The 130,240-nt window shown below is 39.7% G+C and overlaps 16 protein-coding genes and 1 long non-coding RNA gene across 20 annotated transcripts in view; 6 read left to right on the forward strand and 11 right to left on the reverse strand.

The window, feature by feature from the left end:
* LOC113148465 (microtubule-associated protein 1S-like) overlaps positions 1 to 1,267 on the reverse strand; it is a 9,981-nt gene extending 8,714 nt beyond the window's left edge. Inside the window, exons 1-2 of the mRNA XM_026340166.1 lie at positions 1,105 to 1,267; positions 12 to 107 (exon numbers count right to left, since the gene is read on the reverse strand). Coding sequence (XP_026195951.1) covers positions 12 to 107; positions 1,105 to 1,267 — 259 coding nt within the window. The remainder of the gene's footprint in view (positions 1 to 11; positions 108 to 1,104) is intronic.
* Positions 1,268 to 1,747: 480 nt separating this feature from the next.
* LOC113148396 (cocaine- and amphetamine-regulated transcript protein-like) lies at positions 1,748 to 3,047 on the reverse strand. The gene is made up of 3 exons (XM_026340096.1): positions 2,664 to 3,047; positions 2,376 to 2,456; positions 1,748 to 2,011 (listed from the first exon to the last, which is right to left on the reverse strand). Exons 1-3 carry the CDS (start codon positions 2,904 to 2,906, stop codon positions 1,904 to 1,906), a joined length of 432 nt encoding a protein of 143 aa, XP_026195881.1. The 5' UTR covers positions 2,907 to 3,047; the 3' UTR covers positions 1,748 to 1,903.
* A 1,440-nt stretch (positions 3,048 to 4,487) lies between these two features.
* yju2 (YJU2 splicing factor homolog) lies at positions 4,488 to 8,421 on the forward strand. The gene is made up of 8 exons (XM_026338895.1): positions 4,488 to 4,601; positions 4,827 to 4,927; positions 5,404 to 5,548; positions 5,631 to 5,765; positions 5,858 to 6,039; positions 6,172 to 6,322; positions 7,366 to 7,537; positions 7,801 to 8,421. Exons 1-8 carry the CDS (start codon positions 4,578 to 4,580, stop codon positions 7,917 to 7,919), a joined length of 1,029 nt encoding a protein of 342 aa, XP_026194680.1. The 5' UTR covers positions 4,488 to 4,577; the 3' UTR covers positions 7,920 to 8,421.
* A 366-nt stretch (positions 8,422 to 8,787) lies between these two features.
* On the forward strand, positions 8,788 to 13,086 carry LOC113148645 (SH2 domain-containing adapter protein F-like). Its single transcript, XM_026340405.1, has 8 exons — positions 8,788 to 8,964; positions 9,633 to 9,882; positions 10,049 to 10,150; positions 10,299 to 10,461; positions 10,613 to 10,870; positions 10,957 to 11,131; positions 11,999 to 12,118; positions 12,844 to 13,086. The coding sequence occupies exons 2-8, from the start codon at positions 9,637 to 9,639 to the stop codon at positions 13,028 to 13,030; spliced, it is 1,251 nt and encodes a 416-aa protein (XP_026196190.1). The 5' UTR covers positions 8,788 to 8,964; positions 9,633 to 9,636; the 3' UTR covers positions 13,031 to 13,086.
* A 2,175-nt stretch (positions 13,087 to 15,261) lies between these two features.
* theg (theg spermatid protein) lies at positions 15,262 to 17,964 on the forward strand. The gene is made up of 6 exons (XM_026340167.1): positions 15,262 to 15,348; positions 15,422 to 15,483; positions 15,574 to 15,631; positions 16,305 to 16,431; positions 17,422 to 17,581; positions 17,723 to 17,964. The coding sequence occupies exons 1-6, from the start codon at positions 15,287 to 15,289 to the stop codon at positions 17,962 to 17,964; spliced, it is 711 nt and encodes a 236-aa protein (XP_026195952.1). The 5' UTR covers positions 15,262 to 15,286.
* Positions 17,965 to 19,134: 1,170 nt separating this feature from the next.
* Positions 19,135 to 28,674, forward strand: LOC113147763 (interleukin-6 receptor subunit beta). Its single transcript, XM_026338975.1, has 14 exons — positions 19,135 to 19,221; positions 20,640 to 20,790; positions 22,757 to 22,938; positions 23,021 to 23,184; positions 23,476 to 23,641; positions 24,191 to 24,273; positions 24,592 to 24,823; positions 24,981 to 25,166; positions 25,330 to 25,434; positions 25,915 to 26,061; positions 26,157 to 26,288; positions 26,382 to 26,478; positions 26,580 to 26,661; positions 27,482 to 28,674. The coding sequence occupies exons 1-14, from the start codon at positions 19,164 to 19,166 to the stop codon at positions 28,196 to 28,198; spliced, it is 2,502 nt and encodes an 833-aa protein (XP_026194760.1). The 5' UTR covers positions 19,135 to 19,163; the 3' UTR covers positions 28,199 to 28,674.
* Positions 28,675 to 30,068: 1,394 nt separating this feature from the next.
* On the forward strand, positions 30,069 to 46,082 carry plpp2a (phospholipid phosphatase 2a). The gene is made up of 6 exons (XM_026339792.1): positions 30,069 to 30,454; positions 41,492 to 41,643; positions 41,725 to 41,987; positions 42,788 to 42,845; positions 43,384 to 43,560; positions 44,337 to 46,082. Exons 1-6 carry the CDS (start codon positions 30,394 to 30,396, stop codon positions 44,484 to 44,486), a joined length of 861 nt encoding a protein of 286 aa, XP_026195577.1. The 5' UTR covers positions 30,069 to 30,393; the 3' UTR covers positions 44,487 to 46,082.
* A 682-nt stretch (positions 46,083 to 46,764) lies between these two features.
* LOC113148172 (TLE family member 5-like) lies at positions 46,765 to 55,411 on the reverse strand. Its single transcript, XM_026339727.1, has 7 exons — positions 54,419 to 55,411; positions 52,392 to 52,489; positions 52,154 to 52,217; positions 51,747 to 51,791; positions 51,592 to 51,654; positions 51,414 to 51,488; positions 46,765 to 51,046 (listed from the first exon to the last, which is right to left on the reverse strand). Exons 1-7 carry the CDS (start codon positions 54,443 to 54,445, stop codon positions 50,807 to 50,809), a joined length of 612 nt encoding a protein of 203 aa, XP_026195512.1. The 5' UTR covers positions 54,446 to 55,411; the 3' UTR covers positions 46,765 to 50,806.
* Positions 55,412 to 56,675: 1,264 nt separating this feature from the next.
* gna11b (guanine nucleotide binding protein (G protein), alpha 11b (Gq class)) lies at positions 56,676 to 77,264 on the reverse strand. Of its 3 annotated transcripts, XM_026339290.1 has the most exons (8): positions 77,129 to 77,264; positions 68,583 to 68,767; positions 67,623 to 67,777; positions 66,271 to 66,399; positions 65,248 to 65,376; positions 62,685 to 62,814; positions 62,336 to 62,489; positions 56,676 to 61,908 (listed from the first exon to the last, which is right to left on the reverse strand). In XM_026339290.1, the coding sequence occupies exons 1-8, from the start codon at positions 77,262 to 77,264 to the stop codon at positions 61,718 to 61,720; spliced, it is 1,209 nt and encodes a 402-aa protein (XP_026195075.1). In that variant the 3' UTR covers positions 56,676 to 61,717. The 3 variants fall into 3 exon arrangements, with proteins under 3 accessions (XP_026195075.1, XP_026195076.1, XP_026195077.1); XM_026339291.1 differs by lacking the exon at positions 66,271 to 66,399 and having other exon boundaries at positions 61,718 to 61,908; XM_026339292.1 differs by lacking the exon at positions 65,248 to 65,376 and having other exon boundaries at positions 61,718 to 61,908.
* A 1,758-nt stretch (positions 77,265 to 79,022) lies between these two features.
* On the reverse strand, positions 79,023 to 81,683 carry LOC113148099 (putative nuclease HARBI1). The gene is made up of 4 exons (XM_026339593.1): positions 81,394 to 81,683; positions 80,215 to 80,763; positions 79,967 to 80,127; positions 79,023 to 79,815 (listed from the first exon to the last, which is right to left on the reverse strand). Exons 1-4 carry the CDS (start codon positions 81,556 to 81,558, stop codon positions 79,383 to 79,385), a joined length of 1,308 nt encoding a protein of 435 aa, XP_026195378.1. The 5' UTR covers positions 81,559 to 81,683; the 3' UTR covers positions 79,023 to 79,382.
* A 458-nt stretch (positions 81,684 to 82,141) lies between these two features.
* Positions 82,142 to 85,080, reverse strand: tpgs1 (tubulin polyglutamylase complex subunit 1). The gene is made up of 3 exons (XM_026339595.1): positions 85,053 to 85,080; positions 84,343 to 84,895; positions 82,142 to 83,673 (listed from the first exon to the last, which is right to left on the reverse strand). The coding sequence occupies exons 2-3, from the start codon at positions 84,768 to 84,770 to the stop codon at positions 83,013 to 83,015; spliced, it is 1,089 nt and encodes a 362-aa protein (XP_026195380.1). The 5' UTR covers positions 84,771 to 84,895; positions 85,053 to 85,080; the 3' UTR covers positions 82,142 to 83,012.
* Positions 85,081 to 85,112: 32 nt separating this feature from the next.
* Positions 85,113 to 89,998, reverse strand: LOC113148098 (inositol-3-phosphate synthase 1-A). Its single transcript, XM_026339592.2, has 11 exons — positions 89,609 to 89,998; positions 89,151 to 89,277; positions 88,898 to 89,059; positions 88,197 to 88,326; positions 87,885 to 88,078; positions 87,632 to 87,781; positions 87,220 to 87,435; positions 86,960 to 87,124; positions 86,750 to 86,863; positions 86,263 to 86,480; positions 85,113 to 86,117 (listed from the first exon to the last, which is right to left on the reverse strand). Exons 2-11 carry the CDS (start codon positions 89,262 to 89,264, stop codon positions 85,922 to 85,924), a joined length of 1,659 nt encoding a protein of 552 aa, XP_026195377.1. The 5' UTR covers positions 89,265 to 89,277; positions 89,609 to 89,998; the 3' UTR covers positions 85,113 to 85,921.
* Positions 89,999 to 90,926: 928 nt separating this feature from the next.
* Positions 90,927 to 93,577, reverse strand: LOC113148107. Its single transcript, XR_003297419.1, has 3 exons — positions 93,430 to 93,577; positions 92,627 to 92,732; positions 90,927 to 92,537 (listed from the first exon to the last, which is right to left on the reverse strand). It is a non-coding gene; the product is annotated as an uncharacterized LOC113148107 (long non-coding RNA).
* A 93-nt stretch (positions 93,578 to 93,670) lies between these two features.
* Positions 93,671 to 100,469, forward strand: LOC113148105 (programmed cell death protein 10). The gene is made up of 8 exons (XM_026339599.1): positions 93,671 to 93,798; positions 95,602 to 95,822; positions 96,518 to 96,571; positions 97,731 to 97,848; positions 97,985 to 98,111; positions 98,802 to 98,880; positions 98,970 to 99,052; positions 99,681 to 100,469. Exons 2-8 carry the CDS (start codon positions 95,733 to 95,735, stop codon positions 99,760 to 99,762), a joined length of 633 nt encoding a protein of 210 aa, XP_026195384.1. The 5' UTR covers positions 93,671 to 93,798; positions 95,602 to 95,732; the 3' UTR covers positions 99,763 to 100,469.
* A 6,713-nt stretch (positions 100,470 to 107,182) lies between these two features.
* Positions 107,183 to 113,335, reverse strand: LOC113148104. The gene is made up of 5 exons (XM_026339598.1): positions 113,151 to 113,335; positions 109,216 to 109,839; positions 108,020 to 108,350; positions 107,743 to 107,918; positions 107,183 to 107,663 (listed from the first exon to the last, which is right to left on the reverse strand). Exons 2-5 carry the CDS (start codon positions 109,809 to 109,811, stop codon positions 107,432 to 107,434), a joined length of 1,335 nt encoding a protein of 444 aa, XP_026195383.1. The 5' UTR covers positions 109,812 to 109,839; positions 113,151 to 113,335; the 3' UTR covers positions 107,183 to 107,431.
* A 2,132-nt stretch (positions 113,336 to 115,467) lies between these two features.
* Positions 115,468 to 117,020, reverse strand: LOC113148101 (beta-1,4-galactosyltransferase galt-1-like). The gene is made up of 3 exons (XM_026339594.1): positions 116,394 to 117,020; positions 115,927 to 116,257; positions 115,468 to 115,817 (listed from the first exon to the last, which is right to left on the reverse strand). The coding sequence occupies exons 1-3, from the start codon at positions 116,996 to 116,998 to the stop codon at positions 115,638 to 115,640; spliced, it is 1,116 nt and encodes a 371-aa protein (XP_026195379.1). The 5' UTR covers positions 116,999 to 117,020; the 3' UTR covers positions 115,468 to 115,637.
* Positions 117,021 to 122,059: 5,039 nt separating this feature from the next.
* LOC113148106 lies at positions 122,060 to 128,107 on the reverse strand. Of its 2 annotated transcripts, XM_033325828.1 has the most exons (5): positions 127,706 to 128,107; positions 124,468 to 125,091; positions 123,820 to 124,150; positions 123,548 to 123,711; positions 122,060 to 123,422 (listed from the first exon to the last, which is right to left on the reverse strand). In XM_033325828.1, exons 2-5 carry the CDS (start codon positions 125,061 to 125,063, stop codon positions 123,173 to 123,175), a joined length of 1,341 nt encoding a protein of 446 aa, XP_033181719.1. In that variant the 5' UTR covers positions 125,064 to 125,091; positions 127,706 to 128,107; the 3' UTR covers positions 122,060 to 123,172. The 2 variants fall into 2 exon arrangements, with proteins under 2 accessions (XP_033181719.1, XP_033181720.1); XM_033325829.1 differs by lacking the exon at positions 127,706 to 128,107 and having other exon boundaries at positions 124,468 to 125,839.
* Positions 128,108 to 130,240: the final 2,133 nt, after the last annotated feature.

Here is a 130,240-nt window from a genome sequence, read left to right on the forward strand (position 1 = left end):
CTTTTACATACCCGTTCCCTTGAAAGATGCTGTGTGATGGGATAGGAATTCTTGGAAATAGATGTCGAGGTTACAGGATTTCCAGTCGATGTCCCATGACCGTATACCTGGAAATCACATGGTGCAAATTAACCGTAGGCTATAATAAAGTATATAACGCAAACAAATTAAAGCATCAATAACAACAAAGACTGCTCTGTTTCATAATAGACTTTTGTCAACTGTTAAGTGCTTTGTTAACCTAATATTTAGGTTCATAGAAATGCTGGACACACCAAAATACCTGGTTCCTATATATTTAGGCATTCATTCACATGGCTGACTCATGTTCTCATGAAAGTCTCCAAACACAGTGATAGCATACATTAGATATTCATTTATAAATATTTCTTAGACTTTAAATTAAAAAAAATCTTTCAAACTATCTACTGAAAATACAAAATACTGCCAAGAGACTGAGCTTTTCTTCATGAGCATTTCATGAATTTTTGTTGGTAAGACTGTGATGAAATGTTGATTCTTCAGTGATAATCTCTCACTCTGTGTCTATTCTTGTGTTTCCGTTTCACTCTCACTATCTATCTGCAGCTCTTTTACATAAATTATGCACTCAAATGTCCCATCCCTTTACTGTACACAGTTAGACACGCACAGTAAAACCCAGATAAATGTATGTGCCTGTGTCTCAGTATCCGAGTTACTGCTTTACCTGAACACACACACACACACACACAGGTTATTGACACATCGTCTACAAGTGACTATGTGCTGACTGAATATTCGCCCTGCAACATTTCCTCAAATGCTTCTCGTTGCTTACGTAAAGATTAACGCATCCGAAAGACAAACCACTCGCCCCAGACTGTATTTAATAATAATATATTTAGAGGGATGAGGTGATGCTGGTGGTGGAGCATCGCCAGTTGACGCATCCTGGGTTAGAGGTGTGATAAAATTACATAAACACTGCAATGAGCTCTCTGTAGCATCATCGGGGATCATTAGGCGACGAGAACTTGCAGAAATCTGATTTTTTTAATGAGAATGTTGCGCGAAGCAAAATGGCATGCAGTAGCTGTGAGAAGCAAGTTGAAATCTACGTACCTCGTTCAATTTCCCTGCTGATGTGTCCAGTCTGTCTGAAGTGAGCCGTCCGTCCAATAATGATGAGCAGGGAGTATTTGTGCGGGGGAAAGTCCGTGTTTGCGGTCGCAGCGCGCCTCGGCTCCTCCTGGACCTCCCTCTCCAGCAGCCGGCTGGACGCCATGTTGGAAACTTGCACTTGGATGTGATGTCATTGAAAAAAAGCCTGACAGCGCCTTTTATTGCAGAAAGATGACAGCTGGTGTGCTGGAATGCCGCCATGCATTAGTGGAAGTGTAGCAGGAAGCTGAATTATTGATGACACGCGAAAAAAATCATTCAGTATAATTTTGTTGTCCCCTTTACAGTAACCATTGTAATGCAGAGCACATTTGATCACTTAATTTTACATATACTGCCCACACAGAGACACACATGGACCCTTGAATTCAAAATGTTATTTATTGACCTCATGATACAAATGTTTTCTGAAACCACAAACAACAAATGAAAAAACAAGCATTTATGACAAAATCTGCATTGAAAAGTCTGATGTCATAACCCCACACAAATAAATACCAAGAGAGACACAGATCATTAAACCTTTATCGATACATATTCCAACATATTCCTCTATAAAATAAAACATCGTGTATTAATCACATGCTACGCAGCATTTTTTATTTTATCTCAAGTTGAATGACAACATTAACACCTCCCTCTCATATATATTGACAGGGAGGACATATTTTGTCACTCCAGACCCCTGAACTCTCGCCTGCCATTTCTTACACCTTTTCTTTTAAATATTTTTCTTCATTCACAAACATTTGAGAACATAAAAGTTGCACGAAGTTCCCCGGGGACAGCTGCACAGTGTGCCGATACGCGCGCCTTTACGCACGGCGCATGGCTCACCTGCATCACACTGGAAAGATAAAAACAACATAAATGCGGAAACAAGTTGCAGATTGATCTACTAGAAAAACAGTATATCAGTAAACAGATCATTATTTATATGTTTTAATGTCCAAGTTAATTCTATATTGGTTTTATTAAACAACCACAAATCTCTTGTTTATAAAATCACATGTTATATGAGAAGAGACAAAACATTGAATCTCCAGAATCATATCTCTAGATAATCTTAGTAACACGAACATCATTTAAAGGTGAGAGAAAATAATAATAATAATAATAATAATAAAAACCAATTCCATTCACGGAAAATATGATTAATATTTTTAAATTAAATTTTAAAGTTTGACAACTTCAGTTTGGATCGTACGTACCGAAGGTAACCAGCCAAGTTTTTTCTCTAAGGGCATCTCTTTGTTTCTCAGCTTCTCCAGAACTTCTTGCAACGCGTCAATCTGCATTTAAATAAAAAGTAAAACAGTTTAATAATCATAAAACAAATTGAGCTAGTACAAGTAGGCAAGGCGTGCCCATTTTCGGTGTGGAAATGGAAGGGGTACATTTTATTCTTTAAAATCTTCACTGTACTACTCGAACAATTTAAATTTTAGTATAGTAAAAGCTGACGCATTTCAAACCCATGAGGCCTATAAATCTCTCACCAGTTCTTTCTCCTGTTGGGTTTTCAGAGGAAAATCCAACGAGCGCGTCTCCATTGAGGAGTCCTCGGCGTGAGCGAGCCACAGGTAGGCGCAGGAGCAGGTGACCGCGAGGAGAAGAGTCCGAGCGTTGACCATGGTGCTGAGACCCAGTAAGGAGACGTCCTTCTCTTCAACAGGGTGATGTGTGGAGGCTTTGGAGGTCTCCTGAACAGAGAGCCTCCTCTTTATAGCTGCTGTTGACATCAGCCAGCCTCTAAAATATTGATGGAAACTTTGACCCTGTTGACACTGCTCAGCACCTTTGTATATTTAACAGGTAGGGACTTGAAAGATATCCAATGAGATCAAGGACGGTATTTTGTAAAACATATTTGACGAAGTGATGTAGAGGCTTGACAGAAATTAAATTTCTGCATGGCATTTTTATCACAACATTCAAATCTATTTACCTTGTGCTATAGATGGTCATTTAATCTGTTATATATTTTAATTTGTTGCCCATTGTGTGCACACATCACTCACTGATGAGTTATTGTGTCAGAATCTGCCAGAATAACTCAACGAACTCGTCTCAAACAGAATGTAAAAGCATCAAAAGTCTGAATAAAACAGTGACTGAATCTGAAACTGTTAAATCTAAAACCAGAAAACCTGAACCATCTGTGAACACAGACCTATTCTCCTCTGTGTTTTGCTGCTAATATATTCTGACCATGTTCTCATGCTGCCAGTGTTTAATAAAGCTGAGATCAGGTCTCAGGTTAACCCACCCTGACACCAATCTGTAATCAAAATCCAATTTCCTTTTGATGGATTAACCTTAACCAGCCCCTAAAGCAAAGTACCTACGTGTGTGTTTGCACACAAAACCTGTCAGGGCCACCACATTACTGTCAAATTGTGTTACCTCTTGGGGACAGCTCTTCCACCATGACTGTACCTTCCTGAAGAAGATTAAACATGAGGACCAATATCTGAAGCTCTGACTCATTCAGGCTGAATAAAGAAAGTTTGACATGATGTTCATGTGCAAAAACCTATTTTAACATATGCATAATCTGAAAACGGTGTGTGGGTAACTGTAACTCTATCAACACAAATATATCAGGACCTCATCAACAAAGTCATCTAGAAGTGTAACAGTAACACACAGATTGAGTGAGGAATGAGTAAATATTTTATAAAGTATAAAAATGATTCGCTTTCAGTGGGACATGATAAATCCTTAATCATTTAAAAGGTTTAGGAAGTCGTAACACTAACAAAAACATTAAAGGATGTGTGGTATAAAGATTATAAAAATGTAATTTATTTACTCAATTGATAATATTGATTTTAATACATTTTCTCTGTATTCATCCCAATGCTCAGTGCTACAGATTCTTAGATGGCACCAGCTTGTTTATTTCTTTTGTACAATGAAACAGTTAATTAATAAAAATAGGATTTCATGTGTCATCCATCCTGTCATACTTATATTATAAACTTGTTTGAAGAAGAGATTCACACAGAAAAGTGCCGAATGATAAGCATTTTTAAATAACTTCTAATCTTCTAATTATGCTCTTCCATACATAATATTTCATTTTACCTTATTTTAATTGTCAGTTATAGCCTACATACTTGACTATGCGTTTGTTTCCCTCTCATATATTTTCCCCTATGTCTTCAAGAAAATACAACAAAAAAGGCAAAATTATATTGTTTAAATTTGACTGTTTACGATTCTAAGTATTCATTCGTTCCGCATAGGGCAGCAGCACAATTTGAAGCACGGAAGCTAAAAAAGGGGGCAACCGGAAGTTTACAGTTCAGCTACCAGTAGCCACATGCTAGCAGTGCTGTGGAAATAACACTCGCACAGTTTATGCTTAAGTTTTTTTCGTCTTCTTCAGATTTACAGCAAAAGCAACAATGTCCGAAAGAAAAGTATTAAATGTAAGTACACGTTTAATAAATATATTCCCCTTTTAGCAAAGTTAAAATAGTTATAGTAGCTTTTGAGCTGTTATAGAAACCAAGCAGGCTAACGTTAGCATAGAAGCTAAAGGGTTCGTCTAAAGTAGTCAATTAATATGTGTCAGCTGCGACTACTGCATTCGTTACTGTAAAGTTTCGTTGCTACTGTACGTTCTCCAGTAACTAATATTTGTACTTTCACAGAAATACTACCCTCCGGATTTTGATCCGTCCAAAATCCCAAAGCTCAAACTCCCCAAGGATCGGCAGTACGTGGTCAGATTGATGGCCCCATTCAATATGAGGTATGTCGGTGTCACCCGTGTGTTATAGTTTGTTTCAGCATCCGTCTAACAGTATAACTTGATGCTTTTCGATTTTCTTTTCTTAAACCACAGCACACACTGCCTGTGTGGCAGGGTATAGTGTTATTAGAGGGTTTAATAAGCTGCCTACAATACACAAACAACTGGTGTGAGAGGGCAAAAAACATAACAATATGCTTGATTGGAGGAGGTCTGTGCCTCTACCAAGGATGTTCATCCTCTGAGAAACTACTTGGAGAGGTGTTGGAGAGAGTACATGTATCAGATATACCTGGTTGTCAGTAAGAACAATAATTTTTGCTGGTTTGATTCATTTGATTGCACAATCCATTTGCTGTATTTGGGTGGTATTCACAATGGAACCAACACTACCTGTTAATGACAAAGTCTGTCTGGCTTCTGTTAATTAGTTATATGAATATGGTGTCCTCTACATTGCCTCTGGTTGTTTGCAGGTGTAAAACATGTGGTGAGTACATCTACAAGGGGAAGAAGTTCAATGCGCGTAAAGAAACTGTTCAGAACGAGCTGTATATGGGACTCCCCATCTTCCGCTTCTACATCAAATGTACTCGGTGTCTTGCTGAGATTACATTTAAGGTGAGACTATTTAATTGGGCATTTTCTGAATGAGACATGCATAAAATATTTTCTCACACTCAATTTTATGTTGTGACTCTAGACTGACCCAGAGAACACAGACTATGCAATGGAGCATGGTGCAACACGAAACTTCCAGGCAGAGAAACTGATTGAGGAGGAGGAGAAGAGAGTCCAGCAGGAAAGGGAAGACGAGGAACTGAACAACCCCATGAAGGTCAGTGTGTAAACATCTGCTTGTTCAATGTTACTGTACGAGCTACAAGCATTGAGAATATTCAGTTAACTGGTTTTCAAATCTTCTATCAGGTGTTGGAAAACCGCACAAAGGATTCCAAGATGGAGATGGAGGTTTTAGAGAATCTCCAGGAGCTGAAGGAGTTGAACCAGAGGCAGGCTCAGGTGGACTACGAAGGAATGATCGACCAGTACAGAGAGATGGAGAGGAGAGAGAGGGAAAGGGAAAAAGAAGAGGATGAGCGAGAGACAAAGTTAGTGATCTGGGACTCAGATGTTCTCCCCTAGTGTATTAATGACTTTAGTTGTGTGCATCATTCTTACAATCACATCTAAACTCTGAGTAGTTGTTAACATTAAAACGGAATGCTCTGTTTGTTTCACAGAGATATGCTGGAGCGCGCTCTTGTGAAAAGACTTAGAGACTCTGACTCTGATTCAGAGAAAGAAGAGGAGAGCAACAGCTCGCAATCAAAGATGTCTAGCACAGACAAACCAACTGACATCCTCACATTTGACAAAACCACAGAGACACAGGTACATATGACCTGTACTTGCTATGGTTTGCTGGAGCATAGTTAAATGCCAGATTGTTTAATTTAATAGTTGTGGTCCTTTTTCAAACATCATTAATTGATAAGGCATTTCAAACAAGACTGAAAAAGTATTTTAAAGAAGTTGCTTGACACACCTGTAGCTCTATGAAGCATCTTTCAACTCATCCTTTTAGTTTTAGTTTAATGCAATATTATATCAAAGAAACCCACTGCCAACAGGTAGATGTATAGCGTTTTTCAACGTAGTTCACTTTTTGCACACAATACTTGCTTTCAGTGCAAATATAGTACCCCCTCACTGTAGCTTATTGGTATAGTGAGAAAGCACATAACTGCTGTCAACTTGCTAAAACACACAGGAACAATGGAGGAGGGAATGCTGTTTTTGATTATCGGTATGTGGCTTTTTGTCACAGCAAAGAGACGTTTGTTTCAGAAGACAGCAAGACAACAAACTGCTGAAAAAGTCAGGAGGATTTGTAAAATACTCCAGTATTCAGACGACAGGATGACTATTGTTGCACTAGTGACGTTTCTCTGTGACCTGAGGCTGCAATGTTGCATGTCATCTTTTGGTATCACTTCAACTCACTTGGAACCTCAATGGTGATAGTACCAAAAGGCTAATCCAAATGAAGGCTAATGTACATTGTCTAGATGTATAATTAGGGAATTTTCTGCTAACCTACATTCCATAACAACTTAAAATTGTAGTGTGTTGATGCTGTGGTGCCCTCCAGTGGCAATAAGCCAGTTATTACTGCATTAATAACCTGCGTTACCGTGTGTTCAGTACATGAAATAAGACTCTTTTGTCATGTAAACATCCCATTTCCCCCATATAGTGTAGAATATTAATAAGAAATACAAGGCTACATATCAGTAGTACCAGTTATTCAAGTAATTCAAAGATTGTTAAGTAGCATATTGAAACTTGCACATACTTACAATAGTGTGGTTAAAGTCAAACACCAACAGGATAGTGCGAGTGGGGAATAATAAATTCTCGTACTGTTTCTACAGGGAGCCACACCTGGAGGAGTGAAAAGAGCTAAGGTGGAAAGCTGGGAGAGGAGTGTGGGGACGCTGGGTAATGGAAAGGCCGTAGGGTCCCTGCTGGTACGAAAGAAACAACCAGCAGCAGCTTTCAACAAACCCAGTTCAGTGGCTGCTGCTGCTTCGTCTTCTCAAATAGGTAACGCACTCATTCAGTTTGACTTCATCAGTACTCTTATTGACAGGATTTATTTTCAGTCACAGACATCTATTATTTATTTATTTTCTCACCAAACTTGTGTCCTTGATGTTCCCACAATGACAAATGTGACTTTTATGTACAGTTTTTTATGTGTGTGTATTTTGGATTTTTAGGTTTTGGAAAACAAAACTCTCTTGTTGCTTTTTTTACAGCCTGATTATGAATTGAAAGACACAGTCACTGTGTATGTTGTTTTACAGATTCAAAGGTGTCGACAGCTGACTCGCATGCTTCAAAGCCCGTCACCACACAAAATGGATCATCATCTCTCAGCCTGTTGGGGGCGTATTCAGACAGTGACAGCAGTGGCAGCGATTGAGAAGAAGATGACTTAAGTGACTTGTACACAATTGTATGAATGATAGAGAAAGGAATATAATTAAAAATGTTCTTGTAATGCTGTAGATAAATCAAAAACAAGTGCAAACCAGTTCGGGGCTTCATCTTATGAAACCCTTTTTATAAAGAGGTGACTGATAATAAGTCAGTGTGTTGGTGGGCACTCATGAGCAGGAACACAGATAAGAGTTTTTCCAGTAATAACATTTGATGTATATTTTTGTGTATTAAAAAAATGTTCAACTTTTTTGTCCCTGACACTTTAAAATCTACTTAAATGTTAAAGTTCTTATAATTCTTTCTACCAACACATGTGAATGCTCACACAGGTGTAGACATATATAACTAGTAAAAGTATGTTAACAATACCAATGTGTGTGATTCAGTATTTGGACAGTGTGATTTCATACTGTAAATCCTGCAGACAATGTGCTTTTTTTTGACAATGTTTGCTTTAAATAAAGCTGGAAGACATACATGCACTTTCTTTAGTAGACAAAGCAATTTGATCAATTTCATTTATATAGCTATCCTGCTGAAAACTGATTTCAAGAGATCTGGGATTAACATAATCTCATCTCTAGGTCCACTTGCTGAGATGGTCAAAGCTTTTGATCATGTTTTTTTTCTAAGAGGTCTTTATTCTCTGAAGGCAACTAAAAGTGTGAATGCATTGAGTCTCTGTGGTGATATCTGACAATATGACAACAGCTGGAACTGCATATGTGAGACAAAAGACATGCATTCGTTGATCTGGATGCACTCATGCTGTTCACCACAGCTGATGCTTTATGTCGACCGACCAAAAATAGCTCCGCACTCCCCTTTAAGCAGCCCCCGGTCTGCTCCACGGTCTGCTCCGCTCCAGCTAACATTAGCTGACTGACCTGCTTGGCTCACAAGCAGGACGGATTTCACGGGGCACAATGTTTTATTTTTAGTCTGGATAGCGTTAAAAGGAAACGCTGGATGGTACTCAGAGAGACATAACAGCAACGAGGAGCCGTCAATGCAAAGAAAAGAGGGTGAGCTCAAAGAAGTAACGTTAGCATGGAACAGTGTCGACGTTACGTTAACTTAGCTAACTTAGCTAACTTAGCTTTGGCACATTTACAGCTCGATGACCGTCAGTTGTACAATTTCTATTACTTTAACACTAACCTTGTCAAAGAAATAACATAATACGAAGATTAGTCATTTATTTAGCTTTGTTTCGGCAGTGTGAAATAGAACTATATCCTTAATCTATTTCTATGCATAAATAAGTGATAAGACAGTGATTTACCCCCTGGTGCTAGCTAACTTAGCTGTTATTGTTGTGATTTATAGACCTACTTAGCTTAGCATTGTAGCACAATCAAAACCCAAACTCTGTTTTACCTCAGAGGAAGAGTCATCAAAGTCAACCAAACGAAGAAACATTCTCACTGGACCTGTTGATTATTTTTAATGTGTGTTTTTATGGAGATTAAACAACTTGAGCCAGGGTCATGTGGGCTAAAGCAAACAAAAACCTCAGTCCAGGCACAACAGCACACTGGCACTGCTCTGTCCTTAGTTTAGTATTACATAATCCCAATGATCCAAAGAACACCCAAACTTTGTTATATATTTATATAGATATTTAACATCTTCTCCCTATAATATGTCATGCTGAATTATTCAATACCGTCTATTTCACATTCATTTCCAGATCCATGGCAAAGTGGCTGAAGGACTACCTAAACTTTGGCAGCAGGCGTGACCCTCCACAGCCCCCAAGACCAGATTACAGTGAGAGTGAGATTTTAAGGGCCTACAGAGCTCAAAAGGAGCTAGATTTTGAAGACCCGTACCAGCACTCCGATAAGGAGCACCAGAATGGCGGCTTCAGCTCTTGTAATACCACAATGAGCTTTCCCTCTTTCCCTGCATTTGGTTCAGTGCTGTCGAATGGTGTGGAGGTATGATTCGCTTTTCTTTTTACAGCTGAGTTCAGTGTGGGTGTTCATGGCACCATGTGTTAGTCAATAAATGTGCTTATCAATAATAAAGACATCCCTGCTAGTGAAGAAATGTTCCAGAAGATAAATATTGTTGTGTGTTTTTTTTTTTTTTTATGTATTTCAGGTAAAAGTGGTGTCCCCCAAACACAGACTAATTAAAGTGGACTCTCAGGAGTTTGGTCGATGTAAAATCCCCCTGAGTCCTGTGACTGTTCAGGAAGAACCTGTAAGCATCTCTCCATTTCATTCACTCACTTCCTCAAATACAGTAGACACGCAAGACACTTCAGGATGACTTTCCTTGACATAAATAAGTCCATCACATTGTCCCATGTAATTTCTTACATTCCCATTGTTTCATACTGTGTCCCAAGGTGGTTCCCTCCGCCCCAGCCGCTTCTGACGCTGACACAGACTACTCTGACCCATTTGATGCGCGTCCAGACCCAAGAGCACGACCAAGCTGGGAACCCAAATCAGTACCAACAGACTGCTGCAGCTATATGGAGCCATTTGAGGCACAACGGATAATTTCAGGTTTATTTTAAGATCTTTACCTCACACTAAATTTATGTTTGTTTGTTTTTTGTTTTTTGTTTTTTTATAGATTTGGTATTATTTAGGGACCTAATATTTTATGAATGGTAAAATACTGTATGTCTGTATACTATATATGTTTTCTTTTTAGAACTACAGCACAGCATGATTACAAACAGATCTGGGGGTGGAGATGGCACCCAGTTGTATGATAATCCATACGAGGAGAGGACTCGTCATCAACACCGAGCTGCTCCATCAGCACAACCTCAAACTCAGAAGGTTGAAATTGGACTTGGCCTTGTAGACAGTCGTGAGAGTAGGTTGCCTCAGGATGATGAGAGGCCGGCTGATGAATATGACCAGCCCTGGGAGTGGAAGAAGGACAACATCTCTAAAGCTCTAGCAGGTAAATCTGTGTTCCTGGTATTTTATTTATTTATTTTTTTACAAATGTCCTTTCAAACCAACAAGTTTCTTTCTGTCTGGCCATAGTTCAGTTTGAAGGGGCAGAAAGGGAACGCTCGCGAGTTCAGACAGAACAGACAAGGCTCGCCAAGACAAACACTACGTCTACCACAGCTGAGACAACTACACTCCGTCTTGTTGGTGACACTCCTTCTCTCCTGGGAGAGAGAGTGGATCCGTCTATGCCGTTAGAGAGACAAGTGTAAGTAGACAACTACAGTGCTAATAGAAAGCGAAAGTGAAGGTGTTTTTAAAACACAATTGCTAATATAGATGATGTAGAGCACATAAATAAGACAGAAACAATAAGAAATAATAATGAAACACACATTTAGGAGGTTATTGTGAACAAGAATTTAAAGAATTTTAGAAACTCTTTGGACTGCATTTCATTCAGAATATTACATTAGTTTATCAACAGAAACTTTAATGGAAACACAAGTAAACAACTAAATGACTTTTACAGCACGGTCTGTGCCATCTAGGAAAAATATTTCTCAGCCTGCCATTGGGACAAATTGGATTTTATTAGTTTTCCATCTTTAAGAGTCTGATATTGAAATAAGACAAAATGTCAGGTTTAATTTCTTTTGGGATTGCGCATATGAAGACAGTGCTTTATTGTGTTAGATTTTCTCTATGTGTGTCTAATTATGTGTGTTCCCCTGGCTCGAGTCTGTTTTTATTACAGTGACTCTCAATGGCTTTGCTTAAAAATCAGAGGCAAAAAAAATGTAAGCGATTAACATTAATGTCGCTGTTATCGTTCTTCATTGTTTACATATATTGTTAATTATTGAGCTGTTTCCTTCACAGGAACTATCAAATGAAGCACCATAAAAAGGATAGTGTACATGGTTCAGTTTTGTCACCCAGGACGTCTCATTTGTTTCTGAAAGTAGCCGGAAAAACAGCCTTCTGTGGGCACACTACCAGATATGTCTGTCTAGATTTGAATCACTGAACCAATCATAGACGTGGGTGCTGATTCATACGTTCAGCACCCAAAGCCAAATATAACTGAAGGAACAACACATGAATTTAACAAAACTTGTGTGGGCACCTGCAGATGGTACCATGGAGCCCTGAGCCGTTCAGAGGCAGAGAGTCTACTGACTCTTTGCAAGGAGAGCTCCTACCTTGTGAGAAACAGCCAGACCTGCCGCAACGACTACTCTCTGTCGCTCAGGTAAACTCCTGCTCGCACTCTGACCCCTGCAGCATATTAGAATAAAGTCAGTCATGACTTGTGTTTGTTTATTGACCATTACTTAGTCTTCATATTCTGTCTTAGACTTATTTAGCCTTGTGCCATTTACAGTTGTAGAGTACATAGTCTGTATGTTGTGTTTAAAAATAAGCTTAACTGGATCAAAATGAAAAATCCTCCTTCTCGTGCTATTGGAAATATTGCAGACTGTTACAGGGGAATTATACCCAGCTGTACGTCACTGCACTCTGCTGTTGCCAAAATTATCTGATCTACTTTTCCCTCATTTTGGGATTGTTACAGTCTGTAACTTAGTGAGGAGAGAAATTCATATTTAAGCCCAGAGGCAATTTTAAATTTTTCTCTACTCTCTCTCTTCCCACTGAGTCACTTTTGTGTGTTGCAGCAATGTTCAAAGACACATTTATTATTGTGAACATAATCACCAGTCTTCATATGTCGAGTAGCAGTTGACAAGTTGGCACAAAGCATTTCAATATTGATGAAATTGTTAAAACTGAAACACAGGGGGAAAGTTTTTTTTTTATTTTTTTTTGTATGAAATGTAATATAGCAGATTGTTCAAGTAGGGAAATTGATTGGATACTCCTCTTTTCAGTCGTGTTCAGTACATGTCACAATTAACAATCCAGGTTTGACTAAGTCACTCAAAGTGTCATCTCTCCTGTCTCTTTCTCTCCCAGGAGCTGCAAAGGATTCATGCATATGAAGTTCACTCAGTTTGCAGATGGTCGTTACGTGCTTGGCGAGAACAGCCCCCCCTTCTCCTCCATCCCAGAGGTCGTCCACTACTACACTACACACAAGCTGCCAATCAGGGGTGCTGAACACATGTCCTTACTGTATCCTGTCATTGTGCAGACCCTCTGACACTGACCGTACTATTTTACCCGGTGCTACTGAATACAATATATACTCAACATTTATCTACTTCTGTCTCTGCGTCTTCACTGCCATTCTACCTGCACTGCTCACAAGAGTTTGGACTGTTTGGTGCCATCTTTTCCTTTTTACTATAATCCCAGAAACTACACTGGCAGCTTAAAAAGAAAGCCGAGTGCCTCATGAATCTACGCCTGGAAGCTGGTATTGTCACTGAAATCCCTGTGTTCTAAACTCACAGACTCTTGAAAGTCAGCCTTTTATCTTTAGATAAAAGATAAAATAGACAAACTCGAGTCTTGAGACCGTAGAATTAGCAAAAAAATGCATGGAGATTTGTCTCTTAGTGTAGAGCAGAGACTGACTACTGCCAGGTCCCATAAAGGTTAAAATTGTTGTTTACTTTTGGCTGTTTTTGCAGTTCTTTTTATGTGAAATTTATCTTTTAAAATGACAAAAAAACAAAACAAACATTCATGGAGTTGGGGCATAGAGGGTTAAAGTCGTGATACAAAATAAATGTGCTGCAACGCTGTTATTATCCTTTAAATGTTAGTTTCAATTTAAAACACACTATATATTGAACCCTGGCTGTCTGTTGGTGCTAGGGTTTCTCAGAGGCCTGTGAATGTTATGTGATGCTGTAGCTGCGTGCTCTGCACTGTTCCCCTCAGTTCATGGCGTTATTGTGTGATCAACACAAAGTGAGTTTAAAGACTCATTAGCTTCACACAATAACAGACTTCTGCAATACTATTTTAGAGAATTATAACTCCAGTATTATTTGGAAGACGTGGCTTTGTGATCATGACTATTAAAGAAGCTTTTGGTAGATTGTTTACTGTGCTGTTTTTATAAGAATTTAAATGTCTGTTGAAAATAAAGATGTCCAATGCCTCTTTTTAAATTCTCCTTGTTTCACTTTTTATTCTGGTAATTTATGCATTTTACAATTACTTTTATTTCAAAGTTTCATAGAAACACTTGAGTTTGAGTATAGGTTCTTTTAATTGTTATAAATTAAATGCTTGTTATGTTTATTCTTCTACTGTTAAAGGAGAGGTGAGTTAAGGTAACCTAAAGGTGCAGTTTTTGTATTTTATGCCAATATAATGTATTTTAACTAAAAGACACATCAGCAGCGTAAGAAAAGGTGGATATCATTAACTACCTCAGAGCTATTCTTCTACCGTTAGTAATCCACTTGAAAATAAACGGCTGCAGGCAGCGACAAGGCAGACAGAGTTTTTCTCTCGTTATACACGATCTTAGAGATCCATCACCAGGCCACTGTTTACACTGCTATACGTCACTTGATATCCTAGCAACCAGCAGGTGTCGATGTCATCACGAGAGAACGAGGGAGCGACTGAAGGTGCAGAGCAGGTAAATATTGCGAGTTGATAATAACCAAACAAGTACTGTTCTTATAAAATCAAGTTCAACATTTCTTATTTCAGTTAATGATTTGTTGATGTAATCAGATACATACTTTGAAAATAGTGTGGCGGCTTCATGACGTAATCTACATAGGAAGTGGTGCCTGAGGGGAAATGATTCCTTTACAATAGATTAATACAAAAGCAGGGACTTTGTCTAAAACGCTATAAAAACTAAAATCTGTGATTTGTTAATTTACTTGAACACTTATTTCTCTGACAAGGAAAATATGTTTCTGTATTTTGATTCACAAACTTGATTGTATTTCTTAAATATAAGCCAATAGGAAGTTTGATGGCTGCAACACCCTCAAAATAAAAAGACATAAAATTAAGAACAGCAACGTAACCGAAAACAAGCTAGTGTTTAAAATGTTTCAATCTTTGTCATTTAAAAAAACAGATATGATGAATTGCAAATATATGATGCACCTGCTGGACACAGTAGAGTATGGACTGAAAGGTCCTCTGTGTTGCGTCTATGTAGATTCAAGGTTGTATTTTATATTGCCTCACAATAAGCTTCTAAACTAGTTGTCACGTTAGAGACCTGAAGCTCTAAAATGTAAAGTGATCATGTAAAAACACTGATGTTTCAGTGAGCTGCACATCATTCTGCCCAGTGAAGGTCAAACTTCACACTGATGTATCAATAATGAAAACACATTGTTGAGTCGATTCACGTCAGTTTTCTCACTAGATGTGTGAAACAAACAGTCCTTCGGTCACGTCTGTCAAGGTTGGATAATGGGATCATTTCAAATACAATGTGCTCTTTTTTCCCCATCAGGGACCTACTGTTTCCATGGCAACTCGGATACAGCAGCTCGCTCAACCCAAACCCAACCGAGTCCAATATCCAGACCGGTACGTGTGACCGGCCCCCTCCCAACTCAGTCTTTCTGTCTCTCTTTTCTCTGATGAATCCTCTTTTCTCCAGTCGCTCAGTTTACTGGCTGGATGAGCTGCCACCAGAGAGGATTGGATCCACCACCAGAATTGGTACATTTCTATCACACTCTCTCTCTTTTTTCCTTAATTTAATTGCAAACCGAACCCCGTGATCCTATTCAGACTTGTTTTTCTTCACAGAGTTAACCCCTCGTTGGCTGGAGCTATCCCGAAGTAAAAAGCTCTACACACAAGTCATGTAAATATGCAGAACACTGCTAATGACGGTTGATGCATGTGTGATTTCTTTGTTGGGTGTCCTTTTACCATCTATGTTCTGGTACTTCTTACTCCTTTTTGTTTGTGCTGGTTATGCTCATACATTATTTGAATATTATCTTCTATGAGTTTTGTTGCCCTGTACTCGTACATGTGTAAAGACAATGAAGTTGAATCTCATCTAATCTAATCTAAAATATGCAAATATGTGCATATGTCATTGTTCTGTCCCTGACAAAATCTGATGCTCAGAGTTTTCATGTTAGTTAGTACGGTAGATGGTGAGTAAAGTGGTACTACTATCATAAAGCTAAACCTTATCATAAAGCTAAAGTGTATTTTAGGAGAACACACATGGTGGTTTGATCAATACTGATATAAATGAAGACACTTTTCACAAGAAAACTCCACAGGACACTTTTATAAGAGCTCTATAAGCTCATCCTCCTTTGGCTCTATTTGTTATTGTCTTCTGTCTTTTGTCTTTTGCTCTTATCTAGCATCCTGCCTCCTTCCTTCTGCTTTTCTCTTGTCTTCGTCTTCCTCTTTTTCATATCTTTTAATCTATATTTACGTGCCCTATTTTGTCTACGCTTGCATTTCCCTTCTTAATTTTTTATTCCACTACTTCTCATCTCTCTTTTCTTCCCCAGAGGATCTCCCATATGGGAGGTGACAGAATGGGCTCTCAGGGCCGTCCCATCCGAGCGGCTGTGTAGACTTGCTCAACCTCAGGTTCCTGCAGCTGGGTGGCGGCCGGACCGTCCACTGTTGGCACCTGTGAGTAACATACACACCATTTTCCGAGAACTACACTGTACGTAATATATCACAATGTGTTGTGGTGTGCCACAATGTCCACAGTCGGCTTTGGACATTGTTGCTTATTTGCAGAAGACAAAAACGGTTTTGTGCATGTGCCTTTAGCAATACAGACATCTAAAAAGTACTATAACATTAAGAAAACATGAAGTAACTTGTTAAATTAAAGGTGGGGATTCGTCATCTGTGTGTAAGTTGAGCAAATCAATATATGACCTACAAACTTTGCAATAATATCAGTGGTTTAGTTTCTTCCTTGAAGCTGACTAAGCATAAGCAGCTAGTTTTATAATGTTAATGTAAGAGGAAAGAGGAAAGTTGTTATCTGTCTACATTACGCAGCTTCATAATGAGCACTGGACCATAATTGGCAGCTTCTCAACTTGCTCACAGCAGCAACACTATTACGCATTATTACGTTTACTATAAAGACCATTTAAAATAAGAGCTAAATTAAAGAACTGGACAAATAAAAAGGTTTGACCTAAACATAATGCTGCTTGAGAGTGAGTTTGGGCTCACCAAACTAATTACAGTCTGTGATGAAGAGAACACGTTTCTTACCAATTATTACATCCAACAGGTCTAAATAAAGTCATTTCAGTCTGACCAATGTGCTGGACATACATTTCCAGAGCCACTCTGCTAGCATGCCTAAAAATATTTATGTATTCATCACCCTTTATGGTTTAGTTGCTATTGAAAGTGCTCTGAGATGAATCAAGACATGAATGAAATTAATCCAAATTTCATTTGTTTGATTGAGTCCTGAAAGCTTGTTTTTGATATAGGATGGGATTGTTGGGTTTTCTATATAATTCTGTGTACAATTATACTTAGTAAGGTCTGTTGTGATTTAACGCTATACAAATAAAATTGAATTGAATCGATAGGGTTTTTTTTTTTTTTTCATTCTAATCCCATTCTTAACCTAAAATGTGATTGTAGTTGAGCAGAGCGACACAGACAGCAGTTGCCTCTTCACGGATTTGCCAGCTTGCCCAGCCTAGGAGACGGCAGACGTCTGAGGTCTTCAGTCACAAAGCTAACCCTGGACCCATGATCCACTTGCCCTTCAAAGCATCAGCTCATATTCAGCTCCTTGCCAGTAAGTCTTTGCACCATGTTTCTGTACCATTCATAAAGAGTTAGATGAGAAAACCCTTCTGATATTATAACACAGTTTTGTTTTTCATCACTACACAATTATTTTCTGTTTGACCCCAGTTGAATAACTTCATCTTTTCAGCTCCTAAGCATGACCACCCCAAGTTCAAGGGGGAGCGCTCAGTGCACTGGACCATCTCCAAAGCAGTGAGAAACCACTCTGCCAGTCAGAGAACTATTGAACTGTCCGTTCCTAAAGAGAGGAAAGCTCTGTTTGAAGGATGTGACCCATACGTTGTTAGCCGGGCAGCCCGCTCTGCAACCCCCTCGCCTCGGATACAAGAGCTCTGTCTGCCCCTGCCTCGCAAATGTAGCTCGAAATAGGAAGGACGGCGTGTCTGGTCCCCGGAGAAGTGTTGATTGTTCCTTCTCTCCTTCAGGAGTGTGATTGTGATGAAGTGATTTCTATGCCTCTTTAAAATTACAATTTCACCTTCTACCCCACTGCAGTAAAAAGCAGGTACTCAACTTGAAATAAAGTGCAGATGCTTTAAAGCTGCTCAGACTGGCTCACGTGTTGGAACACAAAGCACTGAACTGGAATGACAAGGCCAAGTCATTTGTTTCTGCTGTACATTGAAGACATTTGGGTTTATGATGGAAAGACGATTATGAGATGAAAGCTTCGAAATGCAGTTTTTATTTGATGGGACTTTAATCTAAGTACTGAACATGAAGGCAGGGCGCCTTTCCTATCAGGAAACAGTTTTCTTATTGCATTGTCTTGCATTAACCTGTCTTAGCACTGTATCTATGCATTTTTATTTATAGAGTCCTCTTGTCTGTGTTTTCTGAATCATTTCTGTTCTTTTTGTTGTGTTTTCTCTTTCTCCTCTTCTCTTCTCTTCTCTTCTCTTCTCTTCTCTTCTCTTCTCTTCTCTTCTCTTCTCTTCTCTTCACTGCACACCTGTGTATGAATTGAATGCCTCCTAACAACTACCACTGTGAGCATGTGCACCATTTGTTATAATGAACAAGATAACTTGTCGCAACTTCACAGTGAGATCATAAAATAAAACAAACAGCCGGGGAGATTTGCAGCTGAAATTGCTCTGAGACACCCTGCAGCACACGTCCTGGAGCAGGTCCTGTGGCGCGCTCATTGTTTTCCTAAGTTATTGTTAATATGAGTCAAAATGCCAGTGAGTCTGCTGTACAGTGAAATGTCGGTGTTTGAAAGTCTAAATGACTCGATTTTAGTCTGATCCCTCTATTAAACCTTTATTAAACACTAAATCAGACATCACAATTTGACGTCTGCAGTGCGCGGAGTAAGTGAACCCCACTTTTATTTTGTGCACTGCATGTAGACGAAATGAAAGTTTAATCAAAACCTAATTTCAAGGAGTCATTTATGCTGAAATGACGGCCCCTTCAGCGCACCTCGAACCTCAGTTTGCAAACCACGTTTGGGGCCAAACAACGGGGCGGAACATACGTGTTTAGTATAAAATCAGAGACTGTTCCTGTTGCGTAATCGCGCGGCAGCGCAGACTCGTCTTGGGAAAGACCGGCGGGTGTTGATGGAGCGGAGTCGGGCTGCGATGTGGACCTGTCTGCTCGGGGCTGGACTCGCCCTGGGTAAGTGTCGGGACTTTCTTGACTCAGAGCAGACTGACTAGATTCTGCTTTAACAGTGACGCATTGATATTTGCGTAAATGCGCACGGTTCCTGCATTTACAGGAGAAAAGTTACGCTCCGTGTGGTTTACAGGACAATAAGTCTTAGTTCTGATTCATATAATGTAAACTTGTTTAACCTGGAGATAAATAGTGTGGCCCTCACCACAAACTCTGAATCTGTGTATTGGCATGCTTGTCTCAGTCGTGACTAACAATTTGCTTTGACCTGACACGACTTAAGGAGACCGTTCTCACCCAGCAGACTTTCACTCTCACATCTTGATCATGATGCTTTTATTGCAAATTAAGATATTTGGGTTAGTGTGAAATCAGTCACTGTTATCAGTGTGTGCTATATTTGTATTGGAGAGATCTCTCACACAGTATGAAGGTGTGAAACTTGTGTTTTGAATAGTTTTTGAGCAACAATGGAGCTCTATGGCAAAGAATAAAACAGCTTTTGCATCCACAGATTAGGGATACAGACATATTTGGTCTTTCCTTTAGATTTACTGACAGAAAATAATTGTTCACCTGTGCAGTTGTTGTCACTTCTGGAGCATTTTAACCTCTTTCAGCTCATTTTTTTGGTTTTGATTCACTGTTCTTTCAACCCTGTTTCATCAGGGAACTTATTTTACAGCGCTACAGCTCTAAAACCCCATGTGCACTACCTTATATCTGGCAGTTACCAAGATTTGTAAAGCGGTTTACTACTTAGTTTGGTTTTCTTTGGGTCCCATTAAAACCTTCACATGATTAACTGTTTATAATGTTTCGAGTGACTGCAGCTTCCTTAGTGCAGCACATGCAGATAGTTGCTGGAGATTTTACCAAATCATTATTTCTGAAACTGATCAAAAACACATGGCTCAGGGAGAAGCCAGGTACAGAAAGCTCCCGGCCACTTGTGAATTAATTGCTCACTTACTGACTGGGAAACTGAGCCAGCAGGGAAAGTCTTGAAAGCCATACCTAGACAAATGTCTTGTACGGTCTTGTCTGACCTTCTGTCTAAACATCAGAACAAACAAGAATTGCAGCTTTCATGCGTTGTTTGACAAGATAAATCTGGTTTTATTTAAATTAACAAAGCACAGTTTTATTTAAAGCAACTTACAGGGGTACAATGCAAAGGCAGGGTAAGCGTAGGGAGGTCTTGGTTACGAGCCCCTGCTGGAGGTAGGCCACAGTTGGGGATTCAAATCTCGGTCTCCTGCGTGGAGGGCAGTGATATTATCACTGCACTATCCAGCCACACAATTCTCCCATGGTCCCTTTTAATAAGTTATTCAAGCAAAATGCATGTTCTAATGTGTGGCAGCAATTGGCTCACAGAACAGATAAACCTGATTTTTACTTTTAATCACCTTCAGTTTTGCCTCCGGCCATGTCCAGTACAACCGCCCATGAACCTCCACGGCTAATTGGCTGTGTGTTCCTGAATCGAGCTAATGTCACCTGCCGCTGGGAGGCTGGAGACGCACCAGCAACACACTACACTCTGCAAATCCAGAAGAAGAGTGGGTGAGCAAAACATTTCTTGAATACTTTGAGGTCATGTACGTACAGGAACAAGCATGTCAAATATGAGCCCGAGCCTATAGATTGTCCTGTGGAGCACGTTTTATTATACATTATACTTCATATAGTAACATTGTTGAACAAAGATACTGTTTAATAATGATTTGACTTAGTAATTCAAGAGGCTAAATATGCATAGGTGGCAGCAGTGAGTATTTACTGACGCAGAAAAGAGTTTAGTGGCCATGTTTTTCATAAAGGAACCTCCACCCACTACAAGGGTGTGCTTCATCAATGTATTTTTAACACTTTCTGGACAACAGTGGATTTGTATAGTAGAAATTTGAGATTGAAGAAACTTTATTAATCCCAGAGGGCAATAGCTTTGTGTTGTGACGGCTGCTCTTTGTTAAAAAGGAAGGAAACCAGAAGAGAACCACACCGCACAACTACAAAATAACACAAATACAAACACATACACACACAAAGAAACTCAATAAGAACAAAGGAAATCTGAGGATGGATAAACAAACAATATGATTTGGCATTGACTACAAAGAAAATACTTGTTTATATTCTTAAAAAAAACAAAACAATTGAATTTCCCCAGCCTCATCCTTTAATTTGCATATGTCCGTTTAGCACAGATATATGTATATTGTATATTTAGTTGAATTTTAACACAGTGTTTAACTGTCCGACACATAGATTTACTGTTTTTATTCACTATCACGGTACTCGTAGTGGAGCATTTAGCAGCAAAAGAGACCAACATTTACCTCCATGTTTATGGTGCAGTGCTAAAGTAGAGTTAATACTGAATTTCCATTGACACAACTACAACTACATATGAATCATAATGCTTTACTGTAACTGCTGCATGTGTAATTAGGCACCTGTCAACTGTTTACTATATCAACTTACAAGATGATCACAAAACATAATTATCTTGTTTGCTACAAACATATTTACTTTCAAAATGTAGTGATGAATCCAATCCCACTGTTGTGTTTTATGCACATACAATAGAAAGGTTTGAAGGTTTGTACCCCTGCCGTTCTTGCATGCTGTAGGCAAGTGCTTGGTTTTGTAATCAGCTTTCAATCTCTCATGCATGTGAGTTTTTGGCACATGACATATTGAATTTGTTTAACACAGCAAAGTCGTTAACTTTCAAAATCTAGTGTGATAAAAGTTCTTCTTTATCTGAAGCGCAACCAGAGCACATGCTGATTGGTGAACAACTCTGATTTTAACAAGCTTCTCATTAACCTAATATCTGTAGCAGTCTACGGTGTTAGTCAAGTGTCTGTGTCAAGACTGGTTCCATCTTAGCTCCACTCTTATTTCACTGTAAAATTTGACAAGTAAACCTAACTACGGTGTGTTTATTTTTTATCTTCTTGTACAGTTAAACATTAAAGAAATGTGAGCAGCAACGTTGCATGTGTTGGCTTAATTGAGTCCCACCTGTGCACTGCAGGTGGCAAATGTAGCTGACAAATTGAAATATACACTGATTGGCCACAGCATTAAAATAACCTGGGGTCTGAAATGTTGTGATGGACAGGGGTCAGCATGGTCTGTGGCTGCCCGGCCCCATACACAGCAAACAGAGTCACTTTGTCCCCCCCCCCCCCGGTCCGTTTATTGTGCAATGTTGTCTGCTGTTAGTCGTAATATTTGTTGCAACATGGTAATTTCAAATTTTGATAGCATGTCAGATAATTTTTGACAGCATGTTTGTGACTGCACATGCAAATGTTCACATCCCTGACATGACCTCTTATCTATTTGTCTGACAGACTTGGGGATGTTATTTGCACCTCTTTGTGTATTATGTCTGTTTGTAGATTGTTATACCCAAAGTCAGGTGAAGGACTTAGATGAACAATGTTTGTGTCTTGGCTTGCGTCTGTGTGTGTGTGTGTGTGTGTGTGTGTGTTTTGGGTGCGTATGGGATGTGTAGAGCTGCACCCGTAACAACAAACAGCTCTCCGAGCACGTTCACCTGCACCACACCTAACACCAGCTGCACGGCAGGAATCAGCGGCTCGTCTGTGAGGTTCACTTTTTGCATCATCATCACGGCACACACTCATACCCGGGACATATCGTCTGCTCCACGGTGTCAACCTGGTAGAACTGAAGGTGAGACTGTTGTGCTCTCTCTGCTTGTACCCTTCTTACTCGTCTCTTACTTTTTAACTTTCTCTTCCTCTTTCTTTTCCAGTGATGTTGCCTCCAGTGAGTTTGAACAGTGTAAAGCCGGTGACCGGGATGCCTCAATGTCTGAATTTGATCTGGAGCCGAACCTTGTCTGTGTTTCCTGTGTCTACCTCGGAAATAGAAGCTGGAAATCTGAATTCCCAGATTGAGTTCACAGCACAGGGACAGGTCTGCCACTCCCAAATCCAAACACAAAACCGCATACACTGTACCTGTGTGACGAAACACAGTCATTCATCAAGGAAAGGTTCAAGGTGTAGCATTGCAAGATAATCAACCTGCCCACACAGCTGTGTTATTTGCCAACTAAGACTGCATTTCCCATTTTTAAATTGCATGACATCCTTGTTTGTAATGTTAGTAAAACAGGATTCTCAGACTCAGACTAAGAAAGAGAGCAAAGGAAGTGTGTGGTTTCCCCCACAAGTTTATCTCATCTTACAACTCTTCTACATACAGCGTCATATTCAGGTGAAAAACGTGACAGTGAAAAGCTTCGACTTCCTGGTTTGTTTCTTCAAAGCCGACACTTCATTCACCGTGAGGCTTCGTCACCGTTACCGGGGCCCAGCGAGCCCCTGGAGCCGATGGAGCAACGCACAGCGGGGAAAGACAGCAGAGGACGGTGAGAGGAAGCTGAGTTGACAAACATGCGTGTTGCCTTTGCTGAAGCTGTCAATCCTTTAGTAAACTTCATTAATACTGGAACCAGTGTTGATTAATAGCAGCAATAAAAACAAGAAGAAGGCAATAAAAAACAGTTTTTTAGGTAGTATAGTAGTCTCGTGTTTGACAGCCATTTAACAGAAGATGGATCCAAACTAAGAGGCAAAGTTAATGTTAAATTTTGCATAGGGTTGGAAAAAAAATCCCCCCCACACAGACACATGACCCTGTGAACAAACCACTGTGTAGATGACACAAGTATATTTCAGCACAAAACAAGTCTGAAAGTATGAATACAACTATAGGTCATCTTTCTCCATTCATTTCTTTTCTGCCACATATCCGGGTAGAGTAAAGTAAAGTAAGAAGTAAAGTAAAAAGTAGGCAATACGCTCTGCTGCCCACCTACGCCCCGCCCTGCCTGTGAGATCCTGACGTGTTCCTAGGTCAGATGAGATATAAAAACCCCTTTGGCAATGTTTTTCTGTGTCTTTCCCCTCACTTTCAGCTCCATCTGCAGCACCAGCCTTCTGGAGACAAGTAACACAAAGAGACAGGAACAGATGGAGACTTGTCTCACTGCTTTGGAAGGTGTGTTGTTGAACTGTAGGAATTTAAGTCACGACTTGATGCTCATGTAATCTTTTCTGACTGTTAGTTCACACTTTAATAACAGCGATCTCATTAGTTTTTCATAACCATCTCCCCATGAACTATTCCTTATTTGTTTCTATGCCTCCTTCGCATTCTTAATTTATTGCACTCGAGAGCAGAACTGTACGACTGTATCTTGAGAAAGAGAGAATAAAATGTCACAGGATCGTCTGATTAAAACCATCATGATCATCAGCAGCAGCAGCTAATTTCCACTTGGTCTCCTCTCTCATGGTTTATGTTCATGCTGTTCAGCCCTTGCCTCGCTTCCTGGCCAATGGCAGAGTTCTCTTCTACAATGTGACTTGTGAGACAGAAAGTACTCAAATCCTGAGTGATTATGGGAGCTGCAGAGATTTGAACCACACAAGTACGTCTTGTAGTTTGCGCCTTCCTGTTGGATGCTGCTCCTGCACTCTAACAGCCTCCAACTCTGCTGGGACGTCCCCTAAAGCACAGATATGGCTGCTTGGATCCACTGAGACAGGTAGGGTCTCAGTTAGACTCCTCATGAGTCGTGACATCAATAGCTGCTGATATCCTGCAGATCAACTATACTTAAATCAGCATTTTTTAACAACAGACTCTGATGAACCCTGACAGACTTTTCTCTTTTTCTTATCTTCTCCCTTCCTTCTCTTCAGAACCACCCTCCCTGAGCCAAATCACTGCAAGTGCACTCGATGACAGTAACTTACACATTCGTTGGACGGCTCCAGTTGATCAGTCAGTGACCGGTTTTGTCTTGGAGTGGTTTGCTGTCAGAGAGAATAAAAGCATCCTGTTTTGGGAAAGGCTTAACAGTTCCTGTACAGCATCAGTCATCACAGGTAAAACCATACATACAAAAAACTAAAGATGTGTAAAATATGGTTAAACTTTAGCTTAAATAGAGATGAAATAATTTATTTGATATAACATTCAGCTTAAGTAAATTTGCCATCTGCTTGTGAATAGTCACTGATAATAGTTTTCTTGTTCATGTTGTTTTAGAAGGAATAAAACCGATGGAGCGTTATGCAGTTTCTGTCAAAGCGCTATATGGCGAACGAGGGGCAGGAAAAAACAGGACACTCTACATTTATACAGCAGAAGGAGGTACATCATCTATTATCAACTGTTGCAACTGGGGGTGTGATTGTTTTGTGAAGTATCTGAATCTTTTTCACCTTAAATGATGTGGCTGCCATTTATTTTCAATAAACTGACCAAAGAAACGGAGTTTGTCACACTTTGTGCCTTCGCGCCAGTGGCTCTTAGGCCCCCGTTGTTTATCAGACGAAGACACCTTGAGCCTGGTGAAGCAAGTGCATCTTTATCAGATCACTTGTTGCGAAACAGAGAGAGAGAGAGAGATCGTGGTTTCTTCCTCTAAAGGGAGTTTTTTCCTCTCCACTGTCGCCTAGTGTTTGCTCAAGTGGGGTTGTTGGGTTTTTGATATAATTCTGTATACAGTTTTATTTTGTAAGTTCTTAAACATCGTAAAGATGACTTCTGTTGAGATTTGGTGCTATACAAATAAAATTCATCATCATCGTCATCATTTTCTGCTCTGCACTTATCTCTCCACTTGCACAGCTCCCTCGGCTGGTCCTGTAGTGAAGGTGGAGCAGATCTCCGGTAGCACAGTGAGGCTCAGCTGGAGTCCTGTACCTGTGGAGGTGCTTCACGGTTTCATCCGAAACTACACGCTCTTTTACTCCACTGTAAACCAACCAGCCAAGAGTGAGTATACAACCGTAACACTGCAGAAAGAGTCACCAAAAATAATAACAGAAGTAAAAAAAAAAAGTTGTGTGCACTCATTTTTATTTATTCAGGTGTGTCTGTGCCTGGTCATATTCATGGTTACTCTCTAAAGAATCTGCCACCTGGAGACTATGACATCTTTATGCGGGCAAACACCGACACTGGTGCCGGAGCAGCAGGACCCATCATTAATGTGCACATAGGTGAAGAGATGACACACACATATAAAGTATAAAAAAAAACATATTGCTGTTGCTGTCATTTAATTTTGTGCATGCGTATCTATGTGTGTGAAGACTCTGAGGACAGCTCCGTAGTGATGTACGCCATCCTTCCTCTCATGATGACGTCTCTGCTGCTGGTGCTGATGGCCTGCCTGGCGCACAGTAACATGTAAGAGCTCGGTCTTGCACCAATGACGTCACAGTCACACTCCCAAAGTAAACTACACAAGTACAACCGCATACTTTCTCTCTTAACAAATGGCGCTGCAGGATGAAACAGAAGCTGTGTCAACATGTCCCGGATCCTTCCCACAGCAGTCTGGCACGCTGGACCCCAAAAACCGCCCTGGAGGTAACCTCAAAAACTACTGCTGCCAGTTGCCTTTTTGCTTCGAGAAGTGTTTTTTTAATGCCTGATAATATTCTGTATGCCTGTTATAAACAAATCCCAAGAAAACTAAGAATGAGTTGATCCTGTTGACATTGTCTATGTGTAATATTATGGGCCATAGTATTAATGGGTGACATACATTTATTTTTAATCCAAACCATCCTGCTGCTCTAACAAACAAATGCACCATTACTCATAAGACAGTTCCCAGCTATTTTAGGAAATCTTGTAGCCTTTTATAAAAGTGAAAATGTGAATTTATTTAAAGTTTTTTAATTAACCAGTGATCTTGAGGCTGTGTGCTAAAATCAGGGTGCTGAAGTCTAAAAGTAGAAACACAGATACACATTATTGTATTATTGGTTTTAGCTTTGGGATTTAATACAGCCTCTGGCTATAATATCCAACAGTAACTGCAACACTAGTCATACTTTAATTTAGCAGTAATATAAAAAACTGGAAAGCTTTTATTGAACATACTGTAATTAAAATGTTCACAGATGAAGCTGATTCCAGTATATTGAGAACATGTAGATTTGAGATCTACCCAGATTAATGTGGCACCGTAATGTACAGATTATAGATTTCAAAACTCTTAAAACACATGGACAACAGACAATCTCTGATCTCTAAATGAATTTCTACAAGTGGCAACGACAGTAAATGTAACAATTCAACCACTAGATGGCAGCAAAAGCATTTCTTTCCACGTCTGAAACAGAGCTTTCTAAAGAATCTTGAGACATTTAATTGAATACCTGCCTTTTGTCTATTATCACAGAGTATGAAGCATTCAGTGGTACCAGGAAGGTCTGAAATCAAATACTCAGAAGTTGTTCTTCTTGGTGAAAGCGAGCTGCAGACCTGCGACCAAGATCAGGATATTAGCTATCAAAACGTCTGTGACCTGCAAACATATTCACTAGTCCCAGTGTCAACATCTCAAACTCCTCTAACTACCAGACCGATGTTCATCAGGAGCCCAACTGGAGCCAGGATGACGTGCAGCATGGACCTGTCCTCTAGTTCCTACTTCTATTCTAACGTGTTACCCGCTCAGACTATCAAAACTGTTTCTACCCCCATCCTGTCCACGACTTACTGCCAAGCTGTCAGCAGCTATGACAGTAAGATGCAGCTAGGTGGAGAGAAAGAGCCATCTGAAGAACGGTCTGAATCATCTCTTTGTCCAACAGATGAATTTAAAACCTTCAGTCTTTTTCTGAAACCGTATCAAACCACTATTTCCTTCTCTGACTACAACAGTACCCCTCAATCTGCCAGTTTACTTCCTCACTCAGTCGAGTTCCCCCCACTCAAACACCCTTTTCCTCAAAGCAACTCTAACCCTGTCCCATCGCTCCAGCCCGACACCTTCACTCACCCTAATGCTTCTTCGGACAAATTTTCGACGTCGTTTTCACCTTTCTTTTTCTCTCTTATGGATTTCTCCTACTGCCCTGTCGAATGTGAGCCTTACATCTCTATTGCTGTCTAATTTGATCACAGACATACAGTTTTACTGTGTCTGCATATGCACATCAAGGTCAAATGGTGTCTTTAATTAAATCTCTGTTTCAATTTCAAGACAGAGGGAGGAGAAACACTTTATTTACCACACTTTATTGGTTAGTGAGTCAAAAATTGTACGTTTGACCCATAGTGGAGTTTTTGTGTGTGTGTGTGTGTGTGTGTGTGTGTGTGTGTGTGTGTGTGTGTGTGTGTGTGTGTGTGTGTGTGTGTTTCTGACGTTGTTATTCTTCACACAGTTTAACATACCTATCTGAGCCAAAACCTAAATATTGAGGAATATCAATAAGAAGCACAAAATGTACAAAACCTTGCAGCACTGTCTTCTGTACATACTGAATACATAGATATATATATATAATATATTCATGTAAAAATACAAATAAAATGTGTTTTATGGTAAATCTATGAACAATTATTTCTTTCTATGCTTTGCAAAAACATGTTTCAACCTATTTTGGTACATTTTACCGTTTCAGGCTCTATTCATCCTCTATTGTTCGTCACTGTTGTCACTATACTCATCAGCACTGGACTATTCTATCAGCCTTTTCATTGCTGCACTTGATGTCTACAAAATACGGCAAAATTATAATTGTTACTCACACAAACTACAGCTAATGCACAAAACTGTACAAGAAAAGCTGAAACAATTACATGAAATACACTTTCCATGCGTAGATTCTGATGCATGATGTCCATTTCACACATAGTTAATTGTAATTTACTACTTAAATAAAATAGATATGTCAATATAAAGGAATGATCTGATTACTTTAGGTGTTACTGTACATGATCTTTTTCACCTCTAGGGTTCCCCTGCAGTGGAAGAATTGACAGGATGTGTCAACAGTGGTTAACAGGTGTGGCTGTCTGGTGGCCATCTTGGATTCTGAGAAAAGTTACTTGCAGCTACAACGACTGACCACTGAACAAACCTCAACAGAGTAGAGCAGCAGAGAGCACTCTAGAAATGCAGCTCCACCAGAGAAACCACTGCACTGAGGAGTAAATGGCTTAGAAATAGCTGTGCATGGTTAATGTGTGGATATTTTAATGGTTAGGGGTTGTATGTTCCATGTGTTGATGCTGCTGACTTGGCCAGATCTGTCATGTAGGGTTGTTACCTCTACTCACCTGGTTCAATAAAGGTTAAACAAACAAAAAAAAGAACACATACATGTTGTATCCTCTTGTACTTTTTATTCATTGAGTCCTTCTGCACCTGTAACAGCACATTTGACTGTGATCACTTCAGTGTGGATGTTCTTTGCAGTTAGAAAAAGTGTGTGTGTGTGTTTGAACAGGTAAATACGCACTTTAATGTTCAAATCTCCTATATTTCTCCTCTATTCTATTCTATTCTATTCTATTCTATTCCTCTCAGCTGCAGCGCTGGTGAGGCGTTCTGGGACTGTATGGAGTGTAGGTCATCCATGTTTCCGAAATTCTTTTTATTTTATAATTCAAATATTTTCCTAATTCATGAAATGTTGGTAAATCATTTGTTATTATTAAAATGCTGTATTTTGTCAGTGGCCAACAAAAAAAACCTATTAGTCGACCACTATCTGTGTCTGACTTAATAAGCTGTAACTTACAATAACTTTTAGTTTTTATAGTTCTTAATTTATTGCACACTGGCAGTGGCTGTTTTCCCTATAATCTGCCATCTGTACAATTAAAAGTCACCCTGTAGATCAGACTAAGTTGTATTTGAGGTGACACGGGGTGTGCCTTGCCTTTACTGAAACGTTAACCACGTGGTAGAGACAGAAATGTTCATGTCAGTGCTTGGATTTGAATAGAAGAGAAAGCTGATAGAAAAGGGGGGGGGGGGGGGGATTTCCCTCATGTTAGGAGGAAGGATTTCGGGAAGCCATCACTAATCTCCTCTGATTTCATGCGTTGTTTCTGCGGGACGTCGCTCCCTCCCTCCTTTTTGCGCAAAAAGGCAAGACGACAGTCGAAGACGCAGCTGCGCGTCCTGCGCCACTCACCTGGAGCAGCGCAGCGCAGACAGACAGGTACACACAGGGGAGCGGAGCCGGAAGAGCCACCGGGGCGACTCGTCCTCATACTTTTACTTTCCTCTCACTACAAAGCCGTATGCCCTTTTAAAACGCGATTTATTTATGAGAGTGAAGCGGCATCGGAGGAAACATGCCAGAGCAAAGAAAGAAGGTGCTGCTGATCGTGGCGGATATTCTGTGCGTCTTTGTTGGTGAGTTACAAACTTGGTTCTCTCGTCCTCACAATATGGCTGAACATGCGATGGGTCAGGTTGTACACTTCGTGTCATGTATGTAAACCTGTGATTTGTGTGAGGCAATAGAAGGAATTGGACTCCAAAGTTTGCACCGGGACAGTGGGATTGCTCAACACACTCCCTGCACACAGGAGTTATAGACCTAACACAGAAAATACTGGTCTTTCTGCACCATTAGACGAATTTACCAACTTCTAATTAAAAAAAAGCATGATGTACGTTTTAAAAATGTTACTTGCACAATGTTCTGTTGTAAAAAAAAAAAAAAGCACATTAGATGCAATACCAGCTCATTCTGCATGACAATTAAACAATTAAGCAAGTCGTCATCGGTCCCTATCTTGTTCAAACAGGTCAGAGTCTTTCCCAACACCAAGTAAGAACTTCGTGGAGAGTTTTGTTGATCTGTGACTGTCACTGAACTGATTTCTTCATTGGAGTCATTTTGAGTTACAATAGGACACTTCCTATCTTATCACAAACGGAGGCTTTCAGAGTGCTGGTATGCTGGAGGGATGATGCACTCAATTTAATCCAGAGTTTTTTTTTTTTTTTCTACTTGTCCATATGTTGAATTAATTGTGTTTAAGTAACCGTGAGGTGCTGTTTGGCTGTATGTGCATGTCCTACCTGTCTCTTCATATCTTTTTATGAATAATTTCCAGACTGGGAATGCATTCACACTTCTCTTCCTGCACCTTTTGGCCTCTTTCTTTTTTTAAACTCAGGTTTAGGAGGAAGAGCAAAGGCCGCTGGTAATGGATCTCTCTTTCTGTGATAGATGAAATCCTGTTTTGGAAGCTGTAGATCAGGTGTGTGCGTGCATTGTTGAGGGTGGGCTGTCGGGTGCGTTGCTTGAATATTGTACAAGGAACAAAGCAGCTTGTTGTGACTTGCTCTAATCTTTCAAGACGTCACAAAGTCGTTAACAGAACTGACACCTTCCAGCTGCCCCTGTTTGCAGTTGAAGGCTGATTTTCCTTTTTTTTTATTTAAATTTTTTATTTTGTGTAGGTGAGAAATTGTGCCAACTTGAACTTTCCTGCAATGGGATCCCAGAGAAAACGACAAAAAAACAGAGAAGGCTAGAGAATTTGTGTGTGTGTGTGTGTGTGTGTGTGTGTGTGTGTGCACCCATCTGGTATCTGTGAGAGGAATGATAATGACTGTTCTTCTGTTTAAACCCCTCTACCGTCAGGACCTGTGTTCATGTGTGCACATCTGACAAGGAATCCACTGTCTGTGTCTGTTTATGTGGAGAAAAACGATAATGTTTAGCGCTAATAAAACCTGTGTCGGACTAAGGTTTGTATGAAAGTGAAGAACTATCCAGTTAAACTTGTTGATTAGCTGGTATCCACTCTTAAAAGTTGTTTCCAAGTAGGTCACAAGCATAAAAGACAGAGCCTGAGACATTTCTTCAGATTAACTAAATCACACACAATTATTGATTGCACATCACAGCTTACTGTTGCGAAATCAAACATGTGGCATCATCGTTTTCAATGCGATGATTAAATATTTCTCAGTTTACTGTGACTAAGCTTGGTGTTTCTGGCTGTGTCATCACTCAAGTCAGCGGTGGAAAAGCGTGACCCGTGTGATTTCTGTCAGATGGAAGTCACTCGCATGGCATTTAAAAAGTGAAAAGATGCCTGGCATGAATCACAAGTCCTACGGCCAAACGTTGATGTTGGTGTTATCAGACGGAAGCACCTTCTTCCACTTGACTTCAGTCTCCCACAGACTCAAGCTGAGATTTAAAAGGAGCTGGTGAAGAACCAGTAGAGTACAGTCTCTCCCATCTCAGTCCTGGTCCTGGTGGCCTCCCTCACTACTCACTCAGTTTGTGAAGATGACGCCTTTATTGCACTCAGTTGATCCCCATTTAATTGGATTAATTAATTGTGTGACTCTTTAACGTTAGAGTTACTTTAAAAGTGGTGAATACTTATGCAATGACTTATTTTCTGTGTGAAATCATATATCTTACTTGGTAGGGAAAGTATTTTCATGTCAGTGTTTGTCAAAAGCCAAAATCAGTGTTCATTGGGAAGAAAACTTTCATTGGGGTGAATATGTTTCACAGGCATTGTTGTTCACATGAAAGTTATCAGTGAAAATGTCCAAGTAACAGTACAATCCATGCTTCAGGAAACACTGTGAAGACAGTTTGTAATATGAACGTGAAAACTAGACTAAAAAGTTCAGTCAATTTCAAAGCAAGAAGGAAATATTTCACTATTTCAGGTTCTCAAATGTTAGAATTTGCAGCTTTCTATCGTCTCACATTATAGTTATTTGATTATTGATTAGAGCTTCTTGATTTTAGAGAACGTGAGATGCACATTTATCTATTTGTTTATAGTGAAAACGATTAACGGAGATAATAATCTGCAGTTTAAATCATTAGTTGTACAGTTACAGTAGTTGAAGCTTTATTCAGCAGACTAATTGATTTGAAGTGACTAATAGTTTCAGCTTTACAAATGAGCTCAAACTTCACTGGAACTCAGTGTTGGACTGTGGACGTGGAAACTTGTGTAACAAATGAATCTCATGTCGCAGGAATATGTCTTGATATTTGTGATTTATCTACTTTGTTGTTCATCAGGCTTGAATTCCCCCCCTTCATTTAAAAAGGGGGTATTCATTGTGTGTGTGTGTGAGTGTGTTTGGGGGGGGGGTGATATGGTAGGAATGTGCTGAATGTTCAGATTGTAACTGATCTCTGAATCTACTCAGTGTTTTATTTCTCCCTCTTCCTCTCTGCAGTCAAACCTCCATCCTGCCATTATTTGTTACATGGCACGACCCTCAGCAGATACAACACACACACACACACACACACACACACACACACACACACACACACACACGCACTGTCAGAGCGCTGTGACACTCTCGGCCGTACAATTCATGCAACAGTTACATTTTGTATCGCAGTCAAATGAACTTTTTGATGAGAACAGGCTGCTCTGCTCATCTTTTGTTTCTATTTACTCACAATCAGTAACGTTCTGGTTGTAGCCACAGGAGAGAAAGCAGGTTCACTAACATGAAGACTGGAAGCCATTTGAATGTTATCACCCATTTCAGGGGCCTTTATCAGGAGGACAGATGTGGGTTAGTAGAGCCTTAGTCCACCTCTCAGAGCGTACACATTCAGACACAGAAACTACTACTTTGCTTAGATTTAAATTAAGAATCTTTTATTTTTACTTCCTGTGTGATTCCTCTTCCTCTGTACTCTTTTATTTACTGTGACTGAGGTCGGCCACATTTTTCAAACACCTTGTGGCCTGCAACTAGGTGCTGCTCTCCTCTACCGACCTGTAATTACAGCATGGGAGTGATGACAACTGATAACGCCCATTGAATGCCGTGATAAGATTTGACGTAGAACCAGGCAAACAGTTACTTCCTTAGTCTTGCAGCCGTGAGTGTGTTGTTGGCAAGAAATAACGAACACATTCCCTGAATGTTATTCTTTAAACTCTGTATTCTGTTTAGAAAAACCTTCCGCTTCCTGTTATTTGGGTCATAAACCTGAACAAATCTCGCCTGAACAGCCTGTGTGGCGTCATTGCATTCAGCTTTGACACTGTTTGAGTTGTCTGTCTCGGTCTTAATGGTGGTTTTGAAGAGCTTTAGTCTTTCCGGCTGCCTGTCATCAGGAGTGGGTCCATCTGTTGCTGTGCTTATCAAGTGCGCAGAGGTCACAGAGATAGTTTCACCATCACTGTTTAATTACCCTTTATGACTCTAAGTCTCTTCGTTTCTGTTTTATGCACTCTGAGCAGCCTCTATTGTAAAAGAGGGTTTAGTTATGATTCAAATAATCAAGCAGCAATAAGAATTTGTTGCACCATAGGTTTTTTGGTCTGACAAGCTGGAGGCGTGTCCGGTGAAATCGAACCCGTCGAGTCACGCATGGACTTTTCTCTCGAACTGTGACGTTTAGCCCGCACACGCCTGACAGGAAATGGTGTTCTCTAGTGGCCGCTATAAAACTAAATATCGGATAAACAACATTACACTGTAAGAAACAATAGTAACAATGGTAATACGCCAATAAATTACCATCATGCACCATCAAACCTCTCCAGATGATCCAAAATGCATTTTTGTTAAGGCCACACGTTACACCACTTTTCAGATCATTCGCTTCCTGTAGCTACAGGTTCAAATCCCCGACCGCTGCCTTCAAATGTTCAAGAGCACTTTACTTTAAAGTTTGTCTCCTTAGATATTTGCTTTGTACCTCACTTGTAAGACGCTTTGGATAAAAGCGCCTGCCAAAAGCGTTTTAATGGGATTTTGAATAGGATTTTTTGTTTCATTTCAGTTCAAAAATCTTGACCACAAATGAAAAACTGTTACTGATCTGACTAATTCAATAATGCATAGTTTAAAAACATGAAGTGTTTGAGTTCCAGTGATTTTCATATCATTAGTATCACAAATTTCCCACTTAACCCTTAACCCTTTAACGGGATAAAAAAAATCCATAGAAATTAATGTCAAATACATTTCTAGTTCTGCTATGTCAGCAGCACACTTAGAGTAAAGTGCTGAGTCAATCACAACTGTGCTTAATCAGTCAAAGCCTGCAATGTAATGTGGACAATTTATTGTAGGTATCAGAAGTGCATTTCTTAATTTTTGTATGTTTTAATTAAGCTTTTGTCCTTTTTAAGTCTCTTTAAACAGCTATTTCTTTTATCCTAATACTTTTCTAACCACTCTCTCTCTCTCTCTCTCTCTATATATATATATATATATATACATGTTGATATCAACATACTGTAGTTGATTTTGAAAGGCAACTTGCTTATTTTGCTTAATATAGGATATAGTAAAACAGTGGTTGCTATTGCAAACCAGTGCAAACTAAAGGGAACAACGTGGTCTAATAAAGGGAACAATAACAATTGAAGGAAGTGTGAATAGGAGGATTGTAGTTAAGCTTGTGTTAGACAGTGGTGCATGACTAGTAAATTTTGTTGCATATATCTAAAATATAGATGTACAGAATATAGGGCTGCATCAATTAGGGAAGGTAAAAGTTTTTGTTATATAAATTTAATAAAAGTTGCAATTATCTGATTAATCTACCTAAATGCTGGAAACATGGAAAAGATGCTGCAGTATTATTTTTTTTAAGTGAGAATCAGCAAAAGGTTGTCACAAATTGTCAAAAGTGTCAGTTTTGTAACAGAGATTCAGAGGTGACGCATGGAGTGACCGATAAAAGCTGTTGTTGTCTCCTATCTGACACGTTAGACATGCTCCTCCAAATGTTTGACACTCTTGCTTACACACAGATGGACGTTTGAGAAATGGTTGACTTCAGCTCTCTGACATTCATTTGTAAAAATGAAAGCGAGATGTTGTAGACTGTGTCTGCATGTGGGCTACTTTTAAAACACAAGTACTCTGTCTGTGCATGGTCACATTTATCATCTGTGGTAGTTTCAGAAGACCTTTTTCAGTTCTGTCATGGTTTGACGTGAGAGAGGAAGAATTATTAATTTATTTTAGAAAAAAGTTAATTCTCCTTTAGCACAAGTGAAGTAACTGAAGCAAAGTACAGTTTTACGTACTTCTAAGTATTCCCATTGTATCCTCCTTAGGGAATAATATTAGTATTAGTTTCTATTAGTTCATTTACAATTATTTGACAACTTTAGTTACCAGCTAATTTGCAGATGTAGGTTCTTCATAGGGATGTCACAGTACCAAGTATTTAGTAGTTACTAGTGAAAATGTTACAGTTGTCCATACCACAGCAAAAATTAAACCAATGAAATGAATGTATATCTACATAAATAACAACGGCATTACTGGTATTAAAACAAAACAATATTATACCAAAACATGAAAAGCTCAACTATTTTATGGTGACATAGTTTTACTGCAAAACCCAGCTGCATGAAATATTAAAAAAAGTAAAGGGCTGTGGTTTAGACCTGATGCTGTGACAAGACACTCAGGAGATGAGTTATCACGTATAGCTCAGTAAAAACCACTGAGACTGCTGCATACACCGTGTGCACACACATTACGGTAATGTCGGTAACCTAGTAACAACACTTCAGGTTATTACCACTTTCTTAGCACAACAAGCTCACATGGAGCGTTAGTACTACACATACAGCTGCTTTATAGTTCACAAACATTAACATTTTAACAACATGCTGTCAGGATAAAATTAACGACTGAAACTTCTCATTGTAAAATCTTTGCACACATATCATATGCTTAGCTAAGTCGAGGTGTTTCCTTCATTTGTTATAAATCTTTGAGACACTTTTACTCAAATCAATTTATTGCTTCACCTGCACCATCCTGCATGTTGGTGCCAACGTTACCTTTCTTCCTTCTATGTATTTAAGGACAGATTTGTTGGGTTGTTGTGCTGACCCATTCTCCATGACACATACCTTAGGTTCCATAGAAAATAGGCACTGGTATGTTTTCACAATTTACTTATGGACTTACAGATGGTTGAAACTATAGACAAAGAAAACCAGACACACACAACTCAGTGCTAAGTGAACACTGATTGTTGTTTAAAGTAGTGACGCTCAATGTTTTTGTGGATATACAAAGAAAAAGCTTATCCTCCAGCGTTGTGAGGAGTTTCCCAGGACAAATCCCTGGCCTCACAGGAAGTGATGCTTTCTCTGCCTGAACTGTATGAAGAAACAACAGAATAAGCCCCAAAACTGATTCACAATTAAGGAATAAAATGGCTTTTCAGAGCACCTCGGTGTGATGTGGAACACCAGTCGCGAATCCCTGTTAGAAAACAAACTGCGAGGTCACTCAGCCGACGTGCAAATCTCACAGTCGTCTGTTGAGCCCTGACATGCAGACGTCAAACAAATGTTCACTCAGAGCACCACTACCTGTTCCTGGTCCAGTTTTTCATGTAAGTGCCTCAGTTCTTCTGCTCCCAAGATGAGTGGCAGAGGCCTGTACTCATCTTGAGAGCTGAATAACAGGAACACTTCCACTTCCTGCAGGGTCACAGGTCGGGGGGAAGCTGAACTTGTGTCTGAGATTCCATTATGTTTATTTCAAGTGGAATCGGGCCTGCACTCTTGCCAGAAGACATTGTGAAAGCATGAAACAATACTTTCCCCCTCTTCCTTTTTTATCTCTCTTGTGGAGGTTTTGTTATTCAAGACCAAAGCTCAGCAGAAACTCTGTGTTAATGCCTTATCTGCCAGTTTTTACATTGTGTGCAGCTGCAAAGGCTCAAAGTGAAAGTAGAAAGTAACCGAACCTCGAGAGCTACTTGTGAAATGTTAGAGTAGGATGAGTATAAGCTGTCTACATCTAATAAAGTCTGTAGTAAAAATAATCTGAACCCTAAACCCAAGAAAGTTTACGAGCAATGTGGTGAAAGTAATGATGAATTTACTTTTACTTTCTGGTTTGGGAATGATCAGATCAATCAAAGAAGCTAAAGGAGAGATGGAGGGGGAAAGGAAGAAGGTAATAAGGAAGGAATAAAGGAAAGGGTTAAGGATTAGGAGATGTATCACCAAGCACAAACAGGCAAACATGGATGTCTCACTTAAAGTTGAACTTGTAGCCATTCAATTGTGTTTTTAATTTTATTTTTTGCAAACTATTTGTAAGATATCCAATTAGTAGAACGCTTACAAGTCATAAACTTGTAAACAAGAAAAGGAACTTTGCCATCAGTGCCGTCCCTTTCACATGATGTGAATGTGGCAGAAGGAAACAGGCAGCCGGATTAATGCATGATCATCCTGTTAGTTTGCTTCGTTTCTCATGTGGGTTTAGACGGTTTTACATTTACAAGTTTTTCATGACATGTGGCGTCTCCACTGGCTCTCTGGCAACCTCTCCAGCTTATTATGCTAGACAGGATTTAGTACATGCACCTTTGGCTGCAATTGCAGATTAAGCCTGTGTTAGTTAACATACTGTAAACATGGGTGTTGTTGATTTACTCATCTAATTCTCCCCAAGATGGAAACAAACAATTTCTTATGTACAGTCAATTAGTAATTATTTACTATACTATGTGTGTTTCATGAGCATTTTCCACTATATGCAGCTTATTGTTCAGTAAATTTGGGGATTTAGCTTTTTCAACCTCCGGTATGGGGAGGTCCCCTCCCCCAGCAAAGGCCTACATAAACATACCCCAGACCTTCTGTAATAATAGAGCAGATAAAAACAGCCAGTCCTGTTCAGATAATAGAAACTATGTATGGGCTCAGCTCCCAGAAAACCTTTGGAGCATGTTTGATACTGAGCGGGATCAACTTCCTCACTAATGCTGGGGTGTGTGTGTGTGTGTGTGTGTGTGTGTGTGTGTGTGTGTGTGTGTGTGTGTGTGTGTGTGTGTGTGTGTGTGTGTGTGTGTGTGTGTGTGTGTGTGTGTGTGTGTGTGTGTGTGTGTGTGTGTGTGTGTGTGTGTGTGTGTGTGTGTGTGTGTGTGTGTGTGTGTGTGTGTTTGAAGCCATTGCCCAACTCACATCTCCACCCTGGCAGTATGGAGCCACCAGAGACTTGTGGCGAAAAAGCAGCCTCTTATCTAAATATCATCCTTGCACCCTGCAGAATAAACAATAGTTGGGCGTCACATCAAAGAGAAGCTCAGAACATGCTTGACCTGCTGGAATAATGAACTCTGAGATGTGAAGAGCAAAGGGAGGGCCTCCTTGAAATGAAAATAAATTCTCTTTAATGAGGAAACGGCTTGTCATCATTACTGACACTTACTCAGAAATGGCGAGAAACATCACATTTAGGGTTTTAGACCCTGTTTATCTGCTGCAAGCTTTTTAAGTAAAATGCAGTAGATCGCTTTTTATTTTGCATATATGAGAGCTCTCGGCCACACATGCAGCAAAACCAGGAAATGCTATTAATGATCTCTCTCAGAAGTTTGGCATCCATCAGGCCATATATAAAAAAACTAAAGCATTTAATTGTGTTGTAGCAGCAGGTTTCTTTGTGTAGCAGCACAGTTTATGTTCACAGTCCATTCAAAGTCCTTTACACTGTGCATCAGAATAAGAAAAACAACACTACAGGAAAGGAGTGCAAGATGGCCCTTGGTGAGTATTTAAAGTTCAGGCAGTGCAGAACATACAAGCTTCTAATCTGGATTTAATGGTGATGTGTAAAATCCTTTGTGTTGCACGTGAACCAAATGTTGCATCACTGTTTAGTTCTACCTAATGGTCCAAGAGATCATAATGCTTTATATGGCAAATAAAAGGTGTACTTTTGTCTTTTCTGAAAGATTTATGGACGATGTGGTGAAATGTGTTGTTGGTTTTTGTCTTACAACGTCACCGCTTTTATTGTTTTACTTGCTAAACCCACAGCACACCATTAAAAATCAGATTGTATTAACAAGCACTGCTTAAACAAACAGGGATTTGAAACGCTGACATTCAGTCAGAATTTCAAAAGAGGGTTATAAAATAATGCACAAGATCATGTACCATGTCAGGTTTTGCATTAAATATTGGATTTGTTAAAAACATTAATGAAAAAATGGAGAACATCCAGAATATCTACAGTATTCTGAATAGTACAATGTTGTTTTTTATATATATATGAAACCTAACCTGTTCTCACTTTTATGCTTCCTCTTTTATTTTCAAACCATTCCGTTTTAGAGAATTTCTGAATTAATTTAAGAGGAGTTTATATTTTCTCTATAAATGTTCACATCGGACACAGTGTGTATGACCTCAGACTTGATTTACACTCATGTACACATGACCTCATGCTATAATTACCATGTCAACGTTACCTGTCTGCCTTATGTTTTCTTTTCTGTGGTTGTGTATCTTCATGTGGTTTCATTTAGTCTTACTTGTCGAGCGACAGTCACACACTCACAGGAAGGAAGCAATCTGTTAGTGGACAGTCGCTCTTATGGCAGTAAATGTATAGCTCCGGCTTACGAAAACACCCATTTCTCGGTCCTATTAGCTTCAGCAGCTCAGCGAGGGGTTCTTGAAAACAGGAAAACCATTTAAAGGTTATAGAAAAAGAAAGTTCCTGACTTCAGCCATGTAGATCGGACTATTGTCCTGCTCAGATTTACGAGACAGCTTTATGTGCTTCTGCATCACTTCATTCTTTTGTTTGCACTAAGACAAACTGTGAAACTGCACGTTGCCCGTCACAGAGGCAAAATCAATGTAGTCTTCATTACAGATAAACATTCATACATTTACATGCTTTAAAAAAAAAAAAAGATTTCTGTAAGTTGCAGGTCACATTTATCTGTCAGGGCCGTCTGGCAGGAGTGTGTGTACCAGTACAATCTTCAGCTCCCATGCCCTTCACTGTTTAAACGTCGCCCCAGTGTCAAAGGTCATAATGGTCCTGTCCTGCATGTTGCCATGGTGACAGGCAGTTCCTCTGTCAAGAGCAAATGGGACGTGCAGAGTCAGAGGTGAAGCTGCTGTCGCTGAGCTCTACCGATGACAAATTAATTTGCTTGGCACAGCCGGTCCTTCTGCTCAAAGCCTGAAGATTCGTCCATCAGTGTGTTCTTAGCTGTTTCCTGAGCTGCATTTCATTGTGTTGTGGTTCATGTTTGACTTGTCAGTACTGTGCTGAAAGGTCTTTGCCGCTCTCAGGACGGACCTTCAGCTATTAACAGTGCAGTTTTGGTTTTCAGAGACCAGTTTCAGTGCTTGAATTCATTTTGCATTATATAGCAGTTACAGTAACTCTACTGTAACTCTACTCTCAAGTCTTTAAATGTATATATTTTTTTACTTATTAGGTGCTGCACATACTAAAATATCTGACTCATGTACAGTACTGTGCAAACGTCTTAGGTACCCTTAATCTTTTCTGTGGTTTGACAGTGCTTGAATAGAGACTGTCATTGTTTCTTTATTTCCAACTACTGGGCTGAACAGTGGATGTTGTGCTCATACTATCGAGGACTTGTCTTCTCTTCTCTCTCTCCAGCGGCTCTACCGTCGGCCATCCTGACACTGATGTTCAGCCCTTACCAAAGAGGAATCTACTGCGATGACAAGAGCATCAGCTATCCATACAGAAAAGACACAATCTCTCATGGAACCATGGCTGCAGTCACCATCATCTGCTCCATAGTCATAGTGAGTCCCAAACGGTGGCAGAAATTGTACTTTGCAGATGCAGAATCTTAATGCAACCACATCTGTCCTGTGACTCCACAGATCACCACAGGAGAGGCCTACCTGGTCCACACCAAACGGCTTCACTCCAACTCCCAATTCAACCAGTACCTGTCGGCCCTATACAAGGTGGTGGGCACCTTCCTGTTCGGAGGAGCCGTCAGCCAATCGCTAACCGACTTGGCAAAGTTCACCATAGGTCGTCCCCGGCCAAACTTCTTATCTGTCTGCGCCCCAGTCAACTGTAATGGATACGTGCTGCACATCAATTGCACTGGTCACCACCGCAATGTGACTGAATCCAGGTGGGTTAAGGTCAATTCTACACTTCCCTTTGTTTCCCTATATATCATATCTACAGTTGCAAGATAAAGTATGTGAACCCTTTGGGATTACATGGAGTTTTGCATGAATTGCTCATAAAATGTGCTCTGAACTTCATCTAAGTCACAACAATGGAAAAACACAGTCTCCTTAAAATAATACTACACAAACATATGTTTTCAGGTTTTTATTGAACGTAACATGTAAACATTCACATTTTATGACCAATTCATGCAAAACTCCATGTAATCCCAAAGGGTTCACATACTTTTTTTTTGCAACTGTAAGGTTTCATACTGGTAAGGCTGGCTCCACTATTTTTGCATAACAATTGCAATTTGCATAACAATGGTTGTAAACAATTTTAAGTGATTACTAAATAAATCTATATAAAGGAGGCAAAATTTTGATTTTATGTAACTTTGCTAGTTCCAGAAGCTAAAATTTACCAATTGCTGTTTATCATCAGCTTAAAACTCAAGAGTTTATTTTATATAAAGGGATCTAATTATGCTCAAATTGCTGAAAAAGTGCTTCAGGTTTGCTTAGAGAAAATATTAATTCTGTTGATCATCTGTTTTCCCTCTTCACAAATTACAATGTTATTGTTAGCAGCAGGAAATGTGACAAACTAAAGGATTTTTATGTTTGACAAAGTTAATGCATAAATGCAAATCTGTATTTTGGTTGCACGGTAATACAGTACATTCAATTCATTTGCAGGAAAAAAAAAAAAAAGAGTGGATTGTGTCCGTGACTGTTTTGCTGTTTTGTTCCTCAGGTTATCGTTCTACTCCGGCCACTCGTCCTTTGGGATGTACTGCATGCTCTTTCTGTCGGTGAGTGTGACGTTGTCATTGCGTGACACTTTCTGTAGCTGTGAAATGTCTGTTTACCACAAACACACACGCGACACAAAACAGTAGGGGGCTGACGACGCAGGCGCACGTCTCAGGTTTAAAAACACCATTGTTGCAGTGCTACACACTGTACAATGGCCGGAAGATGACAGATTCAACAGCTTAATCCCTGTGAAGCGTGAGTGAAGGAGTGAGTGATTAACAGCTGCTTCGGGAATCCGTCAAATGTTCTGCATTAAAATAAGGTTGCACATGCTCGTGATAGTTTGTATGATGCCCAACAACTTTTCAGATAACTATGCTTGCTTTTAGGTGGGAAAAGTGCAGAAAAAGAAGTAAAAATTTACAATACATCTAACTTTTTATTTCATAGCTTCATAAATATAAAAGTAAACATTGTCGTGTGTTTCACTTACCTGCACATTTAGCTGCCTCCTCTTTAAATATGGACATTTAGAAGTTTATAGTTACAAGTAGTTTTAAAATAACAGAGTGTTGTTTCTTTCTTGGTGTTCAGCTCTACGTCCAGGCCAGAATGCAGGGGAAGTGGACGCGACTGGTTCGACCGACCATCCAGTTCTTCCTGGTGGCGTTTGCTCTGTACGTGGGATACACGCGTGTGTCTGACTTCAAACACCACTGGAGCGACGTACTGGTGGGGCTGCTGCAGGGAGCCCTCATCGCCGTGCTCATTGTGAGTTAAAACGAGTGTTGATTTTCAATATTGAAATAGTTGGGTAGCGGATTTTGTTCAGGCCCTATGTGCAGGATGTTTATACAAAGATATTATTGGTTAATATCACTAATTATCAAAATATAACTAAGTAAAATCATGTAATTGTTAAATTCAGAAATGTGTGAATTCTCTGAGCCTTCTCATTTTTTGTTGTATGGCTAGTTTGTCACAGTACTTTCTATCTGCTTCACTCGCTGTTTGTTCCAGGGAGTGAGTTTGACACTGAGCGTGTTTACATGCACTGTAGTAACCTGGTTAGCGTAATCCACATTACACAGTACATGCAGCAGACCAGTGATCAGGTTTCTAGCATGACTTGTCACATTTGAGTGTAGTGACAGATGACACCGCTTCTTCCTCTTGTCTGTCTGTGTTAGAGCAAACAAACTGGAACTAAATTGTACAAACATGCAGTGGGAACCAACATATTAAGAGTTGTACAGGCCACTGAGTTCAGTTAGTTTAAGTTTTAGTTTGACTTTAAAATATGAGGAGGATCATGGTTAATCCCATACCCTTCTTAATATGAAGTTGTTCTGTCCTCCTGTGTGGCTATAATCTCATTAGACAAAAGCAAAAACAACCCAAAAATAATCGTTCCCTAAGTTGGTAAACTATGTATTACAGTAATTTTAAGTATTTGAATGATTATAGTTACTTTTTTATAAAAGGCTGCAAACATAAGAACTGTGTGTTCTTTGTGTTTACTCTGACTCGACACTTTCTCTTTTCAGGTCAGATATGTGTCCGACTTCTTTAAGCAGCGAACCCCACCCTGCACGCCACCAGACACAGCAGAGGTTGAAACTCTCGAACGTAAACCGAGCCCGCAGCCTCCCGGCTCGCAGCACCGAAACCACTATGACTACTCTGGAACTGTATGAGCACCTTCCCGAACCCTATTTTTACTAACCTGGGCCCTTTACTCGCTAAAAGCAACAAAAAGGATGTGACTGGTAAAGAAAAACCAAACAGTGCAGTAACCACTTGCTGGAAATCCAGACTAGACCTGCTCCACTTGGAGATGACTTACCTAAAGTTTTACAGCCATGAAAACCCAGATTCCCAAAACCTGTTGGAACAGAAGTGCCACCTTCTGTGTGTGTGTGTGGGTGTGTGTGTGGGTGTGTGAGTGCAGAAGTATGAGTGATTGATTTGTTTTTTTTATATAACATTGTGCAATTATTACATATTTTATTGTATTATTTCCTTAAATTCTGCGCAGGTTGTGGCGACAATTTATGCTGCAACCTAAATCAAAAAAGAGCAAAGAATCCTTAACGCGCAAAATTTCAGTACACCAGCCATTTTTTTTCTGCCTTGAATAGAGTGACAAAACCTTGGAGACTGAATGTTTTTTACTTTGTTCCAGTCAGATAAGACTGCTCTTTTACATACACTGGAGCTAGATTATATCTGGTGTCCCTGACACTTATTTTTCTCTGCAGATATTTGACTGTATTTAGGATCTGCATGTGTAATGAACTGCTTTAACTGCTATATACATACAATATGTATAGTGCTACCATTCGTATTTAGTTTATAACAACAGTATCAAATGAACTTTAGCTTTTAAGAATGTATTACTATTACTGTGACGTTACAGTGAAACTTTACGATTTTACTTTACAATGATTTTAACAGATCGACCAAAGGACTGTTATGGAGGCGTTTTCATTCCATGCTTTCTTTCAGGTTTTTTTTTTTTTTTTTTAAAGCTCAATTGCTTGTAGAACAAGGATTTCACAAAAGTGACACAAGCTTAGCTCATCATCATGGACCTCTTCCTTTCTTTCACTCTGTTTTGTGCAGTTTTCACCATAAATATTAGCATGGATCTTATCTTTGTGTGCTATGTCCACAAGAGAATGTGATGTTTTCTTTTTCGCTTTTCACCGCTTTGTGTTTTTGTTGAATATAGGACAACACGCTGACACAGCATTCGTGTCTCGACACGCTGCTGACGGTTGAGGGATTCCTCTAGGTCAGAACTTAGGGTGTTGAGCTACATATTGTGGTTTTACAAAATCCTGTTCAAAGATATAACAAGGTGAAGCGCTGAGATTTTTTTCATTTCTGGCGCAGGCATGACAAGGGAATTTTTGGAATAGCATGCCACATTTCCCACTTTGTTGTTGTTAAAGGAAGTAGTTATGCAAACAGATACTATTTTTGCTCTGGTTTTGGGATGTGTACACCTGAGATTTCAATTTCCATCCTCGCACAAGCACATCAGCCAGTACTGTCAGATTTTCTGTAACTCTCAAATATCACTCTCAGCATTATGATAATAATCCAGTATTAATCAGACTCTACACTTCGCTGTGGGTGCTACAATATTTCTGCCAAAGAAATGCGTGTGTTCCCTAAGTTCTGAGGATTAGAGTACCAGAATGAAAATAACCTGATCAGTTTTTGTAATGTAATATTCTCTGCTAAATATAAATAAAAGCATAAATAAAAACCTCCATTCTCCTCCACGGTGGCAGCAGATTTGTTATTGCTACATTCATTTCAAATTGTGTTTTTGGCCACTCAGTAAATGAAAGTCCAGTAATAACTCTGCTTGTAGCTCTGGTTTATGTCTTTACCAATTCTATCCAAATAACTGCTTGACTATATACACCAGAAAATGTTTAGCTGTGTCTGCTAATGGTGTTCAATTAGGTTTAAAGCAGATGAAGAGCAATAGAAGCGAATAAAGTCAAAAATTGAGCAACATAAACCAAAAAGGAGCTGAGTGATTACCTGGTTTGTCAGTGCAACCAAAACCTTCTACACTACTCAAAGTAATTTGATCTGTTTTTATAATAAAAATATATTAGGGCAGCTCTGAAATAACACTCATTTTCTTTAAAACTCAGAGCCAAGGTTATACGCTGACTCATGAGAAGATGGTAATAGTTTTTTTTTTTTTTTAATTACACTGTGATGCTGTTTTCCTGTAATCCCTCAAAACGTTCATTTATGTCTGAGTCAACTAGAAGTCCTGAAACACATAAAGCTGCAGTAATCCACTATTTAAACACATTTATCAGGCTTCAGATGCTAACTCTCATGACTTTGAGCTCCGATGATGATAGGTAATGTTTACGCCCTTTAATTCTGCCTTTTGTCTTTCAGACTTTTTTTCCCCTACTCAGATATCAACTACAGACAAAATGACCATTCTCAATCACGTCTTTTATTTGTAAGGCACCAGAGAAGCTTCCTTACTGCTAAAAGGTTGTTACTGCCTATTGAGAGAATGGGAGAGATTTAAAAAAACAAAAGTAAAACAGGAAAGACAACATGATATACAACATTGTGCCTCTAGTTTCTCTCATAGTAGGCTTGTAATGCACACATACAACATTAAAGTCTTCCATGATACACACATTAAAAAGCAGCTTTGAAACATACAAAAATGCTTTAAAAAATATGTATATTGATATATTCATATGTATTAAATTGGCCCTTCACAGCAAAAACACACATACCATTCATTTGTCTGAATTTTGCCAAATGAGGTTTTCTTTTCATAGACCGACGTTAGCATAAAGAGTGCAAATAACTGAACTTTTGTTGCGCTCGATATATTAAAGTCCAATCTCCAGAGAGGGAAACTCTACAGCTCTCAGCTCAAGCTCAAGCAGGAAGAAGAAAAACAAAAAAGAGCACTGAGCCCCAACTTAAGTGCATTTTGAATTGAAATACAAAGAAAAGGTTTCAGCTCCAATCTCAGATGTGCTAGGATATTAAAAGGTGGGTTTGTTGAAACTGCAACGTGCTCACATTACAGGGGAATAACAGGTAAAACCTGCAGTGCACCGACGCTCAGCCTACAATCGTGAAAAGAACATGAGAAAGTGAAGAGAACAGAGTGACCCTTCAGTCCTGTGTGAGTTTATACTAATAACCAATGAGAGTGGACTGCTGCCCTCTGCTGCATCAAATGTGAACCTTTCAGCCGTATTCCTACTCCACACTAACTGCATATAAAATCCACCAAATCCTTTTATAGCCTACTATTAACATACTCAAAAATCAACATTTTACTATGCATACTAACTAATTTGGGTCTAGTTTATGTTGTGAATTTTCAAAAGTGAACATTTAAACCAACTAGCAATTAATACTATATGTTCTACTCAGGTCAAATTTCCACCATTTTCACTTATCTAGTTCTAATTAAGGTTTGTGCATTCACACATGCCTGTTTCTAGACGTCTAAATTATGACAGAAGTCTTGTTTTTTTCCAGCTATTTTAAATAGTTCAAGTGTACAACTGAGCAAAGGGACAAAATTCTGTTTTTCTGCTCAGAGTCATCAACAAATTAACCTTGATATGATAAATAATGACAGTGATTGAGAGGAACGACCAGAACCAGAGTGAAGCTTTGCTATAGGACTTTCATAAACACCATGTTCAAGCACAGGGTTGCTCATAAGTGTACGTCGTACCACAGCACCCTAGATCTCAGACCAATGATTGACTTTGTTATGTTATCATCAGGACTGAGGCCAAAAGTCTTGGACACTCGGGTGAAGGGAGAAGCAGAGCAGAGTCGTGGTGCCAACCTGAAAATCTGCTGGTGGACACCAGTGAAGGAAGCATTTTGGGTATGGAGGGGTTCTCCTGAAACAGCAGACGGGTACTGGCAGGCCAGAAGGGCTGCGGATGAGATAGTTGCAAAAGCAAAAACCCAGGTATGGGAGTAGTTCAGAGAGGATATGGAGAGGGACTTTTGGTTGGGCTCAAGGGAAATCTGACAAATCATTGGACGAAGCAAGAGGAGAATTCAAGGCCTCGTCCAGGCCGTGTTCAGCAGGAGAAGAGAAATACAGATACGGCCTTGGGATATTGTTGGATGGCGGAGGAAGAGGCAGAGTCTGAAGTGTTGGTGGTCTCTGAGGTAGTTAAAAAACTCACCAGTGGCAAGGAGCCAGTTGTGGACAAGATTTGCCATGAGATGCTGAAGGCTCTGGACATTATGGCTGTCCTGGTTGACATGTCTGTTCAATGTCACATAAAGGACAAGGACAGTGCCTAAGGACTGGAAAACTGGGGTGGTGGTTCCCATATTTTATAAAAGGGGGCCAGAGGGTGTGCTCGAATTGTAGGGGTATCACGCTACACAGCCTCCCTGGGAAAGTCTATGCCAGGGTGACAGTTGATCAGGTTGTGATCAGCTGTTGTACCTCTGATCCAGAACAACAAGATCTTACATCACAACCACAGAAAGGAGAGCATCTGGTTTAACGACGGATCCTGGGGTCTTGTTCAGGAGTAAGGGTAAAATGGAGCAAGAATTTGACAAGTAGATTGGTAAAGCATCAGCAGTAAAGGGACTGTTGTATGAGGGAGTGAGGGAGAAAGCCAAAAGTCAAATCTCTCAATTTACTGGTTGGTCTACGTCCCAAACCTCACCTGTGGTCATGAGCTCTAGGAAGTGACTGAAAGAATTAGATTACAAACTACTGTTACTGTTACTACTGTTGCCTTTGTTTACTGAAAGTCATTAAACAATATTAGCCAGAGTGTATACTAAAAATGTCCTTTAGTTCCAAAAAGCAGTGTAGTATTATTTCCTGCAATAAACAATAGTTTATTCCATGTATTATAAGCACAAGGAGAGTATACTATTCAAGTAAGAGCGCAGTTTGTAGTATGGAGCTGGGACACAGAGAGAGTGCTTGTTTGATGTTACTTACAGATGTTTAGCAACTCACACAGGACACATTCTTCATCAAATGATGGGAATGTTTTTTTTAAATAAAAAGGGAGAATCCCTTGTTATAGGAAAACACAAATCTAACAAGACAGTAAAATGCAGGTGCTTGATACAGTCTCAGTATAAACTGAAGTGCTCTGCTAACCTATAATTACAGTACTTGTCTGTTTATTATGACTGTCTGAAATTTAGATCCTTTTCAAATTTAAGACTGGTCAAGCGCAGAAAAAGGGGGAGCAGCACAGAGGGTGAGGAAAATACAAAAGGTGCCTTTAGAAAAACAATTAAATCAAACAAGTTTTCTTCTTTGCAATCACATTCACTTGAGCACACACTGACAATTAAAGACTAATTATAGTCTGTCTTTAACCAAGTAAAAATAAAATTTAGAGAATGCTAATTCTTGTCATTTAAAAGATGAGTCATGGTCCATTACACGTAGTGCGCATAGCAGCAGCAGCAGCCAGGCCTACAAAACACTAATTAACCCTCAAGCTGGGTATACTACTATTTCTATAGTACAAACTACACTGGTCAGTCACAACATTAAAACCATCTGCTGGTTTTAATGTTATGGTAACCAGAGACACGAGGGAGATGGACACTCTGATTTTGCGGCTACACAGCACCATATGAAGCAAGTTGCATACACTGAGTTCTGCCACCTCTCCAGCACTAGATCTTTCCCATAGCTGACCATTTTTCACCACATTAAAACCAACAGGTGGTTTTAATGTCAAATCTGATTGGTGTATAGGGTTTTAAATGGAATAAAATCCTGTTTACATGGGATTGAGGTACACAGTTAGGGTAATGCATCCAGTGCTTGGTCGTATAAAAGCGGGTGGTCTAGGTTTTGAAAGGTTCGAATACACCTGACAAGTGAAATGTCCCTTTAAAACATCCCATTTAACATCAGACAAACTTTTTAAATTTTGGCTCCAAGTATGTACATAAATGACAGCATGATTTATCAAATAGCTCCAATATTTAAAATGTGAAGAAGCCATTTTATGTCATGTGTAGCCAGTTAGAAACAACTGGAAGGACTAAAAGAAACACATTGAAAAGAGATCTTATAACAATGTGAAGTGGAAAAAAAAATCTGTGAGAGGCAAATCCATGTACAGATGTCCAGCTCTCACTCAATATGAAAAAAAAAAAACATCTACAGTGTATCATTGTTAAGCCCAACAACAGTGGCTTACACAAAAAAAGCATCTATTGAAAGTCTACAAGCCTGAACTGAGTCTATTACCAGTCTATGAACATTTAATTCTTACTCTGAGCCAATCAACGGTTTCATTCTCTGCACATCTAAAAACCCTCCTTGCTCGTCATCATCCCTGCAGTTACTCTCCTACTTTACCACTCAGCAGGCAGGCAGCCAGAATTACCTCAATCTCCATTTACATCAACAGTTTCACTTTCTTTTTTCAACATTTTACCCCACAACACCCCCCCTCCAAATCACCTCACTGTGGCTGCACTAGTCTGATTTATCCCCATCCTCTCCTCTGGGCGCTCTCTCTGCTGCGTCCCGGGCCTTGTCCTCCTTCACCACCTGGGCCTGCCCATGGGAGTAGTTAGCCAGGATGGAGGAGAGGGAGAGGAGACCAGAGCTGGAGGAGACGGCGGGCAGGGTGGGAGGGGTGAGGCCCAGGGGCAGCGGGGTCACAGGCAGGGCCAGGCCTTGGAGCTGGGACAGGTGTTGCACCTGGAGTTGTTGCTGCAAACACAGATGGTTTGATTGAATACACAGGTTACAGGATATGTGGAACTTTATATTCTATATAAACTCATAAACAAATGTCAATGTCTTTATCCTTTTTATCTATAACTATACTTTCTAAAGAATGTGAGAGTAAAACCTAGCAATTCTTGAGCTACTTACTGTACAAGAAGTGTCAGAATGAACTAAAATGCATCGTTATGCATTACTGAACTGACAAAGTTGCATTACCAAGTTAATTTCAAACTCTCGCAGAAAAATAAAAAACAATGGTGTGTGAAAATAGTGGAGAGGGGAAAATTGCAGCTAATTGTCTATGACAGCCACAGTAGCATTATATTCACTAATCACTGATAAAGCTCACTCGTATAATGGAGTTCATCTCAGGAGGCGTGACCTGCTTGGCTCTCTCCATGGCACCCATGACTTGCTGCTGATGCTGGAACACAGACACAACACAGTCATGGTTGATTGTTGAGCAGAGACTCTTAGCTGCTGCAAGTGGAGGTCAGCTACACTGATGAAAATGTCTGTGTCATTACCTCCTGTGACAGGTAAGGCAGCACCTGAGCACAAATCCCATTCAGTCTCTTCACTATTTCAGCCTACAAAAAAAGCAAATGGAGGACAGGTCAGACCAGATAATCAGAAGATGTGGGATAATAATAGAAAATGCATCATGAGAAATAGTGATCACCTGTTTGTGCATTTCAATGTTCAATCCATAGGACATTTCATAGTACTAGAAATACACAGAGGGAGAAAGACAAAGATAATATACATATTCTGCATTATATATTCTCACACACAGAGTGCTGTTGTATATGCATTAACAATGCTTGACTACTTCAACTGCTGCATACAATTACGCTCAAACGACAACCAAGAGTCACTCCATTGATGACAAAACAGCCAAATCACCGTTTACAAAATGATTACACAGTAAACAACTGACACACACAGCAGCTGGTGATGTGTGCTTTCTCCCAAACACAGCAGAGGCAGGAAAAGACGTGGTAGGAAAATGAACACTACAAACATTAGGTGCTTTAGTACATTATTGCAAACTGATTCAAATTACAAAAGAGACCATGGCAGACCTACCATGACATAGTGACGCTGCATCTCTGACTTTTCAGACGCCAGTTTATCACACTCCAACTTTAAACTGGTAGAGGCAATATACAAAAGCATTAGAAGACAGCCTGAATGAAAATGTTCACGTAACAATTTTGATCTGGGTTCTAGAAAGCATTTAGAGCAACAAATTACATTTGTTTGGATATGTGTATCACTACTTCTGGTGACTTCCTATAATGTGTGTGTGTGAGTGACTGAATACCTGTGATACTGAGCTTGAAGGAACTGGAACTCATCCTTGATGCGGTCACACGAGTCAGAAGTGGTGAACTTGAGAGGTTGACTGGACTGAGAGGACGCCTTGGAAGCAACAACACAATCAGTTTACACAAATTCACACATTAGCATACAAATACACTCACAAAAGACCCCGCATTCAAATAATGCATTCACAATCTCTCTATAAACTACACCAGATTCATTTCTTACCATAACTAAACATCAAACTGTACTGGATAAGTTTTACCTCATATCATAATTCAGATGCATAACATGTCCAACAACAAGGGAATTTGAAGTGTTTATTTGCAGAAAGTGCCCTGAACCATATTACTCTCTTAATAAGTAGCACCAGGGTGTTTCGTAGAGGTTTCCAGTGAGATTACAGGAATGAACAGAGTCACCTGGTTAACAGCAGACAGGGAACATCTGACTGATCGCTTCCAAGTCAAGTAAGTCTGGGTTAATGTTTCTAAAACTCATGGTTTGAACAGTAAAAACAGTAATACAGAATTAAAATGGCTCTGCTTCAGTAAAAATTATAAAGCCGGCAGTGGTTTGCAACATGTCTCACTTGTCATCACATCTTTAGAAGATCTTTGTAACAGCTTCACCTCAGAAAGGGGAACAGTGGTCACATGTTGAAACTAACCAGCAACAATAATCAGTGGGTTCAGAGAGTTTACAGACCATCAAACTTTTTTGCTCACTTTAAGTCATTTTTCTAAATTAGCCTACACTCAAAGACCCATGATGACAAAGAAGGACCGAGCGGCAGGGATGATGATCTCACAACACTCGATCAATTGGGCTTTATGGGAAAGATGTAGGTCGATCAGACGGAAGCCATTTTGAGTAAAAGGCCTGCATGGATATCGGTATTAAATTAACTATGTCAGCATGAAGAAATAGGAATCTTTGGTCTCATGAGAAAAGTGACCTCAAACCACTATGTCTCCACTGCATACAGCTCATCACCAGCAAAGGCCACCTTTATAGTGAAGCTTGATGGTGGCAGTGTCATGCTATGGGGTTGTTTCTCACCAGCAGGGGCAGAGAGACTGGTCAGATTTAAGGAAGGATGAATGCAAACACATCTGAGAAATCCTTGAAGCAAACCTGCTCCAGAGTTCACACAACCTAAGCCACAGTATGCAGTGTACATTTTTTACACATACCTGACATGCAACCTTATATGACACCACTGTGGCAAATGTTTGCACTGGTGCTTTGTTTAATGGTGTGTGTTATTTTACGTACATGTGTGCAGCACTTCCCTCACTTGTGGTTAACAAAGGTCACCTTCTGCTCTGGGAGTTGTTGGATGCAGCTTGTCTAGTATCACAGTAGTTCATCCCATATTTACCATAGTGTTTCCATAAACACAGCTAAATAACAACAATGCTGCAGCCAACAAAAAACAGTGATTATTTCCTCTATCAATCATCTGATCTACACAATGACCAACACAGTGATGTGTCTTTGTTTCTGGATGAAAAATGAGTCCGATGATTATCAGACTAGTTGCACATTAATGTTTTGTCCATGCACCAAAGCGATTAATCGCCTGTAGAGCGGCTCCAATAAGCGATTTACTCAACCAACATAGTGGATTTCAGTCCCAGCTCCTCTAACGTGATGATTTCCATGTGTTCAGCATCCTGTGAATAAAAAACTGTGAACGATAACGACCTAAAGAGGGATAATGCACTCACCTGCTCTCACAGACTCGCGTTAGCTGTTTTGAGTAAGGTAGCTAGCTAACAACAGACAGCACTCGCAGCTATATACGTGTTTTCTATCGACAAACTAACAAGCTGGGTGCATTTTAATTTGTTACCCGGCACCTTTTGTGCATTATAACAGTGCAAACGTCGTGAGAAGATGTAGAGAGGTCTGTCATTGTGAGGCAGGCTGACAGCTACCTGCAGCTGTCGGCTGTTAGCTAGCGTTAGCTCCGCTTTTGCTTTGCTTAGTTTCCAACTGGGACAAGTTCAACTAGCAACTTACCGAGTGCCTTGATTGAGGAAACATCATATCAGCAGTGTGTTTCTCAGCGTCTCCTTGCTCTAATCGACTCACCAGGCTAGCTGGCTAAGCTAACAGGTCCCCGGATCGATATTAAATGATCGGAGACGCCGTTCGCACTTTGTACTGTGTCATCGTTTAAAGTAACGTTAGCTAGCGTCGAAGCAGCGCAGCGAACAGCGAACAGGAGCGGTGCAGCCGAAGACGGCGTCTGCGTCTTCATGGAGCGGCGGACGACGCGGGGGAGAAAACGCAAAAGTTAAAGTGAAGGAAACGCGCAGCGCAGCGGTTCCTGAGGAGGAGGCACAACCTGGGTCCCAAGACTGCAATACAACAGGATAAGTCCACGTCCGGTGAGAATGAGGTTCGTATGGAGAAGGGCGAGGAGTCGTGTGGGTCCAGCTGCGCAGGAGAGGACAGAGCCGACGGGGAACAAGTGCATCCTAATGTGCTATATTTAATAAACCTAATAACATTTAACTTCAAAATCTAGGAGTTAGAAGCTGTACAATCTGTACAAAGTTCAATTTAACCCATGCAGCATCAGATGATCTTGTTTCTTTACTTTATTTGTCTCTTTATAAATGTCAGGTGGATAAATGAGCTTCTTATAATGTAAAAAAGGCAAAAAAAGTGGGAAAAATGAGTGTAGTAGTGAGATGTGAGATATTTCTAACTCGCAATTACTGATCAGCAGAGGTCGCTATTTTAAAGGAGGAGTGACAGGTAGCAAAGAGAGAAAAGATCATGTCTGGAAGATGGATTCACTGGAAATGTAAATGTGTGAGAGTGTGTGCAATATAGAATGTGATTTTATAAATATCTATAGAAAAAAAGCCTTCAACATAATATATAAGGTATTATAAAGATTGTTCATTACAATAATGAACCATAATTCTTGTTAATGAGGTTACTAAAGTCTGCACCAGCCCAGCTATTTTAATGGATCATAACATTTGAACTACAATATATAAGCTACCTATGCTCACAATTATATTATAATGATAATAATAATATAATGTCTATTGGAAACTAATAGAAATGTCATAATTCATCACTGAAAAATGTAAACTTAAATTGGAAATTATAAATATTGGTGCACAGGCTTGTGCAATGAAAACTAGATAGACAACAATTTAAGAGAAGATTGAAAGGTTTACATCAAATAACAGGAGAACGATCTTGTTTCATGCAAAAAAGAATAAATGACAGATGGCAGATGAAGTTCCCACAGATGTGTATCAAACTATTTATTTACTAATGTGTCTGGTTTAATAAAAGCCATGTAGACTTTCAATATCCTGAGTAGATAATATAAAGTGTGGGCTCTGGGACTCTCTAGTTTAATGTTTTGTATTTCTGTAAATGCTGCTGCATTATTGACATCGTGGCTCTTTGTTTGTAAATAAAGATTTGAGTCTTACAAAAAAAAAATAAAAAATAAAAAAAACAATCACCCGGAACACAAACCGAGCAGCGGAGGAGCGGGCGCCCCCTGCGGCACAGCGGCGAACTGACCCGCCCAGGCACAGAGGAACTCCATCCTCAGGTACTGTATGTTTGGCTTATTTCACATTTGGGCTGTAAAATACAAAAGAAACTTCAAAAGATGAAATATATGTTAAAGTAAATAAAAAAAGATAATCTATTGGTTTATAGAGAAGCTAAGTCATCCACAATCATCATTTAATAACTGATTATACAGGTCTGCAATCTAATACAGTCATCACATGTATTCTACTTTTACATGGTTAGAATTTTTCAGTTTTTGTTGAAATAGGCAGGTATGTTTAATAATGTTATGTCACAGTCACTTTAAACTGTGTAGATGTACAACAGATACTTCATGATTGTTAGTTCTGCATGCCCACTGAATAATTCACCTGTTGTTGTATTGTCGTGTAATCTCACCCAAATGTTCTTAAGAGGTTCACTCAGATTACTACCAGGAGTTTAGAGCTATGTTTTAGGGGCTGCTGTTGTGTTAACTTAGAAATCCAAACATTAGCATTTTATATTCATAAGAGAAAACAGAACAACCAAAGGACCAAACAGCTTTAAAAGTTATAATAATCTAAATGACCCATTTATAAGAATATAAAAAAAATGGCAGAACTGAAAGTATAATCCATGAATTACACATAAGGGATAAATTCTGAGTGAGATGATCACACATTATAGGTAAAACTGAAACAGAATTTGAAACAGAAAATCACAAAACCCAACACAGACACCATCAGCAAGTATAGGAACAAATTTATTTCAATTTAAAACAGATACCTTGTCATTATGTTTCTCTCTTAGAAGGCGGCAATGATCATAAGTCGTGTTCATGTTTGAATGAGGATCAGGCAACAGTGGTTGAAACAAATACATGAAACACATAAAAAATATATGGCAAGAGTTATGTAAATCAATAATTGATAATAACCAACTGATTGAACCCCCTTCATCGAGGGCTCTGCTTCAACGAGAACATCCAAGCCCTCATTTCCAACACAAAATAAACAGCACATGCAATAATAATTACAGTTTCTTAAAAAAACAAACAAAAAAAAAAGATTATCTTTTAAATCTTCAATCTTAAATACAGAATAAAGTCTTTGCGTGTACCTAATCATCTATCCATTTAGTCTCTGGCGTGTTTATTTAAAAAGGGGGACCATCTCATATGGTGGTCCTTTTGATGATGACCACAGCGTTGGCACTTAGAGAGAGCCTGGCTCTAGAGAGTGGGGTTGGCACACTCAGTATAATACATAATTTACATTTGGTTTACATACAAAATAATGAGGGGGAAAAACAAACGGCATTTTATACACCACTACACAGTTGACCTTCAGGTTTCATTGGAGTGAGGAAAAAAAAAAATCAAGTGGTCCTAAATAATAGTGTTCTGGTAATGTCTTATTAACAGAGGGCGAATTAAAAACAAACAAAAACAAAAGGGAACAAGCTTATGTTTTTGAATATGCACCAACTCCATACTGATGACTGAAAGATAAGTGTGATTTCATTTATTCCAACAAGCCCACAGCACTGCTGCCCTCAAGATCGCAGAAAATGCTCCGAAAAGGGCCAGCAACACCATCTTTCATTATTAAAGGCAATGAAAGGCAATAAATAAGAGCGTTGTAAAACCAATCCAGTCTTTTTACTGGTTAATGCTCAAAACGGACAGGAGTGAAAGAATGAGGAGGAGAGTTAAGTGTCATGCAGACTTCCACTTGTCTCTTTCCAGCTTGTATATATGTCGAGATAAGCTGTATCAAAAACACACTGTGCAACACTGGGCCACTAACAAACTACCAAACCCACACTAACAGCCAGTCAGCCCTTCACCATGTGCCAGGATTGTTGTGTCAAGTTTAAAAATACATTTGTTTTTGTTTTTTTATCCCCACAGTTAAAGCGAGCTGCACTCAACACACAGTAAATCTTAACACAACTACTGATAAATACTTCGGTATCCATACTGGTAGATTGTTCCACTCAAACGGTGCCATCCAGACCTTCTTAACGACAGCCGTTTTAACGATTGGCTGGCTGCTTCATCAGCACAACCTTTATGCTATTTTATGCAGACATATTTCTTTTTAATAAGTATTTTAGCCCCATTACCTTAGTATTCAATCTGCTTATTGTACAATAGGTTTTCTGATTGAATCTCCATCTTCCTGGAAGCTTTTGGTTGGTTTCGTTAAAATAAAAAAAAATAAAAAACAAACCTTGGATTGACATGAAACTGGTTTAAGATCAGTGACTTATAATTCATTTAAATTTTTATAAACATTGTGTAATAATGCAGACCAAAACGTATGGGACACATTAATTCAGTTAGATGCACCTAAATTTTAATACTGCAGTAATTACTGTGTACGTCTATATAGAAACGTACGCAGCGAGGTACGAACATTTTAAATTTGAAAAAAAAAAAAAAAAAAAAAAGAGATGGTGTTGGATCAGTACTTGGTATACGCTGAGTTGATGTATCAAAATTGGTTTGAGATCTAAGAGGTGGTTAGCACTCGTCATCCAAATTCACACTGTCCTTCACCACGACATAAGCAAGTGTGACAGAAGAGAAATAACACGCCTTAATATCTTATCATTGTAATAAAAACCATGTTTTAACACTCTGAAAACTGTAATGGCATTAAAAGAAACCAGCTGTCTAGAAGGAAAGGAATCAGTCTATAAACTGAAGCATGAACTGTAGTACAGTGCAAGAGTTTTAATTAATGGGTTAAAACCCACAAACCACCATCCTTAAGATTTCTTGGCTGTCAGCTACAACTCAAATACTTGGGGGAAACATGCAATACTTGTTCTGGTAGTAGTGTCTTCAGTGTTTAGCGTTTTTTTTACACTGCATGAGGTATTACATGTAACACTGTGATACCAATGCAATCAAATAAACAAGTAGTAGTAAGATACTGGGTCCACCTAAATCACTAAAGGGCCAGATACATAAAGAAAACCGCTTAGTGTTCCCTATACACACACATACACACCTTATATTTGCATTAACACTCTGCCTATACTTCTTACGCCACATACTGCTAGTATTCTCCATTTATAGACAAGGTAGTGGATGACTTGGTTCACTGTGGTCCTGTACTCCACTCCCCACTGTCTGATGCCTGATACACTGATAGCCCTTAATGAGGATGAGGGATAAGTCACCTGTAGAAAGGTCAAAGACCCAAAAAAAAAAAAAAAAAAAAAAAAAAGTATATCTGCACTTCACTGGCACTGTTAAAGCAACCCCCAAAAAACTTGAAATGAACTATGCAAAAAACAGACAATGGAATATCTGTGTTAAGTTACAAATAGCAAGCATGGACCACATAGGTCTTCAATCACTGATAAAGTCCACCTACGTTCATACTGTACATTTAGGTGTGCATTACAGCGCTGCGTCTATAAACCAAGAGATAATGCTTTCTTTAAAAAAAAAAAAAAAAAAAAATTGAGGGCTCCTAAAGAAGATTCAAAAGATAAAAAAAAAAAGAAACCAAAGAGTATTACCATGGATGGAGATGTGATGCAATTACAACAGGAAATGTCTCGATAAGAAATAAAAAGCAGAGGATAAAGTCCTTACTATACCAGACATTCGTTTTTACAGCAGTTCAGACTCAAGTAGGCTCCGTCATGAGAAAAGGAGCACTTCAACATGACAGAATCAAAAGCAGTCAAATTATCAACACTTTCAGACCTGGTCCATAAATTAGATAAATAAAACAAAAGTCTTTAATTACTCTTAAAATCATCTTGTAACCATACTGTGACAATTTTACCAGCCCTAGTTAGTGTTACTCTGGAGCTGTTGCAGTAGTATGGAGCTGCGAGGCTGGTTGGGAGGAACCTCTTCTCTCTGACTATTGCTCCTTGCCGATCATTTTCTCAACACCACTCAGCTCTGTGTAGTCCTATCAGGTGAACAAAATCCATAGTCACAGTATCAATACTACCATAAATTCATAGGAAAAAACTGTATGCTAACGAAATACTTTTTTTTCTTTTTTTTTTTGCCAAAGATGGTGTACCACAGAGCGTTTTTGTACAGGAGTGTTGCGTGTATATGTATTTACAGACAAATATACACAAACAACATTTGCAGACTTCAGAGTGCTTTTTCTGTGAAATGTTCAAACCCCCCCACCCCCTACACCCAACAGCAAGCAATCTTTTTATAAACAAAGTGACTATACAGTAAAAAAGTAAACAGAAGCACATCCTGATATAATGGATAACTACGTCACCATCAGGAAGTGTATCTGATTGGACGGCTGATTGATGCAGTGTGATGTCATCAGACATGTGACCACACACCGCGGGTGTGGGTATGTTTCATTTACAGCTTTCATTTTGTTGAATGAACGACGACCTGCAGCGTGAGCTACAGTTGTGCTCTGTGGGCTGATAAACACTGATGGCATCACGCTCCCCTTCACATCTGCTTTCACTCGCTACTAGTGTTCTGCAATAGAGTGTGTGGGGGGTCTATCAGTGGAGCCAGACGCTGTTAAGGTCACGTGGAATATTGTCCCTGTGAATCCATACAGAAAACATCTGGAGGAGGGAAGTGATGCGACTAAGTTGAACATAAACATTCGACCTAACAAGGAACAAGTCCAGTTGCCATGACTCAACTTCCAGACCACCTCACCTGGATGACTGAGAATCTTCACTGACTTAAACATAAAATTAAAGAAATCTTTAAAGGATACTTATGTCAAGTAAATTTCTGGTTGCTTCCGTTTGAGCTGTTTGTGTCCGAAGGTTCTTCTACAGATTTCTTATCACCATTCCATTTAACCATTACTTGTTAATAGTAGATTTAGCAACAAATTTCTATTCTTAAAAACATTTAAAAAATCTCAGCAATGAACAGATTTCGATTAGCTATTTCTTTCCCTCTCGTGCTTTTTTTTTTAATGTGTGTTTTACATATGCATTTACTTCATAATATAGATTTCTATTTTTTGCGACAGCAATGCTCACACTGGTGGGTACATTCATAGATGCGAGGTGGAGACAGAATCCTCAGCGCTGTCCCCTTGCGTCCCGTTTGCAACCTCACATCCTGTCCGAGTGAATAGGAAGTATCTCTTTTTCAGCACCGTGCCACTGGTCTTGGGTGGTTTCAGGATGGACGGTATTGACTTCATTCTAGGAGACAATGGAGGATCTGATCTCGTACCACTGAGGGTCAACTCCAGAGGGCTGTAGGGCTTTGATGCTGCTATTTACCAAAACAAAGCTCCTTCCTAGCCAATGCTGCCCAAAATACACACACACACACACACACACACACACACCAAAGTCCCCTCCAGTCACTGTACAGCCCATGTGAAAGATTTGTGTGTCAGATGAAATGTGCCAGAGCCAGCAGCCGAGGCCAAATCTGCACACAGAGCAGCTTTGGAAGGAGCGAGGACTCTGACACGACAAGCTGCCGAGTGAAGGAGGAAGAGGGCGAGCTTTGGTGAAGGAGGAGGGGCGGCGTTTGCAGGTGGGAGGATCTGTGAATGTACTGTACTGGGGAAAAAAGAAAGGTTTCTGTTTGTGTGTGTGTGTGTGTGTGTGTGTGTGTGTGTGTGTGTGTGTGTGTGTGTGTGTGTTGTGTGTGTGTGTGTGTATATATGTGTGTGTGTGTGTGTGTGTGCGTGTGTCAGCATGGTGTGCTGTATAATGCATGTGGAGTTGAGTGCACACTTCCAAAGAGATGTGCTTTTGTGCATTGGGGAGGAGGTGTGTGTCATACACAAGCCCTCACACCAGGTTGTATTCTTTCAGATTGAGCTGTAGGATGGTGTCTTTGACAGCTGCAAACACAAAGCGGATGTTCTCAGTGTCTGTGGCACATGTGAAGTGAGAGTAGATGATCTTGTCGCTGTCTGGGTTTAAGTCCACAAACATCTTGAGTATGAACTCCCGTGCTGCCTGGGCATCCCTCTGGGGACCTTCATTTTAGAGACAGATGAGCACATGTTAGTGTGGAAATGCTGTTATTTATTAGCTTATTAGAAACAAATCAAAAAGTGATGAGACAAAGTCACATCAACTTAGCCTGTGATGTCAGCATCATGTTGTGATTGTGTGCGATTACAAAATCCTGTGGTTGGCCAGCTTTGCTTTTACACTACAGAAGTTAGTTTGAAGTGAGACTCGGACCCACCTTTTCAAGACTTATTGTTTTGATTGCTTGATCAGCATCAAACAGTGTGAAACAAACAGGCAAATGCAACTACGGTGTTGTCAAACACACAGCATTCACACACACTTCAGCATTCACTTAATCTATCAGACTAATCAATCTTAAAATGTCTAAACGTAAAATAATGCACCAAATTGCACAAAATACACAAACCATAGTACAGGTGATCTCACCATCAAACTCTGGGAAATAGTCCACCAAGTGTGAGTAGGAGATCTTCTCCTCTAGCAGATCCTTCTTGTTGAGGAAGAGGATAACTGATGAGTTTTGAAACCAGGGATAGGTAATGATAGTCCTGAATAGAGCTTTGCTCTCCTCCATACGGTTCTGGTGTGATGAATAAGGAAGTCAACGGAGGTGAAACAATAGTTCTGTCTCTACAGGTCTTTATACAGTGTTAAGATGTATGTCATTCACTACACAAACCAGGCTGACGGCAAAATTGGTTTTGCTTTTGTAACTGTGTTGACATGCACATTTTTAAACAAATAAAAAAATCACGCTGTGTTTCTGTCCACCTACCTCGTTGTCCGATTCCACCAGGACCTGGTCGTACTCACTCAGCGCAACAAGGAACATGATGGAAGTGACATTCTCAAAGCAGTGAATCCACTTCCTCCTCTCTGACCTCTGACCCCCAACATCCACCATCCTGATGTCAACACGAAGGTGAAGATAATGTTACAAGTGAAGAAGCACAAAGAGGGGAAATTGTTTTAGGATACAAGTCTTGGTGGACCAGTTCATTTATGTGATTTAATTAAACAATCCAGTAGGTGTTTAGTGTTTAACAGGGCAAAAGTTCAAGCTTTAAATATTCCTAAATGGTGGAAGAGCTTTATAGACAGGACTTTGTTGTTTTTACAGAGGTTCTGAATCCATCAAGATAGATTTAGTTATCCCACCAAATTGTAATCGGCATAATCTAGTAAATACAATGGATTATGACAAGCTTTGTACAACAGAACACATATGCACCAGATGAGCTCTGACACAATTTCTCAATACACATTTGTTTCAGGTCCATCTGTCCTGAAGACGTTATCTGGTGTATGTCTTCCTTAAACAGTTTCAGCACATGACCCAAATAAAAATATAGTCTCTCATCCTGGGACGCATAAAAGCATATTTTTACTATCATCTAAGAAGACATCAAAAGTAGGCCTATCATTTATTTTAGGTCCTGACCACTTTTGTAGTGGTGCTTTTTTCCAGAAAAATTAAATACCTGATGGATTCAACACCTTAAGAAGAGGATGAATTAATTTCACCTCTTCTTCATTGATTTTATTTAAAGAGTCTGTGCTCTTCTCACAAAAAGAAAGATCTTATCCATGAGTTTATTTTTCTTAAAACACCTCTATAAATGGCAAATAAACAATTGAAAATGTGAAGTCTGAATATGGTTTTGCCCTTTTAAGTACTCTAAGTGAGTCTTGCATGCTCCTGCAAAGATGAAAGCTTCTCACTTAAGACAGAACTAAAATCAGCTTGAAAGCCACTCAGTTAAGGAATCCGTTTATTAATGATCAATGAACAGAAGCTGCTTTCCTGTAGAAACTGCACACACCTGTAAATGACTGATATTGTTTGGAGCCGATTATGAATGGCAATTTAATATTTACACAAATAAAAAATTAATTTGCTAAAATTTGTATTCTCTGTATTTTCAATCTCACTGTCCCATAATATTATATCAGTAGCTATACTGGAAGGTGTATAGCTACATCCAAACAATAAGAATTCTTGAACAAATCTTACTGGAATTCCTAAAGTGAGTGGCATTCATCTGGTCATACAGTGAGTCAACATATCTCATAGTGAAAGCAAAGAATTATAATGCATTCATTTCATTACTACACGCCTATGTCAGCCATCCTTTGTGGTCATGATAAAGCACTACACAAGAAAAACTATGAAGTTTAAAAACACATTTAGAAAAAGGTGGGGAAACAGAAGGGACATAAAGTCGAGGACAAAAAAAAGAGATGGAGAGGGGAGCAGGAAAAAAGATAGAGGACAGACAGAGGACAGGATGTTGAGCTGAAAGGTCGATGAAAGATACAGGGAGCACCTGTGGTGGTGGGATCCTTTTCAATGTAGGACGACACATCCTACGTCATCACATGAGGATCTACAAGCTGAGAAATCAACTAAAATAACTGAGCAAAAACTGGCATTAAAAGTCGAACTTTAGCACATGTGCCGGAATGGGTACAGGCTGGCATTTGCTGAAGCCATTCATGAAAAGCAATCTGGCCTCAAATACTGCCTAATAAAATGTGTGAATCCTCATAAGGTTTAGCTTTCCTGAGCTTCTTCTTGACAAGGTCACCCTCCACTTGTCAGGGAGTTTAGGTCCCAGTTTTATTAGGACTTCATTTGTAACAAGTGATTCAGGCAAATCTTTCATGTGAAGAAAGTTTTCTTATCAAAGTCTATATGTAAATGGAACTTATACTAATCAATGCCTACTAAAGCATATTTTGGTGGACCTCTTGATGCACAGGTGCAAGACTGCAGGCCAGGTGCAAATAGGTCTCTCAGAAAGCTGCACGTCATAATTCACAATGCATTGGTGCCCCCTGGTGGTGGCCCAGTCCACTGTGGTCCACAGAGACCGGAGGCCAATATAGGCCCTGCAGGACCTGCTGCTCAAAATAACATTCCTCCACCATGGAGAGGACGACCTCATTTCTTCTGCCAGCCAGAGAGGAAAGGAGAAAAGGAGGAGGAAGAGAGGAGGTGACCCATTTACAGAGACTGGGCGGGCACCAGAATGTAGGACTGTGAGTTCATTAGGGGATTGTTTTGTGTGTGGTACAGTTGCTGTTGGTGGCAGGAGCTAAAAGAAAGTGTAAAAGACTGTAAAATGGTAATGTAACTATTATGGTTGGAGGGAAGGGTTAAGAGGTCTGTGTAAGAAAGTCAACTGTATGTGGCAAACATCACAAGTCCCTTTAATTAAAGGGGAAGACACTTTTGTTAACTGGGGTTATGGAAAAAAACACATCAGATGACTTATGAGTGAATGTATGTCACAACATAGGATGGAGGGACTAAGTGAAATGTGGCATCTTTCTACCTGAAAATGATGCTTTGCAAGTCGAAGGGGTACTCTATGATTCCTGTGGTGGGGATGCGCACCCTGAGCACATCCTGCTGAGTGGGAAGATAGTTGGGATCTGCAATACGATCCAGATCGGAAAGATAACTACAGGCAGGCCAGGAAGGGAGAGAGAAAAAAAGATGGGAAAACAATTATATAAAGCGTGACTAGCAATTACCGCAACCCCCTGCCATTCCAGGAAGTGTGGATCACTCCTGTTGAAGAAGCTTCTCAGAAAAGGCCACATCCCAGGAAAAAAGGGTGTTAACTCATGGTCACTGTTCCACTAACACTCTCCTTCCATAAACCAACAAACCAAAGATTTTTGGCATTAGCTCTCAAGTTGCAACTATTTGCAGTGAGGCCATGTAGTTTGTGGGTTATGTTTCAGACAGTGTAGTGACCGTAGTAGCAGTGCCTTGAGCAGCAAAAACAGCAGCACCAGGAAACGGATAAAGAAGGTTTGGACAAGTATGGTATCAGTGATAACAGGAAACAAATTCTCAACATTGTTTAAAACAAGTCTAAAGTCAGAGGTCTTCTAGATTTCAAACAAATTTGGAAACATTTCCTAGAGAATCACTGACATCACTGTCTAATCCTTCTTCACCAGGTATTTGGTGGCTGCTCCTCACACTCTACAGTGCAGCACCTCTGGCTTTAGTTTATATTCTGGGGTCAGAACCTCAGAACAATTAGGAACACAAACCACTGACATCTAATGAGGTTAACCAACCTTCCCCTGAGGCAAATTGTGTCCAATCACACTATAATCTTTAGTTTTCTCTGCAAAAGCATTGTGAAGTTAGTAACTATGTTTGAATTCCACTGATAGGATAAAAATAATCTTGGCATTTTCCTCTTTTTTTTGATCATTATTATAGAGTTCAGTTTACAAGAATTAACCATTCTGAACTAACGTGTTAATATCCTGCTAGTCATCAGTGGTTTCTGTCCTCTAGCCATGATGATACTGCAGTCCTGTGGCCTTAGCAGTACCTGAAGATGACGTTCTCCAGGTCAAATGGGTACTCTATTATACCCGTGGTGGGAACACGGACCCTCAGCACATCCTGCTGGGTGGGAACATATCCCTCCGAAGTCACACGGTCTATATCGCTAAGGTAACTGGAGATATACATGAACAGTGTGGACAACACTTACATTAAGACACACTGAATGATTTTCTCATCTTTCTCTCACTCAAGACATGCAGAACAAGTAGACATGTAGCTTATACATTTACCATCATAGTGAAAATTGCACAGCACGCAGACTTACATGCATGCAGATTTAAAACAAGATTTAATGCCAAGACAGAAAGTTCACAACCAAGAGGCACTGTGAAGTTAGAGAAATGGCTTCAGCAACTTATCCTGAAAATCACATTTTTTTTTTGTGGCAAACAGTGTGTACACCATGCCATTCTTTTTTATATGTGGTTGGGGGTGTATCTTTTATTGCTGACAGTAAAGACAAACCTGAAACTTAAAATGAAATCATAGTAGGTTTCAGCAAATCTGAGCATGCTGTGAAAAAAGCTACATGCTTTGAAATGAACATGAAAATTAAGAGTGGAAAATTAATTTAAAGTCGTTTTTTTCTACCTGTGTTTTATATATTTCTCTATGACACTGCTAAATTCTAATATGGGCTGGTGAATTCAGTCATTTTATAAGCCAAAACTGTATGTAAACTAAAGACTGATATTCTTCCTTGCACAGCATTTATTATAAAACCCACAAGGTAACCAGCCACATATCCAAACACATTCCAATTACTCTGATAAACGATCATCTTGATCTATGGGGACAACTCAGTATTCCTGCCACATGCAAAATTAAACGGTCAGTTCCCCAAAATCACACAAAAAAAATACAATTTAAATAAAGGACTGATGCACCCACACCATTCAAATTGCATGCATATTTGAGTGCAAACATAGACACACATACACCTATTTCCCCACTTAATCTAAAACTTTACACATTAAGTGAGACCAGAGTGTGTACACAGGCTTGGAAACCAAGATGTAAGGGTTTTATCAATTATTAATTTTAGATTTACAAAAGGATTCCAATAAAATCTTGTCAGCATTTTATAGGATAATATCAGGTTCTATAAAAGCTTACAAAGCATCCAATAGTTTATTTTTAAGGAGAAACAGCTAAATTAACCACATTGATAAAACTCCATCCCAAATTATGCTTATTCCCAAACCAGCATTACACACACTCAACAATTACATAAGCATAACTGTGTCAGTCACATTTACACAAATACCATTCTTAACTCCTAGACAGACATCATGACCATTGTCTACACAAACCCACAGAGATGGACAGACGTACTATTTAGTGGAGTCAGACAACTGGTACTCTCTGCGGCGGTCATAGGCCTCCTGGATCCCCGGGTCAGCCCACAGGCTTTTGATGGCTGCAATGTAAGGGTGGTCAAATGAAGAGATCTTCTCTATGTCCACCTCCTTCACAAGCATGGCATTAGACTGGAAAGACACAGGTGACAGAAAGAAGGTTAGACAAGGTGAAAAGACAAGATAAAGGATAAAGATAAAGGGGAAGAACATTAATAACAATAACACTTCTAACTAAAGCCATTTTCACTTTTATCATCCATTTATTTATTATTTTACTTATTCCAAGCATGATGTTCCTGCTAGAAAGTACTGTAAATGTTTCATGTCTTTAGCGTCAGTAGAGTTTTCCTATGAAAGACCAGATACACACATGCATACACAAAAATCTAATTATCAGATTATCTAAAGAGGTGTTGTGATCTTATCTGTTATATTTCACACACAAGAGCTCATTAGAGTCCATTTATTTGCATTCAGGCCTATAAAATGACATTGATTGCTATTAATGATGCACTGTACGTCAGTGTACCGAACCTTTTGAAGATAAATAATATAAGGGTATTTCGGATTACAATAAGCACTAGCAATGTAATGTTAGCATTAGCAGCAGAGTAGGTCATCTGCATTTTGGCAGACAGAACCCTAAAGGCTGCACCTTAAATACAAAAACACAAAAAATAACCAATAGATTAGATCCAAAAATGTATCAATATGTTAATTCACAAAAAATAATCTTTAGGTTCAGCCCTACTCCATCGTTTTCACAAAACTCCATCCCTATGGCAATTTAGATAGCAATAGATCGATTTAGATAGATAATACACACTATGAAATGCTATGCAGCATACACAGATAATATTATTCAGTAATCACACCTTTAAAAACAAAGTGTAAATAATGTTTTCTACTCTTATGTCTGTGGGTCAGTCCCTACCCGATTCTGTTCATATTTGTAGGGGATCTTCAGAGTCTCAGTAGCGCGGATCATAGCCTGCATGGAGGTGAAGATATTCTGGTAAACAAGCCGGATGAAGCCTCTCTTATCTTCATCTGAGTAGCCGGCTCCATGTATGATCCTCATCTGCTTGATGAAGGTGCTCTTGCCACTTTCCCCGGTACCTGAACACAGCACAGAACACGCAGAGAAAGAAAAAGAAATTGAGACCTGCGAAGTTACATTGTGGGTGAAGTGAAATTGCGTTGCAGAGTCACGTAAGGTCTGGCATGTTATCAGAAACCATGTTGGATGAAAAGGCCAAGAAGCTTGAGACTAAAGGGTTTATATGCAACTGTTTCGTTTACCAAGCAAAGCCACAAAGTGAACCACACAGTGCACACACACTGCAGCACAGATAGTATCAGACCACTTACAGGAAACTCCCACTGAGTTCACCAATATGCACTAAGGTTGTGTGATAAGAAAATGATTTTGTCAACTATCCATTTCTCTTTCAATACTACATGTTGTCTACTCTTGATATAAAGGTGATAGAAAAGAGAACAGGCATATAAGTGTGTATCAATTTTGTTGTGACGGAAGGAATTAATCTGTGTTACAAGTCCTAATCGGTCATAAAGTCACTGTCCTTTCCAATTAGTGCTGAATTAATTTTGAAGTCAAGTTCTGTTATGACAGAACCTCAAGAACATGCTAAAGTCTGTTTGTGTATATGACATCTTAGATATCTGTAAACCAATAAGCTAAGCAAATCATGTTATGAAATCCCTCTACTGAAATTCCAAGTTCATTAACTACACTGGTTACAACTGCTAATGTGTCAAGTTGGTGGAGTGTGGAAGCTAGTTTAATGACGATGATTAAGAAAATGAGTCCTACATTCAGGACCTAACAATGAACTGCTTCTGCCAAAAGGTCTAACAGCAGGGGTCGTTGTCAAAACGCTGCATTCCTTCAGTGATCCTCCTCTGCCCTTCTCAGCCCATTTCTGGATTTAGGATAAGATCAGTGCAATATTTCAAGTGGTCTGAGTTCTACAAATGTACACATATGGTAAAGGAGCCTAAGAACAGAAGGCTTATAGGCATATACATTAAAGCTATAATTCTGCTAATATTCAAGCAAAATCTTCCTTGATTTCAACGTAAAAATGAGAATCTCTGCACTAAGCTTTTCAGGAGCTCCTCTTGCTTGTGACATGGGCCTGTTGGGCCTAACCCACATTTCACACTAGCCCGCTATGCTCTACATCATGCCCAGAAACATCACCCTCAGGCTATCAAAAAAAAAAAAAAAAAAAAAATTAGTGATGGCATTTCAGTCTTCAGTGAAATCAAAAGGGATCAGGTACATCGACACAACTGAGAGGGAAAAACAAGGAGGGGAAAAAAAAGACACACTCATCGCACCACCACCTACATTCAAGGTTTTTGAAGAGCAGCCATATTTCCGTTACCATGGCAACCACTCCTCTGTCTCCCTCTCTTTTTCATTCCTGTGTTTTTTCCTCTCTCTCTCTCTCTCCCTCTTTTTTTTTTTTTTTAAACCCCTCCCATCCGCCCCTTCTCTCTCCTCTCTTTTGTGGCAGACAGTAAATATAACTGTGAGCCCCTCAGGCTTGCTCTGTGCTCTCCATCTTTTGGTGTACCACAGAGAAGAAGAAGGGCCTTGACTCCACTAAGACTTTGGGGGGGAAAAGGCTGGTCTCAGGTCAGTACCAGGGGATTCCTAACACCAAGGACTAGGAGAGATAGTTGCTGCTCTGCTGATGCAGGAAGAAATACCTTAATCCCAGATACCAATTGTGGGTTTCAACACTGTGTCCATAAGTGGAAATAACCCTCCTCCATCTTCTCTTGCAACAAAATGTCCAATTTTGGAGAACAGGGACTAGATAGACTATGATTGAGTAAAAAGGTCTTATCTTCACCCCTTCTCCTGGATGAATCAATGTACTGCAGTAAATGTTACTATAGTCCCTACAAGGTAGTCAGTCTAATAAAAAATATGATTGTTGAGCTAACAAAAGAAGTCAAGTACAGAGAGTGTATTCTTTGTATTGGACTGTGGCAGCAGTGTCCTGTGTGTGACTGCAGACTGCTTCAGCAAAGGAGCAAGAGAATCACTCTCTCGCTTAATGTCTGATTTATTTCTCGTGACCCCGTCACAAGATCTCCCTCCGCTCTGTTCTCTTAACTGTCATGTCCCTCTTCCACTAGACAACACACTACGAGCCTCTGTCTCCCTATTTTTCCTCCCCAGATTGTAACAACGCCAGCCACAACCATTTCCATGCCCTCACCAGCTCTCCCACACAAATACACGCTCTGCCCCCTCCCATTCGTCACAACCCCTCCTAACCTCCCCTAGGCTAGAAATATGCCTCTCCATTCTCATCCCTCTCTGTCAAGAATTTTGGATATTCATAACTAGAATCCATCCATTCTTTTTTGGTAATGACCTAGAAAAAGGAGGTCACCTTTTAATAGCTCACACACTACTTGGGTTTGATAATGCTTTTGGTTCTAGGTAGATATAAAAAAATTATTATTATGCCCCAATGCAACAGTCCAAGTTAACTACAGAGCCCACACACCAACACCAATCGTCTTGGTACAAAGGTAGAAAAGTCTCAATCAAGGGTAAATGAACGACAATGAGCATAATATTAAAACTTGGAGTGAACGACCAATTCAAAAACAGCTACTGAAAGAAAACAGTATGAAATAGTAAGAGCCATCATGTAAAAGACCAAATTCTTTACCTGCCTCTGTTGCCAGGCTATCTTTCATAAGCCTTTACATAACGCGATTGATGTCAGCTTGTGACACAACACCTGATGGACTTGACACGCACACCACTAGTGCAGCAGTTTTGATGGAGCCCAGGTTGTCTGTGTGTAGGGGCTGCTTTGTTTACACCATCTACTTCTATTGTGTAATTCTTCCATCTTACTTCGTGTGTAGTAATGGATAGCCACTAAAGGAACCATGCACAGACAGGGCCATCCCGGGCAAACTTAACTTTGCAGGAAAATGCCTGTCACAGCTTTCGATGAACAGGAAATGGGGATTATAACCATCTTTGTATATATGCATGCAAATTCACACATAAAAACAATGGTGCATTGGTAGGAACAGTGTTTGCTTATCTGGTTTTCTAAACTGCCTTTTAGGCAGCTGATCGCAATCCAATCTCAGCAGACAGGGAAAATTTGCATAGAAACAGCAGAGGTTAGAGTATTATCAAAACCTCAAAATGAGTTACATGCAGGTGTGAGCATTTTGATCACTACCATGTAAAGATACTGCATGAATCAGAAAGGCACAAGGTTAACCAAAATGTAGCAGGCCGTGTCTCAGTCTTTCACTTAATTTGTCTAGGAAACTGGCCTCTTTGAGGCATAAAGTATAAAGGAAGAGGATTGAGCCAAGGTAGCCTAGAGCCTAGAGCTACACAACACACACACCAGCTGCCTAACCAACTGCGGACACATGCGGATCCTATGGCCAAGCTTAAGGCGTTGATGTTACCTACACTGTGATGGCCCATTTCTTCCCTTTTTCCTGCAATGACCTGGACCATGCAGACAGTGTAGTCAAACAAAACCACAGACCATTTGTTTCACTGTTTCATTAAAGCTTTTCAACGTATTGCTTTTTGTTAAAATGAGGTCTCTGCATCTGCTGAATGCTACGTTTGTGGGTGTCAGAGCTGTAAATCAAACATATATGCCGTAGGATGCACTGCACATAATACAAACACTTATGACAGCTTTGTCTGTTCACCAGTTAGTATGTGCTGAGTGCTGTTCTGGTTGAGTGGGTGTGGGTGCGCAAAAAGAAAAAAAAAAAAATCAAATACTGGCTTTACAAAAGATTTGGAGCAAGCTGCAGTATTTTAGTCTGAAATACACACACTGTGCTCACTTCAACTCAGCGGCTACTAACTAAAAACAGACAAATCCTAGATGCTGACATTATTTCTTAAGCCGTAGCTCTTATTTTTGGGAATCTCATCATGGAGATTCTATGAGATAATGCGCCGTGTCCATACAGGGGCGTTACAAAAACATACATTGTACATATGTTAGGTTTTAGAAGAGTTCACAACTACATTGTAAGCCCAACATCCTCTAGAATATGATGTAAGCATGATCTATCATTTCAAACATGGGTAAGATGAAGTGACAGAAGTTGAAACGGTACGATCAGAGGGATGTGTGGGCTTTACTGTACACAGCAGCTGGTGGGAGTAAACAGGAATGAACATGCCACCCTGTCAGCACAGAGAGGGCTGAAGAAACTGGCAGTGAACAGAACGTCCCCGTCCTGTCTGGGGACCGGGGTAGCAGTATTATGTGGGACAGTCACCATCTAGCCTCATTCACCTCCATATCTCCAGAGAACAAGCAGTGACCCCATTTAAGAATGTGTGTGTGCGTTTGTCAGTATACTACGGAGCAATACGACATGCAAAAGACACCATGTCACGGAGACAAACAGCAAGCAAGGCTTGCTAAGGCAGAGGGCGATTGCCTTAGCATTTACTGCAAACAATTAGTGATGTAGAGGGGGTGTGGAAGGAGAAAGTGGTTATGTTCTATAATGGGAACAAACTGAGTGCTGATGTTTGAAACTGTACTCTCTTCATAAGAGTCTATAATGCATTGTCATATATACAGTACCTCATCAATTGATCAGTTCTTGGAGAAAACCGTTCATGTTAAATAAACTAGTCCTTTACAAAGCAGTTGCATACTGCATGAAAGTCATTTTTTTAACATTTTGTTTTTTTAAACGTACCACAATATTGGATTAAAACAAATGTATTTAGCTGCCCTAGAGGCCAAGAGGTGTAAAGGCCGATTTATGGTATGCACATCAGCATATTCACATTAGTAGTGTGACATAAATTGTCATCTGCCCAGGCTCAGAAGGGTCTGAGCATCCCCTGTGGAACCATCTCAATTCAGTCCAAAGGTCTGTGGTCTGTGTGCACGGTGAGTGTGCATGCAAGAGACATGTAAACTGGATGCTTATTTTGTGCATTGTATGTATGCACAATTTCTATTCCCTTTTCTGACTTTTTCATGTTGTTCAGCCAAACACAACAAAGGAGCTCTTCTTGCTGTCAGGAGGTAACATTCATTCTACATACACACATGAATACAATGTCAAATTGGAATTGCAAAAGCAGTTTCGTAACGACTTCCATTTTTAAAAGTGTTTGATCTGACCATCATAAAGAGGATTTCAGTAATAACTGTCTATCCAGATAGCTCCACATACACTAGCATTAAAAGTGCAGTACTCACACACACAGAAAGACACGCAACCACTGAGGAGTAGAGCTAGAAGATCCCTATTGCCATATATGATCAAAATAAGATGACTTGGCAAGAGAAAGAAGGTCAGCAATAAACATCTGAGGCTAACCCTGATCCTCTTCCTGGTTCAATCAGACCATTCCTCTAAAGGATGTCTTAACCTGGTAACAAGACATTCTGCTGATACAGGGAGGATCAACAAGATCAAGTGAATCAATCAGGATTTGGCAAATGACCGCACATTTAACCCATGCTGGGATGATGTGCAGTCCACAACATCTTAAAGTCGTTAAATACTGTGCTTCATAAATTCTCTGATGACCAAAAATGACTCTATCCTAAAGATGGTGATCACGTAGTGAGAGTAGTGTCATCATCACTAAACAATCGTTTATTCGTATTTCATGTGAAATTCACATCTTCATTTTTTAAATAATAAAATGCCAAATGGTACACTTACAGCTTGGCTGGGAGCTTACAGTTTAAATCAGTCAGCACTTTCAGAAACCCTAAAGTGTTTGCCCTTCCATCTCACTTTACTGACCGTTCACTCGCTCCAGCAGTTCATTTACCCAATGCAGCAAAGGCCACAGCTCCTGGCCTACTGTGTTTTGACCAAGTAGAGGCAAACCACTGGTCTGTAGAACAGGAAGCTGTCAGTATGGCCTGATATGGCTCTCAGTGACAGGCAGCCAGACTGTGGGCACTGCTGTAGCCCCGGCAGTGCTGTTATTTTCTAACTAGGTAGCTAAGCTTGAAATTGTTATAGCTTTTACCTACAAAACTACACCTAATCTTCACCCTCATGGCATTAGTAGTCTGGAAACCCCTGTCTGTATCTGGCATAACCTCATAAGAGTTTTGTTGAGACAAGGCTATTTTGGCAATGCACCCTGGCCATATAGTAAATTCTGCCAGGAAGGGAGAGGGACTCAGAGGGAGGGTGGACCTAAACTACTGAGAGACAACCTTTTTTTGCTACAGGAAAGCTGCACGCAGGAACAAAAGCAGCAGTTTTGATTTAAAACTACATTAAAGAACAGCAGCAACTCCTCTACCGTAACTAGAGAATCTGGAACTAGAGGCTAAGGGCACTTTTTCTGATCTTAAATTTCAGAAATATTCCCCATTACTTATTAACTGTTCAATCTCTACCCTTTACTCATTTTATTATAAATGCATGCACACAACATTGAAGAATGGGAAAAGAAAACTGCATGCCTCCATGCTGAACTATTTCAGTACTAAAGCTACAGCTCTCCACAGTAACACATTATGTACGACTAAAACTGGGCATACTTGGCCAGAAAGAGCTGCTGGGTACATTCTTGCAAGCCAAGCTGAAATGTACAACGCATTTCCTGAATGTGCGCCGAGCTACGGGGTAACTGATGACTGAATAACTCCCACAATAATCTACCTAGATGGGCTAAACAGTCAGTACTCGTTATACATCTCAGTATCACTTTCCCTTTACTGTAAAATGTACTTGCTCTCCTTCTTCTTCTGGTGAGGTGTACAGGGGCTGGAAGCTCGTTGAGGGCCTGAAAATAATGTCAGGGGATAATAAGAGTCGGTGACATCTCAAAGTCTAAGCAGCGGATGTGTTTAACCAAGCCTATTAAGACCTGGACTAATCCTGCCTTACACGTCCTTATCCAGGAGTAAACCGACAGCCTTAACTCACACACGATGGATCTCTTACAGCATGAATGATTTCAGATTTGCTTGCTGTTGGTTTTTTTCCCCACAAACACTTTAGTGTTTTTTATAAGCAAATAACCTAAAAAAAATACTAAAGAGCAACCTAAATACTGAAACTGCACTAGATGCAAAAGCCATAATTGAGACAGAGAGTGTAAATGACTGAATCTCTAGATATTCTGAAACCATTTCTTGAGTCTAACCTTTCCCAGGTCACCTGGCAAGAGAAATATGACTGCAGCAGACATGAAAGCAAATCAAACCAAAACACCTTTTTAACCGTTCTCTTTGTCCAATTAGAATAGCCTGCAAAAACAATTAAAACGTATAACACGTACATGGTAGTTTATGTCCCATCGAAAGTATGGCTCTAGTGTGGCCTACTTCTTAGAGCTGAGGTATTCAGCAGGGAAATAAAAAGACACACATGTCAAATAACCAGGGCTGCGTTCGGTGGACAAGAAATGAGAGCAAACGTTTTGAAACCAAGGATGCAGCCTAGATACCTTTAATTGTTCTAAAAATGGACACCTGCTTTTTCGCTGCTTTGACACTAATCTGCTGTTTTAAGAGTCTGACAGGTCGCATCATGCACATGCTGTTAGGAGTTAGCCTGCTAGAAGATGGAGGAATACAAAATTCAAGTACATGTGTGATAAAGCGTAGCCTATTGTTCCTCTTTGTGTCCACGGAACTATGAATCAATGCAGCACAGAGCAACTTATTCAACAGCAGCTCCCACCTGCCCACACACCAGCTATAAAAATAGCTAACCTACTCAGCTAGACTCCAGGATGAGGGGGCAAATCCCTCAGTATCCTTGTCCACTGTAAGGGTAGATGTGTGACACTTACTGCACGCTAATAAAGACCAAACAGACAAATAAATGAATGAATGAATAGGCGCCAATCAGGGTCTGGCTCAGACACCTCATCCACTTGTAGAAAATGTTATGCAACCTGGTGAAAGCAAAAGTGTAAAACAAACCACAGCTGCCGCTCCTTCTTCTGTTACCAAGTGACAATCTTCACGTTTAACCACCACCAGTTGCCACAGGGGTGGTGTTTGAGATGGATGAGCTTGAGGGCTAGTTAGTAAAGGTCAAACTAGTCCACTGACTAACATGTGGCAGCCTGTAAACGGTGAAACTCAACGTTGCTAACTTCGATACCAGATGAGCTGCTGCCTGCATCCCTGTGCCATTATATACACTAGAATGAATAACAGCATGGGTGGCTAGTGGGCTTTAGCATAAATGCTCTTTTAAGTCAGCTACTTAACCTAAACTTAACATTACCGACAGGGCACGCATTTTAAAAACCATGCCACCACGTTAGTCATACTGAAACATCCAAGCTTCCAGCTAGTTAGCTATCTTAACTAGTAGCATTTGCTAGCGCTGCAAAGAAGGCCCAAGGAGATTAGTTTTTGCATAAAACGCCACAAGACATCACGATACACGTACATTTAAAATGAACATGCCACATACCGAGGAGAAGCAATTTCAGCTCTCGCCTGGAGTCTCGCTTGTCTCGGCGGAGTTGTTTGTCAATTTCTGCATTGATTCGTTTCGACTCCTTCGCCTCTTCGCTCAGGCAACAAGCCATCATGGACTCCAGAGTCATCCCCTCTGGTTTTGGCAGCCCGGTTTAGACGGGACCCGACAAACACTCTCCCACGGTTTCAGCTTATCCCGAATCCCCGGTCCTCGCTTCGACCTCAGGCGAGGAGGTGGTCTGTCGGGCTGGACGGACGTGTGGACGGGACTGGGGGAGGGGACACTAGCTAGGGGCCTCGCCGTCAAGTTGTCCCCCCAGCCGAGAACAAGTGCGACTTCACCGGGGTGTTCTCGGCAAATCACGGGAGATTCGGACAGGGGAGGGGAGTGAGGAGACGGCGGGGCCTCCCGGAGATGCTCTACCGTAACACTGCTAATGTGAAAATTACTGCAACAGATTAGCCACTTGAAATCCGATTTATATCATTAACTCGGCCCAAATTCTGTCTTCACAATCCGCCGATAGTGATTCACAACCGCAGTGTCGCGACATCCAAAGCCCGTTTCAGCCGATATCTGTGGAGTCCCTCCAACGTTAGCTAGCTAGTGTGCGACAGAAAAAGCAGTAGCACTGGCTAATAAGCCAACATTAAAGTGATGCCTATTATTGCACTATCCACGCCGCAGCAATGCGTCCGTAATCTGATTTACTACATTAACTATCGCTGGCTAAATCAGACGTAACGGCTACTAAAGCTAGCTTGCTAACCCGCTAGCTCCCTCAACAACGCCTCGGCTAATGTTGTGTCAACCCGCAGTGATTGAAGCAGCAGGCTGGTTGAAGGAATTTGTCCGCCTAGCTAGCAACAGCAGCGCAGCACCTCATCACATCCTGGCTCATTTTAGCGGTCAAATATAGGGCTACTGCCACAGCCGGTAAGATGGGCTAAAATGCGTGCCGAGCCGGCAGCTGTAGCCAGAACCGTCTGCGCTGGGAAAACAGCTGGCTGTCGGTAGCGCGTCGCTGAAACGAGGTGGGCACACGGAGCAGCCCGATGCCAAGTGAGGAGGAGGCGGCGGCGAGAGTGAGGTGGTGAGTGACAGACGGAGGGCTGCATGAAGCAGGTTTGTCACAGACCAATTGAATGAACAAGGCGGGTCTTCAGGCTGGGTCTGAATGTGAGCACTCAAGTTAGGTCTATCAGATGCAAATCCTAATAGCTATGAATTAGAAATGTTTTTTTTTTTTTATACATTCCTGCACCTGGTGCATGTTTTCTGCACAATGTTCTGCCCTGCAAAAACAAAAAGACTTCCCTTCTAGCCCAACATGTTATCTGATCATCAAGACAAGACAGAGGCCGACTCTTTTTCAATCTGTCAAAAACCTGCAGCACAAATGAAATGAAATGAAAACAACACCAGACAAGTCAAATTATTAGCTGGGACTGTGGTCTCAGTGTGATGGCAGTGACATCTTGTGGCATTGTTGAACAGTTGCATTGTACACTTGCACAATGTTCATTCAGAAGGAAACAAGAGCACTTAAAATAAGGGATTGCCATCTCAAAAAATGCTTGCTTTTTTAACTGTTGGAGCCAATTCATGTGTAAAGGAAGTAAACTTTCACATATCTGGAAAGATCTAAACAATTCTTGTGTCTTTTCTTTGTTAGTTTACCAAGTGTTTAAATTGGAAAGCCCTGGTTACACTCTACATCAGGAGGCGTCATCAATTAGAGAGCAAATTACATAATTCAAGCTCACTTTAAAGGAAACATGGAAACCTTATGTAACTATTCACTATATAAACATTTACAAAGCAAAATAAATGACCACAGGGTCACAATGCATAGAAAAGATACATATACATGCCAGCAGCCAGTTCAGGATTTGAATTTTATTACACAATAGAAAATGAGTTTCTTCAAGGACCATGTTTAGATTCTAACCACTGAGGCAAAACATGTGAAGCCGGGAGAGATGATGGCGCCAGAGTAAAGACGTGTTCCTACCTTTATGTAGTGTTTTTCTTCCATTGCCAAATTTGGCTTTTTTTCAGTCTGAGCTTTGGTTTAGGTCTTTTGTGTTTAACACGCCTGGCTACAGTTAGCACATACATTTTACTACTAGACTAAGAGAACAAACAGCCTTAGTGCAGCTGTGCTGCTCATGTAACAAAAATATTAACAACTGTATTAAAAGCAGCACAAGTAAGAATACAAGGATTTTTTAACAATAGTCCTTTATAAATTATTCTGTTCAAAGTATTCACAAAACAGGTGTCGGACCTCCTCAGCATGAGTTTGGTCCATGCTGGATGAGAGGAGCTGCTTGTGGCTGGGTTGAGGGCTTTCCGCCTCGGCCACCTCTACCTGCCACTCTGTTTTGAAGGCGTCCCCGTGGGACTCACACATGTTGTGCAGAATGCAGCAAGCCAGGATCATGGTGGGCACCACATCCAGCCCACAGTCGTTCCTCTTGCTCAGGCACTGCCAGCGTGCCCTTAGCCGCAGCAGTGCCTCCTCGGACACACGCAGCGCCCTAGTTAGTCGCCGATTATAGAGCTGCTGTGGCTCTGTCAGCGCTGTGTGACTTGCCCTCCTGCCTTCTCCTTCAGGATAGGTCTTCATTAGCCAGCTCTGCAACGGGTAGCAGGCCTCCCCCAGCAGCACATACCTACACACAGGTATGAAGCAAGTTATGGCCTGAAACACATGGAAAGACGTGACATCCTAAACAGACATCCTAAAAATGTTTGCCTTTATGCAGCTCTAACTTACACATTTCTCCTGACTTTAAGTGGCACAAACTGTCTTTCTATTTTTACCTGAGTGGTCTTCCCATGAAGGGAGTTGGAGGGGCAGGTGCCAGTCCACCCTCTGCAGCTGTAGCCCACAGTGATGAGTTCTGCAAGATATCAGCTGGGTCTGTCCCACCTGGGAAACTGGCACACACATCCCAGAACTGCCCCCGGCCACTAACAGCCACCTGAAGGAGCAGAGAGGCAGACAAAGAGATGAGCAGTCAAAATCTGATGTAGGACAAGTATGAGTAGCATAGATACACCTTCTCTACCTGTGACAGAACTGACAGCCAGCCGGCAGGGTTGGCATAGTCAGATGCGTTGTTTGATGGAGTGATGATAGCTGTGTGGAGTGTTGATATGGCAGCAACACAATGAGGGAAGCCCCAGTGGGAAAGGAACAGCTGGGCTGAATCCTCCAGGTCTTGCTCTGTGGGGGGCTGCAGGTAGATTGAGCTGAGCAGCGCTACAATAGCATGACACATGTCTCTAACGCATCTGCACACAGTGGACTTCCCCACACCAAAAAGGGTGCTGATGGTGCGGTATTCGATGTTTGAAGCTAGACGCCACAGAGCCACAGCTACGCGTTTCTCCACGGGCAGTGCCAGGCGGAAGCTGGTGTCCTGTCGAGCCAGACGGGGCCGCAGTTTGTCACAGAGGTAGAAGAAAGTCTCCCGGCTCATGCGGAACTTATCGAGCCAATCAGAGGGCTGGAATTCTATCATCACCACCCGTTCCCACCAATCGGTGCTCGGAGTGGTGGTCCAAGGACGTGTGCGAATGCGGACGTTGGAGCGGATACCTCCTGCTATCATCATCTGTAACATGAAGAGGAAAAAAATCAAAAGACATTTCCATTACAGTTGTTACCTCAGAAAATTTGCGAACACAAGATTGTTGTTTGTTGTTTTAAGGGATAGGAGATGGTGTCAGTGAGAGCTGATCTGTATTTGTGATTTACACATTTTTTTATGCTTTCTCTTGAAGAATGTTATTTGCAGTCAAATGTTTCAGCTTATTACAAATTTTCCTCTGCTCTGGTTGGTGAAATTGCATTAGAAATGGAAATGATTTTTAGATTGTGGAGCTAATTGACTTTACTTCTCAATATGAGAAGTCCCAGTGACTCACTGTCAAATTTGGCTATTTGAAATATACGGAAGGGTAAAACTTCTATATGTATTTAATCTCAGCAAATGTCTAACTGTAGTCTAACTGCATAAAATGTCTTGACAACTATTGATAATGACGATGACTAATGATGGAAAACACTTCTTCTACACCAACTTGGGATTGTTTTACTATTTTCTTACATTTTATATACAAAAATAATAGCTGCTTAACAGATAATAGAACTGCTAAGAAGTTAATTCAAACGCATACATGTGGCTATTACTGTCATCAGAGCTGTTGATGATATTAAAGGACACACAGTGGGAGAGACTGACCAAGAGCATCCTCCTCTGTCTCTGGAAGAAGTACTGTCTGTGCCTGATGCGTCTTTGGATCTCACTGCGCCTCTGGATGTTGGCGTTGTTTATGTCTCTCCTGCGCTTCAGCAACATGTAGGTCATCAGGAACATAAAGGAGCGCAGCTGCTCCTCTTCTTCCATTTGCACGAGTTCAACCGGGACACAACGCGACGGGAATTAATTTATGGTAATAAATATAATAAATACCAATCAGCTCGGGTTTTATTGTTGCAGCTGCTGACATTTCACGATAAGCTTTTTAGCACTTCCGCTCTCTTCCTCTGTCTGGCTTCAAGCACCGAAAAGGTGCTGCCATCTAGTGTCTGAAAATAAATAGTGACGACTTTTTTCTTTAGTACAATGTGAAAATTACAAAAAAGAAAACAAGTCCAAGGTAAAAGTTCTCATTCCCAGGTTATATCTATAACAATGCACCATATTTTTAAATAAAATAAAATATAATAATAATAGTTACCTGGCTAATAAATAAGTACTGAACTTGAATTCCCCCTGATACAATTATTACCTTTAGCAATACAATTAAATAGAGATTCCAGTACAGTCAGGCTACACATAATCTAGATACAAACACAGACTATTAGCGTGCTACAAACAAATGTATGATGTTCGCTGTTGATTGCTGAATCATTTATAAAATTCAGAAAACAGAATAATAGATTAAAAATATTTTAGCAATATTTATTTTTTGTTTATGTGTGATTTTTTTCATCAGAGTGTGATTTAGTGTAACATGTGCACTCCATGTAATAGACGACAACCCATATGGTAAATTAACCTTTGTATGCAGTGAGGCCTATTTTAACACATTTTTGTATGATAATATGTAAACAATCATTATTTGAAATTGCATACAGGTCCTTTTGTGACATATTTCTGCTTCAATACAATTCCAGGTACGTTGTCTTGTTGTGTGCTGATCACATTTCATTCAGATTCATTTATCCTCCGTTTGCTTTGCCAACATTCACTATCTAACCTTATTTTCATGCCTGTCCACTCCCGCCTGCCCTGCAGCAACCCCGGTCATTCCTGCCTTTCCTGCTACACCATCCTTTGTTAATACATCAACTTGGTCAGCTCATCTCCTGTATTCCATGTTTATTATGCCAAATGTTTCCGGATAGCGTTTTCATAGAGACAGCACATGTGATTTGCTCTTGTCAAACTAGGGTAATTTCAACATCCAGGGACTTATTATATAGTTGATACATTAGATGTAGATGTCATACAACAAGTGGAAACTGACCAAGATCCTAGGAATATATTTAGTCTAGCCAAAAAACAACATGAACAAACAATATATGTTGTCAATATATGAGTGTTATCGAACAGATAGCCTTATTAAGTTTAGTGCCAGTCTGGAGAGGAGGTGATATGTATTTTATGAATCATATCTTATATTGAAATAATGCATTGAGATGAGAGGAACGAATAAATGGAATTAATATTTTTATAGGTGTTAGGGAGACGTTTGTCATTCAGGCAGCAGTGGGTTAGTGTTGAGATAAGGTGAAAAGAGGGAAATTGGTTACTCTATGCTGTACAATCATACATTTTGAAAACAGAGAAGAAACCTAGGACACAACTTTGACTCGAGTGATGAACAGCTCTGCCGCTGCATTCTCAAACTCCTTTGCGTCCATGTTTCCACCTGGACCCCGTGTCTGTGCTCCAGACATGGCCTGAGCTAGCTTGTAGGGAGAGATCTTGGCGCTGGCCTCCAGGTAACGAATAGCATTCACATTAACCTCAAGACAAGAATTAGCTTTAGTATTAGCATTAACACAACAGTTTGTATCACAACCCTGGGAGGTCTCTAGGGCTTCCTTTAGAGTCCCCAGCACTGCCAGGCACAGTGCCCGCGATGCAGGCCCTTCATCTGGGCAGCACACTTCAGCATAGAGCCTCTGAGCTTGTCGGATGTAGTCTGAGAAAACAGCACATGTGAGTACACCATGACGGAAGACATCATATGGGACGGCTTCATGATCTTGGCAGTGGAGGCGCTGGAGGAGAGGAGCAGAGGTTGCGGCAGGGACTCCACCTTCACTGCACAGACACTGCAGAGTCTGCGTGTAGAGGCCTCCCTTCACTCCCCCTCCTCCTCCTCCCTCTGTTGTGGGGCTGTCAGTGCAGGAGCCATCAGGGCCTTCAGGAACCTCACCTGGTTGTCTAAGGGGCCCAGTGAGGTTTAGGAGATCATAGGCGACACGGACGTTGTTGCTGAAGGCAGATCTGGGTTTGAGAAAACAAAAAATGATGTTTAAAAAGGATCATAGATAATTCTGTTAACAAAAAAACATCAACAAAAAAGGAAGGTAAGCAACATACTGCATACCAATATATATATATATTATATATAACAATATATATACTGTATATATCAGCACAGTTTCTCATTGGGTATAGGAAAATACTATATGTTCATATTTGTTCCACTGTAGCATAAAATACCACTGTTTATAATACAAGTACTATTTTCTGCAGTTCTCCAGTGAAACTATAACAGTTGTAGATTATCATAGCAACATCTGTCGTTGTAAATGTGAATTTTATGACTACATATTAAATTCTATTCACCTCGGTTGACCTAATACTAATCTAATACTGCTAGATGCTACTGAAATATGTTATTTTGGCATTTGGGTGACTGACCCTTTAATTACCTATGTGATTCTAATGTTACCACTTAGTTTGGATAACATTTACAAATTACTTTATCTGTTTACATGTTTCACATTTTTGAACAAACACATTTTTAACAGAGGAAGTAAGTGAAATAATTGTTGTAAATGCCAGGCTGAGAATCGTATTAGACTTTGGTTCGATATAGGCCAATGATTTTCCAGCTAGTCTATAAACACTACCAGCTGATCCACACTATAATCAAACAGTAAACCAGACCTCTGGGAGTGGTGCGCCAGCCTCAGGTGCCACAGCGCCCGGTTGAGATGCTGCTGCTCCTGCGCACCTGCGCTCAGCGGGCTGTTGTTCAGCTGGTCCCCGTCTCCGCATCCAGCTGTGCCGGTCTCTGACTCGGAGGCCAGGTTGCAGAAGTGGTCGGCCAGGAACCCGATGGGATCGTCCGATCTGGCTTCGACCATCTTTAGGATGGCCCCGCGGAGCAGCTCTCCCACACCCGCCTGCGAAAGGAACTCCCTGTCGCTGTCCAATTTCGTGGCTTTGCTCTCGGACATCCCTGGAGGTGTAACCCCCGGCCGGCGCTTCTCCTTGTCGGCCATTGCTGTTGACGTCCCGTGTCGCAGCAACGGCAGCGGAAGTGATTTAAGACCGGCCGGAAAACAGGAAACGTAAAGACTCCTCCTCATCATCACCTGCTTCCCGTCTGGTTGCTAGGGACGCGGTCCATGGTCAGGTGTGCTGGATCTTCTCTGTCCTCAGACCTCTGGTGTGCATCGAGGGGATCTTATTACAGCCCCAAACGATATTAGGCTGTCTGAAAATTTGGAGTTTGAACAGTGTATTTCCCATTACTACCCATCCCCAATTTTTCCATACATATGGAATAAGCTGATGTTGAAGGCACCACATTTGTGCATTATGAATTTCCAATTAAATTGCTAAACAAATATAAATAATAATACTTAACCCACTTCACTGGCACCTCTCACAACATTTTGCTCCTATAAATAAAAAAATAATTCAACTGAACGTTCTGTAGGGAATCTCCAGCTTTTATTATACCAGTGGTTGTACGTTTTATGGCATTTTTTGAAATAATAGAAACAGTGCATAAGATACTATACAATTTTTTATGTGTTACTTTGAGGACAACAAATACAAAAACGTTATTAAAAACGTTTAAAAAAATCTATACCATCTGAACTTAAGAAATATCCGGCAAATGACTAGACACTTGAAAAATGTTGGTTGACACTTTTGTAATTTTGCTTTTTGTGAAGCTAAACTAAAATGCCACAAAGACGTCACCAAACACCAAATTCAGCAGTTATTCTATTCACAGATTTAGCTTTCGCCTTTTCTTGTAAAACACACAGACCTACAGCATTTTAAAAACTGTACAGTATTTTACATATGCAATACAGATGAAATTACTAGAATAAAGATACAAGCATCTTAAAAAAACAGACAAACTAAAAACTGTATTTTTAAAAACAACTATTCATTACATGGTAAATTCTGCATAAAAACTATATTATGAACAAAATAGCCCACATTAAATAAGGAGACAACTGTTTTTAGTATATGACCTTCACATAGGCCTTGTTTAAGCTAAAGAAATACAGTCAATCTTCTATTCTCCATTACCATTTTCAAGTATGATATGCAAATGCCAAGATTCACTTAATAAGTAACTTGAATTATTGTCAAGTTGACTCACCAGAGCAGTTTTTAGTAATAAAATCTTTATCATTGAGGATCTGTGTTAAAGGTATTATTATTATTATATTACACCTGTGTTCTTTTTTAGCTCTATTATGGGTTGTAGTGGTTTTTGGAATCATAAGGCACATGCTACATCATCAGCATGAGCACAGATTCCATTTGTTAGAGGTATATGGTTCCCGTTGGGGAGGGCGACTTTTTTCAAAGTTGTCATGTAGCCATTGATGTGCATGGTATGTGGAGGGAGGAAGTTTCTCTGCAACTTGTGCTCCAGCCGCATGTGGTTCTGAGGAGGAAGGCCAATGCATGCTCTGAAAAAGAGAAGGAAGTAGTTAACTTTTGGCACAAGTTGGACACTAGATTTGAAACATGTACAGTAGATGTAAATGTAACAATACATCATTTGCAAAATTGTGTAGTGATACAATAGCTGCAAGTGCTGAGACTTTTCCACACCTCATGATGTTTTCTATAGAGGCCCTCTGGCGGAAGAAGGCATTGACGACTGGGGTTCCCGATGGGACCAGGGGAGCCTTGCAAAGGAAGGACAATAGTGATAAGACACTGTGGAAGGACTGGAACTCCTCCTCTCCCTGAGGCCGGACAGTCACACGCTGACAAAGCTCTGTCAGGATCACCAGGTCCAGGATGATCGGGCTGGCCAATAGGGAGTCCTGTTGCAAATAAAGAAATATGAAGTTAGTATGATGGCATTAAGTAGGGGGTAAAGTATAGTTTAGGACATATGCTAATATATGATTAATACATATGACTACAACTGGCAGCTTCTAAACTAGTTCGGAGGGATTAACAACATACAACAGCTGTAGTTTGCCTTAGATAATATCATATCCAGCATATTGAAATAAATTCCACAATGACTCAGTGTATATATCTACCTTTTTAACAATCCATGTTTTACACAAATAAAGTGACCACTGACCTCACAGGTGTTGTGCAGTGCAATGGTATTGGTGCCTCCCATCATTATTTCAGAGGTGTATTCATCCATGGCGCGTTTGCTGTCTCCCACATAGGGGACATACTTAATCACCACCTGAAATGAAACAGAGCATTAATAATACGTCAGATCAGGTGTGTTATGTAAATATTTACAGAGAGTTCCTTCTTTTCCTGTGTTTGAACTACTCACACAGTGGTCAGGTTTTTCTCCAGGCTGGTAGAGGATGGGGTTGGACTGGACCATGTCATCCACCACGTTGCTCTTTGAGATCTCTTTTGAGCGGAACTGCTGTGGAGCTGACAGGTTCTTCCCATCATTGTTTCCAAGGTGGTTGTAGCTGACGATGGAGGTAGGCTGTTGAGGTGAAAGGGAACTTATTAAAATCTTTATTTAGACAATAAATTGGACTGTATTTACTCTCCTTCCTTTAGGTTTTGGTTCCTTCTTACCTTGATCCCTGCGCTGACCAGAAAGTCCACCAGCACTGACTTGATCTTGGTCTGACCAGACTTGAAGTCATCTCCTCCAATGAACACACCTCTCTGCATGGCAAGTTCAATTGCTCCTGGGACAAAAGTGTTCTGTGGGGAGCCGTTGATGTAGGCACAGCCCTCCAGTATACTGGCCACAGCAAACAGAGTGGAAGGAGAAACCTCTGCTCCAGCCTTTTGGATAGGAGATACAAACAAGAAATAATGGCGGTTACAGATTGCATTCTCATTTTATACTGAGGTCGGAGGTTTCCCTGCCTGAGATTCCCCATTGCCTCAAGTCTGTGAAAACCAAACCTAAGAACTCCTCTACTTTCATAATAAATCTAGATGTTTGTGAACCAAGTCTCTTTGTGGCCCTGGCTCTCACCTGGATTGCAGCGAGCAGGTTCTTGGCTGTGTCGTTAACCCCTGGTACAACATCACAGAAACGCTCAGTATTGGCGGTCCACAGGACGATGACTTTGTCCACACCACTCGACTGATGGAAGTCTCTTATGTCCGCTCTGATCTGCTCCACCTGGAAGACCATTCATTCTTTCAGTCAAAGTTAAATTTGCATACAAACAAAGACACAACCTAAGGTGGTATGAGTGGATAAAGGTCAGCTGACCATGTAGTACCTGCTCTGCCAAAGTTCCACTGAGGACATTATCAGCTCGACTCTCTTGGTTTGCAGCAATAAATTCTGGGATATAGATGGAGCGTCTGGGTTTCATGCCACTCATGTATGGTTGGAGCTGCTCTTGCAATGACCAGTCGAGCACCTGAGCTCTCTCCATTGCACTGGCAAGATCCATTGAGGAGATATCCCAGCCTAAAAAAATCACAAACACACTTCAAGTTAACAAAAGCTCTTATTTGTTATGATATCAAGTCAACATTTTCTGTCTCTGATGTTGAACACTGAGCAGACTATGAGTGACAATCCATACCATCAAAGACAATATCGTTAGGGTGCACCATAGGTAGGACGTCACAGAAGGGCACGTTGACATCGCCCTCAAGCCCTGATCCCAGACAAATTGTAGACGCTTGTAGGAAGGAGCCATAGTAGTTTGCTTTCTAAAGATCGAGGAAGAGAGAGCAGAGAAAAGCACTTTGATTATTATAAGGAATTCTTTTTAAGACTAGAAGAGAATTAAATCTTAGAAAAATAGAACCTCCTTACAAAAATAAAACCTCCTCACACAGGTAACAATGCATGACCATTTAGGGGGAATCCCCAAAACCAGAGTCAGTTAAGCTTTTAAACACCTCACTGAACATGTCAGCATAACAGGCTTATATTGAGCCTCTACCAGTGTATCAGGAGACTCACAGGGCGCTACGCTTATATAGTAGGACAAGAACGCCCTTTTCTAATTATAGCCTCAGATTTCCACTGCCTATTATAGTCTGGTGTGAGGAGTAGTAAATAGTGGCAGTTTTCCAAGAAAAGCATGACTTTGTTTTTGTTACCTCCAGTCAGTCAGTAGTTCAGTAGCATCTATTTCTCCAGGATGGAAATCTACCTCCAAAGACTTGGAAGTTGATAATCAGCCGCCTAATGAGTGTTTCTAGGGGATGCTACACTTCCACTAATTGGATTTGAAACTTGCCATTGGTCAGGTCATGTTGGTGTCAGTCCACCTACCTTCACTCCAGTCTTGGTCCTCCATGTGAGACCCAGCTTGTTTGCCAGTACAGCTGCAGTGACGGTTGTGCCGTTGTTGCCTCCCCAGCCCACCAGCATCACTCCGAGCCTGGGCACACGCCTCTCAGTGCGAAATGTCATCTCCATCGTGCAGGGTGTCACCTGTGCCACATTTGGAGCAGGGATGGTGAGCGACTGCACGGGCAGCACCAGCAGATGGATGCACGGGAGGCAAAAACGGCTTCACACTTACCGTGACTTTGTTCCCGTCTCTGTGCACCGATGTGGTCTGATAGGAGTACTGTGCCACTATGTGTGTGTCTGTGTACTTCACATTAGGGCTGTTGATGTGGATTTTCTCAGACATGGCTGAAGATTCTGCAAAAAAAGGATAAAGAACTTCATCAGCATCTCTTTGTGTGTGTGTGTGTGTGTGTGAAGCGCATGACGTGCGTGCGCAGCGACGTGTAATAAGGCTGATGGTGTGTTTCCTTAACACGTCATTACAAATGAAAACCCGCGTCCCATGTTGAAAAATGTAATAACAAGTTATCTCTAGTCCTTCGTGTCCATCTGACCATAAAACGTCCTGGGTCACTTTAATGAGAGCGTCGTGCGCCGCTTCTTCCACTGAAAACGGGTGAATGCGTTGATGAATGCAGAAGTGACTCGCTCATTCAAACGAAGAATACACCCGGAAACCAGCTCACCTTTTTTCCCTCTTCAAGTTTAAAATCGTTTTTGGGCCACTTCGCTTTAAACAGAGCTGTCCCGCCGCGCGTCGCTCCTCGGTTCGTCGTCGGTGCGTTTGGAAATTTCCAGTCCTCCGCGTAAAGATGCCGGTTTGTACCGATCCCTGTTCGTCCGACGGTGCTTAAATGAGCCTCCCTCGTTCAGCGGATTCACACCACAGGCCAATCAGGCTGCTCCGTGCGCCCCCTCCTTGTATAAGCCGGAGAGTGGAGAAGTACCGGCATCACGTGGCAATGCCATGGTCCAGCCAAAAAAATTTCCATTCCAGAGAATTCTGCTGTTAATCCTGATGGAGATTAGTCAGTGACCTGCTCCAAAAAATTTCCAGAAAAATACACGTTAAAAATATATAATATAATATAATATATTATATAGTTGCTTAATTACTGGTGAGGATAGGCCCACATAATCCAATGCAAGTACTGCATAATGTTTTAAACAACCATTTTAACCGTTTTTATTCCTCTCTCTGACCTCTATCTGATATAAAGGAATAAATAAAAAATAAAACAGCACATTTGCAACTGTTATCAAGGTCCATGCACCCTCCCAGATAGCAGTAAGACTGGGGCCGCTTCTGGCTGCTATCTGCCAGTGTCACCTGCTGAGAGCTGAGAGACAGGCAGATTGTCTGTGTGCACCAAAACAAACAGAACTGGTCCCATCATCATTATTATTAGAAACTTTCTATGTAGCCATCCACGACACCATGTTAGAAAAGGGTGTCAAGTCTATGCTGCTGGTATTAAATGCATATAACCTAATAAACCTAATAACTTATAAAAACTCAAGAAGTGAGCAAGGTGAAAGTCTGACTTCATTTAACGCTGTATATTTAGTTTGTCAGGGCTAATAATTTTTATCTAAGTATTAAAAAATATGGATTATATGTACAATTATATCACATTGTCCAAATACTTTTGAAAATGGAGGTACTCTGCAAAAAATAGCTGTAATTCCTTTCAAATGCATTGTGGTGGTGCATTAGGCCAAAACCATAAAAACTCACCTGTCATTGATAATACTGTATCAGCGCATTTGACTTACAAATGATGTTAGTGTGACATTACGTGCATCTGAGTCTGGATTGCCTTCCTGTGATGGACTTCTCTATAGTACAAAAGTGTGGCACCTGAAAAATTAGTTTATTGATATAAGTTATTGATAGAAACAGCATGATTGTGTGCATGGGTTTGTGATGTAGTAGAGAAATGTTTTATTACTATCTTCATGAATTTCATTTCTGTTGCTTCCTGAAGCTCCATCCTAGCTGGTTTCAGTCAAGAAGAAAATGAAAACATAGACATGAAACATTAAGACAATGTGAAAGCGCTGTAATGTAATGGATCTGTTAACACAAATGAGTGCAGTGTAAAGGGACTGTTATGAAAATATGCATAGCAAATATAATAAAGGTATAAAAATGAACAATGGAAAAGTATTAAAAAATAAGGTATTTGTAAATCCCTCAGCAGTCCTGGTATTGGATTTTCCGATTAAATCTGCTTTATGCCTATTACAATGCAAATAACAATGTATTGATTAATTATAATTATTATTTTATGTATTAAAAACGATGCAAAAAATCTGATTTCAATTTTTTTTTTTTTTTATTTAAATTGAAATGTTTGGGCTATTATTTGACGGCTGTATCATTTGATAGGTCAGACTTTACAAAGCTAAATACAAAGATATAAAGCCAGTGCAACCCTTAGTGCTTACAAACAGCTCTGCAGGGTAAGTGTTACATTCCAAGAATTGGGAGGAGTTTTTGGGTTAAATGAGGTGTGTGTCCAGGTATGAGTTTACCCTTCTCTTATTCTGGACCTAACCTTCACCTGAACTCTAAACAGTCATGCTTTATGATCCTTGACCTGACCCAAACTTGATGTTAACCTGAGCGCAACCATTAATGTTTAGCCTACAGAAGGTATGAGGCTAAAGGAAAAAAAAACAAAAAACAGAAAAACAAAGACATGCATACAATGTCTGCTGCATTTCTTTCTTCAGCGTTGTTGCAGAAGCTAAATTTGATCCAAATGTATATTCAAATATCCAAATGCACAGATTAATCTTTAATCAACAGTATTCAAATGTAACATGTTTGTATGTTTGATATAACATGAAGTAGATCAAGGAAGAAAAAATAGAAGTGGTTTACAATCTGAGACATATAAATATTTTACAAATGGCATCTGATAAATAGGTAACTGACAACTGGCATGGAACACTAATGACACACAAAGGACCAATCCAATGAAACAACACCTACAGTGTGATCTAGAGGTAATTCATTAGTAAATGGGTGTGAGCAGCAAGGTGAAAGGGACAACTCAGTGAGGGCGACTAGTGGAAAGATGAGATATTGCATTGCTGAAATGGTAACATGGTGCAATACAGTCACTAGGAATGCATTACATCAGAGGTATGCTGCAGCTCATGACTGACCTTTATTCTTATTTTATTTTATTTGTTTTGTTGTCTTGATTGAATTGTTGTCCACTAATGGCCAGTGGGTGAACTTAAAGTCAAAACATGCTGTTTTGCTAAGAAGATGAGGATGATGTGTGTACCACGTGAGGAGAAAAACTCATGATTGGACTTTCATTGTATCACTGGAGGACATCGATAATCCACTAATCATCAGGCCCAACCTAGAAGACTTTACTTTACCTACATTATACTAAACACAAATCAGATAAGGTCCACTCCTATGACAGCTTTATACAGCAGGTAGTTGCTGGCACACGTATGCCTGGAGGCTTCAGCCGCATGGAGCCTAAACTCCTGTAACTCATCAGTGACACTCACCAGACAACTCAACTGTCAGTCTGTAAGCTGACCTCTGCATTCTTATGAAGTAGGCTGGAAAATTAAACCTTTGACCCTTGACATGTGGAGACATGAACATAACAGAATGAAGAGTTATAGTGCACTCTGACATATAATTTGGAACCATGAAGAAATATCATTCACCTTGTCAGGAGATGTGAATCTTGTTGATAAAGTTGAGGACCCCACCTCTTTCTTCCTAACGAGACCAAAACATAGCTGTGTTGCTGTTGTCTGCTTAGTTGATGTGCTAATAAATGTCAAGGACACATGAGAAATAATATGAGCTTGAGAAATGAGAGTAAAAGACATCAACCAGGATAACTTAATTCAATTGTTTGGCACACAATTAAACAGAAAGACACTGGTGAGCTTCCTAATTATATAAGGAACGGCAGAACAAGGAAGACTTCCACCGCAGAGGAGAGGGATTCTGTTTACTTTACATTCTTCACTGAAGCAGAAGTACTAAGTGCACACTTTAACATGTACTTTTAGTACAACAGTGCAAGTACTTCACTAAGAAATGAATTTCTCTGCATCATCTTGACATCACAAAAAAGTATTTTTAACTACGTGAACTTAATGTTGCTGATAACATGAATACGTTTTCTGCAAAAGCATTTTTAAAGAGATTTTAAAAAGTTTATTTAAAATTAGAATTTACAATGTAATATAAAAAAGTCAGAAATTGTCTCATTTCTTCTATCAATAAATTTACCCTTCTACTTCCCACTTGCACTGCAATGTGGTTAATCTATATTATTAATATATTAGTTAATTATATTTTGTATTAAGAATTTGTATCAGAATCATAAAGCTGCCATATAGATTAAATGCAACGTAGTAGAAAGCATATTCTTTTTTGAATTTAGAAGGGAAAATGTACAATAAAATTGAAGGTAAAGTACAGTACTTAAGTAAATATACACTACTTAGTTACTTACCGTTGTTGTAGTTAATGCATTGACTGAGTGTTTAACACTATTTGCTTTATAGGTGGAGCAAAAAAATTCAGCCCTCTTAACTTTAAAATAAGATGCTACGTGAAGTATTTTTTATTTAAAAAGTGTTGAAACTTCCTCAAAATGGCTAAAAAAAATGCGACACTTAAAGAAACGTCACTCAGTTGTCTGACGTCACAGCCGCTCCATCGATCAGCCCTCTGATTGGAGGGCGTGTGTTTACGTAGCAACGGTCCGGAAGATGTCGCTCAGGCCAGTCCTAAAAAACTTCCGCCTTAAGTTGTAAAGAAAACAGAGCAGCTAAAAGGCAATCGACGGCGTAATCAGCCCATAAAAGAAGTCAGAGTAAAGGTAGATATACGAATATATTTGACACGACTATACCGTCTTACATATATAAGCCAGAGCAATTTGTTGAGGTATTTCAGCTTATCAGTAAGCACAAATCTTCATTTTACTGTAGCTAGCTTCTAAGCTAACTACGTTGTTCATTGCTAGCAGTTCGCTAACACTGATGTTTTCGGCCGTAGGCCTCCGTTGGGTCTTTACGGCTAGATCGCGATCAGTTTGTCACTTCATTCAGTCAGTTATCGTTCTGCAATTGGATTTTGGTAGTCTACTACTGTATCTAAACGTCAAACCCCAGCTAACGTCATAAGAACTACTTTGTTAGCTGTACTCGTTTAGCCTGGCCTTACCTGGGCCATCCACCCTCACAGTTGGCTAGCATTCGCACCAGACACTGTGGCTGACAAACAGTGATGTATGTCTAAAAAATGTTTGGCTGCCTGGGGAGGCCATGAATATCTTGAAAAGGCAATTTGAAAATTAGAATACTTCCCATGCAGTAGGTTAAAAACTACATTTATACCGTCTTGCTCTTTTAAGACTTACTCCAACAAATGGAACCACTAGGTGCTAGGAAGGGATGCTTGATTGTAGTGACTACTTCGCGGTTCCTTAATTTTGAAATATTTAGACATTAAAGTTGCTGTTTGGTCACATTGGCCTCACCATCAGCAGCCAAGAACATATAACCTTACAGCTAACCCTATTTCCAAGAGGTTATCCCTGCTGTATAGCTCACCAGTAGGTATACAGGTGTTCGTGGTGACTAAAAAAGCAACAAGAAAATGGCACATATATATTTGATCAAATGCTTGACTTTTTTATTGTTTAATTGTCAGAGGTCTTCTTTTTTAAATTCATTTTTAAAATTTTAGTCAGACTATGTTAGATATATAAACTACCTGTCAAAAGTCTGGAGTCACATAGAATTTACCAGGTTTTTTTTTTTTTTTTTTTTTTTAAGCAGATTTGATAATAATTACTGGACATAAATGCAGCTTAAACATAGTTCATGTTTTAATTGACTAAACTGCTATTTTTAAAGGAATATTTTAAATGGCCTATTGTCAGCGAACACTAGTGCTGTCTTCTAATTGCACATTGTGTTTGATAATGCAAGCTTATTAATTTAAAAGAATAACTGATCATTAGACAACCCTTTTGCAATAATGGTAACACAGCTGATGAGATTTATCTTTTCATGAAAAACACCGTCATTTCTATGTGACTCTATTTTTGACAACGATTAAATTGTGGTGTATAGATATTTGAAAATTATATAATTTCTTTATCTACATACATTTTATAGAGCTAACTACAACATGTATTATAAAACAAACTCTACAAAATAACACAGATGGATACACTGTCAGGAAGACTTCCACTCTCTGACAGTTTGTCCATCCACGGGTTTTGACAGATTTATTCAGATGCAGATTTTATTCTCTCACAGTACTAATTTCTTCCATGCTCAAAAGCCAGTGTTACCAAGTTCCCATGTGATACCTGATCTCCTACATCTGCAATCTCTGTACCTTACTGCGAGATACTAATTTGAATAATTGTTATGTAATGTAAGTGAGGACAGGGACATCATTCCAAACCATCATTTGATGTGGATTAATCACATCAAAAGAAAATGCAGATTCATGCATTCCATAAAGGTGCATCTCTACAAATAACAACTATAAATCTTTGTTGAAATATTCACTACTGCTTAGATGCTCAGTGTCTTGACATATTAATAGGATAAGGCCAAACCTCATTTTATAAATCCCTTGTTTTTATCTTCTAATTATTTTCCAGGCTCTTGTAACTCTGGAGCTTGTGTGGTTTTAAGAGTGTGTGTGAGTGGGAGTGGGTGAGTGTATGTGTGAGTGTGTGTGAGCTCCAGTTTCCTCCTCGCCATTTGACCAAGAGCTCCTCCCCCCTGGAGGATGACAATGGAGGAGATAAAGAATGAAGCGGAGACAAACTCCATGGTATCCATGACGCTGTATGCTGTGATGTACCCAGTTTTTAATGAGGTAAAACGTTCAGTGCTGACAGTAGCCACCTTTTGCAAACAGATTGTCTTGGTGTTGTTGAGTGGTAGTCATTAGATAGGTTTTCCTCTTAACAACCAGAAGAAGTATGTGTTTGTATCACATCTTAATGTACAGTGTTAAGCTAAAAAAGGAAAATGCAAAGCCATATTTTAACTCATACACTGTTAATAGTGTTATCTGTGCATTGATGCATTTTTCAGTCATGTATTTGACAAATTATCTGCAGTAAATATAACTATAAATATAGTATGATTTATATTCGCTGAAGACCCTTAAACTGTATTTATTAAAAAACAAAAAGCAAAAAGTGCAACTAGACTGACTGTTACAACACACTGTATTTTCTATATATAGTTGTATCATTACATTCTGTAATGTCTTAAACTTTATGTTGTAAAGTGCCTTGAGATGATTCTTGCTACTTTTGATTTGGTGTTGCAGGATATAAATAAACTGAATTGAATAATCCTCACAGGGTTGTCTAATAGTTGCTGAACTGGAAATTAAACAAATTCTTGTCCCATTTTCCAGTGTAAATGATAAACCCAATTATACTCTGTATGTCAGTGACAAGTAACCAAACTTGCAGCAGCATTTGAATATCCTACAACATGTAGTAGAACACCTCCATATTTGGAAGTGATGTGGTGTGTTTTTCACTATTTTTCCATTAGCTGGAGAGGATCAACCTATCAGCAGCTCAGACACTCAGAGCAGCCTTCATAAAGGTAAGGCACATTTTATTACTACTTAGCGGTTATCGTATATATAGTATAATATAGTATTGGGTGGGGTTAGGCAGTGATTAAATGATCATGTTCTTTTATTGATTGTTCTGCAGATTGACGTCTCCGTTGATTGATTTTTTGTTTTGTCTTTACAATGATGCAGTGATTTTGCAGAGGCCTTGATAATGACAAAAATATCGTATTTTTGACACACGTTCTTGACTACTTTGTTGATATTGCGACATTCTTAGCACTTCCTTTTATGCAAAACGTGCTTTTGTTGGATTCCATACTCCACTTCCCACTGGCAAAAATAAAATCAACAGCCACATAGAGCAGTACAATGGTGTTGTCATGTTTCAGCTGAAATCATCTTCTGAATGCAGTACTTCCTTTTTTGTCTTGTTCCTACTGTGTCATTTGAAAACACTAAAGGAACATTTGGGTACAAAAAGGAGCATTGGGGCTACATGGTGTGAACATTTTTTGTTTTCTAAAGAGTCAAAGAACGCTACTGTGGTGCAGTGTTTATTCTGTTGTTTCAGCTACAACTCTATCATCAATAATCTACAAAGTCATACACCATCACCTGTTTTGATTAGTGTTTCCACATTTGTCATGTAGAGACTGTTAGATTCGTTTTACATGGTGGTCTTTAGGCATGAGCAACTTTGACTATTGACCTGATTGCAGGTGAATTAACTTAACTAGCATCAATATATCATCGCACACACCTTTTGATCAGTATATATGTTGGCAGTATATCAGATTTTGTAAATGTCCTGTTCCTCCTTTTTAGTTTTTATACTTCTGTGATTACATACTGGTCACATGTTATTGATATACAACTGCTGATCAACATATTCACTGTATGGACAGTTGAAATATTAATGAATAAGAAGCACCAGAGGGAGTAGTGCTCACCGTGCGGCTCCTTTACTATGACATTTAAGGGTCTTTTATTCACTTGTGTTGCTGCTTGGTTTCTTCACTGCCCCTGCTGTTTCCTGGCTGCTCTAATTCAAAGTTGAATTATTCAAGCTTATAGCTTTTGTGCATTCATCTGAACTACTCATGGCATCCATATAATATATATTAAATTTCAGGTTTTTTATAATTTTTTATTATACTTTTCTAACTCTGCTTCCCTTTTTGTCAGGCGGAGAGGGAGAACCCTGGTCTGACTCAGGACATCATAATGAAGATCTTGGAGAAAAAGAACGTCCAAATTAACTTTACTGAATCCTTACTGCGCATGGCAGCTGATGATGTGGAAGGTAAGATACCGAAAGTGATGCAGCTGTGCGGCCATCACCAGTGTTTTGTTTACATAGCCAGGTTGCTTGTGTTCATATGCTCATTTATGTAAATACTCAAGTTTATGGTTATGTCCTACCCTCGCTTTTCCTGCAGAATTCATGATTGACCGGCCTGAGCAGGAGTTCCAGGACCTAAATGAGAAAGCCAGAGCTCTGAAACACATCCTCAGCAAAATCCCAGATGAGATCAATGACAGAGTACGCTTTCTACAGACTATCAAGTAAGTGAGGGTACACACAGTGACATTAGATTTGAGCTGCAGTGCAGTGGCTTGAGCTAAATCATCTGTAGCATAAATTAAAATCTAGATTGTAGTACTGAATGATTTTTAGCACTTCCTTTTCACAGAAAAAACAATAAAAAATATCTGTAGTGTAACAATCCTGCCTCCCTCCTCCAACCCATGTGCTGTAAAACAGCTTTTCAGCAAAAAGAAAGTGCCTGGCTCCATTGTTTTGCTTTTGAAGTTTGGTTTCAGTTTTATTTATCACAAGATTTTGTGGTTGCCCTGAACTGACATGAGTACTACATGCTACATAACATGCATTGCTACATAAGACACATTGTGTCACCCCGTCCTTACACGTAGCAAATGTTTGAACGGTTTATAGTAGTGATTCAGAACATCTTGATAATTGTGTTTTTCTAATGTGTGTGTGTGTGTGTGTGTATAAAACAATAACATCATAACAGAATAACATGATTGTAAAACTATATTTTTTACATCCAGAAAACTCACTTTGATGTAGTACTTTAATTGACATTAAACCAATAAACACAGTATACATACAGCATAGTCTGGTCACAGTACACACCTAGAACACCTTGACTAAATTCCAGAGAACAGTCTTTTACAATTGTCCATTCATTGTGGGTATACAAATATCATTGCCTTTTGTTTTGTTTACAGAGACATAGCGAGCGCCATAAAAGAGCTCCTGGACACAGTCAACAACGTCATTAAGAAATATCAATACCAGAATCGCAGAGTGAGTAAACAGACATACAAAAGCACCCTGTTGTATATGTTTTACCGTGTGTTCCTTGTTTCTGAATAACCTTTCTATGTTTGTTCAAGGCTCTGGAACACCAGAAAAAGGAGTTTGTGAAGTACTCCAAAAGTTTCAGTGATACCCTCAAAACATACTTCAAAGATGGAAAGTAAGTTACACCAAACCAACACAAATTGACAGATAAGTGCTGAAATACTTTATTTATAAGTTGTTTTGATAAACATTCTGATCCACTAACTCTTAACAAATCACTTTATTGTATTGTGAAGGAACAGTTCCATATTAGATTGATAGTCTTGTAACCTTATCTGGTTGTCTGGTAGTCTCACTCTGTTGATAAAACTGGAAACAGGAAAGAGGAAAATAGTGTGTTTCCCCATATGTTGACTCAAATTCCCATGTGCTGATCACAAAGTCTCAAACATGAAGACATGCTTACTTATCTCTGCTCTATTTTAGTAAACTGAATAATAGGGTTTTTTGGTTGCTCAATTAAGCTTCTGGTAACTTAGGAAGATCTTTTGGATAAAGTGACGTTTTCAGTTCGTCCAGATACCCACGTTATTATCAGAAGCTAAGCAAATTTCTCGCACACAAGGTCGGGAGTGTTTGCAGTGACAGAGCAAATCATTTGTTAGTTAAACCTGCTGTAAGAAGGGCTCAGTCAAACCAGCATGTCCTTCTTTTTCCCCCCTCGTTTATAATTAACTATGTGTTTAAACAGCTCACAAGTTATTCTTATATGTTGTCAAGTTGTAATTTTTCCATGTTCCCAGGGCAATAAATGTCTTCATCAGTGCAAACCGGCTCATCCACCAAACCAACCTCATACTGCAGACCTTCAAAACTGTGGCCTAGTCCTCAGAGACCACAGAGTCCCCCCTGTCCTGGGGGGAGCTACTGCTAGAACGGTGGAAGCTTGAAGAGCGCCTGACCCATTTATGTAAATTAGAAAGAGTTGATTTTAGGGTTGGGGGGTCGATCCCATTGGAGTCGAGATTCTAGATTCCAGTTCAAAAGACTGAAAAGTGCCATTTTTTGAGGATTTTCCAGTCTTGAAATGGAACTGAATGGGCCCAAAGTCTTGGTTGATTGATTTTATTTGGACAGTTTTAATTTATAACCCTGGTCTTGTTGGGAGTAGGTGAGGCAAGTTGTTTATTAAAGACTAATTGCCATTTTTCTAATATATTCATATTGATCATTTTACTTTTAGCTTTTCAATCATGACTACATGAGACCATGGCTACAAATGAGACCACATTCAGTAGAGGTGTCTCTGTCCACTATACTGGTTTTCTCTTCTCTCTCAGTGGAGAGGAAGCAGTGTTGGACATCAAAAAGTTAGACTAAGATTTCATTTCTCCTTATTATCAGACAGAAGACAGAAAGCCAAATGACTTTGAGCACAGTGTGCGCCTTACTAAGTCCTGTAACATTCCCTCCTCTCAGAGTGTAATGAAGTGAAGCCAGTCCCTGCTGTTGGGGGATGTAGAGAGAGAAATGAAAGTTCTGTATTTAACTGATATCTGGTTGCAAATGTTCAATAAATAGTTTCCAAATGATTATGCTTTTTTAAATGTGTCCGAGTCCATTATGTGTGGGGTGACTTCTTTTCTTTTGATAAGGGAGCTGAACACTGTGTGTCTGTGTGAGAGAGATGGGATATGAGGCTTCACAGGAGTTTGCTGTGAATGTCAGGGACCTGAAACTGGATTCACCAGCATCCCCACTACGGACCGCCTTAGCATCTGTGAAGAGAAGGCTGGAAGAAGACGGCTCCCTCAGCACCAGAAGAAACCTCAGCCCAGACCAGATCTGCCTGCTCCTGGACTTGTGACCTGTGAACACCACCAGCTTCACTTACAGAGGTGACTTTCACAAACTGTGCCATAGGTTCCCCAGTGTCACCTGTTGTAGCCAACTTATACATGGAAGAAGTGGAGAAGAAAACGCTTAACTCCTTCCCGGTGAAGACACTTAGCCACTGGTTTGGATATGTTGATGACAGCTGGGTGAAGATCAAGATCCAGGAGGTACAGACATTCACAGACCACATTAACTCAGTGGACACTAACATCAAATTAACATCAAAAACCAGGGAGGACGCTAAAAACAACCAGTCCACCTTCCTGGACTGTGCGGTCATCATTAAGACAGGCGGCAGACTGGCAGTAGAGATTTCCCAAAAACCCACCCACACTAACCAGTACCTGTTGTTTGACTCACATCATCCACTACAACACAAAGTCATTAGGACCCTGAACCATAGAGCGCAAAACATCCCCACCTCCACACAAGCCCATTTAAAGGAACACTGGCATCTCAAGACCTGCGGATACCTCAGGTGGGCCTTCAACAAGGTAGCATCCTGTTCCAGAAAAAGAACAAGGGAACAGTAGAAGTCCCAGGTCCAACGCAAAAACCTGGTCATGCCTTACATGGCTCGTCCACCCAAAGAACGGACTCCAAAACACAAGATAGTGTATGCGGTCCAGTACAGCTCTGAGCTGTACACTAGAGAAACCCATCAGCCGCTAAACAGGTGCATGGTACAGCACAGGAGGAGTAACACCTCAGGACCTGAATCAGCTGTGTACCTTCATCTTAAGGACAAAGGGCACAAGTTCGATGACAGTGAGGCTCACATATTGGACAGAGAAGACAAGTGATTTGAGAGAGGGGTGTGAGGGAAGCCTTGCATGTGATGCCTCAGACACAACCTGTCTTTTATTTATCATGCTGCCCTTTTATCAATCCCCAGAAGGATGAGGCCCAATTCACACCTGCACCAGGTTGGACACACCTAACGACCCACTTTAGGGGGGAGAAGGGGTTGGCAGAGGTGTGACTATTACACAACCTCCTCTTCCATTGTTTCACCTAAGAAGCCTATTCCAGGCCAGGGGTGGAGTGATGCCAAACATGGAGCATAAATTTTTGGTTTCCAACCAACAAAGATAACTTCACCTTGATGACGAGAATCTTCACAGATATATGAGGCTTCGTTAGGCGTCACCTTATACGGGAATGCTCTCTTTTACTGTGATCTTTCTGTTGGCAAAAATAAAAGGAATGGTGTTTCTAATCAGCCACCAGGGTGGGTAAGTTGGAACTGATGGTTTTATGATTAAAGCATAATCCACAGTTTTACTGTTGCATGTCTATGACATTGTCAGATTTAAAAAGTGTTTTTTTAACTATCAGAATTCAATTCAATTCAATTTTATTTGTATAGTGCCAATTTACAACAGAAGTTATCTCAAGGCACTTTACAGTGTAAGGTTTAAGACCTTACAGAAAATATTTATACAAAAAATTATAGAGAAAACCCAACAATCCCATTTGAGCAAGCTTTAGGCAACAGTGGAGAGGAAAAACTCCCTTTAGAGGAAGAAACCTCCAGCAGAACCAGGCTCATAGTGGGCGGCCATCTGCCTCGACCGGTTGGGGTGAGTGGAAAGAGAAGAGAGAAAAGAACAGCAGGCAATAAAGACAACAACAAGCAATAAAGACAACAACAAGCATCAAGAACATTGGGCAGATGAACTGGATTCTGGAGATGTACAGCTCCAGGCTGAGGATACCTGCAGAAAAGTACAGAGAGAGGGAGACAGAGAGGAGGAAACACAACTACAGGAGAGAGAAGACACAAAGTTAATGACATGCAATGGTGGACTTGCATTGATATAAGAGAAAGGAGAGAGGAGAGGAGCTCAGTTTATCAGTAGAGGTCCCCCAGCAGACTAAGCTATATCAGCATAACTAAGAGATGGTTCAGAGTCACCTGATCCATCTCTAACTATAAGCTTTATAAAAAAGGAAAGTTTTAAGTCTAGTCTTAAATGTAGAGAGGGTGTCTGCCTCCCGAACCTGAACTGGGAGCTGGTTCCACAGGAGAGGGGCTTGGTAGCTAAAGGCTCTGCTTCCCATTCTACATTTGGAAACTCTAGGAACCACAAGTAAACCTGCAGTCTGAGAATGGAGAGTTCTGCTTGGAAGATATGGAACTATGAGGTCTTTAAGATAAGATGGAGCCTGATTATTAAGGGATTTATAAGTGAGGAGAAGAATTTTAAATTCAATTCTGGATTTAACAGGGAGCCAATGGAGAGAAGCTAACGTTGGAGAAATATGATCTCTCTTGCTAATTCCAGTCTCCAGAACTCTGGCTGCAGCATTTTGGATTAACTGGAGGCTCTTTAATGAGTTATTGGGACATCCTATTAATAATGAATTACAATAGTCCAGTCTGGAAGTAACAAATGCATGGACTAGTTTTTCAGCATCACTTTGGGACAGGATGCTCCTAATTTTAGCAATGTTTCTCAGGTGAAAAAAGGCAGTTCTAGAGATTTCTTTGATGTATGAAGTGAAGGAGATATCCTGATCAAAGATAACTCCGAGGTTTCTTACAGTATTACTTGAGGCCAGAACTAAGTCATCAATGGTGAGAATGTGTTTAGACATAGTGTCTCTGAGATTTTTAGGCCCAAACAGTATAACCTCTGTCTTGTCTGGATTTAGGAGAAGGAAATTGGAGGACATCCAGGTCTTTATGACTTTTAAGCATTCTTGAAGTTTGACTAGTTGATTAGTTTCTCCTGGTTTCATAGATAAATATAGCTGGGTATCATCTGCATAACAATGGAAATTTATAGAGTGTTTCCTAATAAGTGAAAAGAATCGGTCCAAGCACAGATCCCTGTGGAACTCCATAGCTGACTTTGCTGTGCATGGAAGACTCATCATTAACGTGCACAAACTGAAATCTATCCGATAGATACGATTTAAACCACTCTAGTGCTGTTCCTTTGATTCCAATGACATGTTCCAGTCTGTTTAATAAAATGTTGTGATCTATAGTGTCGAATGCAGCACTAAGATCTAACATGACGAGTATAGAGAGTAGTCCATTGTCTGATGCCAATAGAAGATCATTAGTAACCTTTACCAGTGCCGTTTCTGTACTATGATGTACTCTAAATCCTGACTGGAAATCTTCATACAAGTTATTTCTACGCAGGTGGTCGTACAATTGCTTAGAAACTATCTTTTCAAGGATTTTAGAGATAAAGGGCAGATTGGATATTGGTCTATAATTCGCTAAGACCCCTGAGTCCAGAGTAGGCTTTTTGAGCAGGGGCTTGACTACAGCAACCTTAAAAGCCTGTGGTGCGTAGCCTATTTGTAAAGATAGATTGATCTGATCTAATATGGACGTGCTGATCAAAGGTAAGACATCCTTGAGGAGTCTAGTCGGGATGGGATCTAAGAGACATGTTGATGGTTTAGAGGAATTAATTACTGAAATTAATTCAGAATGATCTACGGGGAGGAAGCAGTCTAAGTACGAGCGTGGATCGAGAGTTGTTGTACAGTCCATGCTAGATGCAGGGAGGATCTGATCAATTTTTTCTCTAATAGTTATGATTTTATTTGTAAAATCATTTTTATTATTTCATACATAATTTTTTCTTGTCATAACTTGGCACCATATTTCCCGCAGTGCAGCGTGACACCTAAAATCTGCAAACTTACTTGAGAATTGTATCGACCTGTTGCATGAAACACATGTTGAAAACGTACCCCGGGGGACTCTGTTTCATAGATCTGGCAGATCTGGACATGCATTTTGGTGTTTAGTTTGTGTGGTAAGACAATGCTGACGTTGCTGAGCTGAAATCAATAGACAACCCCCCAAAATACAGCATGCCTTGTCAGGTCCTGTGGACTGGTGGACGTAGCCTTGGATCAAGTTTTCCTCACGCTGCCAAAGAGAAAGGTGCGGGGTCCGGGGGCTGATTTAGGATTTTACTAGCTAGTGTATTGTTTAAGGTATGAAACTGTGCAAAAGATTATCATCACAAGGTTGCACTGAGGGACTTTTGTGGCGTGTAGTTGTCTAAACTTTGCGTGTGTCACAGCATTTAGGTAGATTTAGCACACTGGTGCTTTGCCGTTCTGGTACGGTTGCATAAACCTCTTCTGTCACTTGTGGCTTCAACCCTATGTCTTAATAGTTTTAGTGACTGTTACATCTTCAATGCACTCGTAGAGGTAAGCGGTCACAGTTTCTTCTGTTTCTGTTTCTTTTCAGTTTGTGTGGCTGTTGTGTAACTGCTTCTTTGACACCGTCTGCTCATTGTTTTGGGAAACAGTTCTGCAGAATGCCCTTGCCTGTAAGTGTCGCTTAAATGGTTTGCAGAGTTCAGTGTGTCAGATGGTCTGATTATCCGCCACCGCAGGCAATGATAAATACCCAAAGCAGCTTGGCAAAGTGTGAGCAGCGTTTATCACACTTTCTGAAGTAAATGAAGATATTTTATCTTCAAGGCCAGACGACTCCTAACTGAACCAGGTCATGTGCCTGGTACTGCCCTTGTTAGCTGAAATACTGTTGTTTATCTTCCTAAGATAGATCCTTTCCAGCGATGCCTAGTGATAACATAGCTGCAATGCATGAAATTGTCCAGGGACAGCAGCCCTTTCCCTTCCCTCCCCTTTCCTGCTGCCATGTGGGTTGTAATTGTAACAACTGTGTACAGTATACAAAACAAGACTTGTACATTCTTTGCAAATCAATCCAAAATATTTATTGCAATTCCTGACTGTTTAACTCAAGTCTGTATGTGCACTTTTATTTTGTTTTTTAATTGTGGGGGGAATCTTTGCCTTTATTTGCTAGTATAAGTAAACAAACGGACAGGAAAAGATGATGCATCACAGGTTACCAGCCAGAGACACTGTGCTTATGTGTTTTTATACAGTCAAGAGATGGCTTTACACTGGTAACACAAACACAGTCACCTGATCTCAACCCAGGTAAGCATGATTCCACTTAAAAGAATAAAAAGCAATGTATGAAAATGCCAATCATTTCTGAATCATTAATGTCACACATTTGTCAGTTGCCTTTCTTTTATAACCTAGTTAATTATTCTTAAAATAGGGCAATAACAATGCACCATAATACCCATCATGCCAGGTGGCTGGCTGGTTAGTGTAGTGGTAACATCTCTACAGGAGAGACTGGGGTTCAAATCCCAGCTGTGGCCTACCACCAGTAGGGGTCCTTAGGCAAGACCTCCTTACGCTTACCCTGCCTACTTTTGTACCCGACTTGTAAGTTGCTTTGGATAAAAGCGTCTGCTAAATGACTAAAATGTAAACCATGTAGTCGTGTAAGTGTACTTGATGACAAGATAATGTGGAATGTGGTGAGTAATGTGACAAAGATAAGAAAACAATTGCACTGTCTGAATGAAAAAAAAAAAGAACTGCTCAGCTGTAACCCTCTTGAGTAACTCCCACATTTTTTAGAAGATCTCATCTCACAAAACCAGTTAAGGCCTCCACTTTCGGGAAAGGTAACGTTTTGTTTGTGTGGGTGGATGTCATAAATGTTCAGAGAAGACGTTTAATATTTAAATGTGTCTACTCATAGACACAGTAACTCGAGTTTAAGATTAATGTTTAAGTGTTTTCGTCTTGAAAGCACCATTAAAAGGAAAAAAGAGACTGACTAGTTCATTGGTTTACCATTAATGTTTGACGTTCTCAGTAGGAAGCACGTGCTCATTCTGAACAAAAAAAGTCTGATACAAGAAAAAAAGTAAAACGTTTTTTTAAATTTTTTTATTAAAAAAAAAAAAACTCTGAATGAACAGTAACAGAAATATTACCTGATTATTTGTCCCATGGTTGTAAACAAACAGGCAACTTACAAGTAAGCCACATGCACTTAAATATATATTTTTTTTATAAAATAATAAAAAATATAATATAAGAAACCAGGTTACTGGAAAAAAATAAGATTAGATTACCCAGTTAATCCATCTATTCCAACTACTGTGGAATAGTAGGCTTTAACCTACAGTGACTTTAACCTGAGCCAAAATGTCATCTAGCGTCAAGCCAGGACATTATAGTTTAATTACAGCTTGAGGTGAGGGTGCAAAGACGGATTAGATGTTATAACCAGTAATTCAAGTGAATATTCAAACAACTCTGTGAGTCACAGATGAAGAAGGATTTGAACCACACTAAATTAAATCAAAGTGCTTTTACATCCATCACCAAGTATTTAAAAAATCTATTAATATAATTTAATCAAATGAGATCTTAAGAGCATGTCATTCATTTTGTGTCTTCTCTTTCCCGTAGTTATGTTTCCTCCTCTCTGTACTTTTCTGCAGGTATCCTTATCCTCGCACCTGTATATTTCCAGAGTGCAGTTACTGGTCCTACCAACCTGCCCATTTTTTTTTTTTGCCTCTTCCTGTTGTTGTTCTTTGGTGTCCTTTCCTCTCTCCGCTCACCCCAAACCAATCATGGCAGAAGTCCGCCCACCCTGAGCTTGGTCCTGCTGGAGGTTTCTTCCATTAAAGGGAGTTCTGAATACAGTGATATTTTACACTTACACTGTAAAGTGCGTTGAAATAACGGTTGTTGTTGTTGTTGTTGCGATTTGGCACTATATAAATACATTTTTAGTTCAATTTTGAACTGAATTTAATCTAATCCATTACATTTGCTGCTCTGAACCCAGTATTCCTACTTTCTTTAGCACCTTGTCCACATTGGAAATCAGTTTTTCATTAAAATCCCACAGTCTTTTATCGATATTTAGCTGCTCCATCTTTAGGTGCCCCTGCAGAGCCACGCGGACGTGAACAATCCGACAGACATCTAGTGGCACCTTGTACCGTTCTCCAAAATTCTTGAGAACCTCATGTACTGATGTCTGCTCCACCATCCTGTAATGCACAGAGATATACCAGAGTTAGGTTGAAGTTAATGTTTCTCTAAGATAAACATGTGCTTTTTTCCACCTACCTTGGCTGAACTATCATCTTATGAGGGTGGTATATGTTTCTTTGAGGATCCTCCCTGTAGATGTGCTCAAGAATATTGATTCCTGGCACCTTTTTCCACTGAGGCAGGTTAAATCTCCGACTTGGCTCAAAGTGTTTCTTGGGGAAAATGTGGTTCTCAATGAGGAACACCCCTGTCTACAGCCACAGAATGTGATACAGATGGAAGAAAAACATAAATAATTTTTCCAGCCATTGATTATTATTCTTTCTCAAATGCACATTGAAAAGTAACCTACCTTTGGATGCTGCTTCTGGAGCATGTCCATCAGACTCTTTAGGTTGTCATGCTGGTACGGCATTATTATCTCATCTATGTCGTTCAACAAGACGTAGCGTGACCGATTCATGGATCTGTAAACACACTCATTAAGTGTGGTCAGCTGGCCATAGTAGTGTAAGTCCCCTCCGTGCTCGGTGACATGCCAGCCACGAGATGGTTTCAGATGCTTGTTGATCGGCCACGGCACCATCTCCACAAAGCCCTCATCGCTGTAGCTCTTCAACAGGCGGTTGAGTTCTGGGCCACAGCTGGTGTTGTAGATCACCACCCTGTCCACACCTAGCAACCTGTGGCAAAGTAAGCCAAGGCTTAAGTTAATTGTTAAATTTTAATAAATTGTAAATTGACAACAAACAAATTTCAGTTTGGCTACATTCAAAGCTCCAGCAAATGTGTCATTTTTACGTGTAGCTAATACTGAGTCACATTGGCACTCCTTTGGAGTGTTTCATGATACCAACTTTGTACCGTGCCAGTACATACAATAGGTTTTTAATAGCTGAAGAATAGAAACTATGAAAATAGAAACTATTATGAGAGCAGTGTGACCAAAACAGTGAAGTTTCTACATGTTTAACTAAAACAGTTACATCCAGGTCCAATCCTTAACTGTTTACATAATAAAAAATTACATGTGTCTCCACTCACACAACAGAATCACTCAGAATCATCAGAAAAATTATAACAGATCATCAGAAGACTGTTTCTTTATGGCCTAGCAGAGGGTGGTCCTACACCACTGCAGACATATTCGTTCTCTTATTAAATGAAGCTGATGAATAGAAATAAAGGACACAAATGAACAAAGCCATGCTGATGGGACAGTCATGACAGAAGTACCTGTGAAGCACTGTGTGCAAGTATTTTACAGTTGTAATGCTCTACAAGGACAGCAAATCCATCCTGACTGGATCTCTTCATCTGAAGCCAAGACACAAAAGGTCTGACACCACAAGCATGGCTACTCTGCACATCATGTTTTTTTCTACAAAATATGGCATGTTTCTGACAGCAGTACCAGCCACATCTCTCTAATGTGATGAAATCCTGAGGTTCTGCAAAAAACATTATCTCTGCAACATTTACAACACTGACATTTATTGACAGTCTGAAAATAATTTAGCTTTGGCTGAGTGCTGTTGTTGTTCTGACCTGTACATCTCCAGCGTCTGAGCAAACTGTAGCACATTGTTATAGTCTCCAAACAGGTTGGAGATGCAGACGGTGAAGTCAAACTGGAACTTGTTGTTCTCCTTTTTCTCTGTCTTTTTGTTTCTTATTGGAACCCAATTCGGGTTTAAGGACTTTACATCATTGGGGTGAGTCAGAAGAGTGACATGTGTAGCTTCGCACTTTGGAGGAATTTGACACATGACATCTGTGGCACCGAAGGGAAAACTAAAGTGGTCTGAGTGCACTAAAACTGTTGCTGGAGTTGTGTTTGATAACTGGCCCGCACAGCAGAAAAGACAGTAAAGGGTTTGGATGGAGTCTCTCCTGAATATACTAATGATACGTATATCAAAACCCTTCACTCTCTGGTCCATAAAAGCCGACACTAGTAAGTGCTTCGTATTGTTTAATGGGGTGATGGTCTGGTCAGATATTTGAAATGGGCAAGTGTCCAGATTCTCACGTGGTGGTGGGATTGACTTCCAGGGTGTTTTCACACTGATGCCAAAGATGAAGATGAGGGTAACGACGAAGAGGACAATGTATGCCTTTCTTAAATGCCTTGACTTGTCCATTCGGTCAATGTTAAGGTTTATTTTCAACCTGCGGCAAAAATAGAAATCATAGAGAGATTAGATATATAGATATAAGAAGAACAACACAAGCACAATGATGACTAAAGCTTGCTGAAATTATTAAATTATGTTTTTTAAATCACAGATATGATGATTCCACTATTTGTTTTGAATCTGCACATACAGAAGACTGTATTCTTTTAAAAGCGGTTTCTAGTCCTCTATTTACATATGTCTATATGATAGGGGCACATTATTAGAAACACCAAATAGTCTAGCATTAAACTAACCAGACTACATTAGGCTGTGTAGATGCATCTGATAACTCAATTTAGAATTTAGTAGGTTTTATGCTCCATGTTGTTTGTGTACAAACAATGCATTTTGTAAATTAATTTGAGGACTTGTTGGTTATTGTTAAGATCCTCTAGTTCTAAAATAATTTAATGGTGAACATGCTATTTAATGCTATCACACTCATTTTGTTTACACCTAAAATGTACAGAGGAAAGTTCACTATCTGCCCTGAATTCTGTCTTGATAGACAGCAACATTCATTGGCAGGGTAGGCCAGCCGGTAATCTGAGAGATGCAACCAGACACTTACAAAACAGGTAAGGTGCACAGTACTAATTGAACATCGTGACTTGAGGCAAGCTTATCAGCACCGGTATAAAGTCCTCCTCCTATCTTTTCTGAATTACAATGGTACAGAAACATATTCACACAGTACATGTCATTAACTATCAGTTATACTAAATGGACTGCCCCGCTATCATTCATGTCAGTTTACATGTCCACATTTGGCTTATGTTACAAAATGTCCTTCCTGTTCCTGGTCTACATTTCTCTCCCAGAAACATGATAACAAACTGTATGCAAGATAAATTATGTACAAAAGGAGTCAGTACAGGTTTTTCTAGTTACTCCTGACTTGATTATACATAACTGACATGCTACATCAGGAAATGTGGGTTAAAGACAACCTTTCATACCCTGATGTGTTTTTTTTTTTGGTTCATATAACCTCAATACACATAAAAATCTATAAAAATCTGTCCAAGTATCTGACAAGCCAATCTCATAAGAAGCTTTCAGTTTCATATGACTCTATGTTGCTCAAACCTGCAGACATTGGACACTTTAGCAGCAGATGTACATTTTTAGTTCAGAGAATATCGCCTGCAGCGATGCACGATGAGAGTTACAGTATATGCACTGCTCAGAAACAATAAAGGAACACTTTTAAACAGAGTTTAGCACCAAGTCAGTTAAACTTCTGGGATATATATATATAATCTGGTCAGTTTAGTAGCAGAGGGGGTTGTTAATCTGTCTGAGCTGATTTGATGTTAATTAAATTAACAACAGGTGAACTAAAGGTGCAACAATGATGCGACTCCCAACACAGGAATGGTTTTACAGGGCCCCCTTAAATATTTTCTCAGGGTGTCTGTAGGTTGATAATATTAATTTCCACCAACTGATGTAGCATCCTTTCATACCTATCACATCACCCAGTCCAGTATAAATATCATCATGATTGTCGACCCATTGAAATCTGATGTGTTTTTAAAGTGTTCCTTTGACTTCTTTTGAGCAGTGTATATTAACCTTTAGTATTAACCTAACCGCTTAAGGGTTGTGGGAGTGCTGGAGCCTATTCCAGCTGTCACTGGGTGAGAGGCGACATACACTGGACAGGTTGCCAGTTATCACAAGGCTGACATAGAGTCAGACAAACGTTCACACTCACTGTCACACCTAGGTGTCCCATCCAAGCCTATTCACACTCGTAATCTCTCTCGTCTTTCAACATGCCTTTCAATGTACATGCATGTTTTTGGATGGTGGAAGGAAGCCAGAGTACTCAGAGAAAACCCATGCAGACACATGATGAGATGACAGTGCTAGCCACTATAACACCGTGCCGCCCTTGTATATTACACTGCATGTTAAACACAGAGCCACTCTATTTCTGAGCAGGCTGTTATCTGTTAGCTTCAATCAGTAGTTTCGTATTAACTGTCCAGCCATTGTTATCAATGTTAGTCTAAAAACTCATTGTTAAATTACTTCCATAATTACTGTTATTATCACGATGTTCCCTTCAGCAAGTCTGCTTTATGTGAAGACGCCATGATCTAGAATATTGCTTAAATAATATTCTTCATATTCTAATCTACATACATCGCTCAGGTTTGTAAATTACTATTACTACTATTAGTATTTATTTGATTTATGTGTTATCTTTGTTCCCCTACATTAGCAGTATCCTTGTACTCAAGCACTCGATTGATTTTTCCTCAGTAAAAGCTCTGTCAGTGTGTGTTCTTATTCTTTACGCCTTACAGACCTTTGCTCTTTCTGTAAAGAACACTGAGTAAGTTGAGTAACCACATTGTGGTTTATTATCACGGTTGTGAAGGCTACGTTTTCTTCAGCAGAGTACTTTGCATCTGGCTTTATAACACTCGCAAATTAAAATAATAATAATAAAATAATGGTGAAGAGGGTGTTAGTTGTAGTTTTATTTGTAATCTGCTTTGTCGTAACAGGATGTTTGAGAAATGTGACAGACATTTAGATAGTAGCATTAGGAAATAGTGAAGGGGCATTTCTGTTTGTGTATGTCTACACATCAATGGGTTTATTTCCTGATGAGACAGAGAGTTTACTCTTCAAGTAAAGGTGACTTTGCAATGTTAAAGTTGGTTGAGTTTGAATATGGAGTAAACGATCTCTAATGACAGTCAGCTTTTACGCATACAGATATTCAAGTATTGTCCTAAAAACATACCACTTCAAATTCTTTACTTAAGATAAAGTAATATGTGCACGCTTTATATTTCATTTAAACTACAAACAAAAAGCGATTTAAATCTGTTATTTCTCAGTAAGGTACAATTGCGGTCTACGAGTCAATATACAAAAATTAAATTCTGCAACTAAGTTGGTATTTAAAGAGGGTTGAGTAGTAATAATCTGACAACAATAATATAGTCAGCGAAAAAAAAGTCAACCTCGGATTATTCCGATATTATTCCCACACTAACATTCAACTTCCAATTTCCAAACATGGCAGAAAAACGAGCCTCTAAATAATATGATACCTTGAAGTCACTTCCGGACTGGAAAAGTACTACAATTACCATAAGGTCACCAAAACACTGGGGAATATTAAATCGGAACAGCGTTTTACTGTTACCAGACAAGAAGCAGCGTATTTGGAGAAATAAACCCACCATCCTCAATACAGAGCAGAGACACAGATACAAGTTTGAACATATTAGTATTAGTTTGAATATTATTAGGACAATTCAACATAGAGCAACTCACTCAAATCTGAAGCGCGGCTCGTCCCGGTGTGAAAACTGATGGTGATCTACCCCAGACAGCTCGACCAGATGACGGACTTTGTGTTTCCTGTCTTTCTGGTTTGGCAGGTGGAAGCTTGACGTCTCCCTCCCTGACGTCTCCCTCCAGTCCTGCTCCCCCTGTGCTGCGCTTTTCTGTCTCACACCCGCCGCTTATCTTAACCAGTGGGCGTGACTGTTGTTGGTATAAGCTGAGCACTTGGTGTCATAGACTCATAATTTAATAATAAAAGAAAGAAAAAAAAAAAAGCAGGTCGCAGTTTGTAGCTTGACATTTATAGTTATTTTTATACTTCATCTAAAATACAGGATAATCTAATAAATTATCATGGTTAAAATTAGATCTACCTGATGCAGCACTATAAGGATTGGAGGGAACTTACTGAATAGAAAATGAACAAATGGTAGGGTTCTATGTAAATTGTGGGCCTGGGGCCTGGGTAAAGAGGCAGAGATGCAAAATGAACAGGACCAGGACTGGAAGCATAACACAAGACTGTTACTAGTCATTTAATTCTGCTGCACTAATACATTTCTCAGTAAAAGTTCTGACGGCTTCATTCCAGAATCTAAAATAAACAAAGTTGAATACTTGAAACTTGAATAACCTGAATGATCTAACAAGACCTGAAAGATTTGGGCAAGGTCGATAGAGTAATTTCCACATACAAGAAGGGAGGCGTCCAGCTTGCACTTTAACCATTTCACTTCACTTCACTTAAACACCTTTAAAACTCAGTGTCTTGATAGGGTCCAGTCACTGAAATCCACCAAAAGCTTATCTGTCCCCTCCTGTTACACACTCATACACTGTTTCTGTTGCTTTGTGTCACAATATGAATTCACAGAAATAAAACGTTTATTCAAAATGTAAATACCACAAAGATGATTTGATTTTTAAATAGGAGGCATGCACGTACTGTATTTAGCCTAAGTCATAAATCACCAGTCTACAGTAATTACAATGAGTAATAATAGAAAACTCATTGTTTGTCTTACTTCCTTGATGTCAGAAGTCATTAATTAAAGTGTTGGATTCTGGTGTAGTACTGGTGAAGGCCTGAGATATCTTCATCAGTTGACTGAACCAGTCTTAACTGTCAAACTAGTAAGACCTGATCGCTTGCGCAATATATTTGAAATGTTTTAGTAGCTGTGTCTTTCACAATAAACAATGCAAAAACTAAACATTAATGTTTAGTTGGCACCCTATCTGTAGATCTTAAAACACAGCAAAGAAAGAAAAACATATTCTGCATCGTCTTACAGTAAGTTACACGAAACAACATGAACCAAAACTGGCACAAGTCTCACAATTGAGTGTCCTTATGCTGACTGAGCAGCAGCAGCAGCAGCAGCAGAGTGCCGTGCATCAAACATTCACACATGGTCAGCCACACAATCACTTATAGTTATTTGAATCCTGATAGGTTGGTAATACCAAGGTAACAGGGGTTATATTATTTTCAGAAATAATAATAATACTGTACTAATAAAGTAATATCACGGTAATTAGCAAAATAATACTTCAATAAAGCTTGGTATTTATGGATATATGTGGACTTGTTTTAGCAGGTGAATCCCAAGAAGGAAGTGTGATGACATCTTAAATGCAGTATCATTACAATATCTGTGACATGAATGACCTCCACCTAGTGGCACTCAGTAGGTAATATAATATAATATAATATAATATAATATAATATAATATAATATAATATAATATAATATAATATAATATAATATAATATAATATAATATAATATAATATAATATAATATAATACTTTCAATGTGGAACAAATGGACTTGCTCCTATGTTCATGGTAGCTGGGTCTTTCACAATGAACAAGAATTAGACTGTCTGAGAAATAAATAATACAAAAAAACAGTGCTCACTTTAGGGTAAGGATTCCCTTCCTGCATTTCCAATCACAAGTGTATTTGTGTCCAAGTGTGGCTTCCTGTCAGTCTGTTTCTGTCATTTCCTGCATTCTAGACCTGAAAAATTTGGCTTGAGTGTGTCATTATCACAGATGAGAAGGGAGGCGTACAGCTTGCACTGTATTCAGTATAATACATGTCCATCCCCTCCTTCAACTCTCTCCATCTGAACTCAGCAGACCTCCTCTCCTCAGCATCTCATTCACTCTTGGTATCAGTTTGTCTTTAAAGTCCCACAATCGAGTGTCCTTATGCTGACTAAGCAGCCTCTCTTTCTGGGGAGTCATTGAGCAGTGAATCATCCGACAGACGTCCATTGGAACGTTGTATTTTCGTCCAAACAGCTTGAGCACATCGTGCACTGAGGTCTGCTCCACTACCCTAAAGTAGAGTGACGTACATCAAACATTCACACCTGGTCAGCCACACAATCACTTATAATTATTTATGATAATTTCTTTATTTATTATGATTATTTCACTAAATTGACAATCAAAGACGTCCTCCTACCTTGGCTGAATTATCATCTTTCGTGGGTTAAAAATGTTTTTATCATGGTCCTCCCTGTAAATGCGCTCCAATATATTGAAGCCTGGCACCCCACGCCACTGAGGCAGGAGGGGTTTTTTGCTATTGTCAAAGTATTTCTTAGGAAACATGTGGGACCCTATAAGAAACACCCCTGTCTGCAACACATGGATTCAGGTTTGGAAACAAAATAAAGCATTAGGAAACTTAAAATATGACATATGTTTGGGTAAAATGTAAAATTGTCAAATGCACAAAATAACCTACATCTGGATGCTGCTGTTGGAGCATGTCCATCATGCTCTTCAGGTTGTCATGTTGGTACGGCATTATTATCTCATCTATGTCGTTCAACAGAACATAACGTGACCAATCCATAGATCTGTAAATACAATCATTAAGTGTGACCAGCTGGCCGTAGTATTGCAGGTCTCCACCATGCTTTGAGAAAAGCCAACCATTAGATGGATTCAGATACTTGTGGATTGGCCATTCAACCATCTCCACCAATCCTTCCTCACTGTAGGTCTTTAACAGGCGGTTGAGTTCTGGGCCAGCACTGGTGTTATAGATCACCACCCTGTCCACACCCAGCAACCTGTGGCAAAACAAAGCAAATGTTCAGATATTCAAATTCAGGAAAATTCATTATATTTATAAACGTAGAATATTCATATTTTTCAGACAGCATGAAGGAAACTATTGACACTGGTTTGTGTTATTGTTGTGCTGACCTGTACATCTCCAGCGTCTGGGCAAACTGTAGCACATTGTTGTATTCTCCAAACAGGGTGGAGATGCAGACTGTGAAGTCAAACTGAAATGTTTTCTCCTCCTCTTTACTGGTCTCCTTATTTTTTATTGGCAGCCATCTCTGGTTTGATACCTCCACACTATCTGGCTGTGTCAGAAGAGTGACATGTGTAGCTTCACAGTTTGGAGGAATCTGACACATGACGTCTGTAGCGCTGAAGGGAAAACCAAAGTGGTCTGAGTGCACTGAAACTGTTACTGGAGTTGTAGTTGATAAGTGGCCTGAGCAGCAGAATAGACAGTAAAGGGTTTGGATGGAGTCTCTCCTGAATATACCAATGATACGTATATCAAAACCCTTCACTCTCTGATCCATGTAGGCTGACACCAGGAAATGCTTTGTATTTTCTAGTGGGGTGATGGACTGGTTAGATAATTGTAATGGGCAAGTGTCCAGAGCCCCGCATGGTGGTGGGATTGACCTGTAGCTCCTTGATGTTCTCACAGTGGTGATGATGATAATAAAGATGAAAATAGCATTGATGAAGAGGAAGAACTTCAATTTTAATTGTCTTGTCTTCTCCATAGAGTCAAAGACAAGATAGATTCCCTACCTGAGGGAAGAAGTAGGAATCACAGTTAGAGACATTAAATTTGAGCAAAACACAGCAAAACATTACTCCAGTAACATCTTCTTAACAGGTGTGACTGTGATTAAACTGTAGGTGAAACAGCTGCTAATTAATCAGCACTACTTGAAACATGTCTGGTGGACAGATGAAATGAAGGTACAGCAATGTGTATGAAGAAAACAGAGAACTATGTAAAAACAATTTTGTGTAAGTTATCTCACTGCTTAGAGTGTGTTGACATGGTCTCTAAGTCCATTCAACCTATACACTTCCCAGGCCTCACAAAAAACAGAGATCTGTGTAAAAACTATTTAGTTTGGTAAAAACTTTGTGTAGGTTTTCTCTCTGCATACTATGTGATGACCTGGTTTCTCTCACATGGTTTATGTAAAAGTAAGAAGTCCATTGCACCTATACAGTTCCCAGGCCTCATAACAACTGGTGATGAATGAAATAATTAAAATTGTAAACAGTAATGCTTATTTCTGCTTGTCCAACATAATAAAAAACTATAGAAGTAAAATAATAGTTGAATTTATCCTAAAAGTAATGTATACAATAACTGAGGTTACACATTAACTGACATGCAGCACAGATTTATTACTGAGCTAACAAATGCTCCGATACATTTAGGTGTGGCAGCATGCTTCTGGTGGATCTAATGAACTCTGTTCTGCACTAATAGGCCTTCTGTCTGCTTGAGTGACGGCTGCAACTGTCTGTGGCTGCTGGAGAGAAGCTGACACAGGTAAAGATAACGCAGTCCTTCATTCTGACATGGTGTCTCTCATTCTTAGTTTATATTTATCTTTATACAAAAAAGTGCTTGTTCTCCTTTCTCTCAAAGCCAGGAGTGAAAAGGTGTGATGTAGGTATTTTAAGTTACTTCTGTTTGTTTTAAATGCTGGTTATTGTTAATTCATTTTTTAAAATTAATGTAGGGGTGAAATCAAACGATCAACAGACCTGAAAGCGAATATCACATAGTTACACAGCATTCAAAAAATGGTTTCACTGCTGGCAGACAGTGCTACAGCTACGCCATTTAGAAGTCAACAAAACTAATTCAAAATATATAATTTAACATGGTAACAATGGTTTTAACATTATATTATACTCATTTTAACATAGAGTAACTCACTCGAAGCTGAAGTGCAGTCAGTGCTCTCTTCCAGTTGTGAAACCGATGATGTTCTACTCCAGACAAGTAGAGTACACAGGGTAACTGTATTCTGCACCCTGCGCTCATTGGTTCTTCAGCTGTGACTGTTTAGCTTGTAATCTGTCCAGACTGTGTAGTACACTTTGTAGGTAATAAAAATGAGTCGAACACACAGAAGATAACGATAGGCAGTATGTAAGTGGTAGTTTTACTGTTGTTTCAATGTTTAAACTCTACTTAATCTGTTATTGCACAGCTGCAGCCACACACCCACATGTAGCCTGCAATAAAAGATATGAGGCAGTTCCACCATTCACTGCATGAATTTCTGTGTTAATCTGAGACTGTTTACACCAGTCACTACTTTTCATAATAAACAGCAAACATGAATTTATAACATTAATAATACCTTCTTAAAGAATAAAGGAGTTAAATTATTTAAAGAAATATATTATTGTAATAACCTAGTATATTTCAACTTGCTAATTACCCAGCAATTGAACAGTATTGTCTATCAATCTATTTATTTATAGTTCTTCAGATAATGTACTAGTTCTAGTATCTATGTAGTACATAGATGAGATGATGCGCAGCATTTTATTAGTATATAGTATATAGATAGTATTTAGTATATACTAATAAAATGCTGCGCATCATGTCATGGGCCTTGAGTTTTTTGATTTCACAGTGTTACATACTTTTATAATCATTGGGCAACTGGAATCTCTGGAAGACTCAGTTTTAAATGTAAACCCTAAAGAATTAAATTTCTCATTCTATAAGCCAACTTTAAATTACTAATTATTTCAGGTAAATTTCTAACTCTTGCTTTGTTGCTAATTATGGGGTAACTACTAGTAAATGTGATTATTAATTAAGTAAATTAGTTGAAATAATGCTGTAACACTACACACATTTCAAACTAGTTTTACACTCATAGTTGCATGTGCAGGCAGTATTCACTTTTGCAATAGTCAAGTCTCTGTATTTTGTTTGCTTTCATGGAGCTGGACTGTCTCTGTGTTATTGCCTGTGAGCCTCTTTCCGTTTAGTTTCTATTTTTAATTTCATGTTTGAAATGTAGAAACATTTGAAAAATTTGGCTCTATAACATAAAATTTCAGCCAACACTGTATTGTAACTATGCCCAGCAAGATTTTGATATTTCTAATCATTAGTGTAAAAAAGGAAGTACTTTGATATCTTGTAGAACTACTATTTGGTGTGAAAGTGACTTCTGTGACTAGAGTTATAAACAAATGGACAAGTGCATCTTGTGTCACGTTAAAGCAGCACAGTTTAACAGAATCTGGTCATGTTCAACAGCACAAGCAGACATCAGAAGACAACAAGCAGAAGACTCTCCATGGCTCTTGTAGTTGTAGCAGTTTTGTTACAGTATAATAATGTAAATATATTTGTTTAATCATTTATATGCACTCATTGTAATGATCCTGTTGACGCTTCCTGTGTCGTGCTTTTGCCCCACTTCCAGTTTGCTTCAGTTCCGTCTGTCTTCACTTTACTCAATCACCTTGATCACTTGAACTGCTTTTCCCCTGACACTCTCTCTTTGATTGATTGCACTTGGTCCTCCTGTCACCTTCTATTTCAGCACCTCCCTGACTTCACTCCCCTGCTGTTTCTTTCCTTGTGTGTGATGTGTTGTGTGTTTTCTGTTGTTACTCTTGCTGAGCCCTTAGTTGTTCCCTTTTTTGTAGTTTTCTTTTGTATCTCTAGTTTTTTGGTTGTTACTTTATGCCTCACTGGATTGTGCCCTGCCAAGTTTATTGCTGTGTTCTTTTTGTTTTCTAGTCAGTTTCCTCCCTCATTACAATAAATTCCTTTTTGCTCTATTCACTAGTGTCTGGCATTTTAATCTTTCTCCCCCAAATACCAAACACTTCTATTTGGATAGAAATGGATAGCCCTTTTGTTATGAGTAATAATATGTTATGACTAACAGCACTAACATGACATGTCAGCTTGATCCACAGTTTCTTGATGGGCTGTGAGTTATTATTAAAGCAGAGTCAGGTTAGATAGATTTCTTTATTAATTCCAGAAAGTCTGGTGTTGCAGTAGCCACTACACAGAGAAACATACATACAAAAGATAATAGAAATAATACAGGAAAAAGTAAATATCTTAACACATCTAACAGAACAAAACAGAAACTTAATTGCACCTGAGTTGCATGTTGTGTGTTTTTTCTATCTAGCAATAGCTAAACTGTCTGAATAGAATCATGTCAGTTTGCAGGTTTATTCCGTTGGACGTTTGAAGGTGCAGCTAAGTCAAGCCAGGTGTTATTTGTAATCTATGTTACTTGCAATCTTGTAGACCCCCCCCTGATGTGGAAGGGACGTCTGTGACCAGGGAAGGTTATAAACACCTGGACAAGTGATTTTTTTTTTTTTTTGCCAGCGTTACCCTTCTTATTGTGCTGCAAATAGTGGCTTTATTGAGATTTTCAGCATATCCGAAGAAATAATAGAAAAAGTACAGCAGGGTTACACACATGGTGGTTTTCTTCAGTCTAAGTAGCTCTAGTCCACCACTCCAAACTAAGTTTATTCCAGGTATGCTAATGCCTGACTCCATTTAGCTTTTTGGAGGTCATTATTCCAAGGATTTCCTTGGGCATGTGACATTGATGTATTTCATTGTGTGATTGTTGCTAATCTAGTTGTTTTTATGTTTTAATATCAGTCAATCACAGATTATTTTCTACTAGGTTTTTATTAGTATTTAGAGAAAATGAATCTGACACATGACATCTGTAGCGCTGAAGGGGAAAACCAATCGGTCTGAGTGCAGTGAAACTGTTACTGGAGTTGTAGTTGATAAGTGGCCTGCACAGCAGAATAGACAGTAAAGGGTTTGGATTGAGTCTCTCCTGAATATACTAATGATGCGTATGTCATAACCCCTCACTCTCTGGTCCATGTAGGCTGACACCAGGAAATGCTTTGTATTTTCTAGTGGGGTGATGGACTGGTTAGATATTTGAAATGGGCAAGTGTTCGTAGATCCATGTATCTGTGTGATCAATCTGTATATTCGGGGGGTTCTCTCAGTGATGATTAAGATGAAGACAGCTATCAAGAGGAGAAAGAGCTTCCATTTGAAATGTTTTACCCTGTCCCTGGAGCCAAGGATAAGATAACTGACAGATTTCTGAAACAAAGCATCACACTTGACTTCCTTGCGATCTTCTATGAAGTTACTGTAAAGAAGACCAAGGTGAGAAAACTCCAAATTTCAAAGCAACACATTTGTTATGAGTTAGGAGATTTAACTTCATTTTAAAATTTTAGGCTCTGAGTTGATCAAATTTAAATTTAGAATTTCTTACTTCTAAGTCAGGAAAATATATAATTCTATGTCTGCAGTACAGTATGTACAATAAGAGATATGGAAGTGGAGCGACTGGATAGTGTAGTGGTAAGATCACCACCTTTCATACAGGAGACTTCAAAAAAAAAAAGTTATATAGTTTGTCTTTGGTAAACAAATTCTATGTTTTTTTCTTTTGTTACAGTGTATGTTCAGCCTACTGCCATTCACTTCCTCTACCTTGGTATAACGTCTGTTGTAAAAAGGCAGTGGCTCATCCAGAGTCACAGCCATGGTTTTATATAGGATTCACAGTAATTCCTTGAATCCTGAGGTTAATAATGGTATTGCAATCCTTATTGTACATCCTTGCTAATTCCCTACATGTGTGGTTTTGGCTTGAAGAGCAATTGACCCACCGATCAAAATGTTTTTTTTTTAAAGTTATATGCCATGCAATTATACAGTGTAGTTGCACAGAGTGTGGGAAGAACAGGCTTTCAACCAGACATTGTTACACCATTGTACTACATTTTAATACAAACAGGTTCTACTGAAAAACAACCCACACAGTTGTAACCCAAGGCTTATTTATTTCCTAGTTGAATCATAATCAACATTCACCGCTGTGCTAATGTAATTATGTATTATGTTGAATGAACAGAATGAACATGTGTTGACTCAACTCAATAAATAACATTTTAAAATAAACCAAACTACTAACTGTTCAGTCGAAGTTCACTTAGCTTAGGGGCAGAATTACAACTAACTTTGCTGGTTTGACATAGTAACCTTGACAAATACAGTATTTTAAAAATAATACTTTATTAACATAAGATTTCTTCTTTTCATGCTAACAGTCAGGCCAGTATAACAAAAACAGATTTATGTATTTTCTTGTCCTTCCTGTACACTTTAGTTGTACAGTAAGGACATTAGGTGCAGAGAGAAAATTCCCAGTTAGCTGCTGACGTGTTGTTAGAGGGAGGGGCTAAACTGACTCACAAATAACAAAAAATCCAACACAATTAAGGTAAAATCTGATTTAATGTTTAAACTGACTTACCCAGTGGTATCCTAACAAGCTAATCTGGCAGTAGCTGCAGAGCTCTACTCTTGTAGACTGGTAGGTCTATTGCTGCTTCTCCTATCAACGGCAAAAATATACAACTAGTAATATGAGGAGGGGTTCAGTGTGTCTCCATAATACTGGTTGTACTGGTTACTGACACTGTAAGGGCTTGTTTTGACTTACTGTACTATTCCCACACATTTTTATATTATCTGTATATTGTAAATTGTCTGCATGTTAAGTAATGCTGTGGCCCTTGTATAGTATGTGCTAAAATACCTGTTCAAGAAAGTTGATTCTATTCTGTTCTGTTCTATTATATTTTGTTCCAAATAGACCAGAAATGACAAAAATGAGTGGAGCAGCTGAATGGAGAAAAATAAAAGATAATTTAATATGAAATGATAATTTTAGTCTCACTTAAACATGTGAGCATCAAAGAAAACTGTGCCTTTTAAGAGAATATTACACATGTTAATAAGCTTGGAGAAAGAGCTTGATAAGAGTTTGAATTTGATAATCATTGTTGACAAATACTGTTGCAGGTGGAAAGAGTCATTTACTCTTTGTCTCGTTTTGACTCTCCCCCTCTGAACTCAGCAGACCTCCTCTCCTCAGCATCTCAGTCACTCGTAGCATCACTTTGTCCTTAAAGTCCCACAATCGAGTGTCCTTATGCTGACTGAGCAGCTGTTCTTTCTGGGGAACTGTTGGGCAGTGAATGATCCGACAGATGTCCATTGGAACCTTGTACTTTTGTCCAAACGTCTTGAGCACATCTTGCACTGAGGTCTGCTCCACTAACCTAAAGTAGAGTGACGTACATCAAACAATCACACATGGTCAGCCACTCAATCACTTATAATTATTTATGATAATTTCTTTATTTATTATGATTTTTTTACTAAATTGTAAAAGACGTCCTCCTACCTCGGCTGAATTATCATCTTTTGGGGGTGAAATATGTTTTTATCAGGGTCCTCCCTGTAGATGCGCTCCAATATATTAAAGCCTGGCACCCCACGCCACTGAGGCAGGGGGGTGTCTTTGCCTTTCCAGGGAAAGACATGGGACTCTATGTGGAACACCCCTGTCTGCAACACACGGATTCAGGATTGGTAAAAACATAAAGAAAAAGAAATTCAAAATATGACATATGTTTAGGTAAAATGTAAAATTGTCAAAAGCACAAAATAACCTACATCTGGATGCTGCTGTTGGAGCAAGTTCATCATGCTCTTCAGGTTGTCATGTTGGTACGGCATTATTATCTCATCTATGTCGTTCAACAGAACATAACGTGACCGATCCATGGATCTGTAAATACAATCATTAAGTGTGACCAGCTGGCCGTAGTATTGCAGGTCTCCACCATGCGTTGAGAAAAGCCAACCATTAGATGGATTCAGATGCTTGTGGATTGGCCATTCAACCATCTCCACCAATCCTTCCTTGCTGTAGGTCTTTAACAGGTGGTTGAGTTCTGGGCCAGCGCTGTTCTTATAGATCACCACCCTGTCCACACCCAGCAACCTGTGGCAAAACAAAGCAAATGTTCAGGTTTTCAAATTCAATCAATTAAATTTAGGAAGATTCATTATATTTATTTTGCAGATGATTTGTCCAAAGCAGCTTACAATTAGTGTCTACATCCTAACCTCTTCAAACATTGACTGGTGGATAATGTGATGAATCCAAAAGCTATTCAATAAAGTTCTTGCAAAACTTTAAATATTCATATATTATTATTTTGTATATATTTTTTGTCCAATATCAAACATAAGAGAAACAACATTTACAGCAAATATATACAGGCACTCTAATGACACTTGTGCTGTTGTTGTTCTGACCTGTACATCTCCAGCGTCTGAGCAAACTGTAGCACATTGTTGTATTCCCTAAAGAGGGTGGAGATGCAGACTGTGAAGTCAAACTGAAATGTTTTCTCCTGCTCTTTACTGGTCTCCTTATTTTTTATGAGCAGCCATCTCTGGTTTGATACCTTCACACCATCTGGCTGTGTCAGAAGAGTGACATGTGTAGCTTCACAGTTTGGAGGGATCTGACACATGACGTCTGTAGCGCTGAAGGGAAAACCAAAGTGGTCTGAGTGCACTAAAACTGTTGCTGGAATTGTAGTTGATAAGTGGCCTGCACAGCAGAATAGACAGTAAAGGGTTTGGATGGAGTCTCTCCTGAATATACTAATGATACGTATATCAAAACCCTTCACTCTCTGATCCATGTAGGCTGACACTAGCAAGTGCTTCGTATTGTTTAATGGGGTGATGGTCTGGTCAGATATTTGAAATGGGCAAGTGTCCAGAGCCCCACGTGGTGGTGGGATCGACTTCCTGGGTGTTCTCACACTGATGTTAAAGATGAAGATGACGGTAGCAATGAAGAGAAAAATGTATACCGCTCTTAAATGCCTTGACTTGTCCATTCAGTCAATGATAAGGTTTATTCTCAACCTGAGGCAGAAATAGAAATCATTGAGAGATTAGATATATAGATATAAGAAGAACAACACAAGCACAATGATGACTAAAGCTTGCTGAAATTATTAAATTATGTTTTTTAAATCACAGATATGATGATTCCTCTATTTGTTTTGAATCTGCACATACAGAAGACTGTATTCTTTTAAAAGCGGTTTCTAGTCCTCTATTTACATACGTCTAAATTATAGGGGCACATTATTAGAAACACCAAATAGTCTAGCATTAAACTAACAAGACTACATTAGGCTGTGTAGATGCATCTGATAACTCAATTTAGAATTTAGTAGGTTTTATGCTCCATGTTGTTTGTGTACAAACAATGCATTTTGTAAATTAATTTGAGGACTTGTTGGTTATTGTTAAGATCCTCTAGTTCTAAAATAATTTAACGGTGAACATACTATTTAATGCTATCACACTCATTTTGTTTACACCTAAAATGTACAGAGGAAAGTTCACTATCTGCCCTGAATTCTGTCTTGATAGACAGCAACATTCATTGGCAGGGTAGGCCAGCCGGTAAACTGAGAGATGCAACCAGACCTTATAAAACAGGTAAGGTGCACAGTACTAATTGAACATCGTGACTTGAGGCAAGCTTATCAGCACCGGTATAAAGTCCTCCTCCTATCTTTTCTGAATTACAATGGTAAAGAAACATATTCACACAGTACATGTCATTAACTATCAGATATACTAAATGGACTGCCCCGCTATCATACATGTCCACATTTGGCTTATGTTACAAATGTCCTTCCTGTTCCTGGTCTACATTTCTCTCCCAGAAACATGATAACAAACTGTATGCAAAATAAATAATGTACAAAAGGAGTCAGTACAGGTTTTTCTAGTTACTTCTGAGTTGATGATACAGAACTGACATGCTACATCAGGAAGTGTGGGTTAAAGACAACCTTTCTTACCCTGACGTCCATCCACGCCTATTCCCACTCGCACTTTCTCGTCATTCAGGACTTTGCAAGTGTGTTGTCTTTCAACATGCCTTTCAATGTACATGCATGTTTTTGGATGGTGGAAGGAAGCCAGAGTACTCAGAGAGAACCCATGCAGACACATGATGAGATGACAGTGCTAGCCACTACACCACACACTGCACATTAAACACAGAGCCAGTCTAGTTCTGAGCAGGCTGTTATCTGTTAGCTTCAATCAGTAGTTTTGTATTAATCGTCCAGCCATTGTTATCTATGTTAGTCTAAAAACCCATTGTTAAAGCATAATTACTGTTATTATTACGACATTCCCTTCAGCAAGTCTACTTTATGTGAAGACGCCATAATCTAGAATATTGCTTAAATAATATTCATCATATTCTAATCTACATACATCGCTCAGGTTTGTAAATTACTATTACTACTATTAGTATTTATTTGATTTATGTGTTATCTTTGTTCCTCTACATTAACAGTATCCTTGTACTCAAGCACTCGATTGATTTTTCCTCAGTAAAAGCTCTGTCAGTGTGTGTTCTTCTTATTCTTTACGCCTTACAGACCTTTGCTCTTTCTGTAAAGAACACAGAGTAAGTTGTGGTTTATTATCACGGTTGTGAAGGCTACGTTTTCTTCAGCAGAGTACTTTGCATCTGGCTTTATAACACTAATAATAATAATAAAATAATGGTGAAGAGGGTGTTAGTTGTAGTTTTATTTGTAATCTGCTTTTTCTTAACAGGATGTTTGAGAAATGTGACGGATAATTGTGCTGTTCGTGACATAATCTTTCTGTTGATCTTTAGATAATAGCATTAGGAAATAGTGGGGAAACACATCAATGGGTTTATTTCCTGATGAGAAAGAGAGTTTACTCTTCAAGTAAAGGTGACTTTGCAATGTTAAAGTTGGTTGAGTTTGAATATGGAGTAAACGATCTCTAATGACAGTCAGCTTTTACCTGTACAGATATTCAAGTATTGTCCTAAAAGCATACCACTTAAAATTCTTTACTTAAGATAAAGTAATATGTGCACGCTTTATATTTCACTTGATACAAATATAAAATACAAAAGTACAAAAGGACTTCTACTCTAAAATAAAATTAATTTAAAGATCTATTGAACTTGATGCTGCTGATATTATCTCGTGTCTGTAAAATGCACATTTTCAAGACAGTTGTTATGTCACTGAATGTGTTCACAAACAAATTCAACAAATTCAGTATATGTCAACTTTAAAAAAAGAGTAAAATATTTATTGTTAACTTATTACATAGTTGTACTGAAAACATCAAATAAATAAAAATAAAGGACAGAGATGTTACTGTAGATTGTACTCCTGAAACCAGGAAGTCATTTTAACAAATGTATTTACTGACTATATTAATATAATCTGACAACAATAATATATTCAGCGAAAAAAAATCAACATATTACTGCATACTGGAAAAGTACTCCAATTAGCATAAGGTAATCCAAACACTGGGGAATATTAAATGGATAAAAGGCCAGAACAGCGTTTTACCGTTACCAGAACAAGAAGTAACGTATTTCGAGTAATAAACCCCCCATCCTCAATACAGAGCAGAGTTTGAATATTATAGGACAATTCAACATAGAGCAACTCACCCAAATCTGAAGCGCGGCTCCTCCCGGTGTGAAAACTGATGGTGATCTACCCCAGACAGCTCGACCAGATGACGGGCTTTGTGTTTCCTGTCTTTCTGGTTTGGCAGGTGGCCGCTAAGATCTCCCTCTCTGGCGGGGTGAGTTGTCTGTCTGAGGTATTCTTAACCTGTGATCTCTTGTTGTGATCTCGTCATGCTTCTGTCTCCAGGAAGAGTATCACATAGCGTCTCGTGGAGGTTGTCTGACCTGTGTTCTAAGGTGTCTGTGGTGTAATTTTATCCGTTCATTAAGCAGATGTTTTTGTGCCCTGTGAAGGATTTGTACCGTAGAAAACAGGCGTAGGCTGACCTGAAACAGGTTCTGCTGTCTGCATCTGAGGTTGAAGCACAGATGGTTCCTGTGGTCTGCTACTTATCTAGTTGTCCTTTCATATTCCCGCACCAACTTGAGGGTTTTTGCCCCAAAATGTGCAGCAATATGTCGCTAAAGATTTTCAGTCGTCGAAGTTGCTGCACCTTTGGGCTTCAGTTAACAACCTGCCATTGGCAGAAGCAGAGCAACTACGACCCAAAGTCTCTGCAGCCCTCTCCAGTGCACAACTGCCAGACTCCAACCTCACCACAAATGAGAGAATTGCGCTGACGTCGCTCAGTAGGGATGAAACAATTACCATCCTTCCGGTGGACAAAGGAAGATGCACTGTCATCCTTAACACTGCAGATTATTTCGCTTCTGGACGACAAACATACATATGAGAAACTGAAATGACACCCCGCCAGCAACTACAAAAGAAGGTAATAGACTGCCTAAAACACTTAGAATTGGAGAATCCATTGAACTTTTGGCTGTGGGACTTGGTCCATATTATTTGCCCAGAGAGTTTTCTCACACCATATTAAAAAACATGCAGGTTACCACTCCCCTGATTTCCTGGATCATGGACTACCTCACTAACCGCCCACAGTACGTCCGCCTGCAGAACTGTGTGTCTGACACTGTGGTCTGTAGCACAGGTGCTCCACAGGGGACAGTTCTGTCTCCATTCCTCTTCACCCTGTACACCTCAGACTTCAGGTACAACTCAGAGTCCTGTCATCTTCAGAAGTTCTCTGATGACTCTGCAGTTGTAGGATGTATTCAGGGTGGAGATGTCACAGAGTACAGTGGAGTGGTGGACAGTTTTGTTGACTGGTGTGGACTCAACCATCTGCAACTCAACATCAATAAAACAAAGGAGCTGGTGATGGACTTCAGGAAATCTGGGAGTCCTGTCATCCCTCTCTCTATACAGGGGGAGGAGGTGGAGGTTGTATCTGAGTACAAATACCTGGGAGTGTACTTGGACAACAAACTGGACTGGACTAAGAACTCATCAGCATTGTACAGACAGGCTCAGAGCCGGATGTACTTCCTGAGGAGACTCAGGTCCTTCAACATCTGCAGCACCATGCTGCGGATGTTTTATGAGTCTGTGGTGGCCAGTGTCATCTTCTATGCTGTGGTCTGCTGGGGCAGCAACATGAAGGTGGCTGACACTAACAGACTAAACAAACTGATTAGGAGGGCTGGCTGTGTTCTGGGGGTGGAGCTGGACCCTCTACATGTTGTGGCTGAGAGGAGGATGCTGTCCAAACTCCTCTCAATCCTGGACAATCCCTCCCACCCACTGCACAGTGTGTTGGTTGGACAGAGGAGCACGTTCAGCCAAAGACATATTAACATTAAATGCTCCACAGAGCGCCACAGGAGATCCTTTCTACCTGTGGCAATCAATCTGTACAATTCCTCCCCCCTCTGTAAGGGGTGGGGGAAGTGATAGTGTCATATACTTGCTGTGACTATATTGACCCAATTTTATTTATCTATTTTACATATTCTGTATGTATATTGAGTTTTTCTGTATTGATGTTATTGTGTATTTATGTTGGTGTTGGATCTTTCCTGGTTGTGGTTTCTTTTCTTTCTGTCTGTTTTGAGAACAATGGTAATGAGGCAAAACAATTTCCCTCTGGGATTATTAAAGTTTTTTGAATCTTGAATCTTGAATCTTGATAGGGGAACCTATTACAGGTCGTATCCTGGGAAAGCCACTCTTTGCCTTTCCGGCCTTCCCAAGATACACAAAAATTACATTATGTTGCTGAAAAAGTCTTTTTTCTTTTGATGTTTGGTTTGCACTGCAGGCTGGTCTTTCTACAGTAGTCAAGACTAAATCACATCACAGGTTATTTACGTAACACTGTCCAGGAATGTGGTTAACACAATGAAACTGTAACATCAATAAAGATTCAACAGACAATAAAGTGACTGTGGAGAGTTGAGTTTAGATCTTTAAACATTTGTATAAATATTGTTCACTGCAGTCTAACTGGTCATGAAAATTCCTGTCCATGTCAATGCCGCTGTGTATTGTTAGGTTTTCTTGTTTAATGTGTAGAAATATGTGCATACAGAAAATATAAAATATAATAATAAAAAAAAGAATTAAAATCCCAGGTAATCACGTAACTTTGCTTCCAAGATACTACATGAATC

The sequence above is a fragment of the Anabas testudineus genome, chromosome 22 (genome assembly GCF_900324465.2).
Source record: "Anabas testudineus chromosome 22, fAnaTes1.2, whole genome shotgun sequence".
NCBI lineage: Eukaryota > Metazoa > Chordata > Actinopteri > Anabantiformes > Anabantidae > Anabas > Anabas testudineus.

What these genes read in the sequence shown, in the direction of transcription:
- tpgs1 (XM_026339595.1), bottom strand. Translation starts at nt 84,770, where the DNA reads ATGATGAGGAGGAGTCTTTACGTTTCCTGTTTTCCGGCCGGTCTTAAA. An exon ending in CTGGCGCACCACTCCCAGAG is followed by an intron (nt 83,674 to 84,342) that starts GTCTGGTTTACT and finishes TCTCAAACCCAG; the next exon opens with ATCTGCCTTCAGCAACAACG.
- LOC113148105 (XM_026339599.1), top strand. Translation starts at nt 95,733, where the DNA reads ATGACAATGGAGGAGATAAAGAATGAAGCGGAGACAAACTCCATGGTA. An exon ending in GGCAGCTGATGATGTGGAAG is followed by an intron (nt 97,849 to 97,984) that starts GTAAGATACCGA and finishes CTTTTCCTGCAG; the next exon opens with AATTCATGATTGACCGGCCT. An exon ending in ATCAATACCAGAATCGCAGA is followed by an intron (nt 98,881 to 98,969) that starts GTGAGTAAACAG and finishes TGTTTGTTCAAG; the next exon opens with GCTCTGGAACACCAGAAAAA.
- plpp2a (XM_026339792.1), top strand. Translation starts at nt 30,394, where the DNA reads ATGCCAGAGCAAAGAAAGAAGGTGCTGCTGATCGTGGCGGATATTCTG. An exon ending in TCATCTGCTCCATAGTCATA is followed by an intron (nt 41,644 to 41,724) that starts GTGAGTCCCAAA and finishes GTGACTCCACAG; the next exon opens with ATCACCACAGGAGAGGCCTA. An exon ending in ACTGCATGCTCTTTCTGTCG is followed by an intron (nt 42,846 to 43,383) that starts GTGAGTGTGACG and finishes CTTGGTGTTCAG; the next exon opens with CTCTACGTCCAGGCCAGAAT.
- yju2 (XM_026338895.1), top strand. Translation starts at nt 4,578, where the DNA reads ATGTCCGAAAGAAAAGTATTAAAT. An exon ending in ATGGCCCCATTCAATATGAG is followed by an intron (nt 4,928 to 5,403) that starts GTATGTCGGTGT and finishes GGTTGTTTGCAG; the next exon opens with GTGTAAAACATGTGGTGAGT. An exon ending in TTGCTGAGATTACATTTAAG is followed by an intron (nt 5,549 to 5,630) that starts GTGAGACTATTT and finishes TTGTGACTCTAG; the next exon opens with ACTGACCCAGAGAACACAGA.
- LOC113148645 (XM_026340405.1), top strand. Translation starts at nt 9,637, where the DNA reads ATGGCAAAGTGGCTGAAGGACTACCTAAACTTTGGCAGCAGGCGTGAC. An exon ending in TGCTGTCGAATGGTGTGGAG is followed by an intron (nt 9,883 to 10,048) that starts GTATGATTCGCT and finishes TATGTATTTCAG; the next exon opens with GTAAAAGTGGTGTCCCCCAA. An exon ending in ATGCCGTTAGAGAGACAAGT is followed by an intron (nt 11,132 to 11,998) that starts GTAAGTAGACAA and finishes GGGCACCTGCAG; the next exon opens with ATGGTACCATGGAGCCCTGA.
- LOC113148104 (XM_026339598.1), bottom strand. Translation starts at nt 109,811, where the DNA reads ATGGACAAGTCAAGGCATTTAAGAAAGGCATACATTGTCCTCTTCGTC. An exon ending in TCCAGAAGCAGCATCCAAAG is followed by an intron (nt 107,919 to 108,019) that starts GTAGGTTACTTT and finishes CTGTGGCTGTAG; the next exon opens with ACAGGGGTGTTCCTCATTGA. An exon ending in AAGATGATAGTTCAGCCAAG is followed by an intron (nt 107,664 to 107,742) that starts GTAGGTGGAAAA and finishes TGTGCATTACAG; the next exon opens with GATGGTGGAGCAGACATCAG.
- LOC113148172 (XM_026339727.1), bottom strand. Translation starts at nt 54,445, where the DNA reads ATGATGTTTCCTCAATCAAGGCACTCG. An exon ending in TTCCTCAATCAAGGCACTCG is followed by an intron (nt 52,490 to 54,418) that starts GTAAGTTGCTAG and finishes GTTGCTTCCAAG; the next exon opens with GCGTCCTCTCAGTCCAGTCA. An exon ending in AGATGAACTCCATTATACGA is followed by an intron (nt 51,047 to 51,413) that starts GTGAGCTTTATC and finishes CTGTGTTTGCAG; the next exon opens with CAACAACTCCAGGTGCAACA.
- LOC113148101 (XM_026339594.1), bottom strand. Translation starts at nt 116,998, where the DNA reads ATGGAGAAGACAAGACAATTAAAATTGAAGTTCTTCCTCTTCATCAAT. An exon ending in CAGACGCTGGAGATGTACAG is followed by an intron (nt 116,258 to 116,393) that starts GTCAGCACAACA and finishes GTTTTGCCACAG; the next exon opens with GTTGCTGGGTGTGGACAGGG. An exon ending in TCCAACAGCAGCATCCAGAT is followed by an intron (nt 115,818 to 115,926) that starts GTAGGTTATTTT and finishes CATGTGTTGCAG; the next exon opens with ACAGGGGTGTTTCTTATAGG.
- LOC113148396 (XM_026340096.1), bottom strand. Translation starts at nt 2,906, where the DNA reads ATGTCAACAGCAGCTATAAAGAGGAGGCTCTCTGTTCAGGAGACCTCC. An exon ending in CCCAACAGGAGAAAGAACTG is followed by an intron (nt 2,457 to 2,663) that starts GTGAGAGATTTA and finishes ATTTAAATGCAG; the next exon opens with ATTGACGCGTTGCAAGAAGT. An exon ending in AACTTGGCTGGTTACCTTCG is followed by an intron (nt 2,012 to 2,375) that starts GTACGTACGATC and finishes TTATCTTTCCAG; the next exon opens with TGTGATGCAGGTGAGCCATG.
- LOC113148098 (XM_026339592.2), bottom strand. Translation starts at nt 89,264, where the DNA reads ATGTCTGAGAAAATCCACATCAACAGCCCTAATGTGAAGTACACAGAC. An exon ending in GAGACGGGAACAAAGTCACG is followed by an intron (nt 89,060 to 89,150) that starts GTAAGTGTGAAG and finishes AATGTGGCACAG; the next exon opens with GTGACACCCTGCACGATGGA. An exon ending in CACTGCACAACACCTGTGAG is followed by an intron (nt 86,481 to 86,749) that starts GTCAGTGGTCAC and finishes TATTTGCAACAG; the next exon opens with GACTCCCTATTGGCCAGCCC.
- theg (XM_026340167.1), top strand. Translation starts at nt 15,287, where the DNA reads ATGGCAACTCGGATACAGCAGCTCGCTCAACCCAAACCCAACCGAGTC. An exon ending in AAGCTCTACACACAAGTCAT is followed by an intron (nt 15,632 to 16,304) that starts GTAAATATGCAG and finishes TTTCTTCCCCAG; the next exon opens with AGGATCTCCCATATGGGAGG. An exon ending in TCATATTCAGCTCCTTGCCA is followed by an intron (nt 17,582 to 17,722) that starts GTAAGTCTTTGC and finishes TCATCTTTTCAG; the next exon opens with CTCCTAAGCATGACCACCCC.
- gna11b (XM_026339290.1), bottom strand. Translation starts at nt 77,264, where the DNA reads ATGACTCTGGAGTCCATGATGGCTTGTTGCCTGAGCGAAGAGGCGAAG. An exon ending in ACAAATATGAACAGAATCGG is followed by an intron (nt 67,778 to 68,582) that starts GTAGGGACTGAC and finishes GTGTCTTTCCAG; the next exon opens with TCTAATGCCATGCTTGTGAA. An exon ending in CTATTTCCCAGAGTTTGATG is followed by an intron (nt 61,909 to 62,335) that starts GTGAGATCACCT and finishes TCTAAAATGAAG; the next exon opens with GTCCCCAGAGGGATGCCCAG.
- LOC113148106 (XM_033325828.1), bottom strand. Translation starts at nt 125,063, where the DNA reads ATGGACAAGTCAAGGCATTTAAGAGCGGTATACATTTTTCTCTTCATT. An exon ending in TCCAACAGCAGCATCCAGAT is followed by an intron (nt 123,712 to 123,819) that starts GTAGGTTATTTT and finishes CGTGTGTTGCAG; the next exon opens with ACAGGGGTGTTCCACATAGA. An exon ending in AAGATGATAATTCAGCCGAG is followed by an intron (nt 123,423 to 123,547) that starts GTAGGAGGACGT and finishes ACTCTACTTTAG; the next exon opens with GTTAGTGGAGCAGACCTCAG.
- LOC113147763 (XM_026338975.1), top strand. Translation starts at nt 19,164, where the DNA reads ATGGAGCGGAGTCGGGCTGCGATGTGGACCTGTCTGCTCGGGGCTGGA. An exon ending in CAAATCCAGAAGAAGAGTGG is followed by an intron (nt 20,791 to 22,756) that starts GTGAGCAAAACA and finishes TGGGATGTGTAG; the next exon opens with AGCTGCACCCGTAACAACAA. An exon ending in TTGTCTCACTGCTTTGGAAG is followed by an intron (nt 24,274 to 24,591) that starts GTGTGTTGTTGA and finishes CATGCTGTTCAG; the next exon opens with CCCTTGCCTCGCTTCCTGGC.
- LOC113148099 (XM_026339593.1), bottom strand. Translation starts at nt 81,558, where the DNA reads ATGGAAGAAGAGGAGCAGCTGCGCTCCTTTATGTTCCTGATGACCTAC. An exon ending in GACAGAGGAGGATGCTCTTG is followed by an intron (nt 80,764 to 81,393) that starts GTCAGTCTCTCC and finishes TTCATGTTACAG; the next exon opens with ATGATGATAGCAGGAGGTAT. An exon ending in TTCATGGGAAGACCACTCAG is followed by an intron (nt 79,816 to 79,966) that starts GTAAAAATAGAA and finishes ACCTGTGTGTAG; the next exon opens with GTATGTGCTGCTGGGGGAGG.